Source organism: Oncorhynchus masou, chromosome 17 (genome assembly GCF_036934945.1).
Source record: "Oncorhynchus masou masou isolate Uvic2021 chromosome 17, UVic_Omas_1.1, whole genome shotgun sequence".
NCBI classification, from domain to species: Eukaryota; Metazoa; Chordata; class Actinopteri; order Salmoniformes; family Salmonidae; genus Oncorhynchus; species Oncorhynchus masou.
The window spans coordinates 24,531,023-24,675,201 of NC_088228.1; the positions used below are offsets into that span (position 1 = coordinate 24,531,023).

At 41.9% G+C, this 144,179-nt stretch overlaps 4 protein-coding genes across 6 annotated transcripts in view; 3 read left to right on the forward strand and 1 right to left on the reverse strand.

Moving 5' to 3' along the window:
- LOC135558748 (cullin-1) overlaps nucleotides 1-11,619 on the forward strand; it is a 13,174-nt gene extending 1,555 nt beyond the window's left edge. Inside the window, exons 2-22 of the mRNA XM_064992834.1 lie at nucleotides 609-963; nucleotides 1,213-1,390; nucleotides 1,584-1,751; nucleotides 1,846-1,896; nucleotides 2,023-2,113; nucleotides 2,207-2,370; nucleotides 2,517-2,679; nucleotides 3,389-3,519; nucleotides 3,662-3,769; nucleotides 3,863-3,969; nucleotides 4,152-4,200; nucleotides 8,157-8,288; nucleotides 8,511-8,628; nucleotides 8,834-8,910; nucleotides 9,010-9,141; nucleotides 9,390-9,482; nucleotides 9,779-9,826; nucleotides 9,947-10,029; nucleotides 10,252-10,357; nucleotides 10,534-10,647; nucleotides 10,906-11,619. Of these exons, the coding sequence (XP_064848906.1) occupies nucleotides 824-963; nucleotides 1,213-1,390; nucleotides 1,584-1,751; nucleotides 1,846-1,896; nucleotides 2,023-2,113; nucleotides 2,207-2,370; nucleotides 2,517-2,679; nucleotides 3,389-3,519; nucleotides 3,662-3,769; nucleotides 3,863-3,969; nucleotides 4,152-4,200; nucleotides 8,157-8,288; nucleotides 8,511-8,628; nucleotides 8,834-8,910; nucleotides 9,010-9,141; nucleotides 9,390-9,482; nucleotides 9,779-9,826; nucleotides 9,947-10,029; nucleotides 10,252-10,357; nucleotides 10,534-10,647; nucleotides 10,906-10,986 (2,334 nt within the window). The 5' untranslated portion in view covers nucleotides 609-823 and the 3' untranslated portion in view covers nucleotides 10,987-11,619. The remainder of the gene's footprint in view (nucleotides 1-608; nucleotides 964-1,212; nucleotides 1,391-1,583; nucleotides 1,752-1,845; nucleotides 1,897-2,022; nucleotides 2,114-2,206; nucleotides 2,371-2,516; nucleotides 2,680-3,388; nucleotides 3,520-3,661; nucleotides 3,770-3,862; nucleotides 3,970-4,151; nucleotides 4,201-8,156; nucleotides 8,289-8,510; nucleotides 8,629-8,833; nucleotides 8,911-9,009; nucleotides 9,142-9,389; nucleotides 9,483-9,778; nucleotides 9,827-9,946; nucleotides 10,030-10,251; nucleotides 10,358-10,533; nucleotides 10,648-10,905) is intronic.
- Nucleotides 11,620-24,598: 12,979 nt separating this feature from the next.
- Nucleotides 24,599-65,636, forward strand: LOC135558241 (uncharacterized). Its single transcript, XM_064991968.1, has 8 exons — nucleotides 24,599-24,660; nucleotides 25,611-25,792; nucleotides 59,702-59,835; nucleotides 61,389-61,478; nucleotides 62,944-63,079; nucleotides 63,395-63,528; nucleotides 63,920-64,122; nucleotides 64,685-65,636. Exons 1-8 carry the CDS (start codon nucleotides 24,599-24,601, stop codon nucleotides 65,634-65,636), a joined length of 1,893 nt encoding a protein of 630 aa, XP_064848040.1.
- Nucleotides 65,637-67,660: 2,024 nt separating this feature from the next.
- On the forward strand, nucleotides 67,661-76,518 carry LOC135558749 (exocyst complex component 3-like). The gene is made up of 13 exons (XM_064992836.1): nucleotides 67,661-67,922; nucleotides 68,544-68,708; nucleotides 68,895-69,114; nucleotides 70,515-71,196; nucleotides 72,272-72,389; nucleotides 72,575-72,700; nucleotides 72,909-73,009; nucleotides 73,359-73,469; nucleotides 73,560-73,701; nucleotides 73,826-73,948; nucleotides 74,097-74,258; nucleotides 74,471-74,592; nucleotides 75,822-76,518. Exons 2-13 carry the CDS (start codon nucleotides 68,565-68,567, stop codon nucleotides 76,024-76,026), a joined length of 2,256 nt encoding a protein of 751 aa, XP_064848908.1. The 5' UTR covers nucleotides 67,661-67,922; nucleotides 68,544-68,564; the 3' UTR covers nucleotides 76,027-76,518.
- Nucleotides 76,519-80,129: 3,611 nt separating this feature from the next.
- On the reverse strand, nucleotides 80,130-105,600 carry LOC135558750 (zinc finger CCHC domain-containing protein 2-like). Of its 3 annotated transcripts, none has more exons than XM_064992839.1 (13): nucleotides 104,620-105,600; nucleotides 102,157-102,262; nucleotides 101,528-101,595; nucleotides 97,442-97,513; nucleotides 89,275-89,375; nucleotides 86,418-86,503; nucleotides 85,654-85,737; nucleotides 85,346-85,400; nucleotides 85,137-85,260; nucleotides 84,784-84,934; nucleotides 84,550-84,672; nucleotides 83,048-84,328; nucleotides 80,130-82,641 (listed from the first exon to the last, which is right to left on the reverse strand). In XM_064992839.1, exons 1-13 carry the CDS (start codon nucleotides 105,409-105,411, stop codon nucleotides 82,583-82,585), a joined length of 3,102 nt encoding a protein of 1,033 aa, XP_064848911.1. In that variant the 5' UTR covers nucleotides 105,412-105,600; the 3' UTR covers nucleotides 80,130-82,582. The 3 variants fall into 3 exon arrangements, with proteins under 3 accessions (XP_064848911.1, XP_064848910.1, XP_064848909.1); XM_064992838.1 differs by having other exon boundaries at nucleotides 84,784-84,931; nucleotides 101,528-101,598; XM_064992837.1 differs by having other exon boundaries at nucleotides 80,131-82,641; nucleotides 101,528-101,598.
- Between the last annotated feature and the right edge of the window lie 38,579 nt (nucleotides 105,601-144,179).

A 144,179-nucleotide genomic window follows, 5' to 3' on the forward strand; every position in this document is an offset into this window, starting at 1 on the left:
AGGTTAGGCCTACGTCATCTTGAAATCATAATTCTGTGCTCTTGTCTCCTTTTAAACCATGGTTGTTATTTTTCTTTGTAATTTCTCTACCTTCATTGTATTTTTCAATTATACTTGAAGGATGTCCTTCTCCATGCCGTAAATCAGCCCTGCCATGCACATGGTAAACAGAAGCCGAGGGCAGCTGGGTTTAGGTTTCAAGCTGAAGGAAAGCCCAATCCAGTCATCCATATTCCCCCCAGGCATCGCTGCGCTGCGGTGGACAGGCACACTTACTGACACTGTATTAAAGTTACAATATTCAGAACCAGTGAAGGTCCTGATCAATGGGAGGCTGGAGTCTATAACACTGACTAAGCTAATCTCTTACAATATGTCATTCATTAGCACCTGTCTAGAGAGCAGCTTTGTGTGGCAGGGGAATTATTCCAATAATTTTGCTGTGTAGTGTAGTCTATTTTGGAAACAGTTTCAAAATAATGCATATATTGATGAGCTAATTGATTTTTCCAACATTTTATCTTACACTTCAGAGTCTGCACTATGTGACTTATACAAATGTATGCTCCTTTCTTACAGTGTTTTTTGTTGTGTGTGTGTGTTTGCAGGTCTCTTGGCAGGGTGCTCTCCTGATTGCTACTTGAAGGGGGTCTTCCAATATTGTCTGCCACTCTGAAGAGAAGACCCCACCTTGTCTTGTGTTGGATTGTGGCCTCTCTCTTCATCACCTTATGGAGAAGTAGCTCTTGACAGTTTCATTACACACGATAAAACAAAACGTGACACAGCAACGGATAAGAGAGCAACAACAAGCAAAGAGACAATGTCCTCCAACAGAAGCCAGAACCCTCATGGGCTCAAACAGATTGGCCTAGACCAGATCTGGGACGACCTGCGAGCAGGAATACAGCAGGTGTACACCAGACAGAGCATGGCCAAAGCACGATACATGGAACTCTACACGTATCCTTCCCCATAGATGCACTGCAAGACTTCTCTGACTAATGTACTTCCCGGTGTGTTTATTAAGGAGCATAGCTAACGGATGGTTTCTATGCCTGGTTAGTCAAACAAAATGGCAAAGCTGGAAAAAAATGCATTTTTTGTTTTTTTGGCACGGGTTTGCATCAGTTTGAAGCATAATTGGGGAAAATCCATTTGTCAGTATTTTCAGTTTCTACATTTATGTTGTTGCCTTAACCCACCACCCAGACATGTTTATAACTACTGTACCAGTGTGCACCAGTCTAATCAGGCCCGTGGGGCAGGGGCCCCGCCATCAAAACCCTCCAAAAAGGCCCCCACCCCAGGAGGGGCCCAGTTTGTGGGCCTGGAGCTCTACAAGAGACTCAAGGAATTCCTCAAGAACTACCTGACCAACCTGCTCAAGGTAATGCTCTTTCCTGTACCTTTTTAAATGGACTGAGGTTAATGAAGTGACTGAATTAATTGAATACTGGTTAATTCTCCATAAGCCCTTTCAAAAGAGGTTAAAGGAAGCATATGAAATATCCTACCACGTTTGCTTGCTTATCTTTAACTAAATATCAGTTTCTTCTTCTCTCTTTTCCCTTCATCTGCAGGATGGAGAAGACCTGATGGATGAGAGTGTATTAAAGTTCTACACACAGCAGTGGGAAGACTACAGATTCTCCAGCAAAGTGCTGAATGGTATCTGTGCCTACCTCAACCGGCACTGGGTCCGCCGCGAGTGTGATGAGGGGCGCAAAGGGATCTATGAAATCTACTCCGTAAGACGATAGACAATACATTTCTTAACCCACATCTCATCTTAGATGGTATTCTCAACCGTATGCATCGCCCCATCCTCTCCTCTCCTTTCAGCTCGCTTTGGTGACATGGAGGGAATGCCTTTTCAGACCTTTGAATAAACAAGTGAGTATCCCCTCAGATCAGCTGTGGAAAAGTTATTCCCAGTCTTAGTTGATTAGTGAGTAGATTGTGATAATGTACATTTTGTTGAAGGCATTTACCCTACATTTCTTTCCCCCCGCAACTAAGGTCACAAATGCTGTATTGAAGCTCATCGAGAAGGAACGAAACGGAGAGACCATCAACACCAGGCTTATCAGTGGAGTCGTCCAATCCTACGGTAGGTCCTGGCATATTTTAGTTGTGTGTTGGTCAACCAATATGAAACTATTGTGATTTCATGGCTCTGACAGTGGAGTTGTGTGTCTTTTAGTTGAGTTGGGCCTCAATGAGGATGATGCCTTTGCCAAAGGCCCCACATTGTCGGTCTACAAAGAGTACTTTGAAACTCAGTTCTTGGCGGACACCGAGCGCTTCTACACACGAGAGAGCACAGAGTTCCTGCAACAAAACCCTGTTACTGAGTACATGAAGAAGGTAGGTTATCAAACCTGTGCATCGAGCGAAATAGTAGCTGTATCTGTGGCCTTTGTTTAGTGTAAAAATGTTAACCGAATCCTTTTTTCTCTCTCCATCTCTATCCGTCTCCCTCTGCTCTCTTTTTCTCCTTCTCTGTCTCTCAGGCGGAGGCACGTCTTTTGGAGGAGCAGCGGAGGGTGCAGGTGTACCTCCATGAGAGCACGCAGGACGAGCTGGCCCGCAAGTGTGAGCAGGTGCTCATCGAGAAGCACCTGGAGATTTTCCACACAGAGTTCCAGAATCTTCTGGACGCTGACAAAAATGAAGGTACAGAGGAGAGTCCAGATGGCAATTGCTAGACGTGCCTTTTTGCTTTGTGTACTTTCCATAAATTTGTACACAGTGTACAAAACATTAGGAACACCTGCTTATTCCATGAAAGACTGACCAGATGAAAGCTATGGTCCCTTACTGATGTCTCTTGTTAAATCCACTTCAATCGGTGTAGATGAAGGGGAAAAAACGCATTAAAGAAGGATTTTTAAGCCTTGACAATTGAGACATGGATTGTGTATGTTTGCCATTCAGTTAGTGAATGGGCAAGACAAAATATTTAAGTGTCTATGAATGGAGTATGGTAGTAGGTGCCGGGCCCACCAGTTTGAGTGTGTCAAGAACTGCAACGTTGCTGGGTTTTTCACACTCAACAGTTTCTGGTGTGTATCAAGAATGGTCCACCAACCAAAGGACATCCAGTCAACAACTTGACACAACTGTGGGAAGCATTGCAGTCAACATGGGCCAGCATTCCTGTGGAACGCTTTCGACACCTTGTAGAGTCCATGCCCTGATGAATTGAGGCTTTCCTGAGGGCAAAACTCAATATTAGGAAGGTGTTTCTAATGCTTTGTACACTATGTATGTACTTCTATATGTACATTTATATGTACTTTCCATGTGAGCTTTGGCTGTGTAAATGTATGTTTGTGGTTATCACCATTTATTCTCATATATATTTATATATATCTCTGTGCAGACCTTGGGCGGATGTACAATTTGGTGTCCCGGATCACTGATGGGTTGGGAGAGCTGAAGAAACTCCTGGAGACGCACATATACAACCAGGGCCTTGCTGCTATAGAGAAGTGTGGAGAAGCGGCTCTCAATGTAAGAACTACAGTGGCTAAAATAGTGACATTTACGCATACTTTTTACCCAAAGGTTCACATCTTTATTGGATTCATCTGAGACACTCTCCAGTTCACTTGGGTTATCCTTGACTTTATTGTTTTCATTTACTTCACCACAGGATCCCAAAATGTATGTCCAGACCATCTTAGATGTCCACAAAAAGTATAATGCTTTAGTAATGTCAGCGTTCAACAACGACGCTGGTTTTGTTGCTGCTCTGGACAAGGTATGGTCAAATGTTACTATATTTTGTGGTGTAAGAGGTTTTCATATGGTGTCACGCACACTGTTGCTTTTAAGTTTGAACTGTTTTTTCCAGGCCTGTGGACGCTTCATAAACAACAATGCTGTGACCAAGATGGTGCAGTCGTCCAGCAAATCCCCAGAGCTGCTGGCTAGATACTGTGACTCTCTGTTGAAGAAGAGGTGTGTCACTCAGTCTCTCCTCTGATGCATTCACCCAATACATAACTCCAGACCCACAGTTTGATATTCAAGTCTACGCACGCCTGAGGGCAGTAGCCTGCACTCCAGTATTGCTATTGACTTTTGAACTGAAACGGTTCACATTGACATTGATTTTAAATGAAATTCTTTATTTCGCACAGCTCAAAGAACCCAGAGGAGGCAGAGCTGGAAGACACACTAAACCAAGTGGTAAGTTGGGGGACTGCTTTTTCTCAAGTGTTCAGCTGTCACACTGGCCATGTCTGAATACACATACTAGCGTACTACATACTTAAACTGCATATTATGTACTCATTGTCGCATACTATTCAGCACATACTGTTTAGTAAAAAAGTATGCAGTATGCCACGGCCGCCATACGGTAGCGGCTCCTGACTGGCTGAGTAGGTGAGGCGGGGACGAGTGTGGGTGGATTTTTGCAAATTCAACAGACATGAGGTGCGTTCGGTTAGCTTAAACGTTTGCAGAATGGTTGGTATTGAACGACACGTTTCCCAAAACGTTCTTGAACGGACTTTGAGGTACGTTTGGTGAGGTGTGGCTTGAAGCAATGAGTGACGTATTTAATGGGCAGTAGCCAGGCTGACAGCGTTCCACAACCCAACTCCTCCCGATTTGTCAACGGGTCGTAATCTTGTTTCCGTTCAATCGAATGTTCCAGAACATAGAAACATACTGACCGTGGCTTTGCATCGTATTAACGAGCCTGACAATAGCTAAATTCCAATTTGATTTATTTCTCTAAACGCTGAGTAGAGTAGGAAGACAGACTATCACATTCAATCTTTACTGTAGCCCATATAGTCCATCTATCCTATTTATACTGAACAAAAATATAAATGCAACATGCAACAATTCCAAAGATTTTACTGTTACAGTTCATATCAGTCAATTTAAATAAATTGGGACCTAATCTACGGATTTTGCATGACTGCTAATTAGAGGTCGACCAATTAATCGGAATGGCCGATTAATTAGGGCCGATTTCAAGTTTTCATAACAATCAGTAATCAGCATTTTTGGACACCGATCATGGCCGATTACATTGCACTCCACGAGGAGAATGCATGGCAGGCTGACTACCTGTTATGCGAGTGTAGCAAGGAGCCAAGGTAAGGTGCGAGCTAGCATTACACGTATCTTATAAAAAACAATCAATCTTAACATAATCACTAGTTAACTACACGTGGTTGATGATATTATTAGTTTATCTAGGTTGTCCTGCATTGTATATAATTGATGCGGTGCCTGTTAATTTATCATGAATCATAGCCTACCTCGCCAAATGGGTGATTTAACAAGCTTATTCGCGAAAAAAGCACTGTCGTTGCACCAATGTGTACCTAACTATATACACCAACGCCTTTCTTAAAATCAATACACATGTATATATTTTTAAACCTGCATATTTACTTAATATTGCCTGCTAACATTAATTTATTTTAACTAGGGAAATTGTGCCACTTCTCTTGCGTTCTGTGCAACAGAGTCAGGGTATATGCAGCAGTTTGGGCCGCCTGGCTCGTTGTGAACTGTGTGAAGACTATTTCTTCCTAACATAGACAGCCAACTCCGCCAAACGGGATGATTTAACAAAAGCGCATTTGTGAAAAAAAGCACAATCGTTGCACGAATGTACCTATACCTTTCTTAAAATCAATACACAGAAGTATATATTTTTTAAACCTGCATATTTTGTTAAAAGAAATTCAGGTTAGCAGGCAATATTAAACTAGGGAAATTGTGTCACTTCTCTCGCGTTCATTGCACGCAGAGTCAGGGTGTATGCAACAGTTTGAGCCGCCTGGCTCGTTGCGAACTAATTTGCCCGAATTTTACGTAATTATGACATAACATTGAAGGTTGTGCAATGTAACAACAATATTTAGACTTATGGATGCCACCCGTTAGATAAAATACGGAACGGTTCCGTATTTCACTGAAAGAATAAACGTTTTGTTTTCGAAATGATAGTTTCCGGATTTGACCATATTAATGACCTACGGCTCGTATTTCTGTGTGTTGTTATATTATAATTAAGTCTATGATTTGATAGAGCAGTCTGACTGTGCGGTGGTAGGCAGCAGCAGGCTCGTAAGCATTCTTTCAAACAGCACTTTACTGCGTTTGCCAGCAGCTCTTCGCAATGCTTCAAGCATTGCGCTGTTTATGACTTCAAGCCTATCAACTCCCGAGATTAGGCTGGCAATACTAAAGTACCTATTAGAACATCCAATAGTTAAAGGTATATGAAATACAAATGGTATAGAGAGAAATAGTCCTATAATAACTACAACCTAAAACGTCTTACCTGGGAATAATGAAGACTCATTTTAAAAGGAACCACCAGCTTCCATATGTTCTCATGTTCTGATCATGGAACTTAAACGTTAGCTTTTTTACATGGCACATATTGCACTTGTACATTCTTCTCCAGCACTTTGTTTTTACATTATTTAAAACAAATTGAACATGTTTCATTATTTATTTGAGACTAAATTGATTTTATTGATGTATTATATTAAGATAAAATAAAAGTGTTCATTGTTCATTCAGTATTGTTGTAATTGTCATTATTACATATATATATATATATATATATAAAATATCGGCCGATTAATCGGTAGCAGCTTTTTTTGGTCATCCAATAATCGGTATCGGCATTGAAAAATCATAATCGGTCGACCTCTACTGGGAATACAGTTATGTATATCTGTTGTTATCTGTTATCTGTTGTTCACAGATACTTAAAAAAGACTGAGCCTCACAAAGGAGCCTTAGGATCTCGTCACGGTATTTTTGTGCTTTCAAATTGCCAATCGATAAAACGCAATTGTGTTCATTCTCCGTAGCTTATGTCTGCCCATACCATAACCCCACCATCACGGGGCACTCTGTTGAAAATGTTGACATTAGCAAACTGCTCACCCACACGACGCCATACACATGGTCTGTGGTTGTGAGGCTGGTTGGACGTACTGCCAAAAAAATGTTGGAAGTGGCTTATGGTAGAGAAATTAACATTAAATTCTCTGGTAACTTTCTTTGGTGGACATTCCTGCAGTCAGCATGCCAATTGTACGCTCTCTCAAAACTTGAGACATCTGTGGCATTGTGTTGTGACAAAAATGCACATTTGAGTGTCTTTTTATTGTCCGCAACATAAGGTGCCCCTGTGTAGTGATCAATAATCAGCTTGTTGATATGCCACACCTGTCAGGTGGATGGATTGTCTTGGAAAAGGAGAAATTATCACTAACAGGGAAGTAAACAAATTTGTGCACAACATTTGAGAGAAGTTAAGCTTTTTGTGCATATGAAACATTTCTGGGATCTTTTATTTCAGCTAATGAAAACATGGAATCAGCACTATACATGTTGCGTTTAAATTTTTGTTCAGTGTAAAAAGGACTGAAGACAAAAAAATGATAATTTGGTTCCATTTCAGCATATTTATTAGTGAAACCAAAGTGCTGTAACATATATAAATGAAATAGAATAGCCTATTACACGCACAAACCTTTCGGATGTTCAAATCAAAATGCTATTGCACAAAAAACATGGACAGTCGGGAACCGCTGGACAGCAACATAATAAACTAAAGCACTGGAAAAGTGTGCATCGAATTCCACTAGACGAAGAGACGAAATAAGTATAACATCCTGGCATTTTTATACTTGATTTTTGTAAAGTCACATACTATAACACATGGTATTTTCGCATGCTGAGAATGCGTCATGCGCGATTGCGTTATTTCCCATTATTTTTTGATTTCGGTAGCACCTCCCAATGTCTAATTGATCAGCTGTTGTCAAAAGCCAAAATTAGTATGACATCAGTGCTTTTAAAGTTTACTTTATTTTTTAAACGTTGCATACTATTAAACTTATTTTTTTTTCGCATATTCAAACAGCCTACTATTTAGGACGCAAGGATTGGTATGCCTACATGGCTACTGGCACTTCATCTTGTTATCTGGAGTCAACAGGATGAAAACTGGGACTTCCACAACTGCCTGCCCTCCATTGCAGACCCAATCTCCTCCCCCTCCTTCAGCCTGATGTTGTATTTTAGTTGGTTTACAGTGTGTGACGTGATCTCTATTCACAACTCTATATCTAACTGTTATGTGTTCTCTTCCCTAGATGGTGGTCTTTAAGTACATAGAGGACAAAGATGTGTTCCAGAAGTTCTACGCCAAGATGCTGGCTAAGCGGTTAGTCCATCAGAACAGCGCCAGTGACGATGCTGAAGCCAGTATGATCTCCAAACTGAAGGTAGTACACAACTAAATTCTTGTTCACCTCATGACAATGCCTTTAATTGCCTTGAAACACATTTGATCAGTTTGCAGTTTTTATTGCGATATTACCATTGTATTTTGATTGGTTTGTTGAATTACTAACCGTAAGATATTCTCTGGTTGCTCAGAGTTTGGACTGTGTTTTACCTGGGATCACCCCTGTTTTAATGGTTTGTCCTGCCCTCTTTCCCAACAGCAAGCATGCGGCTTCGAGTACACCTCTAAACTCCAGCGCATGTTCCAGGACATCGGCGTCAGCAAAGACCTAAATGAACAATTCAAAAAGCACCTCACAAACTCTGAGCCTTTGGACTGTGAGTATAATGTGACTAATGAGCAAAAGGAGAGTTTCCCGATTCTGCGATTCATTATGACAGAAAGGAGTTTATTGGAAACTCGGCAACCGAGATTAATCTACAGCCCTGTGTTATCCTAACCAAACTGTAAAACAAAGAATCACTTTGAAACCAAGAACTATGGTAAGAAGATTGCTAATCTGTTTGTGTGTCTATATTCCAGTGGACTTCAGCATCCAGGTCCTCAGTTCTGGTTCCTGGCCCTTTCAGCAGTCCTGTACATTTGCTTTGCCCTCTGAGGTAAGACACACTAACGATCTCCTCCACAGTGACCCAATTAACTGACATTGATCCCTGTTTACTCACCGTTCTCTCTTTTCTTCTCCTGCCCTCATTCAGCTGGAGAGGAGTTACCAAAGGTTCACGGCCTTCTACGCCAGCAGACACAGCGGGCGCAAGCTGACCTGGCTCTACCACCTGTCCAAAGGAGAGCTGGTCACCAACTGCTTTAAGAACAGATACACTCTCCAGGCGAGTACAGCTGTTGTCTCTCTGGTCAAATAAAATGCAATAATGTCCTTTCAGACTCTCACAAGTTAGGAATATTCATTAATCAACCAACACTGTTGAACAAACATACTGGAGCCTACTGCTGTGTGCTCACTGTCAACAAGCAAAAATTCCACAAATCAACCATATGCATGGAGCTGAGTTGCCGTTGTATCCTGTACTGTAAGATGGTTTTGATATATTCCCTGTTGCTCCTCCTGTCCTCCCAGGCTTCTACCTTCCAGATGGCCATCTTACTACAATACAACACTGAGGACGTCTACACAGTGCAGCAGCTCACTGACAGCACGCAGATCAAGATAGTGAGTACTGACAACTCTAAGGGATCCAGTATACCATCGAGGACCACTTTGGAAACAAGCATTTTAATGAATACTTTCAAGTGATATCCTCTGGGTCCACATTGTACATTTGTTCTATTTGTCTGTTACTCAAAATAAATGTAATTCAAAAGTTACTGTCAGACAGACCATTCTCTTTGATGGATGGTTTTTCAAAAGAAGATGTTAGGCTGTGATGTGAAGATATAAGCTGAAAGCAACAGCCCACTAATTTGCTTCATACATTTTGATGAAGGTTTGTTTTTTTCCCCCAACAGGACATTTTGGTGCAAGTGTTGCAAATCTTGTTGAAGTCCAAATTGCTGGTAAGTTTCGTGCCTCTTATTAGCAGAGAGACAGAAACAACTCCAGTTGATAGGGAATCACCATTCAGCACTGTAGAGTCTCTTTGAAAGTTTTGACCTAAGCCATGTTGTTTTGTCCAGGTCCTGGAGGATGAGAATGCAAATGTGGATGAAGTGGAGTTCAAACCAGACACCTTAATAAAACTCTTCCTGGGATACAAAAAGTGAGTGATGACACACACCATGGCTGATTCCAAATGTCACCTTATTCCCTATATAGTGCACTACGTAGGGAATCCCAATTGGGATGCAGCCCAGGTTATCAGTGTAGATCACAACTGTACAAATGGTATAAAAAAGATATTCATAATCCCTATGATGTTACTGTACTGTAATCGATTCCATGAACTGTTGCTGATAGCAGGTTTTGATTTTAATCTTGACAGCAAGAAACTTCGGGTGAACATTAACGTGCCAATGAAGACAGAGCAGAAGCAGGAGCAGGAAACCACTCACAAGAACATAGAGGAGGACAGGAAACTGCTAATACAGGTACACTGTCCATCAGTCCATCATCATGCTCTTCTGTTCACTGACATTTACACACTCTCAAGCACTCATTAACATTCACAAAAATCGCTGTTTTATCATCCATCGTCCACAAATGACTCTAGTCTAGAATATTGTTGTTTAAGGCTGTTGTGTTGTATTCTTCCACCCTACTGTAGGCAGCCATCGTGAGAATCATGAAGATGCGTAAAGTGCTGAAACATCAGCAGCTCCTGGCAGAGGTTCTGAACCAGCTGTCATCCAGGTTTAAACCAAGAGTCCCCGTCATCAAGGTAAATTATGCATTAAATTAGGGAACATTAGATGGCAATTTACCTTCCGACTCCAGAGGATTTCATGGAACCACATACTGTAAATGCATCACTTGCCATGGTAGGAACGGTCTTGTTTGTCTTTCAGAAATGTAACAAATCTATACTGTGTTTTTACATTACGGTTGTTTCCTGTAGCTTTATGGAAACCACTTTCTGTATGCAACATCTGCCATGTTAGTAATAGTAATAATGGTCATGTGTGTATGTATCTTTCAGAAATGCATCGACATCCTGATAGAGAAGGAGTACCTGGAGCGTGTCGATGGAGAGAAAGACACGTACAGCTACTTGGCTTAAAACCTTTTCATTGTTCTCCACCCTTCCTCCTTTCTTTTTTTAAGTTGTTTCTTGATTATTAAACATCATTCTTTTTGACATTTGGCCAATGTTGTCAGGAATGCGAGCACAGAAGGAGAAAAATAAAAACCATAAAGAAGAAAGAAAAGTCTTCTGAATCATCAAGGTGGTTGCTAAAGCTGGACTTCCCTTTAAACTCGGAGATTATGGGATAGCTGCTCGCCCAGTGTTTGTTTGAAGATCCCATCTGAACTGCTCAGGTTCGACAGATACATTTTGATATGTAAATATGGACAGAGACCTTTACCCCTTTATCTTAACATTACAAAAAAAACAATCAAAACCCTTCACACCGAGGGTTGCATGCTACTGCCTATCTGCATTTAAGGAGCAAAAAGACGTAATAGGGGAGAAGCTATTGAGACACTGCTGCGTTACGTGGCAAGAGCAAATTAAGAACGTGTTTTAAAAAAGATGAGCAATTTTAGCTGCACTTCCAGAGCGCGATCTGTGTGTTTGAAAAAGGCCCTTAGAAGTGTAATCTGCATTGTTACCTGCTACCAGAAAACCATTTGTATAGTGTGGTTCACTTTTTTTTTTTTATGTGGTAAATAAAAGTTAAAGGTTTCTGTATGCCCTCTGATGGTCTTTATTCCTTCAAAACCGATGTAAAAGTTTGGATGATATGTTAGACATTAATGGATATATACTGTGCACTGAATTTATGCTCTGTGCTCAGGCTGTCACTTTGGGGGCCAGGGCCATCATGTAATTGGGGGTGCAGGAATGAAAAATGTCACCTGGATATTTTAAGTCAGTGCTGGTTACTTGACATTACAATCCCGAAATGACATACTTAGCTGTTCATCACTAGTCATTTGTAAACTGTTAAACTCAAATAAAGCTTGTCAACAGGATAAATTGGGATTTTGTGGGTATTAAAACTGAAGGTTGCTACATGATCAGCTTTCATCAGAATGTACATTAATGTCACTGCAAACTAGCAGTGATGTAAAGTACTTAAATAAAAATACTTAAATATTACTTAATTGTTTTTTTAGGGGGTATCTGTACTTAACTATTTATATTTGACAACTTTATACTTTTACTTCACTACCATTCTTAATGAAAATGATCTACTTTTTACTCCATACATTTTCTCTGACACCCAAAAGTACTCATTGTGTTTTGAATACTTAGCAGGACAGGAAAATTGTCTAATTCACACACTTACCAAGAGAACATCCTTGGTCATCCCTACTGCCTCTGACGGACTTACTAAACATGCTTCGTTTGTAAATTACAGTGCCTTGCGAAAGTATTCAGCCCCCTTGAACTTTGCGACCTTTTGCCACATTTCAGGCTTCAAACATGAAGAATCAACAACAAGTGGGACACAATCATGAAGTGGAACGACATTTATTGGATATTTCAAACTTTTTTAACAAATCAAAAACTGAAAAATTGGGCGTGCAAAATTATTCTGCCCCCTTAAGTTAATACTTTGTAGCGCCACCTTTTGCTGCGATTACAGCTGTAAGTCGCTTGGGGTATGTCTCTATCAGTTTTGCACATCGAGAGACTGAATTTTTTCCCCATTCCTCCTTGCAAAACAGCTCGAGCTCAGTGAGGTTGGATGGAGAGCATTTGTGAACAGCAGTTTTCAGTTCTTTCTACAGATTCTCGATTGGATTCAGGTCTGGACTTTGACTTGGCCATTCTAACACCTGGATATGTTTATTTTTGAACCATTCCATTGTAGATTTTGCTTTATGTTTTGGATCATTGTCTTGTTGGAAGACAAATCTCCGTCCCAGTTTCAGGTCTTTTGCAGACACCATCAGGTTTTCTTCCAGAATGGTCCTGTATTTGGCTCCATCCATCTTCCCATCAATTTTAACCATCTTCCCTGTCCCTGCTGAAGAAAAGCAGGCCCAAACCATGATGCTGCCACCACCATGTTTGACAGTGGGGATGGTGTGTTCATTGTGATGAGCTGTGTTGCTTTTACGCCAAACATAACGTTTTGCATGGTTGCCAAAAAGTTCAATTTTGGTTTCATCTGACCAGAGTACCTTCTTCCACATGTTTGGTGTGTCTCCCAGGTGGCTTGTGGCAAACGTTAAACAACACTTTTTATGGATATCTTTAAGAAATGGCTTTCTTCTTGCCACTCTTCCATAAAGGCCAGATTTGTGCAATATACGACTGATTGTTGTCCTATGGACAGAGTCTCCCACCTCAGCTGTAGATCTCTGCAGTTCATCCAGAGTGATCATGGGCCTCTTGGCTGCATCTCTGATCAGTCTTCTCCTTGTATGAGCTGAAAGTTTAGAGGGACGGCCAGGTCTTGGTAGATTTGCAGTGGTCTGATACTCCTTCCATTTCAATATTATCGCTTGCACAGTGCTCCTTGGGATGTTTAAAGCTTGGGAAATCTTTTTGTATCCAAATCCGTCTTTTAACTTCTTCACAACAGTATCTCGGACCTGCCTGGTGTGTTCCTTGTTCTTCATGATGCTCTCTGCGCTTTTAACGGACCTCTGAGACTATCACAGTGCAGGTGCATTTATACAGAGACTTGATTACACACAGGTGGATTGTATTTATCATCATTAGTCATTTAGGTCAACATTGGATCATTCAGAGATCCTCACTGAACTTCTGGAGAGAGTTTGCTGCACTGAAAGTAAAGGGGCTGAATAATTTTGCACGCCCAATTTTTCCATTTTTGATTTGTTAAAAAAGTTTGAAATATCCAATAAATGTCATTCCACTTCATGATTGTGTCCCACTTGTTGTTGATTCTTCACAAAAAAATACAGTTTTATATCTTTATGTTTGAAGCCTGAAATGTGGCAAAAGGTCGCAAAGTTCAAGGGGGCCGAATACTTTCGCAAGGCACTGTATATCTGAGGGTTGTTGGAGCGTGCCCCTGGCTATCCGTAAATGAAAAAAGACACTAAAATGGTGCTGTCTGGTTAGCTTAATATAAGGAATTTGAAATTAATTATACTTTTGCTTTTGATACTTAAGTATATTTTAGCAATACTTTTAGACTTGCCTAAGTAGGGTTTTACTGGGTGACTCACTTTTACTTTAATCATTTTCCATTACGTATTTTTACTTTTACTCAAGTATGATAATTGGGTACTTTTTCCACAACTAGCTGCACTTTGTTTCATTTGACCTATTTTTCAATTGTCATTTTTATATATATGATTTCGACTGGTTGAGAAACGCCGCCTTCCTGTTTATCTCGTCCCGACACGTTCATTACTACGAGACAGATGGAGATCGAATTTGAATATTTTAACAATTTTGCAACGTCGGAGAGACAGACAGCAAGGTTAATACAAACAGGGGGGTACCAGTTATTTGAGGTACTATGCACTTGTAGGTAGAGTTATTGAAGTGACTATGCATAGATGACAACAGAGAGTAGCAGTGATGTAAAGAGGGGGAGAGGGGGGGCACTGCAATAGTCTGGGTAGCCAATTGACTAGCTGTTTAGAAGCCTCTTGAAACTAGACTTGGCGCTCCGCTGCCATGCATTAGCAGAGAGAACAGTATGACTAGGGTGGCTGGAGTCTGACAATTTTAAGGGCCTTCCTCTAACACCGCCTGGTATAGAGGTCCTGGATGGCAGGAAGCTTGGCCCCAGTGTTGTACTGGGCCGTTCGCACTACCGTCTGTACTGACTTGCTGTCGGAGGCCGAGCTGTTGCCATATCAGGCAGTGATAAAAACCAGTCAGGATGCTCTCGATATTGCAGCTGTAGAACCTTTTGAGGATCTGATGACCCATGCCAAAATCTTTTCAGTCTCCTGAGGGGAAATAGGTTTTGGCGTGCCCTCTTCATGACAGTCTTGGTGTGCTTGGACCATGTCAGTTTGTTGGTGTTGTGGACACCAAGGAACTTGAAGCTCTCAACCTACTGCAGCCCCATCGATGAGAATGGCGGTGTGCTCTGTCTTCTTTTTCCTGTAGTCCACAATCATCTCCTTTGTCTTGATCACTTTGGGGGAGAGGTTGTTGACCTGGCACCATATGGCCAGGTCTCTGACCCCCTCCCTATAGGCTGTCTCATCGTTGTCAGTGATCAGGCCAACAACTGTTGTGTCATCGACAAATTTAATGATGGTGTTGGAGTCGTGCCTGGCCGTGCAGTCATAAGTCAAAAGGGAGTACAGGAGCATGCACCCCTGAGGAACCCCTGAGTTGAGGATCAGCGTGGCGGATGTGTTGTTACCTACCCTTACCACCTGGGGTCGGTCCAAGAAGTCTAGGATCCAGTTGCATAGGGAGATGTTTAGTCCCAGGGACCTTAGCTTATTGATGAGCTTTGAGGGCACTCTGGTGTTGACACTGAGCTGTAGTCAATGAATAGCATTCTCACATAGGTGTTCCTTTTGTCCAGGTGGGAAAAGGCCGTGTGGAGTGCAATGGAGATTGCATCATCTGTGGATCTGTTGGGGCGGTATGCAAATTTACATTTACATTTAAGTCATTTAGCAGACGCTCTTATCCAGAGCGACTTACAAATTGGAGTGGGTCTAGGGTTTCTGGGATAATGGTGTTGATGTGAGCCATGACCAGCCTTTCAAAGCACTTCATGGCTCCAGATGTGAGTGCTATGCTTAAAACATGTTGGTATTACAGACTCAGACAGGGAGAGGTTGAAAATGTCAGTGAAGACACTTGCCAGTTGGTCAGCGCATGCTCGGAGTACACGTCCTGGTAATCCGTCTGGTACTGCGGCCTTGTGAATGTTGACCTGTTTAAAGGTCTTACTCACATCGGCTGTGTAGAGCGTGATCACACAGTCTTCCGGAACAGCTTGTGCTCTCATGCATGTTACAGTGTTATTTGCCTCGAAGCGAGCATAGAAGTTATTTAGCTCGTCTGGTAGACTCGTGTCACTGGGCAGCTCTCGGCTGTGCTTCCCTTTGTAGTCTGTAGTGGTTTGTAAGCCCTGCCACATCCGACGAGCGTCAGAGCTGGTGTAGTACGATTCGATCTTAGTCCTGTATTGACGCTTTGCCTGTTTTATGGTTCGTCGGAGGGCATATTGGGATCCCTTATAAGCTTCCGGGTTAGAGTCGTGCTCCTTGAAAGCGGCAGCTCTAGCCTTTAGCTCAGTGCGGATGCTGCCTTAATCCATGGCTTCTGTTTGGGGTATGTACGTACAGTCACTGAGGATGATGTCATCAATGCACTCATTGATGAAGCCAATGACAGCTGTGGTGGTCTCCTCAATGCCATCGGAGGAATCCCAGAACATATTCCAGTCTGTGCTAGCAAAACAGGGTTAGCATCTGCTTCATCTGACCACTATTTCATTGATCTAGTCACTGGTGCTTCCTGCTTTAGTTTTTGCTTGTAAGCAGGAATCAGGAGGGTACAATTATGGTCAGATTTGCCAAATGGAGGGTGAGGGAGAGCTTTGTATGCGTCTCTGTGTGTGGAGTATAGGTGGTCCAGAGTTCTTTTTCCTCAGGTTGCACATTTAACATGCTGATCGAAATGTAGTAAAATGGATTAAAGTTTCCCTGCATTAAAGTCCCCGGCACCTAGGAGTGCAGCCGCTGGGTGAGCATTTTCTTGTTTGCTTATGGAGGAATACAGCTCATTCAATGCTGTGTTGGGGGTGGAAGGTCCTAAATACAGTGGGGCAAAAAAGTATTTAGTCAGCCACCATTTGTGCAAGTTCTCCCACTTAAAAAGATGAGAGAGGCCTGTAATTTTCATCATAGGTACACTTCAACTATGACAGACAAAATGAGGAAAAAAAATCCAGAAAATCACATTGTAGGATTTTCAATGAATTTATTTGCAAATTATGGTGGAAAATAAGTATTTGGTCAATAACAAAAGTTTATCTCAATACTTTGTTAGATACCCTTTGTTAGCAATGACAGAGGTCAAACGTTTTATGTAAGTCTTCACAAGGTTTTCACACACTGTTGCTGGTATTTTGGCCCATTCCTCCATGCAGATCTCCTCTAGAGCAGTGATGTTTTGGGGCTGTTGCTGGGCAACACAGACTTTCAACTCCCTCCAAAGAATTTCTATGGGGTTGAGATCTGGAGACTGGCTAGGCCACTCCAGGACCTTGAAATGCTTCTTACGAAGCCAATCCTTCGTTGCCCGGGCGGTGTGTTTGGGATCATTGTCATGCTGAAAGACCCAGCCACGTTTCATCTTCAATGCCCTTGCTGATGAAAGGAGGTTTTTACGCAAAATCTCATGATACATGGCCCCATTCATTCTTTCCTTTACACGGATCAGTCGTCCTGGTCCCTTTGCAGAAAAACAACCCCAAAGCATGATGTTTCCACCCCCATGCTTCACAGTAGGTATGGTGGTCTTTGGATGCAACTCAGCATTCTTTGTCCTCCAAACACGACGAGTTGAGTTTTTACCAAAAAGTTATATTTTGGTTTCATCTGACCATATGACATTCTCCCAGTCTTCTTCTGGATCATCCAAATGCTCTCTAGCAAACTTCAGACGGGCCTGGACATGTACTGGCTTAAGCAGGGGGACACGTCTGGCACTGCAGTATTTGAGTCCCTGGCGGCTTAGTGTGTTACTGATGGTAGGCTTTGTTACTTTGGTCCCAGCTCTCTGCAGGTCATTCACTAGGTCCCCCCGTGTGGTTCTGGGATTTTTGCTCGCCGTTCTTGTGATCATTTTGACCCCACGGAGTGAGATCTTGCGTGGAGCCCCAGATCGAGGGAGATTATCAGTTGTCTTGTATGTCTTCCATTTCCTAATAATTGCTCCCACAGTTGATTTCTTCAAACCAAGCTGCTTAACTATTGCAGATTCAGTCTTCCCAGCCTGGTGCAGGTTTACAATTTTGTTTCTGGTGTCCTTTGACAGCTCTTTGGTCTTGGCCATAGTGGAGTTCGGAGTGTGACTGTTTGAGGTTGTGGACAGGTGTCTTTTATACTGATAACAATTTCAAACAGGTGCCATTAATACAGGTAACGAGTGGAGGACAGAGGAGCCTCTTATAGAAGAAGTTACAGGTCTGTGAGAGCCAGAAATCTTGCTTGTTTGTAGGTGACCAAATACTTATTTTCCACCATAATTTGCAAATAAATTCATTAAAAATCCTACAATGTGATTTTCTAGATTTTTTTTCTCATTTTGTCTGTCATAGTTGAAGTGTACCTGTGACGAAAATTACAGGCCTCTCTCATCTTTTTAAGTGGGAGAACTTGCACAATTGGTGGCTGACTAAATACTTTTTTGCCCCACTGTACTGGGGCAACACTCAGTGACATTCCTGAAACAGGAGGTAAAAAATACAGTGGGGAGAACAAGTATTTGATACACTGCTGATCTTTCAGGTTTTCCTACTTTCAAAGCATGTCTGTCATTTTTATCATAGGTACACTTCAACTGTGAGAGATGGAATCTAAAAAAAAAATCCAGAAAATCACATTGTATGATTTTTAAGTAGTTAATTTGTATTTTATTGCATTATATAAATATTTGACACATCATAAAAGCAGAACTTAATATTTGGTACAGAAACCTTTGTTTGCAATTACAGAGATCGTACATTTCCTGTAGTTCTTGACCAGGTTTGCACACACTGCATAGGGATTTTGTCCCACTCCTCCATACAGACCTTCTCCAGATCCTTCAGGTTTCGGGGCTGTCACTGGGCAATACGGACTTTCAGTTCCCTCCAAAGATTTTCATTTGGGTTCAGGTCTGGAGACTGGCTAGGCCACTCCAGGACCTTGAGATGCTTCTTATGGAGCCACTCCTTAGTTGCCCTGGCTGTGTGTTTCGGGTCGTTGTCATGCTGGAAGACCCAGCCACGACCCATCTTCAATGCTCTTACTGAGGGAAGGAGGTTGTTGGCCAAGATCTCACGATACATGGCCCCATCCATCCTCCCCTCAATACGGTGCAGTTGTCCTGTCCCCTTTGCAGAAAAGCATCCCCAAAGAATGATGTTTCCACCTCAATGCTTCACGGTTGGGATGGTGTTCTTGGGGTTGTACTCATCCTTCTCTTCCTCAAAACACGGTGAGTGGAGTTTAGACCAAAAAGCTCTATTTTTGTCTCATCAGACCACATGACCTTCTCCCATTCCTCCTCTGGATCTTCCAGATGGTCATTGGCAAACTTCAGACGGGCCTGGACATGCGCTGGCTTGAGCAGGGGGACATTGTCTGCGTTGCAGGATTTTAATCCATGACAGAGTAGTGTGTTACTAATGGTTTTCTTTGAGACTGTGGTCCCAGCTCTCTTCAAGTCATTGACCAGGTCCTGCCGTGTAGTTCTGGGCTGATCCCTCACCTTCCTCATGATCATTGATGCCCCACGAGGTGAGATCTTGCATGGAGCCCCAGACCGAGGGTGATTGACCGTCATCTTGAACTTCTTCCATTTTCTAATAATTGCGCCAACAGTTGTTGCCTTCTCACCAAACGGATTGCCTATTGTCCTGTTGCCCATCCCAGCCTTGTGCAGGTCTACAATTTAACCCTGATGTCCTTACACAGTTCTCTGGTCTTGTCCATTGTGGAGAGGTTGGAGTCTGTTTGTTTGAGTGTGTGGACAGGTGTCTTTTATACAGGTAACAAGTTCAAACAGGTGCAGTTAATACAGGTAATGAGTGGAGACAGGGGTTATTCTTTAAAAAAACTAACAGGTCTGTGAGAGTCGGAATTCTTACTGGTTGGTAGGTGATCAAATACTTACAAGTATGTCATGCAATAAAATGCAAATTAATTTCTTAAAAATCATACAATGTGAATTTCTGGATTTTTGTTTGAGATTCCGTCTCTCACAGTTGAAGTGTACCTATGATAAAAATTACAGACCTCTACATGCTTTGTAAGTAGGGAAACCTGCAAAATCGGCAGTGTATCAAATACTTGTTCTCCCCACTGTATATAACATAGATTCACAATGTATCAAAATATTCAATGTATCAAAATATATGAACATACACAAGGAATGTGATCAATATTTACAATAATATAAAAAATAATTGTCCCTTTTCAGGACCCTGTCTTTCAAAGATAATTCGTAAAAATCCAAATAACTTCACAGATCTTCATTGTAAAGGGTTTAATCACGGTTACCCATGTGTCACGCCCCGACCGTAGATATGCTTTTATTCTCTATGTTTGTTTGGTCAGGGTGTGACTCGGGTGGGAAAGAACCATGGACAGCCACATCATATTTAGCATACATTGATTGGACTAAATTGTTTAGTCCAGTCATAGGTGATTTGATGAGGTTGAAGTTGAAATAGTGCTGCGATAGTGGAGGCAGCTTGTATTGGTCACATACACATATTTAGCAGATGTTATTGCAGCGAAATGCTTGTGTTCCTAGCTCCAACAGTGCAGTAGTATAACAATTCACAACAATACACACAAATCTAATAGTAAAAAAACAGTTAAAACTGTTATAAAATGCACTGCCTAATATTTAATATTCCTTGTTGCAGGGAATGACAAGATCAAGCGTGGAATCCTACTGATTCTCTCTGGCGGTGTTGGCAAGACGACCATGGAGGACACATCTCTCAGGGGGACATCAATGTTTGCATCTTTTGCGACCCCAGTACCGCCGAGAGACAGTTTCTTAAGTAATCCACCAAGCACTATCCTATTTGTAACCAACATATAAATTACTTGAAATTCAAGATCAAACCTGTGATCAAAGCTTTAACAGAGACATTTGGAGTTGTTTACTACTGTTGCATAGGCTGTCTTTCTGGTCTCGGGAGGTCTCATTATTCCTCATAGCAATGTAGCATGTTACATGTTTGGAATAGTATCTAGTGAGAGACTAGCATTGCATGCTGTGGATGGCAGCTGCCAACCCCATCGATGGGAGATACAACCACTTTAAGTCTCTGAAACAGAACGTCAACATGTCAGAACACATCATTTTCAGATTTGACCTCTTCGTCAATTTGATTGATGAGTGCAATGAGGTAAAAGCAAAACCTTCCCTTTTCCCTAACTTTTTCAGCGCCTGCAATAAGCCCATACTGAATGGAAATGTGTGTTTCATATGCATTTTCACCTTTGTGTGACTTGTGGTACAGGTGACAAATTATGTCATAGCCAGACGTAATGTAGACCTGCACTGTAGAAACATGGAATCTGTAGTCTACGCCACTGATGAGGTCCAGAGATACATATTGTTTACTCTACAGTTTCAACCAGAGGTAATAATTGCCCTTGTTGTATTGGTGTTCCTTATGTGTTGGGCTGTTTAGATGCAGTGTTCAGTGAGATCTACCTAACATAACATGCTTTCTGTCCCGTTATAGGTGTGGTGCATGTTGACCCCTAATCACCTCGGAGGACAAGGAGTTGACGCACAAGCATCTGTGTCAGAGTGACAGCACTAAGCCAGCCTGGTGTATCATTGTCAGGCAGCTAGATAGCATGCTCCGACTGTCTGAGGGCATGGCCAGGCTCTACTGCTCAGATGTGGCTGGTCAGACACCTACTACTGAATTATACATCCCCATGTGTATAGGCCCCTATACATTGTAGAGTAAACTCCTGTCTTCTTATGTCTTCATTGTTTGTTAAAATATGATAATTATGGTTGTTGGTGTAACAGAGGTTGTTCAGTGAATTTGCTCACATAATGAGCAAGCTTACATGATATCTGAAGAGTTGCATTGATAGTACAACACACATCTTCACCCTTTAATTTTTACTTTTTAAAGGTGCATCCCAAACGCGTAAAGTAGGCCTTCTGACTGCTGAATAAGTCTGTCATCAGTGTCGACTCCCCAGACATCAACTTCGACCAGGAACAAGATGACAATGGGGAAATGAATGGTAAGAAACAATGGGGGAATGAATGGAAGGAAACAGTCACTTTCACCTTTTTGCAACAATATATTTATTGAAAAAGATACATTTATACATAAAAAAATGGTCATCCTGTGTTCTCCATTTCAGAATGACTTGATAGATGAGGCTGTGAAGGGGAGAAATGGCACTAATGGCCATCATGCAGAGGAGGCTATGGACATAGACCATGGGGCAGGCAGACCTGAGAAGACCAGCACTGCCAAGCCTGCTCTCAAAATGACCTTCGCTGAGTATTGGAGGGTCTCCAACCTCAGCATTCTGCACATGCATAAGATGGATGATAGTCAGAGTTCAAACAAACTGAAAGGATCCTTCATTTTCAATTTAGTTGAATTAAAAGGATACTAGTTTTGTCAACTTTTAACAAAATGTTTCATTCTTACAGTTGACGAAGAGTCTTCACTGAAGAAGTGAACGCTGATTTAACTTGTACCTGAAAGAGATGAAGAGTGAGATCGAGTCAGAAGCTGAGATGGTTGCCAAGAAGTATCTGATTGAGAAAGTGCTTCAGAGACTAATCCATTATGTAAGTAAAGCATTGGAAAACAAGACACACTAAGACCATCTTAAATATTTGACTGTTTGAAGCATTTATGGTATTGACCTTTACATAATGCAGTGAGATTTGTACAATTTGTGAGTGAATGACATGCTCTGTACGTGTTCACTTCAGGACATCATCATAGAGTTAACGAAGACTGGGCTGAAGAAAGTTGGTGTTGAGGGAGAGGAACCTGTGGAGGAAGAAGACCCCTTCTTAGTGGTCAATGCCAATTACATCCTGGAAGACTAGGTATGGTCCACGTCCACCTAAGCCGTAGATATTGTGGAAAGGGTCATTTAATTCAGGCTTATCTGAAAGGAATTTGTGATCGGAGCTACAATAGCCCACTGTTCACTTGGTGTGCTGACATGTTGCTATTGACTGTCAATGTACTGTCTTTAAAAAAAGTTATGTAGAATATGAAATGAATACACTTTCGTCATGGTGCTCATCTCTATGGATTTCAATAAATGTATTTTTTGCAATGAGTTGCGCTCACCAGGTGGCGCACTTTTACCTATCATCGCACTGGTGGCTCAGAGTTCAGGCCAATGGTTCAGGGCATGTCAGTTGGACTATGGGGACATTGAGGGGATATGTTATTTTTTGAGGGGGAAGAATATATGTTTTTTGTTTATCTCTGATATTCACGGAACATTGGTTCTAAAGTGGTATTACTACAAAATTCTGTATATATATTTTTTATCAACAGAATATGACACATTTAGTCTGTGGGCTCACGAGTGGCGCAGCGGTCTAAGGCACTGCATCTCAGTCGTGATCGAAGTCCCATAGTGCGGGGCACAATTGTTCGGGTTGGGTTAGGGGAGGGGTTTGGCCAGGGTAGGCCGTCATTATAAAATACGAATTTGTTCTTAACTGACTTGCCTAGTTAAATAACAAAATAAATATGAAATATTTTAGAATGGATTTGTCTTATTTCAAACCCATTGACCCTTCGTGATGTGTTAAATCATGCACTATCCCTCATCTGATCTTGACGATTCAATGAAATGGCCTATCATCGATTTATAGCATAGCCTAAATGCACAAAGATTCAACTTATTACAATAATATAGGCTATGTTTTACAGAAAAGTTCATTTAAGCTACAGTAGCACATCCAATAAAAAGTTTTATACTGAAACATTTATTTTAGAACAAATATGGATACTCACCCTGTTTTAATTTGAATTCAGTGTCTTGTTCATTTCTCTCTGCAGGCAAGTAAAGATTTAGAAAAATATGTGAGAACATTAATAAAAATGTAGTCGAATGTCCTTCAGAAAAAGAGCATTCTATTCCGCTTCCTTTCCGAACGTCAATGAATGGTAATAGTGCATATAACTATAACCTACATTCATACTATTCAATTTGTAGGTGACCAATTCCATTATATGTAAATATTAAATAATATCCATAATATTAAATAGACCCTCGCTCCTTGCCTTCGCCGCGGAGAAGTGTGCCGTACGACCACCTGCGCACAACTGTTTGTGTGTCTCGTCCCAGATCGCGTCTCAGAGAGTTGCGTGCGAAGGGCATGTCAGGTCATTGGGATAAATTCGCCACCTGAAATACGAGGAAGATAACGCCACCCAATCGGGTCTATATAACATCAACCACATCCCTGCCAAGAGGACCGCGGACTGATAGACCATATTTGTAGAGAGCTGTGTTGGACCGTATGCTATAGTTTAGGTTTTTATGCAACTTTATTTACAGAATAGTATAATTAAATTATCTAGACTGTTGAGAACTACTACCGATTTAATTTTGACTTGCATTTTAATTGGAACAGTCTTCAGGTGAGTTGTATTACATTTTAATACAGTATGCAAGTTAGTAGATGTGTTAATATTTTTGTTTTTGATCAGTCATACTAATTTCCCTTAAATCGATGGTTTACAATACCTGAGCACTTACTACGCATGCCACTTTTTCAAGCTATATGCCATTGGTCCCTGAACGTAAACAAAGGCACGAATGTGAAGCGGATATAGTGAAATAACTGGGACGCTAAATTAGTTAGCAAATGGTCACGTTTATTGTGATAAATAAATGTGAAATCAAGTTAATATTGTTGCTTGTAGAATTATATTTTCACATATACTTCTTTATTCATGATATGCCCTTTCTAAGTTTTGTCTTCTTGAGACATGCAATTAATGATAATTGACTCACAGATGATGATTCCACCTGGGGACTGTTTATATGCGGGAAGGAAGAGAAGGAAGCCCATCCAAAAACAGTTGAGTACCGGATATTACTGAGTTCGTCTCACATGAAATGCCTGTTTGTTGCATGTGCAAATATAATATAATTGTTTCCAGTCTGGCTTTCATGGATATTCAACACTTGTAAATTAGTGGACAAACAAAAACATTGTGATGTTTTAAAGGACGCTACAATTAAAAACAGCATACTGTACTATGTTGGCATTCATTGTTACATTGTCTATATTTCTAAGGGTATTTGGTTACACTTTGCAAACAATTTGCTAAAAAATATCCCTCACCATCTAATTTTAGTGCAGAAAGTTAAAATAATTATTTTCAGTTTATTTGCAAATTGAATGTCGTTATAGATGTGCAATTACACAAACCACAAACATGTATTAAAGTTGTAAGTTCTTTGTAACAATCTGTACCCACACTAATTACATTGTGCCTGCCTATGTAAGTAGTAGTATGATGTACTGTAAATACATAGTTTTAGTATTATGTCGTTGTGCATTCAGTTGCACAACCACATTTAATCCAACCCCTCTGAATCCTTAATTGATATCCACATCATCTATCAAGCCATTGCAAGTTTCTTAGAATTTCATATCCAACTTGAGAACAAATGTATATTCAGCATTATTCAGTTGAGGGACCTGCTGTTACTACAGAGGCTTTCCCTCTTCATTATTTAATAATTAATGGACTATTTACTGTCATTGTTTTCTGACCCCACAGACAACACCTGACATTCTAAAAATACCTGCTTAGACATAGTAAAGATTCCAATGACTAATGAGACAAAAGGGGATTTAAATTTCAGTAACTCATGTTTGCTTATTTAATAAACCAGTCATCATTGGGACAATAAATAGTACTGTATTTTGGTATCAGTAGATTGATGTTGAAGCCTAGATTGTAACTTTTATCATAACATCAATTAACATCAATCAATTACTTGACTCTCTATATCTGACAGAAAACAGACAGCGGCCACCCAGAAGACCAATCCGTCGAAGAGGCACCGTGACCGTTTGAATACAGAGCTGGACAGGCTGGCCAGTCTCCTACCCTTCACCCTGGACATCATCTCCAAACTGGACAAGCTCTCCGTGCTGCGCCTCAGTGTCAGCTACCTCCGGGTCAAGAGCTTCTTCCAAGGTACAGACAGCACAGCGTCCCCGTGTGGTGCAGTTACATGCTATATAGTCTCTCGTGACAGCAGTTACAACCTATCGTGATGGCGCACATGCGAGATTTGGCCATGGATTTTGGTATTTTATTATGATCACAATTAGCTATTGCAAAAGCAGCAGCTACTCTTCCTGGGGTCCACACAAAACATGGAACATGACATAATACAGAACATTAATAGACAAGAACAGCTCAAGGACAGAACTATATACATTCATAGCCTACATATCAATACATACACACAAACTATCTAGGTCAAATAGGGGAGAGGCGTTGTGCCGTGAGGTGTTGCTGAATCTGTTTTTTGAAGCAAGGTTTGCTGTTCATTTGAGCAATATGAGATGGAACGGAGTTCCATGCAATAATGGCTCTATATAATACTGTACACTTTCTTGAATTTGTTCTGGATTTGGGGACTGTGAAAAGACCCCCGGTGACATGTCTGGAAGCCAAGATTACACCCTATTGCAGTATGAAAACTATTCCAAGTTATTTATTTGTGTAATGCAAGGATTGGTTTGTACACTTGAATTGCACCACTTGCACTGTGCTGCCACACATACTCAAATTTCTTTAACCCTAGTGCCACTTCCATGTTATGAAGCTATAATTCTGTTTACATTACCAATGAGAGTGTTTAGACAAATAAAAAAAGAAAACACCTCAGCTGAAAGAAAGTTATTTATCATACATGGACCAAAGCAGAAGTGTGATATGCACCGTCAGGCTGGGTATAACACAATCAGACTACAATGGTCACAAGATAAGTGCTTACGTTTCTGAAGTAGTACCAGAGTAGATTCAACATGTGTTCAATTGTTTATCTTGTGGCCTTCTACTGCAGGCATGTGGGGGATTCCACACCAGGAAGGCCCAAATATATTTAGGGTGTTTCAGATTGTTCTGGCAATTCTCACATATACACTTCATTGGAAGGATATTTGACATGCTTTCACATTTGTATCACAGACATTATTAGACCTCTTTTAGACCTATACATGCCTCCTGTAAGACCCTATGATCTGTGAACCGTACATGATACAGACAACATATTGGTGTCTTATACTCCTTATAGTGTGCTCTAAAATATGGAGTATGTCTAGATTCTGAAATTAAAAGTCACATTCATTTATTAAACATTTAAAATATGTATTTATTTATATTTATATCTCAGAAGTGCCCTTTTTGATTTGACTTTTTTTACTCTTTAAGCACATCACATTTCCAGAGTGGGCTCTCTGGTACTTTTGAAGATATGACCCATTGTATATATAGAAATTGACTTTACAGGCCATTAACCAATCACAGCTCTGCTTTAGGATTGTACATTCAGGAAATCACCAGCAGAGGGAGTTCCCTTTGAATCCATTTTCCCATTCACTGTGTTGGTGGTGCTCATAAAATGTATCATAACTTTAAAAGTAGCAGAGAGCCCACTCTGGAAATGTGATGTACTTGTAGAGTATATTGTTTAAAACAATGTCTAAAAATGAACAAAATTTAAAAGGGTACTTTTGAGATATTAATATGAATATTTGTCATGTAAAAAGGGCCTACAATTTCATCATGATTTTCTCAAACATGGTTTGTGATACAAATGTAAAAAGCACATCAAACATCCTTCCTCCCAATTAAGTTTCTATGTGAGAATTGCCAGAACAATCCAAGATATCAAAAATATTTTCAGGACTTCCTGGGGTGGAATGGCACATATATAAGACATCATTAACACTCAGAAAAAGGTCTCTCGAAGGGTTCTTCAGCTGTCCCCATAGGAGAACCCTTTTTGGTTCCAGGTAGAACTTTTTTGGGTTCCACGTAGAACCCTCCGCCTGGGACCAAAAAGGCTTCTTCAAAGAGCTTTCCTATGGGGACAGCCGAAGAACCTATTTAGGTTCTAGATAGTACCTTTTTTCGTAAGAGTGTAGACTACCTATTGATATTCTAACCATGCACACTCCTCCTTTTCTATGTATTTGACAAGGTTTATCACTTTGAGAAAATGAAAATGGAAAACATTACCAAACAGCCTTGATAGTTTAACCATTCATGCATGACCCTACGCCTGCGTGATGTCGCTGTGGTAGCCTTGCTCATTCAGCCAATATGTGATGGATATACATGCTTGGTAGCCTATATGAACTTTTGAAATATACTGTTTTACACATTGGTCAAATGTGTCTAGCTGTGGCCTTGTTTTTTTCTGTGTCATTTCCAATCCCTTCAAAGTCTGTAATGAAACATGTTAGGTCAAGGTAGTGTTGCTGCATGTGTTAACATCATTTGATTATCTGATTCTGGATTCAGATCAGCTTTTAATTGAATTGTCCACATGTGAAATAAGGTGTCAGTCATCACTTATTTATGCAATCTTTGCAATATACTGTAAATCTTCATAGCTTTGAAATACATCAAATACTAAGTTCATACTGGAAGTCCCCAACCTGATGATGAATAGTGAAAAGGACAGATATGCTATTCAATCAAAGAAATTTGTAGCTGTTCTCTGTTCTCTGCTTCTATCTCCGTTGCTTGCTGTTTGGGGTTTTAGGCTGGGTTTCTGTATAGCACTTTGTTACATCGGCTGATGTAACAAACATACATTTGTTACAATGTATCCATACATTTGATTGATTGACTGACTAATATCAATATCTACAAACTTAAAGAAAGTATTATTGTCCAATTGAAACCTCCCATCTACAGTTACAGTACAACAGAAGAAAATATTAAAGCATTTTCCCTCATTAGTGATGTAATGACCTCGTCTCTTTCTGTGGCAGCGCCATGCTGGAGCTGGTGGGTGTCTTTGCTTGAATAGCCTCACGTCAATAATTGCATAGATTGGCCCTGCACAACAAAAGGCGTAAGTGACTGACCCCAAACCACTTCTGGTCTAGACGCCAAATATGTTTGTTCAACAAGAGCAAGCTGAGAACACAGCATGCAGCGGAAAGAAATCCTTTGTTTCCCCAACACTATTGTTGGACTGTTGTCGCTTACAATTACGCTCAAATTTGATCACCCAGAACTCAACTCCCTGCCTTGATCACCCTGTCTGATTTTATGACCCTTGGTTTTATGACCCTTGGTTGACCCTCGTCTGGAACTCTATTTTTGATGGGTTTTCAGCAGCACCCGACAAACCTACAAGTTTAGAGCAGATGTTATTTACAGCAACAGACTAAGTACTCCCATAGTTTACCACACTTATACCGGAGGTGTGCCAGGTATTACTTGTTTTTCTGTCATCTCTTATTTTGTGTGCTATCTGCACAGTACTTCTGGGAACCATATTGATGAGATAGTATCTCATCTAGGATACTGCATAATACAAGTGCTGTAACACCCTATAGCCTGAGGAATGGGTTTGCAGTACAAGTTGTGCCACGTGCTGCTCTTCCTCTTTGCCGGAAGTTGTGGTTCCCCTTGCCAGGTTCTAGTCATCAGACTCACTTAGATATCACGCATGCTCGTATGGTCCTCCCAGCAGCTCACAATGAGATCACAGAGAGGTTAATAGGATTGGAGCATACCCTTCACTTCTGCGTGGCTCAGTTGGTAGAGCATGGTGCTTGCAACGCCAGGGTTGTGTGTTTGATTTCCAAGGGTGACCAGTATGAAAATTGATATACTCTACTGTAAGTCGCTCTGGGTAAGAGCATCTGCTAAATGACAAAAATGTAAAATTGCATTGACCTGAATTTTAAAAAAGGCAGGTGAAGTGATAGAGCTTAAGAGACCTAGTACACACTGCACAGCTCACTGTGGTTTCAGGTAGAGGTCGACCGATTAATTGGAATGGCCGATTAATTAGGGAAGATTTCAAGTTTTCATAACAATCGGAATCTGTATTTTTAGGATGCCGATTTAGCCCAATTTTTTTTTTTTACATCTTTATTTAACTAGGCAAATCAGTTAAGAACACATTCTTATTTTCAAAGATGTACAGTATGTACAGTGGGTTAACTGCCTTGTTCAGGGGCAGAACGACAGATTTTTACCTTGTCAGCTCGGGGATTCAATCTTGCAACCTTACAGTTAACTAGTCCAATGCTCTAACCACCTGCCTCACGAGGAGCCTGCCTGTTATGCGAATGCAGTGAGAAGCCAAGGTAAGTTGCTAGCTAGCATTAAACTTATCTTATAAAAAACAATCAATCAATCAATCAATCAATCATAATCACTAGTTAATTACACATGGTTGATGATATTACTAGTTTATCTAGCGTGTCCTGCGTTGCATATAATCGATGTGGTGCGCATTCGCGAAAAAGGACTGTTGTTGCTCCAATGTTTACCTAACCATAAACATCATTGCCTTTCTTAAAATCAATACACAGAAGTATATATTTTTAAACTTGCATATTTAGCTAAAAGAAATCGAGGTTAGCAGGCAATATTAACCAGGTGAAATTGTGTCACTTCTCCTGCGTTCATTGCACGCAGAGTCAGGGTATATGCAACAGTTTGGGCCGCCTGGCTCGTTGCGAACTAATTTGCCAGAATTTTACGTAATTATGACATAACATTGAAGGTTGTGCAATGTAACAGAAATATTTAGACTTATGGATGCCACCCGCTAGATAAAATACAGAACGGTTCTGTATTTCACTGAAAGAATAAACGTTTTGTTTTCGAGATGATAGTTTCTGGATTTGACCATATTAATGACCTAAGGCTCGTATTTCTGTGTGTATTATGTTATAATTAAGTCTATGATTTGATAGAGCAGTCTGACTGAGCGATGGTAGGCACCAGCAGGCTCGTAAGCATTCATTCAAACAGCACTTTTGTGCATTTTGCCAGCAGCTCTTCGCTGTGCTTCAAGCATTGCACTGTTTATGACTTCAAGCCTATCAACTCCCGAGATTAGGCTGATGTAACCGATGTGAAATGGCTAGCTAGTTAGCGGGGTGCACGCTAATAGCGTTTCAAATGTCACTCGCTCTGAGACTTGGAGAAGTTGTTCCCCTTGCTCTGCATGGGTAACGCTACTACGAGGGTGGCTATTGTCGATGTGTTCCTGGTTCGAGCCCAGGTAGGAGCGAGGAGAGGGACGGAAGCTATACTGTTACACTGGCAATACTAAAGTGCCTATGTAATGGATGTGAAATGGCTAGCTAGTTAGCGGTGCGCGCTAGTGGCATTTCAATCAGTGACGTCACTGAGACCTTGAAGTAGTTGTTCCCCTTGCTCTGCAAGTGCCGCGGCTTTTGTGGAGCGATGGGTAACGATGCTTCGTGGGTGACTGTTGTTGATGTGTGCAGAGGGTCCCTGGTTCGCGCCTGGGTATGGGCGAGGGGACGGTCTAAAGTTATACTGTTACACCTATAAGAACATCCAATAGTCAAAGGTATCTGAAATACAAATCGTATAGAGAGAAATAGTCCTAGAATTCCTATAATAACTACAACCTAAAACTTCTTACCTGGGAATATTGAAGACTCATGCTAAAAGGAACCACCAACTTTCATATGTTCTCATGTTCTGAGCAAGGAACTTAAACGTTAACTTTCTTACATGGCACATATTGCACTTTTACTTTCTTCTCCAACACTTTGTTTTTGCATTATTTAAAACAAATTGAATATGTTTCATTATTTATTTGAGGCTAAATAGATTTCATTGATGTATTTAAGTAAGTTAAGATAATTGTTCATTCAGTATTGTTGTAATTGTCATTATTGCAAATAAATATAAAAAAATTGTCCGATTGATCGGCATCGGCTTTTTTTGGTCCTCCAATAATTGGTATCGGGGCGTTGAAAACTCATAATCGGTCGACCTCTAGTTTCAGGTGAGTGCCCTTACGGGGAGGATCAGTGTTTATGGTCTTTAATATCATGGTCCTGAATACTGTTTGATTCTAAGCAGAGTTCTGATATTGCCTGTTGTACATTCAACATGAAAAGCTGCTCTTTGAAATGATCAGACAAGGAAAAAACAATAAAAGTGTAACAGTCTTGAAGATGTGGTGATTTCTCCGCAGTACATTCATACAAACCATAAAAGTCCATAGAAATGTCATTTTTCATACAGGATACATCTCCAGTAAGGTGTCATGCGGCTTGTATCCCAGCGCCTACATGACAGTGTATATCTGTGGAATACAGAGCAATGGGGAAAGGAAAATGGTAGATATTAGGAAGCTGTAATGTGCCCCAGCACATGAGGGAGTAATTGTGCACAAGTGAAAGTGGCTTTGAAGGAATAGTCAGATCAGAGAGGTAATGAATGCTCCACTTATTCCCTGGGTACATTGCGTGACTGCTCCCTGGCAAGGCCCGGACCGCCCTCAGGGCTCAGTGTAATGCACAAGAAAGGAAAGTATGTATCAAGTGCCACGACATTGGGTTTTATACATCAGTACTTATTGGTGGGGATCTAATGACCTCGCATGACACAACGAGGATGCTGTGTGTGAATGTTAACAATTAATTTCTAAAGTGAATTTGTAATTTATCACCTATTGTAAACCCAAATTTAATTTGTTATAATCAAATGAAACAGCCATTATATACTGTGCCTAAAATGTTGAATCAGAACATACATTTTCCTTAGAACTACTGTATAGGTCATGTAATTTTAGATCTGAATTTTAGGGAATTATATCCCAGATGTAGCCAAATTAAGTCATTCAAATGAAGCTAATCTGAGCTAATGTGTTTGAGGCGCTGCCAGTTGAGTGAATTGTACCATGTTAAAGCAAGCGAGGTAGACTGGATTATCATCCATAACCTTAAAATGCTCTTCTGAAACTCACTGTATCAGTACAGTAGCGTGATAGTCTTCAAACGGAAATGCAGAAGAGGTTATAGGTTTAGTATAATGATATCGAGAGGTGAGAGAAAAGGGTTCTGAAATTGTATAGAATTGGTACAAAGGGAGCCAAATGCCCCACCAAATTATGAAGCACCACTAAGAAAGCATCACTTTAATGTAGAACCTTTGTAAGTACTGCGTTGAATTGTGATGCTGCACACTCTGCAGTCTGGTCACAGTTCCATATTTCCAATTCCAGTTGTAGTGCTTATCATGTTGACCAGGGGGATCAAGGGACTAGAATGGAATCAGTACCCAGAAGAGGTCTTGGGTTCTCCCTTCTCCTCCATGTTTAACTAGGTGCTCTGAGTATCATGTAGAAATTGCTATCGGAGGGCAGAGTGTTTGGCAGCTGCATAACCTTCTCTGGCAGATTTCCTTCAACTTGCGTGCAGGACGGGGAAATTCCATTTTCCATTTTCTTTTGTCATCATGTTTGAATAGACTGTTTTTCAATAAGGATAAGACATTTTAATATGGCCCAGGATAATTTAGGTTTTGATTATATCGTTTTAGATTTTTTTTCTCATAGAAATTCTCTTTGTTCTTCTTTCATCCTGATCTGTCGGTCATTGTTACACTTCATCCAAAAATCTATTTTTCACTTCATTGTTATTTCCAGAAACAATGCCTTGATTGATCATGAAGAGTGTTTTTAGAAATAGTAAACATTTTTGGCTTGTTCTGTTTCCACCAAATAGTTGTTATTAACAGCAACGATTCAAATCTTAGCAGATATTATTCTGATATTATACATATGCATGCTGTTATCCAACATGTATTTTGCTTATGTTTTCTACTTTTCAGTGATATTCAGTTATCCGATATTGGTTGTGTGCAATCAGCCAAAGGCAACATCAATGGAAAATATTGTATTTTTTATTTGACCTTTATTTAACTAGGCAAGTCAGTTAAGAACAAATTTGTATTTACAGTATAGATCATGGAAAACTATTTGTCTGCTCGCAATAGCGTGAGGAAGTGACCTTAATATGTCATAAAGTAGGGGTACTAATCTTGGTCGTATTGCATGATGACTGCAGTGCTAACTGATTTGGCACAAGCCCTTTTTGTTTAAACTGTGATTTTTAATTTGTTATCAGATCATAAAAAAACATCTACTTAACAAGTATTTTCACAACACATGTTATTATCCATTTTGGCACGATAACGAAGACAGTCACAAAACAAGAAATGTATGTTAATGGAAATATATTGATTTATTGATGGATTAATGGTGTTCGATTTATCAAGCCCAAAGATAAATGTTCAAAAGTGAATATGACGGAAGAAATGATGATGAATTATCATAAAATGCAAAGTACTGTTTACATCTGTATTATTTTCATGACTGCTACAGCTACGACGTACCTGCATTGTACTGGACAATACAGGTGTTTAAAGCTCTTATGATACTTACCCAAGAAGACTCACAGCTTATAATCACTTCCAAAGGTGTTTCTAACATGTATTGAACCCTTCTCTAATGACAAATCCATCTGCTCTTCGGACTAGTCAATATACAAAACTATATCGACTCAAGAACCCCGACAATGACTGTTGTCACCAAACAATTTTTTAGTGTCAACTCGCACTCCAAGTTTTGTCTACAACACCACAGTCGTTGATCATCAATGCACTAGACAACATAGATCACGCAAGTGAATGAGAAACCCTGGGGATGGGGGCGTTTAGACAGTAACAAATTAGTTTAATTCATTAATTAAGCTTTTATTTGAGGTATATTATGCTACATTAATGTGTAAATAACAACAATGACATAATTTTATATTATATAGTTTCAAAATGACTGTAAAAGTAAGTAGTCCTATTTAGATTTCATATTTGGATCCTCAATTAACTTCATGATGTGTATTTAGGCTACTCTCCTTGAGATTCCCAGTGATGTTCAGTGCATTGCAAAAGTATTCATCCCCCTTGGCGTTTTTCCTATTTTGTTGCATTATAATCTGTAATTGAAATGGATTTTTATTTGTATTTCATATAATGGACATACACAAAATAGTCCAAATTGGTGAAGTGAAATGAAAAGAGTAGCTTGTTTCAAAAAAAAAAAAATGGAAAAGTGGTGCGTGCATATGTATTCACCTCCTTTGCTATGAAGCCTCAAAATAAGATCTGGTGCATTCAATTACCTTCAGATGTCACATAATTAGTTAAATAAAGTACACCTGTGTGCAATCTAAGTGTCACATGATCTGTCACATGATCTCAGTATATATACACCTGTTCTGAAAGGCCCCAGAGTCTGCAACACCACTAAGCAAGGGACACCACCAACCAAGTGGCACCATGTAGACCTAGGAGCTCTCGAAACAGGTCAGGGACATAGTTGTGGAGGAGTACATAAGTACGTGGGTATTAAAAAAATATCAGAAACTGAACATCAAACGCAGCACCATTAAATCCATTATTAAAAAATGGAAAGAATATGGCACCACAACAAACCTGCCAAGAGAGGGCCGCCCACCAAAACTTACGAACCCGGCAAGGAAGGTATTAATCATAGAGGCAACAAAGAGACCAAAGATAACCATCAAGGTGCTGCAAAGCTCCACAGCGGAGATTGGAGTATCTGTCCATAGGACTACTTTAAGCCGTACACTCCACAGAGCTGGGCTTTACGGAAGAGTGGTCAGAAGAAAGCCATTGCTTAAAGAAAGAAATATGCAAACACGTTTGGTGTTCACCAAAAGGCATGTGGGAGACTCCCCAAACATATGGATGAAGGTACTCTGGTCAGATGAGACTAAAATTGAGCTTTTTGGCCATCAAGGAAACGCTATGTCTGGCGCAAACTCAACACCTCTCATCAGCCCGAGAATACCATCCCCACAGTGAAGCATCGTGGCAGCAGCTGTGGGGATGTTTTTTATTGGCAGGGACTGGGAAACTGGTCAGAATTGAAGGAATGATGGATGGCACTAAATACAGGGAATTTCTTGAGGGAAACCTGTTTCAGTCTTCCAGAGATTTGAGACTGGGGTGGAGGTTCACCTTCCAGCAGGACAATGACCCTAAGCATACTGCTAAAGCAACACTCAAGTGGTTTAAGAGGAAACATTTAAATGTCATGGAAGGGCCTAGTCAATCCAATTGAGAATCTGTGTTATGCCTTAAAGATAGCTGTACACCAGCAGAACCCATCCAACTTGAAGGAGCTGGAGCAGTTTTGCCTTGAAGAATGGGAAAAAATCCCAGTGGCTAGATGTGCCAAGCTTATAGATACATACCCCAAGAGACTTGCAGCTGCAATTGCTGCAAAAAAAGTGTCTACAAAGTACTGAATTTGGGGGGGTGAATAGATATGTATGCTCAAGTTTTCTGTCTTTTCTGTCTTATTTCTTGTTTGCTTCACAATAAAAAAATATTTTGCAACTTCAAAATGGTAGGTATGTTGTGTAAATGAAATTATACACACCCCCCCCCAAAAAAATCTGTTTTAATTCCAGGTTGTAAGGCAACAAAATAGGAAAAATGCCAAGTGGGGTGTATAATTTTGCAAGCCACTGTATAATATCCTCTGCACCTTACACTCACTGACCCCCCCTTCATTTGTCACTATGTGCTGAACACTCACATGCCTGAAGTAGCTACTCACAGACATTTTATTCAGCAAGGTTGAAATCAGTCACAGAAATTTAAACCTCCTCCCTGTTTCTCATTCAGTTGGCCCCTGACCCCCCCCCCCTCACCAGTGATTGATTGACTGATACTGAAGTATCACAAAAAAATAGAAGGATGAGAAGTGAAAACAGGAAAATCATAGTCACAGTACCAGTATGATGTCCTCCTCCTGATATAGGTACAGTGACTATAGAAAGTCTACACCCTCTTGAACTTTTTCCCATTTTGTTGCGCTACAAATTGGGATTGTAATAGATTTAATTGTAATTTTGTCATTGATCTACACAAAATACTCCCTAATGGAGTATATACAAATCTACACTGGAGTTGCTTACCAAGAAGACAGAGAATGTTCCTGAGTGGCCAAGTTACAGTTTTGACTTCAATCTGCTTGAATCCCAATGGCAATACTTGAAAATTGCTGTCTAGCCATGAACCCCAACACACCTAAACAGAGCTATAATCATTTTGAAAAGAATAATGGACAATACAGGTGTTTAAAGCTCTTATGAGACTTACCCAAGAAGACTCACAGCTGTAATGACTTCCAAAGGTGTTTCTAACATGTAGTGAATACTTCTCTAATCAAGGTATATTAGTGTTTTGTATTTTGACAGAAATTTTCATCTTTGACATTAGAGTATTTTGTGTAGGTTGTTGACAAAAATGACAATTAAATCCATTTTAATCCCACTTTGTAACATAATGAAATGTGAAGAAATCCAGGGGGGTAGACTTTATGTAGGTACTGTACACTAACTACTTGTGATTGAGTAATGAGTTTTAACCTCTTAGGAAATCAGCACAATGTCTCTTTAAGAGGCTCTTCGTGTTGTAGGCATGTAGTAAAGCTCATGAGGCGAGCAGTTGCGTGACTGCAGCAGACTGGGTTCTGACCTCAGAATTGGTTATGAAAACGATCTGTTGATCAATGCAGCGTGTAGGAGACCAGCCCTGCAGAAATGAATGGGGAGCCACCTCTTGCACTTCAGAGTTGGGCCTTATTGCCTTTACAGCACTAGACACGCACCAAGACATACAGTGTATTCGGAAAGTATTCAGACCCCTTGACTTTTTTCAAATGTTGTTACATTATAGCCTTATTCTAAAATTGATTAAATAAAACCTTTTCGTCATCAATCTACACACAATACCCCAAAATGACAAAGTGAAAACAGAAATACCTTATTTACATAAGTATTCAGACCTTTTGCTATGAGAATAGAAATTGAGCTCAGGTGCATCCTGTTTCCATTGATCATCCTTGAGATGTTTCTACAACTTGATTGGAGTCCACCTGTGGTAAATTCAATTGATTTGACATGATTTGGAAAGGCACACACCTATCTATGTAAGGTCCCACAGATGTCAGTGCAGGTCAGAGCGAGGAATTGTCCGTGGAGCTTTTTTTTGTGGAAAAGGTCAAGGGGTTTGCATACTTTCCGAATGCACATATACCCATTCTAGAGGTGGTATGGAGCAGGAAGCTCCATTGGCTTCCCTGAGATGTATTATGTTGTTCCTTCCCTTAGAGCTTAGATAGGATTTCTGTGTCATTTATAGCATAGTTTAGAAGGTTGATAGATTTATTTGGCATTCATTGCTTGAGGGCCATCTCTGTTGCCTTGTCCTTGATGACATTATTTACATATTCCCCCTCCATAGCCACCCAGGCCTTGTCACAGCCACTTTGTGTAGTACTACTGTATACATGCTCCAAGCCAATTAGCCCCATGCATTAAAGGCTCCGGGCTGATTACATTAGACATGACACTGCTTATCCTTCCTTGGCAGCTGGGCTCGTATTCCTCTTGTCTCATTCACTTCTTTAGCTACCCTGTTACTCTACTTGCAGAAGTGTTTAGGAGAGAGTTCTATTTTCAGATCCTGGCTGCGTTGCTGTTTTCAGTTTTAACCTAGTTTTATACTTAAAATTGGATTTGACAATAGCTCATGGGGAAGTATGCATGAGTAAATCATGCGATCAGTTGATTTCTACAACCAGAGATTGTAAAGGTCAGTGGGTTTAGGTTGGATTTGATAAATGCAAGGAGAGACAAATACTTATTGAAAAGCCAACACATTCTCCTTGACCCCGGTTTGCATGCTCAGTTTTATTTTGCATGGAGTCAGCCATTAGTCTGACTGAAGCGACCCATGTGACTCAGCGCAGGCAGAGCTGTGACCATACTAGTCTGGAAAGGAGGCCGTTTGTTAATGCAATATTTGATTGGTTCTCTCAAATGTTTTTTTTCCCTCTGAGATTGAGACCTCTTGTTGTTCATATTTGAAAATCCAACCATGATGGAAGGGGGTGGCACTCAAGTGTTGTGTGGCTGTGCTTGTGGGTGTAGCTGTGTGGCTGTGCTCAGTACCCCCCAAGCTCATCATTAAACTTGAGGCCCTGGGTCTAAATCCGCCACGTACAACTGGTTCCTGGACATCTTGACGGGATGCCTCCCAGGTGGTGAAAGTAGTAAAAAACACCTCTACTTCGCTGATACTCAACACTGGGGCCGCACAAGGATGCGTGCAGAGCCCCCTCCTTTACTCCTTGTTCACCCATGACTGCGTGGCCTCGCATGCCTCCAACTCAATCATCAAGTTTGAAGACGATACAACAGTAGTAAGCCTGATTATCAACAATGACGAGACAGCCTACAGGGAGGAGATAAGGGCCCTGGAAGTGTGATGCCAGGAAAATAACCTCTCACTCAACATTAACAGAACAAAAGAGTTGATCGTGGACTTCAGGAAACAGCAGAGGGAGCACCCCTTACAGTACACAATGTCACAGGAAGGCCAAAAAGATCATCAAGGACAACAACAACCCGAGCCACTGCCTGTTCACCTCGCTATCATCCAGAAGGCGAGGTCAGTACAGGTGCATCAATACTGGGACTGAGAGGCTGAAAAACAGCTTCTCAAGGTCATCAAACTGTTAAATTATGTTAAATAGCCATCACTAGCACATTAGAGGCTGCATATACAGTGGGGAGAACAAGTATTTGATACACTGCCGATTTTGCAGGTTTTCCTACTTACAAAGCATGTAGAGGTCTGTAATCTTTATCATAGGTACACTTCACAAAAATCCAGAAAATCACATTGTATGATTTTTAAGTAATTCATTTTATTGCATGACATAAGTATTTGATCACCTACTAACCAGTAAGAATTACGGCTCTCACAGACCTGTTAGTTTTTCTTTAAGAAGCCCTCCTGTTCTCCACTCATTACCTGTATTAACTGCACCTGTTTGAACTCTTTACCTGTATAAAAGACACCTGTCCACACACTCAATCAAACAGACTCCAACCTCTCCACAATGGCCAAGACCAGAGAGCTGTGTAAGGACATCGGGGATAAAATTGTAGACCTGCACAAGGCTGGGATGGGCTACAGGACAATAGGCAAGCAGCTTGGTGAGAAGGCAACAACTGTTGCCGTAATTATTAGAAAATGGAAGAAGTTCAAGATGATGGTCAATCACCCTCAGTCTGGGGCTCCATGCAAGATCTCACCTCGTGGGGCATCAATGATCATGAGGAAGGTGAGGGATCAGCCTAGAACTACACGGCAGGACCTGGTCAATGACCTGAAGAGAGCTGGGACCACAGTCTCAAAGAAAACCATTAGTAACACACTACGCCGTCATGGATTGAAATCCTGCAGCGCACGCAAGGTCCCCCTGCTCAACCCAGCACATGTCCAGGTCCGTCTCAAGTTTGCCAATGACCATCTGGATGTTCCAGAGGAGGAATGGGAGAAAGTCATGTGGTCTGATGAGACAAAAATAGAGCTTTTTGGTCTAAACTCCACTCACCGTGTTTGGAGGAAGAAGAATGATGAGTACAACCCCAAGAACACCATCCCAACCATGAAGCATGGAGGTGGAAACATCATTCTTTGGGGATGCTTTTCTGCAAAGGGGACAGGACAACTGCACTGTATTGAGGGGAGGATGGATGGGGCCAGGTATCGCGAGATCTTGGCCTACAACCTCCTTCCCTCAGTAAGAGCATTGAAGATGGGTCGTAGCTGGGTCTTCCAGCATGACAACGACCCGAAACACACAGCCAGGGCAACTAAGGAGTGACTTCGTAAGAAGCATCTCAAGGTCCTGGAGTGGCCTAGCCAGTCTCCAGACCTGAACCCAATAGAACATCTTTGGAGGGAGCTGAAAGTCCATATTGCCCAGCGACAGCCCCGAAACCTGAAGGATCTGGAGAAGGTCTGTATGGAGGAGTGGGCCAAAATCCCTGCTGCAGTGTGTGCAAACCTGGTCAAGAACTACAGGAAACATATATCTCTGTAATTGCAAACAAAGGTTTCTGTACCAATTATTAAGTTCTGCTTTTCTAATGTATCAAATACTTATGTCATGCAATAAAATGCAAATGAATTACTTAAAAATCATGCAATGTGATTTTCTGGATTTTTGTTTTAGATTCCGTCTCTCACAGTTGAAGTGTACCTATGATAATGACAGACCTCTACATGCTTTGTAAGTAGGAAAACCTGCAAAATTGGCAGTGTATCAAATACCTGTTCTCCCCACTGTACATAGACTTGGAATCATTGGCCACTTTAATAATGGAACACTAGTCACTTTAAGAAAGTGTACATATTTTGCATTGCTCATCTCATATGTATATACTGTATTCTATCCTATTCTACTGTATCTAAGTCTATGCCACTCTGTCATTGCTCACCCAATATTTATATATTCTTAATTCCATTCCTTTACTTGAGATTTGTGTGTATTGCTGTGAAATTGTTAGGTATTACTGTTAGATATTACTGCACTGAGCTAGAAACACAATGTCATGACTTCTGCCGAAGTCGGTTCCTCTCCTTGTTCGGGCGGTGTTCGGCTGTCGACGTCACCGGTCTTCTAGCCATCGCCGATCCATTTTTAATTTTCCATTGGTTTTGTCTTGTTTTCCCACACACCTGGTTTTCATTCCCTCATTAAGTGTTGTGTATTTAACCCTCTGTCCCCCCCATGTCTTTGTGCGGAATTGTTTGTTGTAAGTGCTTGTGCACATTGTTGTCTGGTGCGTGACAGGTTTTGTACCCACGTTGTTATTCTGGATGCCGGTGGTTTTGTATATTAAACTGCTCCGGTTATTACCCAGTTCTACTCTCCTGCGTCTGACTTCTCTGCCACCAGTGAGGCACCCCTTACACAAAAGCATTTCGCTACACCCTCAATAACATCGGCTAAACAAGTGTATGTGACAAATCCAATTTGATTTGATTTGAGTGAGACACAGAAAATAGCCAACCAGTATAAGCACAGCCCCTTTCATTATCGATGCATTGTTCCGACAACATCGAAGAGCCATTCCAGACTCTGATGTCAGAAGGACTTCAGGAGATAGGTGTTAGCCAGACTAGGTAGCCATATGTTTGAACATTACATAATCCAAGATTGGTCATAAGATTATTTTCAGCTCTTCTTTAGGACTGCCATGATATCACTTAGCTTTTATGCAATTGGTGTCTCTCATACATGAAACCTATAACAATGCCTTTATAAATAGTTAAAGATGCTGTTTGGGATCTTAAATACAACAAAGTCGTAACATATTGTTCAAATTGGATTTCTAACATAACATACACATTGGCCAAAAAAAGGACATAACATGTCATACGAAATGGAGGATGTAGTGCACAATTGGATGACGTAGCACACAAAAAAAGAGGACCCATTTTGGCTTGAGAGCATCACTTTCAAAATGACTGCCAAAAATGATACAAAAGTTCTGGAGCGTCACTTTTATTTGTTTTTGTAGCATTTTTTTGTATTTTACGATCTTGTCTAATCGCTGCAACTCCCCAACGGGCTCGGGAGCTTAACCCGGAAGCCAGCTGCATCAATCGGAGGAAGGAAACACCGTTCAACTGGTGACCGGGGTTAGCCTTCAGGCACCTAGCCCGCCACAAGGAGTTGCTAGGCCGTGATGAGCCAAGTAAAGCCCGCCCGGCCAAACCCCCCCCTAACCCGGACGAGGCTGGGCCAATTGTGAGCAGTCCTATGGGACTCCCACCTACGGAATGACCCGGGTCTGTAGTAACGCCTCTAGCACTGCGATACAATGCATTAGACGGCTGCGCCCTTCGGGTGGCCTTGAGCGTCACTGTAATGCAGAGGTGTCAAACCCATTCCATAGAGGGCCTAGTGTCTGTGGTGTTTTTGTTTTTGTTTTTCCTTTCAATTAAGCTCTCGACAACCAAGAGTACCCTTAATTAATGGATTTAATGGAACAACACAGAGGGAAATGAAAGTGCAGCTCATCCGGAATTCTAAAGGACTGATTCAGAAAGTGGAATGGAATTAAGGGTAGATCATTTGGGTAATTCTGCATTTGGATAGTTGATATTTTGGCCATTGCTCAAAATCTGATTACATAAGCAAATTAGATCACTAATCCTTCTAAAACCCAAAAAGGAATAGTTTTGTTAGTAGCAGTATTTTGGGACAGGTTTCAGTTGCTCTCCTTGATTCAATGTCAATGGAATAAAATGATTGCCTTGGAACCACATTAACCAAGTTTGCATCCAACCTTTTTATGGAATTAAAGTACATGTCGGATAATGACAGGACTGACGGTGTCACGTTCTGACCTTTATTTCCTTTGTTTTGTCATTATTTAGTATGGTCAGGGTGTGAGTTGGGGTGGGCAGTCTATGTTTGTTTTTCTATGATTTGGGTATTTCTATGTTTCGGCCTAGTATGGTTCTCAATCAGAGGCAGGTGTCATTAGTTGTCTCTGATTGAGAATCATACTTAGGTAGCCTGGGTTTCACTGTGTGTTTGTGGGTGATTGTTCCAGTCTCTGTGTTTGTTTTCACCAGATAGGCTGTTTAGGTTTTTTCACATTTCTTGTTTTGTTAGTTTATTCATGTGGAGTATCTTTTTAAATTAAACATGAATAACCACCACGCTGCGTTTTGGTCCGCCTCTCCTTCACCTCAAGAAAACCGTTACAGATGGAAACATAAAATTTGTTGGTAATCTTTCCAAATGTAGACAACAAAAAAATACACTAAACAAGGTCATCTACAAGTTTCTGCTAGGTAAAGTCCCGCCTTATCTCAGCTCACTGGTCACCATAGCAGCACCCACCCGTAGCACGCGCTCCAACAGGTATATCTAACTGGTCACCCCCAAAGCCAATTCTTCCTTTGGCCGTTCTCTGCTGCCAATGACTGGAACGAACTGCAAAAATCTCTGAAGCTGGAGACTCTTACCTCCCTAACTAGCTTTAAGCACCAGCTGCCAGAGCAGCTCACAGATCACTGCACCTGTACATAGCTCATCTGTAAATAGCCCATCCAATCTACCTCATCCCCATACTGTATTGATTTATTTATCTTGCTCCTTTGCACCCCAGTATCTCAACTTGCACATTCATCTTCTGCACATCCTACCATTCCAGTGTTTAATTGCTATATTGTAATTACTTTGCCACCATGGCCTATTTATTGCCTTACCTCCCTTATCCTACCTCATTTGCACTCACTGTATATAGATTTTCTACTGTATTATTGATTGTATGTTTGTTTATTCCATGTGTAACTCTGTGTTGTTGTATGTGTCAAACTGCTTTGCTTTATCTTGGCCAGGTCGCAGTTGCAAATGAGAACTTGTTCTCAACTATCCTACCTGGTAAAGGTCAAATAAAACATGTCTTTTTGTGTCAGTAACATTTATTATGCAATAAATGTCAGTGGAAATGCTTTTATGCGCAAATATTGATAGAAAACAATCATATTGAAGAACACTTGGAGTCACGCGATGATATGTTTTGTTGTCCTCCCTCTATGACTTGGGAAATCATAGCCTACAGTTTATTAGGCTACAGATTAAATAAATGATGATGAACTTCACAGTGTGGTGAAAGTGCAAGGTGATGAGTTTGATGCTCTTTTCCAATAAATATTGAGTGTTCTATTCTGGTGACATGATAGTCAAATCTCACTCTTTTGTCCATAATAATCTCATCATATAGGCCACAGGCTTTCTGCAATATTTAGAGGTAATGAGCCATTATGATTGTCCGTGTCAGTCCAATCACCGTAGATACTGACGGGAGTGATTGACAGTTGTCATGGAGAGAAGAGGGCATTCCATCATGGCCAGCAGATCCCTGCGATGGCAAGAGATATTCTCCATGTCAGAGAGGTCCCATCCCTCATGCCCAGGGGGATGGTGTTACAAGGAGAGATATCTTGCAGGACTCTGGCTTTGACCCTCCCTGTCCTTGGGTCTCTGCATACAGTACTGAGGAATGACCTGCTGAACCTTTTCAATAGACCAGGCTGAGAGATGGTCCTCTAGAGCCAGTCAGTGACCTTCTTATAAACATTTTCAAATTGCCAATGATAATCATGAGTATGATATGGACCAAATCACTGTAGACAGGCAGATACAGACAGTGTACATCTGAGATTGGATTTGTAATTCTCATGTTTTTGATATTATGAAGAAAGAACATGAACCAGAATATTTGGCAGTGTTGTCATTCCATTCCCTAAGACACTATTTCCACGGCATAAGTACACATCTGGTTGTAAATGTAATGGAGTCTGTCTGGGTTTGATTAGCATCCATTCACCCATCAACAACAGCAAAACTGCATTATTTAGCAGATGCTCTTATCCAGAGCGATTTACCAGAGCAATTCGGGTTACGTGCCTTGCTCAAGAGCACATAGGTATATTTCTCACCTCGTCGGCTCAGGAATTCAAACCAGCAACCTTTTTGATTACTGGCCCAACGCTCTAACCGCTAGGCTACCTGCCACCCCTAGACTACCAAATGATAGAGTTAGTGTAGATTTCACACTGCAGGTCTATCTATCATGTCAGACTGTTACGTATTGCATCAGCCCAGACAGGAATGTGTATTTGGACAAACCTTATTCTGTGGGAAAAATACTCTCTAAAACCACATATGTTGTTGAAATAAACAATTAACTATGCACATGTGGCTTTTAAGTTCAGGAATATTACTTGAAGTGGCCCTCTATGTATTTTTACAATAACCTGTAGGAATTTCATTTGACAGGCCCTAAACTGAACTCACTTTTACAACAATTTTATAACAATGGCTGTATAACTGTAAACATGTTGTCTTTGACTCTTTATCTAAAGAGATGAGGTAGTTGGATATGCAGCATTCCCCTATAGGAATGAAGCTTAGTTTATGGGGCTTTTATATGTTTTCATTTGTTCCATGCCAACACATGAAGAAGCAGACATCTGCTTTCATTATAGACCACAGCTTTAAGGATTCTCCCCTCCATGTTTTTCTAGTCAAGCGCTGAAGGCTGCACTGGATCCAGTCTGTGGATTTTGTTTGTAAATTATGTTATGTACAGTGTATTTGTGTGTGTATATGACCCATTGTCAGATGTGAAATTCTGTCCATTTGGACTTGAAACACAGCACATGCATTAAGTATGGAAGTGTGTGAGGGTGACAGATTAAAATGTCTGAACACTATTGGGTCTGTCGCACAGTAGGCTTTTAACCTGAAGTGTTCAGGCCTCATTGACCCTGTCAGGGCCTGATGTGGAGTGGTGCTGCACACCACAGAGCAGTGTTGGGATGCTAATGAGAGCGAGCACGCTCAGAGCCAGGCGGGAGGTGAGTGGGAGCCAGAGCCGCCTGCACATCCCGCACGCAACGGAGAAGGATTTACTCTTATATCACTAGGTAGCTTTGAAGTATCCTAGGGTGTTCACTCTGGTCAGCAATGACTCAGTCGAAGCTAGTGGGTCTCATCTAGGCTGCCTCTGTTACAGCAAACCACACAGAACAGAGAATCTTACATCAGCTTCAGTGTTAAGATATAAAGAACGGTATTGTTTTTCAGATATACTGTAGTCAAAATGTCACCAAGGCCTGGCACAGAAACTGTGGGATCCAAACTGGGTTTGAACATCTTTTAAATGGGTTGTTTGTATTCTTACATTTTTAGTTTGACCTCAACAGTCTCACCATGTTAAAGTTCAATTGAATTAAGTCTGGTCCACTAATAACAATTCCTCAATTTTTATGGTCTGTGTACAATTGCCTTTGTCCTCTTTTGTTTTTGGTGAGAGTCTGACAGTGTAGCAGTGACCGCCCCAAGTCAATAGTCACCATAGGGGCATCATTTTGGCAACTAAGAGCAGGACATCCGGTCATAGATACTGTACCTCTTAAGACTGTGTTCAGACTGGCGATTCCTAACACAAGTGCCTCATTAGTTTTCCTCCTATGTCCTCCTAGGCAACATCACATCAACATTAATGTAAACTGTACTACGCCATCTTGTTTATACACAAGGGAAGTTTAAACAAAGGTCTGTCAAATAAATGACAGAGTTAACCATATAAACCAAGGTTTATTAAAGATAAGAGGCAATAAATATAATTCATACGGTTGAACAAATCAAATCAAATTGTATTTGTCACATGCGCCGAATACTGTGAAATACTTACTTGCAAGCCCTTAACCAACAATGCAGGTCAAGAAAGAGTTAATAAAATATATGCTAAATAAACTAAAGTTTAAAAAATGTCATCAATCAATAGGTAACACAAGAAATAACAATAACATAACAATAACGAGGCTATATACCGGTACCAAGCCAATGTATGGGGGTACAGGTTAATTGAGGTAATTTGTAAAGTGACTATGCATAGATAATAAACAGCGAGTAGCAGCGGTGCAAAAACAAATGGGGGACGGAGTTCAATGTAAATAATCCAGGTGGCCATTTGATTAGTTTAGTTGTTCAGCCTTTTGGTCCTAGACTTGGCGCTCCGGTACCGCTTGCCGTTCGGTAGCAGAGAGAACAGTCTTTGACTTGGGTGACTGGTGTCATTGACAATTTTTTGGGCCTTCCTCTGACACCGCCTAGTATATAGGTCCTGGATGGCAGGAAGCTTGGCCCCAGTGATGTACTGGGCCGTACGCACTACCCTCTGTAGCGCCTTTTGATCAGATGCCGAGTAGTTGCCATATGAGGTGGTAATGCAACCGGTCAGGATCCCCTCGATGGTGCAGCTGTAGAACTTTTTGAGGATCTGGGGACCCATGCCAAATCTTTTCAGTCTCCTGAGCAGGAAATTGTGTTTTCGTGCCCTCTTCACAACTGTCTTGGTGTGTTTGGATCATGATAGTTTGTTGGTGATGTGGACACAAAGGAACTTGAAACTCTCGCTCCTCTTCCTTCCGTCAATGTTAATGGGGGCCGTACAGCCCTACTTTTCCTATAGTCCATGATCAGCTCCTTTATCTTGCTCACATTGAGAGGTTGTTGTCCTGGCACCACACTGCCAAGTCTCTGACCTCCTCCCCATAGGCTGTCTCATCGTTGACGGTGATCAGGCCTACCACTGTTGTGTCGTCAGCAAATGTAATGATTGTGTTGGAGTCATGCTTGGCCACACAGTCGTGGGTGAACAGGGAGTACAGGAGGGGACTAAGCACGCACCCCTGAGGGGTCCCAGTGTTGAGGATTAGCGTGGTGGATGTGTTGTTACCTACCCTTACCTGTGTGCGGCCGTCAGGAAGTCCAGGATTCAGTTGCAGAGGGAGGTGTTTAGTCCCAGGGTCCTTAGCTTAGTGATGAGCTTTGAGGGCACTATAGTGTTGAACACAGAGCTGTAGTCAAGGAATAGCATTCTCACATAGGTGTTCCTTTAGTCCAGGTGTGAAAGGGCAGGGTGGAGTGCAATAGAGATTGGAGTGGGTCTAGGGTTTCTGGCATGATGGTGTTGATGTGAGCCATGACCAGCCTTTCAAAGTACTTCATGGCTACCGACGTGAGTGCTAAGGGGTGGTAATTATTTAGGCAGGTAACCTTTGCTATCTTGGGCACAGGGACTATGGTGGTGTTTGAAACATGTAGATAGTACAGACTCGGCTAGGGAGAGGTTGAAAATGTCAGTTAAGACATTTGCCAGTTGGTCCATGCATGCTTTGAGTGCATGTCCTGGTAATCCGTCTGGCCCACGGCTTTGTGAATGTTGACCTGTTTAAAGGTCTTGCTCACATCGGCTATGGAGAGCCTGATCACACAGTCATCCAGAACAGCTGGTGCTCTCATGGATGCTTCAGTGTTGCGAGCCTCAAAGCATAAAAGGCATTTAGCTCGTCTGGTAGGCTCGTGTCACTGGGCAGATCGCTGCTGGGTTTCCATTTGTAGTCCGTAATCATTTTCAAGCCCTGCCACATCCGACGCGTGTCAGAGCAGGGGGTAGTAGGATTCAATCTTAGTTCTGTATTTACAATTTGCCTGTTTGATGGTTTGTCTGAGGGCATAGTGGAATTTCCTATAAGCGTCCAGATTAGTGGCCCGCTCCTTGAAAGCACAAGCTCTAGCCTTTAGCTCAGTGCGGATGTTGCCTGTAATCCATGGATTCTGTTTGGGAAATGTACGTACGGTCACTGTGGGGACGACGTCATCAATGTACTTATTGATGAAGCCGGTGACTGAGGTGATATACTTCTCAATGCCATTGGATGAATCCCGGAACATATTAGTCTGTGCTAGCAAAACAGTCCTGTAGCATAGCATCCGCGTCATCTGACTACTTCTGTATTGAGCAAGTCATTTGTACTTCCTGCTGTAGTTTTTGCTTGTAAGCAGGAATCAGGAGGATAGAATTATGGTCAGATTTACCAAATGGAGGGCGAGCTTTGTATGCGTTTCTGTGTGTGGAGTAAAGGTGGTTTAGAGTTTTTTTTTCAACGTATGACATACTGGTAGAAATTTGGTAAAACGGATTTAAGTTTGCCTGCATTATAGTCCCCGGCCACTAGGAGCGCCGCTTCTGGATTAGCATTTTCTTGATTGCTTATGGCCTTATATAGCTCGTTGAGTGCGGTTTTAATGCCAACATCGGTTTGTGGTGGTAAATAGACAGCTACGACTGATATAGATGTGAACTCTCTTGGTAGATAGTGTGGTCTACAGCTTATCATGAGGTATTCTACCTCAGTCAAGCAATACCTCAAGACTTCTTTAATATTAGACATTGTGCACCACCAGTTATTGACAAATAGACACACACCTCCACCCCTCATCTTACCAGACGTAGCTGCTCTGTCCTGCCGAAAAACAGAAATCAGCCAGCTCTATATTATCCGTGTCGTCGGTCAGCCAAGTCTCGGTGAAACACAAGATACAGATTTTAATGTCCGATTGGTAGGATAGTCTTAATCATAGATTGTCAATTTTTTGCCTAATGATTGCACGTTGGCCAATAATACGGAGGGTAGTGGTGGTTTACTCACTTGCTGACGAATTCTCACAAGGCACCCAGACCTCTGCCCCCTATATTTCCATCTTTTCTTCACGCGAATGACGGGATTTGGGCCTTGTCTTGACAAAGCAGTATATACTTTGTATCGGACTCATTTAATAAAAAATCTTAGTCCAGTTCAAGGTGAGTAATCGCTATTCTGATGTCCAGAAGCTCTTTTCGGTCAGAAGAGACGGTAGCAGCAATGGTTGCAGCAACATTATGTACAAAATTAGTTACAAAAAATGCGAAAAAAACAAACAAAATAGCACAGTTGGTTAGGAGCCTTTTAAACGGCAACCATCCCCCTCCGGCGCCTCAGCTGTCTAACTAAACAGTTCCCTCCTAAGAACAGCCAGCCGTGGAGGTCTATAGGGAAGTGGTAACAAAATAAACATGTAGACAAACAAACATTTAACATTTAAGATATATTTTTTTACTAATCTGACCGATAAGGCAACCCAAAATCTTTTGCCTGAAATACCAGATCATTTGCTTGGGCAGAATAGACAACATACCAAATCCTGCCTACTTAATGTAAGGGACACAAACAAATGACACAGTAAGGACAGCCAAAGGCTTCTCCGGATCACATTCAAACAATTATAACCCCGGCTCATTTACAAAATATCAATATCAAAACTTGTATACTTGATTAAATACTCAACATTTTCAAATAGACTCGATTCACATTACAATGTTAAAAGCGCATAACTTTTAAAGTTGGTAGGTCATACCCTTCCTAAGTCCACACAACCAAAATACAGCGTCCAAACCGCCTCTCCCAAAACAGCTTTGAACACATCATAAAAGGTTGACAGACTTTCACAAACACAGCCAACGGCGTGAAGAGGAAATATGTACTGTTCCCTGTTCTCCAGGGCGGAAGCAATGCTGCTATCTGAAAGTTCAGTTTCAGGTATTTATTTAAATTGATCACCTCACCTCGTCTCGTACCAGTCACTAGATGCCATTGGCTACATTAACATGGATGCTACTGCCAGCTACAGTGGTTTGACTTAAATGCCATGCTATTCTAAAGTCCTAAGTAGTAGTTGTTTGTCAGTGCGTACTCCCCACAGCCTGGGAGTGAATGACAGAACAGAAGGAAGGACTGGTGATGTGACTGGTGGTAGACAGCTGATGGCTCCATCTCCAGTCGGTCATTCCTTTCCCTCCACAGCGCCGCATCCCTGCTTCCCTCTCTCTTCCCCTCCCCCACTAGAAGGTGTATGCCTCTGCGTGATTGCTGGCTGGATGAGATCTTCTCTGTTTTGTGACCTCAGAGGTGATATATAGTGGTGTGGTGGTGAATCCATCCAGCAGCACACCCCCCCCCCCTTCAGGCTTGCGTGATGAAAGCTGCTGTTTGTGTTGAGGATGGAGCGCCAAACCTCCAACTGGAGCATGTGATTGTGACATCATGGTATGGATTAGCGTGCTGATTCACCCTCATGGGGAATCACTGCGATGAGTCGGATAACCATGGACTCTGGAGGGAACATTCATTAGAAATACCATGTCACAGGCAGACTGATGGAGTCAACTCTATCTACTTCAATCATGCCAAATAGAGAGAATAGACTATGTGGAGTAGAGAAAATAGCATCCAGGAGATTCAATGAATGTACTGTAAAAGCTTCAGTCTTGTGAGAGTAATTGATGCTGTTATGTGGTTATAAACCAGAGCCCCTTTAGTGCATTCCATTGTAAAACACATTGGTGTGTGTTAAATTGAGTCTGTGTATTGTCACAGGTGACATGGCTTATCTTGAACTTCGAGTGAACACCCCATGTCCTATTCAGTTGATGATAATAGGCATACCTAGTTAATTATACTGAACAAAAACATAAACTCAACATGTAAAGTGTTGGTTCAATGTTTCATGAGCTGAAATAAAAGATCCCAGAAATGTTTCATATGCTCTAAAATGTTGTTTCCAAATTTGTTTTACATCCCTGTTAGTGAGCATTCCTCATTTGCCAAGATAATCCATCCACCTGACAGGTGAAGCTGAAGCTGACCATTACGAAGGTGCAATAAAAGACCACAGTAAAATGTTTTATCACACAACACAATTTCACAGAAGTCTGAAGTTTTGAGAGAGCGTGCAATTGGCATGCTGATTGCAGGAATGTCCACCAGAGCTGTGGCCAGAGAATTGTGTTCATTTCTCTACCATGAGCCGCCTCCAACATCGTTTTAGAGAATTTGGAAGTACGTCCAACCGATCTGCACACAATTCCTGAAAGCTGAAATTGTCCCAGTTCTTCCATGGCAGGCATACTCACCAGACATGTCACCTATTGAGCATGTTAGGATCGACATGTACGACAGAGTGATCCAGTTCTGCCAATATTCAGCAACTTCGCACAGCCATTGAGTGGGACAACATTCTACAGGCCACAATCAGCAGCCTGATCAACTCTATGAGGCAGTTGGTGGTCACACCAGATACTGACTGGTTTTCTGATCCCCACCCCTACCTTTTTTAAGGTATCTGTGACCAACATGAGCATATATGTATTCCCATTCATGTGAAATCCATAAACTATGGCATCATTTATTTCAATTGACTGATTGCCATATATAAACTGTAACTCAGTAAAACCATAATTGTTTTTGCATATTGCGTTTATATTTTTGTTCGGTGTAGTAAGAGGGGTGGCAACAGTCAAATCAAATCTAATTTATTTATAAAGCCCTTCTTACATCAGCTGATATCTCAAAGTTCTGTACAGAAACCCAGCCTAAAACCCCAAACAGCAAGCAATACAGGTGTAGAAGCACGGTGGCTAGGAAAAACTCCCTAGAAAGGCCGGAACCTAGGAAGAAAACTAGAGAGGAACCAGGCTATGAGGGGTGGCCAGTCCTCTTCTGGCTGTGCCGGGTGGAGATTATAACAGAACATGGCCAAGATGTTCAAATGTTCATAAATGACCAGTATGGTCAAATAATAATAATCACAGTAGTTGTCGAGGGTGCAACAAGTCAGCACCTCAGGAGTAAATGTCAGTTGGCTTTTCATAGAAGATCATTAAGAGTATCTCTACCTCTCCTGCTGTCTCTAGAGAGTTGAAAACAGCAGGTCTGGGACAGGTATCACGTCTGGTGAACAGGTCTGTGTTCCATAGCCGCAGGTGGAACAGTTGAAACTGGAGCAGCATCACGGCCAGGTGGACTAGGGACAGCAAGGAGTCATCATGCCAGGTAGTCCTGAGGCATGGTCCTAGGGCTCAGGTCCTTCGAGAGAGAGAAAGAAAGAGAGAAAGAAAGAGAGAATTAGAGAGGGCATACTTAAATTCACACAGGACACCGGATAAGACAGGAGAAGTACTCCAGATATAACAGACTGACCCTAGCCCTCCGACACAAACTACTGCAGCATAAATACTGGAGGCTGAGACAGGAGGGGTCAGGAGACACTGTGGCCCCATCCGATGATACCCCCGGACATGGCCAAACAGGCGGGATATAACCCCAGCCACTTTGCCAAAGCACAGCGCCCACACCACTAGAGGGATATCTTCAACCACCAACTTACCTTCCTGAGACAAGGCCGTGTATAGCCCACAAAGATCTCCGCCATGGCACAACCCAAGGGGGGGCGCCAACCCAGACAGGAATATCACATCAGTGACTCAACCCACTCAAGTGACGCACCCCTCCTAGGGACGGCATGGAAGAGCACCAGTAAGCCAGTAACTCAGCCCCTGTAATAGGGTTCGAGGCAGAGAATCCCAGTGGAGAGAGGGGAACTGGCCAGGCAGAGACAGCAAGGGCAGTTTGTTGCTCCAGATCCTTTCCGTTCACCTTCACACTCCTGGGCCAGACTACACTCAATCACATGACCTAATGAAGAGATGTATCTTCAGTAAAGACTTAAAGGTGGTTGAGACCGAGTCTGCGTCTCTCACATGGGTAGGCAGACCATTCCATAAAAATTGAGCTCTATAGGAGAAAGCCCTGCCTCCAGCTGTTTGCTTAGAAATTCCTGGGACAACAAGGAGGCCTGCGTCTTGTGACTAGTGTACCTGTAGGTATGTACAGCAGGACCAAATCGTAAAGATAGGTAGGAGCAAGCCCATGTAATGCTTTGTAGGTTAGCATTAAAACCTTGAAATCATCCCTTGCCTTAACAGGAAGCCAGTAGGGAGGCTAGAACTGGAGTAATATGATCACATTTTTTGGTTCGAGTCAGGATTCTAGCAGCCATATTTAGCACTAACTGAAGTTTATTTAGTGCTTTATCTGGGTAGCCGGAAAGTAGAGCATTACAGTAGTCTAACCTAGAAGTAACAAAAGCATGGATTAATTTTTCTGCATAATTTTTGGACAGAAAGTTTCTGATTTTTACAATGTTACGTTGATGGAAAAAAGCTGTCCTTGAAACAGTCTTGATATGTTCGTTAAAAGAGAGATCAGGGTCCAGAGTAACGCCGAGGTCCTTCACTTGATGACTGTACAACCATCAAGATTTATTGTCAGATTCAACAGAAGATCTCTTTGTTTCTTGGGACCTAGAACAAGCATATCTGTTTTGTCTGAGTTTAAAAGTAGAAAGTTTGCCATCCACTTCTTTATGTCTGAAACACAGGCTTCTAGCGAGGGCAATTTTGGGGCTTCACCATGTTTCATTGAAATGTACAGCTGTGTGTCATCCACATAGCAGTGAAAGTTAACATTATGTTTTCAAATGACATCCCCAAGAGGTAATACAGTGCCTTGCGAAAGTATTCGGCCCCCTTGAACTTTGCGACCTTTTGCCACATTTCAGGCTTCAAACATAAAGATATAAAACTGTATTTTTTGTGAAGAATCAACAACAAGTGGGACACAATCATGAAGTGGAACGACATTTATTGGATATTTCAAACTTTTTTAACAAATCAAAAACTGAAAAATTGGGTGTGCAAAATTATTCAGCCCCTTTACTTTCAGTGCAGCAAACTCTCTCCAGAAGTTCAGTGAGGATCTCTGAATGATCCAATGTTGACCTAAATGACTAATGATGATAAATACAATCCACCTGTGTGTAATCAAGTCTCCGTATAAATGCACCTGCACTGTGATAGTCTCAGAGGTCCGTTAAAAGGGCAGAGAGCATCATGAAGAACAAGGAACACACCAGGCAGGTCCGAGATACTGTTGTGAAGAAGTTTAAAGCCAGATTTGGATACAAAAAGATTTCCCAAGCTTTAAACATCCCAAGGAGCACTGTGCAAGCGATAATATTGAAATGGAAGGAGTATCAGACCACTGCAAATCTACCAAGACCTGGCCGTCCCTCTAAACTTTCAGCTCATACAAGGAGAAGACTGATCAGAGATGCAGCCAAGAGGCCCATGATCACTCTGGATGAACTGCAGAGATCTACAGCTGAGGTGGGAGACTCTGTCCATAGGACAACAATCAGTCGTATATTGCACAAATCTGGCCTTTATGGAAGAGTGGCAAGAAGAAAGCCATTTCTTAAAGATATCCATAAAAAGTGTTGTTTAAAGTTTGCCACAAGCCACCTGGGAGACACACCAAACATGTGGAAGAAGGTGCTCTGGTCAGATGAAACCAAAATTGAACTTTTTGGCAACAATGCAACAATGCAAAACGTTATGTTTGGCGTAAAAGCAACTGAACCCTGAACACACCATACCCACTGTCAAACATGGTGGTGGCAGCATCATGGTTTGGGCCTGCTTTTCTTCAGCAGGGACAGGGAAGATGGTTAAAATTGATGGGAAGATGGATGGAGCCAAATACAGGACCATTCTGGAAGAAAACCTGATGGAGTCTGCAAAAGACCTGAGACTGGGACGGAGATTTGTCTTCCAACAAGACAATGATCCAAAACATAAAGCAAAATCTACAATGGAATGGTTAAAAAAAACATATCCAGGTGTTTGAATGGCCAAGTCAAAGTCCAGACCTGAATTCAATCGAGAATCTATGGAAAGAACTGAAAACTGCTGTTCACAAATGCTCTCCATCCAACCTCACTGAGCTCAAGCTGTTTTGCAAGGAGGAATGGGAAAAAATTTCAGTCTCTCGATGTGCAAAACTGATAGAGACATACCCCAAGCGACTTACAGCTGTAATCGCAGCAAAAGGTGGCACGGTCTCAGCTGAGCTGACTTCAGGTTGCAGGTTCAAATCCCCGAGCTGACAAGGTACAAATCTGTTGTTCTGCCCCTGAACAGGCAGTTAAGCCACTGTTCCTAGGCCGTCATTGAAAATAAGAATTTGTTCTTAACCTAGTTAAATAAAGGTAAAAACAACAAAAAAAAACATTTAAAGTGAGGTATCACGATCTCTTTCAATAATGGCAGGAATGGAGGAGGTCTTTATTCTAGTGAGATTGCTAAGGCGAACACCGCCATGTTTAGTTTTGCCCAACCTAGGTCGAGGTACAGACACGATCTCACTTGAGCTGTCTACACTGACTGTGCTAGTGGCATACTCCACTAAACTGGCAGGCTGGCTAACAGCCTGCTGTCTGGCCTGCACCCTATTTCATTGTGGAGTTAGAGCCCTGTCTAGGTTGGTAGATAAGATGAGAGCACCCCTCCAGCTTGGATGGAGTCCGTCACTCCTCAGCAGGCCAGGCTTGGTCATGTTTTGGGGTGAGCCAATTATCTTTTGGGAGGGGCAGAAAACAGTTTTCAACCAGCGATTGAGTTGTGAGACTCTGCTGTAGAAGCTCATCACTCCCCCTAACTGGGAGGGGGCCAGAGACAATTACTCGATGCTGACACATCTTTCTAGCTGATTTACACGCTGAAGCTATGTGACCTCCGACTGTTTCATCCTAACATTGTTGGTGCCGAGGTGGATAACAATATCTCTATACTCTCTACACTCGCCAGTTTTAGCTTTAGCCAGCACCATCTTCAGATTACAGTGTATGATCGCTGGATGATTCGTTTTCAGTCTAATACTGCGATTAATGGAGTCGCCAATGACTAGGGTTTTCAATTTGTCAGAGCCAATGGTGGGAGCCTTCGGCGTCTCAGACCCCGTAACGGGAGGAGTAGAGACCAGAGAAGGCTCGGCCTCAGACTCCGACTCGCTGCTTAATGGGGAAAACCGGTTGAAAGTTTCTGTCGGCTGAATGAGTGACACCGGTTGAGCATTCCTACAGCATTTCCCTCCAGAAGCCATGAGAACGTTGTCCGGCTGCGGGGACTATGCGAGGGGGTTTATACTACTATCTGTACTTACTGGTGGCACAGATGCTGTTTCATTCATTTCCTACGCTGAAATGATCCTTGCCTAACGATTGCGTCTGAAGCTGAGCTTGCAGCACAGCTATCCTTGCCGTAAGGCGATCGTTTTCATGTATATATGTTAATGTTACTACTTAGCTTCGGCTGTTGGAAGTCCTGACGAACCATGTCCAGATAAAGTGTCCGGAGTGATAAAGTTGAATGAAAAAAAAGTTGAGTGAGGGAAAAACCAAAAATATAAATGGTAATTAAAAAGTAAAAACCGTAAAGTTGTCAGGTAGCAAAGTAAGGTTGGCAACAAAACGCACAGCAACACAAACAAGTCTGTAGGTTGTGACCGGAAATTACCAATCAATGTGACAAATCATGTCCAATCAATTGAATTTACCTCAGGTGGACTCCAATCAAGTTGTAGAAACATCTCAAGGATGATCAAGCAGGACTCATTCAGTTTATTTTCGGGCAAGTCAATTAACGGAAGCTTTTTTACATTTCACTGGATCCGCTGTGACTGAGGCATACCAGTATCATTGACTGTAACAAAGGCACTTCTCCCTATTGTGTCAACCAGTTTGTCTAAATGTGGAAATGTCCAACCAGTTATAATCGAACTGGACATCGAACTGGACATACTCTTACATTTTTAAAAATCTTGTTTTCACTTGTTCTCCCAGTTGAGGCTCAGATGCTTTGTACTGTACGTGTTATAATTATCTTAGGTAGGGCAAACATGTACGTTCCCTTCATAATAGCCCTTACAGCAGTTGTGACGTCTTTGTTGTATGTGTGAGCCTCAACATATAGTACATTGGGAGTGATATTGGATGTGCTTTCTATTAAAAATACCAAGTTGTCAGTAGTAATCCCCAGAAAATTATTTGCTGGCTGTTTCTGACCCGTAGAGGATGGCTGGAAGTGCGTGACCACAAGAGGAGTTGTTGGCACGATTTTCAAAAGCTTGATTGCTCTTACTACTGTTTCAGGTTTTTTTTCATACCACCCCCGGAGGTCGTTTACTACAGCTATGCATTCATTGTGTGTGCCTGCCACCGTGCGTGTGTGTGTGCTCATGTCTGTGTGTGCTTGCGTGTGTGTTTGTGGGTCTCTTCATGAACTCACTCCTGAAAGTGGAAATAATAAAATTGATGGATTGCATTTCCATGTTATCCATGCTGTTACCAATGCAGTTGATGCAATAAGGTATATCAACATAAGGACATCATGTTTGTACAATTCTATTGGGAATAGTGCCATGGATATCACACAGTCACCAGTGGCTTCCTGGCCACACAGTCATAGTTATTACATTGACAATCTATGTTTATATGCAATACTATGCAGATGTACTGTATGCATTATTTATGCCATCTACTATGTATATTGTTTCAATTGCATTGTGGGCCTAATGTTCAGGGAGAGAATTCTGTGTTGGCCAGCAGTCATCAATATGTAACAGCTGTTATTATGAAATTCTTTACAGGCTAATGTAGCTTGCCATCCTGCACGCAATGAATTGAACAGACGCCAGCCCACTGTTAGGGATATGGAGGAAATTGACAGATGGTTTAGTTGCGTGACAGTGTCGCCTCAGCCAGCCAACTCCTACTGCCTCTCTCTCTTTCTCCATTCCTGCTTCCCTCTGATGATCCTGACATGGATTTCCTTGTTTAGTCATGTAGGGGGTGGCCAGGAAGCCACTGGAGAATATAATTTGTGCTGTGAACACGCAAAGGCTGTCAGACATCAGGGACCGGGCACAGTCCCTTCTGCTCTGTGCTCTCCCTCCCTGGCCAACCAGGTGATACCACAGCACAGGGAAGCAGTGGATTAGGGGCAGCCTAGTACTGTACTGTCTCTCTTTCGTCTGTGGTTCCCAGGGAGATGAGTGTAAACACTGCCTCTCTCCAGACACAGAATTTAGGGTCTATACCATTTAATAATAGCTTGAAGAAAAAGGTAGATTGGAAATACTATTAAAAAAAGGGATATGCTTCATAAACTGAAAATATGAGCCCTTTTGGAACATATCACCACAGCATGTGTGTACACAGGCTGGTCTCATAGACTAGACGTAACATAGTAAATTAAAAAATACAGGAAACTCCAATGAGTATGATATGTTACGTTTGGTATAGTTACATTAGACAGAAGGTTATTTAAGGTCAAAAGCAAAAGGAGGGTGGGCGTATAACGCGAACGTCTAACAACCCAAAGGTGTCGTGTTCAAATCTCATCACGGAAAATGTAGCATTTTAGTTAATCAGCAACTTTGCAACTACTTACTACTTTTTAGATACTTTGCAACTACTTTCCATTTTAGCTAACCCTTCCCCTAACCCTAACATTAATGAACCTTTTAACCTAACTCATAACCCTAACCTTAACTCTAACCGTAACCCCTAGTCTAGCCAACGTTAGCCACCTAGCTAACGTTAGCCATAACAAAAAGGAATTCTTAACATCATACCTATTGTTCATTTGTGTCATATTATATGAATTGCAGTTCGTAACATACCATACGAAATAGATGACATGTACAAATTAATACATACCATATGTAACATATACTAATTTGAGTGTCCTAGATTTACTATGTAACGTCTACCTGTGAGTCCAGGTTGGTGTACAACACTGTTTGTCTCTCTCCCTATCCCTCTCTCTCTCTGTGTGTAGGAGAAAGAGAGAGCGCTCTAGGACATGTTGTGGCATGTAATGAGTAATGAGTTCATGTTAGTGTGCATAGTATGAGACAAACTGTGAGAATTTGTATTATTATTGTGGGCCCTAATTGACTGATTACTCATCATACATCTAATAAACCTGTTAGTCCCCTCACTGAGAAGGTTTTGTCCTTTTTCCTCTTATCCAGCCATCCAGGAGAAGCCATGCAGAAAGCACATCATGAAGCCGCCTTTGAACCACCAGGATACCAGGAAAGAGAGCCTGCCCATTGGAACCCCGGGGACCAGCATCAGCGTGGTAGAGAGTGACCTCTTACTGGAGGTGAGACAGAGTGGAGCAGAAGGGTCAGGCTGTGGTTTGTCCTCCCAAGAGAGCACTGATAAGCGATGAGATGAGAGAGCACTGATGGGGCAGGAAAACGGCAATGACTGGGTCATCAGTCTTGGCGAAAGCAGTCTACCATGCCATGATTGTGTTATTTCTTTAAAATTAAGGAGTGCAAAAATGGCAAATAAAAGCTTGAATGAAAAAAATCCACAAAGGTGAATTTAGCCGCATTTATTATTTGAGGTATAGAATATGTATTGATGATATCGTGGCACAGCAGAGCTGCTGGGAGGATGGGTGTAGGAACAGGACATTGCGTCCCCTAGACCCCACCTTCTCCATCCCAGAACCACGCCCTCCGCTCGCCACAAACGGCTAGAAAATCTCCCTCCCTCAGTAGCGTGAGACCAAACAACCGACCATGATGGTGCTCAATGAATATCGTGACACTGTTAAGTCAGTATTACACCAGAGAGTGGGAAAAGGGGGCCCAGCTGACCTGGGCTGACTCAAATTAGACCAGAGGTGACAAGGCCTAGCAAGGAGCATGCCAGAGTCACGCAAATGTCAAACACAACAACTCCAGCCAACACAGAGCAGTTAATGAGGAACCCTGCATGGCGTGTCCTCCACTTTTCTCCCTGTTTTATTCTTCATATCAGGAGGTACGAAAACACACTTTTTTGTAATGTTTTGTTCTAATGTCCATTCATTGTCAGAAAAAGAGATGTTGTATGAAAAGCATTTACCTGTGAATTACTCATCAATCAAGTGCAATTGAAGTTGGTCCCCTGTGCTCTTAGCACATTCAGGTCCAAAATGATTGTAACCCTTGATAAAGAAATGCAAAAAAGACTGTATAAATGGAAAAAGTATTTTAAACTTACAATACAATTGCTCAGAGAAAGTTTTATTTAACAAGTAATAATACAATCTAGTAATAAAATACATTCTTAAACAATAGGTGTAAAATATTATTGGCACCCCTTTTTTCAAAACCTTTCAATACCTCACCTTGCGAGTATAACGGCCCTGAGCCTTTTTCTAAAATGTTTTATGAGATTGGAGAACACACTGGGAGGGAGGGATCTTAGACCATTCCTCCATACATAATCTTTCCAGATCCTTGATATCCTTCATCTGTTGCTTATCGACTACCCTCTTTTTTAAAAACATGTTTTTAGATAATTGCATAATTTATGATTTTTTGTTGTTGTAAGAAATTATAAAATGGTTTGGCAACCCTGTTTGTAAGCTTTTAAATTATATCAAACTTAACTGTTTATATTTTCCAGTGATTAAGACGGGGATGTCTCATAGAAGGGTGGGCTATGCAAAATGGACCAACTTTGATTACGTCTATCTCCTAAATGTTTTGGAATTCAGGTCAAATAAGTTGCTTTCTGATCACTTCTACCATGGACAAATATGTGTAGACATTTTCATTCAAATCAAAAGGGGTGCAGTCAAAAAGTTATTAACATCAAATGGAACGACCCTATGCTGTTTCCGTGTATAAAGATGTATCCATGTCTCTTGTCTCCTAGTCCTTGACTGGTTTTGCCTTGGTGGTGGGCACAGATGGGTTGATATTCTACGTCTCCAGCTCCATTGTTGACTACCTGGGCTTTCATCAGGTATGTTATAATCACAACACTTTGTATTCTCAAATTGTGTATTATTACTCATCAAAATGGTCCTAATTATTGAGGGAAAAAGATAAATAATGAAAGTAAATTAGTTGAAATACAGTACCATTGTACAAGCCTTTAAGAAAAAAGGAAAGGAAAAATGGTACAGCATTGTAAAACGGGTTTAAAGTAAAACCACCAACGATAAAAAACGCAACAAAATGTATACATTGTTTTTAATGCAAAACCATGCCCTTTTAGTCATAAACTAAACAAAACAGAAATCTAAATATGGTTGTATAAAACAGATGACCAACCATGTCAATAGTTGAAAATAGCCAGTTGTGTAATTCACAGGATTTTAATGATAATATGAGTTGTAAGTAAACAGAGCTTACTTTGTTTACTTCACACATTTGTAACTGTCCTTTTTGAGTGAATAGCTTTCTATTGGGCCTCATTAAACCTTGGGTCTTAACATGGGAAAGAGACAAAAGAGACTGTTGATCGCTTCTCTGATGGGAATTGAGATGGTGTGTTCAACAATAGTGGCGTTTCAGAAGGCAAGCATTGTGTGCAACAGAAGCAGATATATTTGGGACGGTTGAATACTTTAGTTGGGAGGCTGTCGTTTTATGAACAGTGGGTATAGCTGGAGATGAAAGAAAACAAGAGGAGTTACGAGTGTGGGCTGGGATTTCATCAGGGTAGCGTTGCATCTGTCCTCATGTAAGCAGCTCTGGTGTCACGCAAAGCACAACCAAGGCAGCGAGGAGGGCTTCCCACTATCCCACCGACCGAGGAGAATGAATGTTATAAATGCAAACTGTAGGGAGTCATAACTCATGACTCACTGATACAACTGTTGTCACCAATAACCCATCCGTGTTACAAATTGTAGAGAAGTCATTAGTAATTACTCAACATTTTCACTATCTACTTCTCAGTTTTACTGATTTAAGTTACTATATATAGATCTTTGACTGGCAAACAGTCAAACAAAGCAGTTTGATATTCCTGGATGCACTCAGTAATGATCCAACAGTTAAACTCTTCATACATTGACTTTTTTTTCTTCTCCAGTTGTAAGCTTTTCTGTTACAAAAAAAAAGATTTCAAAAAAGATGGAAAACGTGTACAGAACCCAGATCTCCCGTGTAGATCTAACTGGTGGAGAGGAATGCCGAGTGAACTCCATCAGTCACAGAAGGCCCTCCGGAGGCTCCCTCCTAGTCAGTGGGGGGAAACAGAAAAACAGAAGCGTTAAGTTCTCAGTGGGCTCACGGCAGGCTGACACTTACGGTGTCTGTCCAGATACCACCATGGCGTGTAACCATAGACTCGCTTCACTCGACCGTGACACAGGTTAAGTGGGGAGGTCACTGTGTTGGCCAAACACAATCGACAGTCCTAATGTGGGGGTTAATTGGTTGTTTGGTGACTTGTTCCCCCTTCTCATCCCCTCCCATAGACGGATGTGATGCATCAGAATGTATTTGATTATATACATGTGGAGGAGCGGCAGGAGTTCAGAAGACAGCTCCACTGGGCCATGAACCCCGGGCCCCAGGGGGCATCCCTGGACCAGCACTCGGCCACAGTAACTGGTGTGTAGATAATTACCTCTGTCACTCTGTGGAGCCGATAAACACTGCAGGAAAGCCCCTCATCTTCACATGCAACTTGTCATTTAGATTAGTTTCCATGTATTACCATTTTGAAGAGGGACACAAGGGTTAGTACATTAGTTATTGTATACAAGACACAGACAGAAAGAAAGGATACTGTATTTAATTTGTACTTTGTAATACTATCCTAAAACCTCTCACAGTAATATTGGTGGTTAGAAGACCAAAACGAATATAATGGATTGTATTTGTTACATAGGTTGTACTAACAGAAATGCTGTGGCTGTCCTGTAGATGATGACTTTGTGATGAGCAGTCTCTTTAACGCCCTGGAGCCTGACGGTGTTCCTCTAGAGCTCACCTCTTTCCTGACTCGCTGTTTCATCGCCCGGGTCCGCTGCTTATTGGACAGCACCTCAGGCTTTCTGGTGAGTATCGCGGCTCACACAAGTATCTGACAACATCAACTCTTACAATCGTCATTTACCACTGTGCTCAATACAGTATAAAGTCAGTTCTGTTTTGTGGGAGATATCTTGAATGTGTCGGTGCTTTACAGTAACACTAACCTTGCCTCGACACTCAAAGAGCAGGTGCACTACATAACTGAATATATCGTCATTTACCGTTGTGCTCAACACAGTATGAAGTCGGTTCTGTTTTGTGGGAGTTATATTCAGTTATGTATGTGCATCTGCTCTTTGGGTGTCGAGGCAAGGCTACTGTTACTGTAAAGCACTGACACATTCAAGATATCTGTTCATGTAAAAAGTGTTTTATAGATAACTTTGATTGATTGATTGATGGATGTTTTGGCAGAGCATGCAGTTCCAGGGCAGCCTGAAGTTCCTGCAGGGCCAGAAGAAGAAGACAGAGTCCGGGGCACTGCTGCCCCCCCAGCTGGCCCTGTTCTGTGTGGCCGTTCCACTCATGATACCCTCCATCACAGAGCTGAAGATGAAGAACATGACGGCCAGGAGCAAGAACAAGGGCCCCGTCATCACCACACTGGATAAGCACAGGTAAGCAGTGTGGGAGTGGTGTGCATGGGGAGAGCTGAGCAGTGAGAACTTTTCCTCAAATAATGTGTCTCTATATCAGGGTTTCCCAAACTCGGTCCTTGGGACCCCAACGGGTGCACCTTTTGGTTTTTGCCCTAGCACTACACAGCCGATTCAATAGATCAACTAATCATCAAGCATTGATCATTTGAATCAGCTGTGTAGTGTTAGGGCGAAACCCAAAATGTGCACCCCTTGGGGTACCAAGGACTAAGTTTGGGAAATGCTGGTCTATATAATGTTTTAAATAAACTTGATAAAGGAGCCAGGCAGGCATGGACATAATTTTGTTTACTATCAATTTACAATTCAAGACATGTTTATTACACCATCAATTTCAGAATCAAATCACTGGGTATGCTGAATTTGGTCAAATTAGTACTTCATACTGTACACAACTAGCAGATTATATAATGCATATATGACCATTTATACATTTTGTCACGGTTCCCAGTGACAAGAGGCATTGTTCCTCCAGAGGCTCATATGACAGCAGTGACTTACTGTTTCTGAATTGGTCCAGCAGCACTACCAGAGAACCCTGCCACTACACCCCATGGACACCCCTCTCCAAAGACGGCACCAGATACAAGAACGACAGCTACTACACCCAGGAGGAGCCCCTGAACTTCTGCCTATCCTCCATGAGTGGTGGGGCCAAAACTCAGAGCATGGATCATCCATGGGACATCCGCACAGGGTCCGCCATGCGAAAGGGCCCCAGCGGCACCTACACACCAGGCAGACAAAGCAAGTACAATTACCTGGGGAAGACTAGATCCTACAGGATGTCTCCAGGATATCACGCTAACAGACAGGACGCATCTCAGAACAAGCTGTACGGAGGCCTCCACAGCCCTGAGGTGGAGAGCTACTGCGAAGATGGCATGAAGACAGACAACAGGTACATGGGCGGCCATCTTGACTGTTACAATGGCATGGTGTTGCCTGAGACGGCCATAAAAACAGAGCAGGACTCTGACTCAGAAAACGGTTGCAATATCTACGGCATGCCCCAAAATAGAGCCTGGGTGGGGAACGAAAAGCGCTACATGGGCTACTCAGAAGAACCACAGGTGAAGTCAGAGAATAACTACTTTGAACAATACACCACCTGCCAAAAGAACAAGACCAACATGAGCTCAATGCTCAATGGACACCATAAATACTTATATACAGTGGGGAACAGGGCTCAGAAGGATCATAGGATACCACACTCAGACTCTCTGTGTAGTAGTCAGGGAGAAAACTGTATGGACTTCAGTGTATATGGCTACATGGAGCAAGACAACAAACTGAACGACGAGTTCAGGAATCACCTGGTCCACGCTATAAAGAGGGAACCCATGGACTCACCTCTATGGTCTGACAGTGGCCATGACATTAGCCAAATACCCATGCAGAGAAATATGATTCCCAACTCGTCAATGAATGCTATTGTATACAAACCAAACCCATATATCTACATGCAATGAGCTCAAGGGACAATCTTAAAAACCATCTGGACTCCACCATGCTTCTTTATTGTATTGATTCTTAAAATAGCAGAGTGGGTTTATACTCAACTCAGGTAATCAACAGTGTTACAAAGCAGAAAGATATGGAAGCAATGTAGAGATGTTTTTATATGACATGAATATGACATGCAGAACCTACTGCAATTCACATGAGTTCTACATTTGTTTTTTAACACATTTCATAACTTCTCGTTTTTAAACCAAGCCATGTCACCCGTCATGTCAAATTAACTGTATTTCTATTCAATGCATTTTACAGCAAATGGAACAGAAAATACATGCATTGATTAATTAAATTGGGGGCTCCTGAGTTGCGCAGCGGTCTATGGCACTGCATCGCAGTTCTAAAGGCATCACTACAGACCCTGGTTCGATCCCAGGCTGTATCACAACCGGCTGTGATTGAGAGTCCCATAGGGTGGTGCACTATTGGCACAGCGTCGTCCGGGTTAGGGGAGGGTTTGGCCGGGGTAGGCTGTCATTGTAAATAAGAATTTGTTCTTAACTGACTTGCCTAGTTAAACAAAGGATTATAAATGAAAAATGTAATGTAGTTTATTTTTGATTGATTATTCAGATGAACATAAAAATCCTACTAATTTCTTTGCATTGATTTATATTGTGATTGATGCTTCAATGTCCATTGAGTCATGAACCTTTATGAATGAGATACTGTATCTTCATTGTTTTTATTCATGACAGGTTGAATTAATGTATTATTTTAACAGTGAGTTTGTCATTTTTGTCTTATAAAACAGTGTTACAAATGTAAATTAAACCAAGCTTCACCTAACAGCCATTTACAAACATTAATGTCTAAAATGGTCTCTGAGCATAATAATGTAAAAATGTATTACACAGAAATACTGTTAATTTAAGTTTCTGGTCCAATGTAACATTATCTGTCAATGTTTGGAAAATTGTAGTACATTCAAAAGAAATGTTAGAAACTGTATATCTCTGTTTTATATAATTTGTTACTATATTTTGAAAATGAAAAAATATTTGAAACTATGACATGTCCCATTATGTATTCCATAGCTGCATTCAGCAGTCTCTACGGCATTCTTTTATGCCGTTAGTTTTTTTTTAAAGAAAGCTTTCCGAGCTCTTTCGCTTGCATTTGTCTTTATTTTAAACTATTATGCAAATATAAATAATGTAATTCCAGACTTTTTTTTAACAACTGTTGGTAATGCTTTTTATTGTGTATTTATTGTAAGTACTTTACACTGAACAGGAGAGAAACAAAAGGTTTATCGTAATATATTGAACCAATAAATAAATAGAACAACCTGCGTGTTGCACTGTAGGCACATTTTACAGAAAGGATTACAGGCATACAAGTTTCAGATATCAATTGAATTCAATAGGCATCTAACATGTTTTGTTATTAGGCACAATAAAATCATAAAACAAGTGCAGATTATTATCTTATTTATTTGAACACTGAAAATATTAATAAAATGCTGGATACAGATCTCCATACAAAAAGAAAGCTATGATATTTATGAGGATTTATTTTTCAAATAAACACTACATTTAGCGCTCAGTACAGTTGGGGAATTAAAACCAAATTGTTACGTTCCTACACATTTTAGCCAAAGACGTTACAGTATGAAGATCGGCTAAAACTGCTTCTCCAATAGAAATCCCTGATCACGCGATGTCATGTCTATGCGGATGACGTCATAACGCTCGTCTCGCCCAAACTGCGCATATGCAGACTGTAAAATCAAAGCCACTCCTTCGATATAAAGTTGTTTTGGACGAAAATGAAAATGTATCAGTTTCTCACTCTGACGAGCTTGTAGTTATAACAAGTTCAACTACCTAAGACATTGTCTCGAATCTATATTGGGCATTCATATTTTGAAAAAATTAACAACTAAGGAATAATTGTTCACTTATCTCATTGACTTCTTATACCCCAAACCCCGACCAGGTCTGTTTCCCAGCGTTCCCGGAAGTCTTGCGATGTTATGCCTCTGGGTTTAGAAACTGTGTTGCAACTAATGACTTCTGTTTATAGAAATCAACGGTGACATAAAATACAGTTGTGAGAAATTGCACACTCTTTCAAAAGTCGCGCACACATGATGCACTCAAGCGCGCTGTGTCAGCTGCTACTGGGGCGGCGCACGAGAAAGGTCAACCAGGAACTGAACCAGGAGAAGCAGTGTTGGAATTGAAATGATATAATTTGAACGACAGTTTACCTATTCAAACGTATTATTAGAGTTGGTAAGATATTGGATGTGTTCATTTTACATTTCAAATGAGTGTTGTACACGGGCTAGCGTTGTGTTTACTGTTTGGGCTGTGTGTGCGTCCTTCCTCTCGCCAACCTAGGCTTCTAGCTGCCTAGCTTACCATTAACATGGGCTGCTTTCTAGTAAGTCAATATGGGGGAGACTTTAAACACACAGATGACTCTTAAACCGTCTAGCAAAAACCTAAAATTGACTCTAACCAAATGTTTATAGCTTATGAAATAAATTAAAGATCGGTTTGGGCGTCAGGCTTGTCCTTATAAGGTTAGTCTTTTCCAGTCAATATAGCTAGCTACTGTACTCCAGTAAAATGCATTTGAGAGACATTTGAGTTTGCTTGCCAGATAGTAGTAGTAGTAGTAGTAGTAGTAGTAGTAGTAGCAGCAAGCTAGCTAACGTTATGCCAGCAAGTAGCATTAGCCAAGGCAGCTAAACGTTAACATTATCCAATGCAATGGGCACTCACCTCACACAGGCACTGTCAATATTACTGGTTTAATAACGCAATCGACCTGATATAGTGCCTTGCAACATTTTAGTCGTACTCACAACGTGTATCGTTCAGTTTCGTGAGCATCTTGATCTTTGACAGACCCAGCTTGGCGTTGTTGTCATGGAGGAGACGAACAGGGAGGCTGTCGCTACCGCCGTGCAGAGGGTGGCAGGGATGCTGCAGCGCTCGGACCAGTTGGACAAAGTAGAGCAGTACCGCCGGCGAGAGGCTCGCAAGAAAGCTTCAGTAGAAGCCCGACTGAAGGTAGAAAATGACGAGGCTAAGAAGACATGAGATACATTCTGTACTTCCCTATTGTTCATAGACATTTAGTCTGCATGAGAGCTGTAACGTTATATATATATATAACTATATATATATAGATAGATAGATAGTAAATACATGGCTCAGGCCTGAAACACCTTACCTGGTCTCTTTCCCTCTCCCCAGGCTGCCATCCAGTCCCAGTTGGACGGGGTCCGCACAGGGCTCAGTCAGCTCCATAATGCCCTGCGGGATGTCAAGGACATACAGAACTCCCTGGCAGACGTCAGTAAGGACTGGAGGCAGAGTATTAACACGATTGAGAATCTTAAAGATGTGAAAGATGCCGTTGTCCAGCACAGTCAGCTTGCCTCAGCTGTCGAGAATTTAAAGAATATCTTCTCAGGTACGCTGCACAACTACTACATGTGCCTCAAATAAAAACTGTTATTGTTGTCTGTCTTTGCATTTGTGTACATAGAATGTACTGTTACAAAGTATTAATGCATTAATATACTGTCAGGTACATAATTATTGGCACCGTGATAAAGATTAGCAAAAAATACTGTATAAAATAAAGAATATAAATTCTGAGCTATATTGTAGGCTAAAAACAAAAGGAAAATTATATTATTTTATACTAATATAATTGCTTATAGAAAGAACATTTGTTTAACAAGTGATAAAAAAAAAACAAGTGATAAAAAAAAAAATCTCAAAGATGGAGGCCAAATGTATTGGAACCCCTGTTTTCAATACTCTAGCATCCTCCCATTGAACACATTGGGAGGACCATTTTCCAAAGAGAGTTTCCAGATCCTTGATATCCTTTGTCTGCTCTTATGGACTGCCCTCTTCAATTCAATTCAAACCACAGGTTTTCAATGGGTTTCAAGTTCTGAGACTGAGATGGCCATTTCTTTGTGGATTTTGATTAGTGCTCGGGGTTATTGTCTTGCTGGAAGATCCAGTTGCAGCCAAGTGTCAGCCTCCTAGCAGAGGCAACCAGGTTTGGTACTTGGTAAAGTTCATGATGACGTTGACCCCAGGACCAGTGGAAGCAAAATAGCCCAATAACAAAGAAGATGCACCACCATAATTTACCGTAGGTAGGAGGTACGTTACTGCATATGCTTCTGTTTTTCAAGGCCAAACCCTTTCCATCTGACCATAGCACCGGATTCAATCCAAGTGTCAATGCTGTTTTACAAACTCTAGGCAGTGCTATGGTCAGATGACATGAAAATAGAGCTATTTTGCCCTGCACACAATTGGTGGGTTTGGCGTAGAAAAGTACCTCATACCTACAGTTAACATTTGGTGGTGCATCATTAACTATAAAATGTACCATGACATTTAAGCCCAAAACCTGGATGCCTCAGCCAGAAGGCTGACACTTGGCCGCAAGTGGATCTTTCAGCAAGACAACCCCAGGCACGCATCAAAATCCACAAAGAAATTGTTAATTTGCCACAAAATCTGTCTCCGTGCTTGAACCACTCCAATCTCATAAAATATTTTAGAAAAAGGCTGTGTCGTCATCTTCATGGAGGGAGGGTACTGGAGTACTGAAAACGGAAGCCAATCATTTTGACCCCTTTCTTTTTAGATGTTTTAAATTATTTGTTAAACTTAATCTCCTTCTCCGAGCAATTTTATTAGTATAATATCATTAGCACATTCTTTAGAGCATGTAATATAGCTCAGTACTTGTATTATTTATTTTATACAGTCTTTTTTGCTCATCTTTTATCAAGGGTGCCAATAATTATCTACCTTGCTGTATACCATTCCCCTTCTGTGCAGTGCCTGAGATAGTGGCAGACACCCAGGTGCTGATTGAGCAGGCTGAGCTGCTGGAGGCCCACCGTAAACTCATGGATCTGGAATGCTCGCGGGACGACCTCATGTATGAGCAGTACCGAATGGACAGCAAAAACACTCACGACATGAACCTGATCCGCAACTACTTTGGCGCGGTGCAGGGCCTGTCTGACGACCTGGCCAAGCAGCTGTGGATGGTGCTGCAGCGTGCCATGGGCACGGTGCGCCGCGACCCCACCATGCTGGTTTCCGTGGTGCGCATAATTGAGCGTGAGGAGAAGATTGACCGGCGCATGCTGGACCGCAAGAAGCAGACGGGCTTTATCCCCCCAAGTCGGCCCAAGAGCTGGAAAGAGAAGATGTTTGAGGTGCTGGAGGGCACGGTCACCACACGCATCGAGGGCAGCCAGTCGGTGACGCGAGAGGCAGACAAGATGTGGATGGTGAGGCTCTTGGAGATCACCAGGAAGTACGTGCTGGACGACCTGATTGTGGTGAATAACCTGATGGTGCAGTGCTTCCCGCCACACTACAACACCTTTGACAGGTTTTTAAAGCTGTACCACAACGCCGTGTCCATGCGGGTGCAAGAGCTGGCTGCAGAAGACCTGGAGGCCAACGAGATCGTGTCCCTCCTCACCTGGGTCCTCAACACATACAAAAGGTATCCTTTCTCATCCCGTATTCACAAAAGAGGCTCAAAGTAGGAGGGCTGATATAGGATCAGTTTTGTCTTTTAGATAATATTGAATACGATTAGGCTATGGAGGACCTGGGCCTAGATCGTCTCTCCTACTTTGAGACACTTTTTGAATACAGGTCAGGCTCTGATCTGCTCTCTCTGTGGCTCATGTAGCATCAGTGATAACTGGGCACCAGTCCAATCATAGCTCAGTGGAATATGCAGGATTTGAATTACCCTGCAAGCAGTTATTGACAAGGTATGACAGAAATCCTTGCTTTGGTGTGTAGTTTCCCTGACACTATTTCCAAATACTAACGTTTTAGCATTAAAGCATAGATTGCTGTCATGCCTTGTCCATAGACTGCTTACAAGGTTTGGAGACCAATGTAATTTGGGTGAACTATCCCTTTAACCTCTCCCCATTTGTGTGTGGAGTGTTTCTCAAAATCATTAAATTGATGTAGGAAGAACATTGGCACGGAAATACTTTTGTACTCTCCATATATGGGAAGGACTTGTAAGCTCTGCAAAGAGCAATTAACTTAATATTTAAAGCTAAACAGTCCCTTGGCACGAGAGGGAGGGCATAGCATGCGATCTAAGCAAAATTGCTGTGGATAATCCAATTAATGCACATACTACTGCACATTGCGTGCACCGACAGGATTGAACAGAGAAAAATGAATTAAAAACATAAGGAACTAGCCTTATATCCAATTCTGACACAAACATCAGCCAACAGCTACCATGGAAACCACAACCACTGATTGGATGAGGCTGTAGAATTATAGATCACTTATATTCACAATGATTTTCTGAGTGTGTGTGTGTTTACGTGCGACTGCTTGTGAGAAGCCTATGTTTATTGGTATCTGTGTGTATAATATGGATTCAAGCATTGTCGTGTGTGCAGGTGCGCAAACATGCCATGGTGTGTCTCTGTAGCTGTCTGTTACATTCAAATACATGAAATATATTAATTCCCACAGACAGTATAGTACAGGTTGGGCTGTGTTTCCATGTTCTCACACCCTACTGTGTTCATGTGTTCCAGTGTGGAGATGATGGGTCACCCAGATCTGGTGACAGAGTATGACATCCACCTGATGGATCCTCTGCTGCCTCAGAAGGTGGTGGATGAGCTTCTCAGCAAATACGTCCAGACCTTCACTGTGAGTCCAGCCAACACACACTCTGTGATAGCAGCGACATACTCTATGGTGGCTCTTGTCAGATATACAACTCTCTCTCTCTGCGTCAGTAAACAAAGATGAAGCCGCCACTAATGAAATGTTTCATGAATTATTAAAGACAGGTAACATGGCTCTGGCTGACTCTCTCTCGCACCCTTCCACAGTCTAACATCACTGGCTGGCTTCGCAAGGCTCTGGAGACAGACAAGAAGGACTGGTTTAAAGAGACAGAACCAGAGGCGGATCAAGATGGATACTACCAGACCACCCTCCCCGCCATCGTCTTCCAAGTATAACCAGTCACCAGCCTGGCATCAGCCAGAATCTCTTTAACCCACTGGACTAAGTGTACTAGTTGCTACTACAGTAGCGTTACTATACTAGACAATGTGTATGTGATAAAATTAGGATCTGAGAATTACAGTGAGTCACTAGTGTGTATTGTAAGTCTATTGGATGGGGGACCATCATCTGACATGTTTGTTTCTCTCTCATCAGATGTTTGAGCAGAATCTCCAAGTGGCAGCCCAGATCGACGAGACCTTCAAAGAGGAGGTCTTGAAGCTCTGTTTAAAACAGATGAATTCATTCCTCATCAGGTAACATGGATTTCATAATGTTGTGTTAATAATTGTGTAGTGATTAGTCGTTTACATTGATGGCAGTAAAGGTGTGTTACAGAATATGGGGCAGCAGGGTAGCCTAGTGGTTAGAGCGTTCGACTCGTCACCGAAAGTTTGCAAGTTCAAATCCCCGAGCTGACAAGGTACAAATCTGTCGTTCTGCCCCTGAACAGGCAGTTAACCCACTGTTCCTAGGCCGTCATTGAAAATAAGAATTTGTTCTTAACTGACTTGCCTAGTTAAATAAAGGTAATACATTTTTTTTCATCAGGGATGGATTGCTATGTATATGACATCTCTACAATTGTCTTCTATTGCTGTTCAGATACAGAGAAGAGGCGATCGCCTACAAGGAGGACCACTTGAGAGACCGGCAGCTCCCTCAGTGCTACGTCCAATACATGATCGCCATTATAAACAACTGTCATACATTCAAGTGATTCCCATTTGACAATTCCCTGTAAATATGAATGTCTTCTCTAACCTATTGCTGCTAATGTATATCTAACTGTACCTCTGCTCCTAGGGAGTCTATTAACAGTCTAAAGAAGAAATACTTAAAATCTACGGAGCCCACCCAGAATGATGCTGCCATAGAGAGGACCCTGAACGACGTGGCCAAAGATGGATGCCAGTTTCTACTGGATGAAGTTTTCCTGGATTTGGAGGTTAGAACGAAGTGTTTGTAGACATATTTTAAGCTCATTCGTTACTGTTCTAGTGTAATATTTGACAGAATGTTGCCATGAACACGGTTCTGTTGTATTTGATTGGTGATTTTTCTCTCCACAGCATCATCTCAGTGAGTTGCTGACCCGGAAGTGGTTGACGGGTACCCATGCAGTGGACACCATCTGTGTGACCGTCGAAGATTACTTCAACGACTTCGCCAAGATCAAGAAGCCTTTCAATACGGTACATGGAGAAATCAATCAGTTGATATAATCATATCAAATGAAAGGCTTGGACAATTGATTGATCTGGAGAAATCCACACATTTTGTACAAATTGATAGTGGTCATCCTGTGTGTGTGACTGGGTATGTTGTATGTGATGTGTTTAGGAGATGACAAGCGAGGCCCATCGCAGGGTGGTGGTGGAGTATATCAAGGCAGTGATGCAGAAACGGATCACCTTCAAGAACGCAGATGAGAGGAGGGAGGGAGCGGACAGGATGATTAAAGAGGCTGAACAGTTCAAGTTCCTCTTCAGGAAACTCACTGCTGTGAGTGTTTATTTCCTGTTACAGGAGTGTTCTCTTTTCCAAGGAGATGCTCAGTAGAAACTACATGCATCTTGATCTAGTCTTTCAGCAAATAGTTAGTCACGATTCATTATTCATTTTTGATGTAAGGAAGACTGCTTTTCTCTGAGTCCATACACTGATACTGTTGCTGAGTCTTACAGTTTGTTTGTTCTCTCTCTGTTCTGCTCCAGGGTGAGGAGACTGATCGGCTGTGCGACGCCATCGCTGCTATAGCTGAGGTGTTTAAACTCACAGACCCCACCCTGCTGTACCTGGAGGTCTCCACGCTGGTGTCCAAATACCCTGACATCAGGTCAGATCATACGCCACTTACATAGGCTACACAGAGAATGAATGTTAGTGGGGTATCATGGTTTTCAATAGAATAACCTTGGCTGTAGGAGAAGTTACTTCAGATGTACTGTATAAGACACAACATAACCAAAAGTATATGTGGACACCTGCTCGTCAAACATCTCATTCCAAAATCATGGGCATTAATATGGAGTTGGTGCCCCCTTTGCTGTTATAACAGCCCCTCCACTCTTCTGGGAAGGCTTTCCACTTGATGTTGGAACATTTCTGCGGGGACTTGCTTCCATTCAGCCACAAGAGCATTAGTGTGGTCGGGCGCTGATGTTGGGTGATTAGGCCTGGCTCGCAGTCGGCGTTCCAATTCATCCCAAAGGTGTTCAATGGGGTGGAGGTCAAGGCTCTGTGCAGTACAGTCAAGTTCTTCCACACCGATCTCAACAAACCATTTCTGTGTGGACCTTGCTTTGTGCACGGGGCATTGTCATGCTGAAACAGGAACGGGCCTTTCCCAAACTGTTGCCACAAAGATGAAAGCACAGAATCATCTAGAATGGATGGAGAAGCATGATTCAACACTCCAGAGAACGCGTTTCCATGGCTCCAGAGTCCAATGGCAGCGAGCTTTACACCACTCCAGCTAATGCTTGGCATCACGCATGGTGATCTTAGGCTTGTGTGCGGCTGCTTGACCATAGAGACCTATTTCATGAAGCTCCCGACGAACAGTTCTTGTGCTGACATTGCTTCCAGAGGCAGTTTGGAACTCTGTAGTGAGTGTTGCAACCGAGGACTGATGATTTTTATGCTCATACAGCACTTGGTGGTCCCATTCTGTGTGGCTTACCACATCACGGCTAAGCCGTTGTTGCTCCTACACATTTGCACTTCACAATAACAGCACTTACAGTTGACCAGGGCATCTCTAGCAGGGCAGAAAATTGACGAACAAAATTTGACAAACAGACTTGTTGGAAAGGTGGCATCCTATGACAGTTCCATGTTAAAAGTCACTGAGCTCTTCAGTAAGGCCATTCTACTGCCAATGTTTGAGCAACAGGTGTGGCTGAAATGGCCTCATCCACTAATTTGAAGGGATGTCCACATACTTGTGTATATATAGTGTATGTGCTATCTACTCAAATTATTATGTGATGGCCATTGATTTTACCGTTGTAAGCTTAATTGATTGTCCTTCAGTAAAAAGGTGTCTGTCCTCTGTCCCCATAGGGAAGAGCACATCGTGGCCTTACTAGCGGTGAGAGGGGACGCTAGCCGAGAAATGAAGCAGATGATCATTGAGACGCTGAACCAGAACAAGCCTTCCTATGCCGGCAACACCCAGCCCATTTTCAAGGACATCACGATCCCCACCGTGACCATGACCTCCATGTCCTCCTCTATGGCCGCCACTGCCAACAAACTGCTGAAATAAATAACTATATTCTGTAGAGAGATGGAGACACCTGGGTCGTATTCATTAATGCACAAGGTGGAAAATAAAAAACAAGCGTTCCTTATTGCAGGGTTTCCCAAACTCGGTCCTGGGAGACCCTGCCTTATTGGTCACGTTTGTATAGTCCCTCCCTGTTTTAGTGCCTAGTGATTACGACCCCGGCACAAAAAAAAACACTTCAAAAAATCATGATTTTTCTTTTCTTTTGCACTTTTGAAACATATTCCACAGACCTCCGATGAAAGGCTTGGACTGTAGTCCTTGAGGATCTGTAAGCGTATGATACTTGATGAATGAACCGTCGAACACTACCAAGTGGTTTTGTTACTGAAATGAGACCTTGCTCACAACACCCACCCCTCCATGCTTGCCTTATACAATTAACAGTTTGAAATTGTTTCAGTAAAACTGTTTCAGTGTGATGCTGAATGTCTGTCAGAAAATCTATTAAAGAATTCCTTTCCCCTGTCAGTCTGTACATCTGTTTTTCTAATTTACTCTGCTGTCAGGGAGAGGTGTTGACACTCTGAAACATGCCAAACTACTGAGTGTACCCACACTCACATGGAATCATTTCATTGGTTGGCTCATTTGAGGGTTGCTGAGAAAGTTGACAATAATTTGCAGAAGCTGTCTGCTTACTACATCCTTCCTCAACAATACCATCAAGATCGCTCTCCATTATCTCCCTTTGTCTGTGTGACTCCACTGCAGCATGCTGCCTTTTGACTTAAAGCAATGGGTACTATGCTCTCCTACTGCTCTGTGTAATACCTCTAAATGTTTAATCTGGCTGCACGCTATTTGTTATGTGACTAGCCGAGCAGCGGAAGGGGTAGGAAGGCACAAACAGCCAGAGGGGACAGTTATCACCCTGGGTAGGGTAGCACAGCCTAGTGGAAGGAGAGGCAGAGGGGGACCCACTGATGCACAGTGACAGTTGCAGGGGAGGTGTGGGGCCAGCATTCCCATGGTGAAAGCAATCCCTTTTCCAGGATGTTGCGTGACCATTCATAATTATTATGGGGCATTTTACCACTGGCTCTCTGCGACCTTAGAAACACCCACTCCAAACTGTGATTTGTGTCCGTTTTGAAACAGGGTAGTCCTGTGATATTTAATTGCAATTTGTATACCTTCATCAAAGCTATGAAATGAGGTATGATGGGGGTACTAAACATGTCTTTCCAAGTTTTCCATATGCTTCAGTGTGGTCCAATGAGAGGGCTGCATTTGCCATGCTGTGACTGAAAACAAGGCCATGCAGGACTGTAGCGGACTAAAGCACTCAAGCCTGTGCTCTTGCATGGCACACACACGTCAGCAGCTCAAAACCCTGGATTACACACACACGCAATGGGGCGGGGCCTAGGCATTGGACTCAAATGAGACTTCACAGAATTATCAGTCACTCAACAACTGATCCTCCAGTCCTCCTGGTCTTACACACAGCTCTAATGCCTGGCTACTAAAAACTTGCTTTGACTGGAGTATTCCAAGAAAACCTAGTGCTAACAGTGACATACTGTCTGTGTTCAACATGATTTCACTGGCTTCAGTGGCCACTAAAATGTACAATGTTGTCACACAACACAATGCCACAGATGTCTCAGGTTTTGAGTGAGTGTGCAATTGGCTTGCTGACTGCAGGTATGTCCACCAGAGCTGTTGCCAGAAGATTAAATGTTAATTTCTCTACCATAAACTGCCTCCAACTTATTTTTAGTGAATTTGGCAGTATGTGGAAACGGCCTCACAACCGCAGACCACGTGTACCCATGCCACCCCAGGACCTCCACATTCGGCTTCTTCACCTGCGGGATTGTCTGAGACCAGCCACCTGGACAGCTGATGAGACTGTGTTTGCACAACCGAAGAATTCCTGCACAAACGTCAAAAACCGTCTCAGGGAAGCTCATCTGTGTGCTCGTTGTCCTCACCAGGGTCTTTATCGGACTGCAGTTTGGGGTTGTAACCAACTTCAGTCGGCAAATGCTCACTTTCAACGGCCACTGGCATGCTGGAGAAGTGTGCTCTTCACAGATGAATCCTGGTATCAGCTGTACTGGGCAGATGGAATGCGTGGGAATGCTCTGGATTGACGTTTACGACAGCGTGTTCCAGTTCCCGCCAACATCTAGCAACTTTGCACAGTCATTGGAGAGTGGGACAACATTCCATAGGCCACAGTGAACAGCCTGATCAACTCTATGCGAAGGAGATGTGTCGAGCTTTGAGGCAAATAGTGGTCACATTTCAATTGACTGATTTTATTTTAAGCTATAGCATGTTTCCCCTGTGACTTGAGTTAAACTACCCTCAATAAAAATATAAACGCAAGTCTACATTTTTTAAAAAATGTACTCAGTAAAAAAAAAAAAAAAAAGTAGAACGTTGAGTTTATATTTTCATTCAGTGTAGATGAACTCAAATCACAGAGGAAGCTTGCTCAATGCATTTGGTATGTACATTTTCAATGGGTGGCAGGTTGATTCCGGTTTCTGATATCTTATTGTTGCAAATTAAGTGAAAGAGGTAATAGGCCTACATTTAGAGGTCTCTGGCGTACACATTTTACTATGCTTCATAAACCTGCACAGAATACTGAATATATAAGATCGTGGATAACAATTTACTTGACACCCAGCGTCATAGCATTATGAACACATAACAGCTGGCATAACCTGTCATAATATGGTCATAACACTGTCAGGACAAGTATATTTAGACGTATCATATATTACACTATTTTATGGCTGTTATGACACCTACATAATGTCAAAATCCACAAAACCTACCACGGTAGTTATATTATGGCTGGTTATTACACCTACATAAGAATGTCAAAACCCACAAAACCTACCACACAAGGCAAAACATTCCATTACACCATAAACAAACTCTTGACAAGTTGGCTATGTTATATAACATTTTCTGAAATAACTCATTAAATTATCATTGTAATTGCACCCAAATTTACATCAGACATTCAGCTACCCCAGTGCTCTGCTGCTGATGACTTGGATGAATGCAGGAGCAGATTTAAGGAGCAGGACAAGACACCCTCTTTTTGACTGATGTCTGACATAAGGGCATGCACGTGAAATGCTAATCTGGTTTATATTATTATGATTGTCAAAGTGCATTTTCTTAGTCCAAGTAAAGTAGCACAGGTAGCATTTAGTCCAAGTAAAGTAGCACAGCACATAATGCTTCATGACAGTGTCATAGCATACTTCCTGCAAATTATTTAAAATATGAAAAAAAACATGACTAAATAATTCATTAGAAAAACATAGGATTTAACAAACTTTCAAATTAAACTTCTTGGCAGGCAAAAACACATTCGAGTATTTTATATACTGTAATTCTATGCAGTGTTGAAACACCGTCAACCTATTTGTTAAAAAACATGTATTTAAAAAAAACGTATTCTAAGACAACTCTGAGAACTGTAGTATTGTATTATTTTCAACCTGGACTCAATACCCCAAACACTTCCTGTATGAAAGTCTTCTCATCAACGACAGGTTCTTTCACGTACAACATTGAGAACAACCCTTGACGTACACTGCCACCTTCTGGCCGATGAATGTACAGTTAGGAATTCATCTGACCCTGAACGGTAAAAAACAATAGTACAATATTTTACAATAGTAAATAGTTATTTCATGCTGAGATCCGCAAAAAGGTGAAACAGTGAAACTCGTCGCCCCAGGTGCATTTGTTATTGTTTTTCCTAATACATACCATGCTGTTCTATCGCGCAGGCAATGATGTCAGAGGGGGAAAAAACAATGTTCGTTGTTTGAATTAAAGTCGTTGTTGTAATATCGCAAACGGACGTGGCAGTTTCCCTGCTACGGATTCAAACTTTAATAATGGTGAAAACATTATTCAATGGAAATAACAGAGAAGACCAATGATATTCAATGTCTATTGTATATATTTTTTTATGGAAGAATAAACCATTTAGAATGCATTTCGCATTCTGATATAGCATGGGGATCTCCATATTAAAATATAAACTTGTGTTGGTTGTTTTTTTTCATTGATTGCTACAAACTTCCCTGAAAAAAAGGTATGTTTGCTTAATTTTGCACAGGAAGGAACTATTCTATAATTCCATATTTCAGTTGCTACATTAACATTTAATCAAGAGATTAATTGCACCAGAGGTAACACTACCTCAACCTACAGCACTGCATCTTTAACAACATAAAAGTTCAACAAATACATCAAACAGGCTTGATAGTTCATGTTTTTTCTCTTTCAATTTTAATTGCAAACATGAAAATAAAGATATGAATCAAAATAAAATCAACAACGAGGCCTCTTAAATCCAATACAAAACGTTTAAAACTTTAAAAAACTGATTCTGAAAAGTTGCTTACAGATAAGTTCCAATTTCTAAAACGTTCCACTTTACCTGTGTGCCAATTTCTGATAGCTTACACATTGCGTGCATGTGTGTTGGTATGCTGGAAAACACAAAACCATCCACCTCAACAGCAGACAGTGAAAGAGAAAGGTGGGTTTCAATGTCACAAACAGGCGATTGTCTTTAACAACAGTGAGTGTTTTACCTTTTTTTCTAATACAGAAGTTCTCATCTGAGTACAGTAAGTGTGTGTAGTTAGCCTCTTACAGATGTGCACAAATATACACCTACATGCATAATACAATCTCATTGCTGCATGAGAAAGGAGGAATAGGGCACATAAAGTTCTGGCAACAAAGAGCTTGACACAAGCCTACACAAACGGGCAGGAGCCAAACGTTCAACATCTTCAACAGGTACAGTACATGCATGGCGGTAGGATAAGGGACAGTGATTCTGTCGCCCAATCTAAAGATCGACCACTAGCCCCTAACCTTTGCACTTGTGCAGATCAGAAAGGATTGTATAGATGAGAGCAATATGGTAGGAATTCCAGCAATCTTATCAGAAGGCAAGCTCAAGTGAAGATTTTACCATTGATTACATCTATCCAATTCTTTCAGATCTACTGAAATGCTGAGGGGTTGACTTTGGATCGACCCAAGTGCCTAGGGGGTAGGGATGGGGGGGTTGATTTGGGACTCAGTAAATCACCTACTAGAGGAGAGGCTTAGGGGATACATTAACCACAAGAGTCCTCTCATTGCCTGAGAGCATTTGGGACATGACCCACAAAGAACCAAACATAGATATACACACACACACGCGCACAGACCTGCAAGGATTAGTGCGATTTTGCCCCCAGGAGACAGTTACAAACAAAACAGCAGCATTAAAGGGTTATAACGTTACTTCAGGATTTTGGCAATGAGGCTCTTTATCTACTTCCCCAGTGAGACGAACTCCTGGATACCATGTTAAGAGGTGGTTTCATGAGCCAATGCTAACTAACCAATGACTGGAAGTCTAGCATGCTAGCAGATACCGTAGACTTCTAGTCATTGCTCTAACGCTAGTAAGCAATTGCACTAGCGCTAGTAAGCAGCTTCCTTCAAACTGTACGCAGAGACATAAACATGGTATCCACAAATTAATCTGACTCTGGGGAAGTAGATTGCCAAAAATCCCGAAGTATCCCTTTAACATCATAAATGACAGACATGATTAACTTAATACATGCTTCACATTAAATCAAGTGGCAACAAATGACAATGAAACGTTCCTTTTTCGCACAAAGTTATTCCTTAAATGGAATACCGTTTGCTTGTAAAACAAATTAAATACAGGGTATTTATGGTACATTCAGAATATTCTGTCAAAAAAACAAATTACATAAATATTTTATCTCATAAACCATACATCTTTCCTCCACTTAATGACAATCCAAAAAATAAAAATAAATGTGAAGTTTTTGAATATTCACCTCCCCATTGTTTATCATTCACACATTGTGTTATTTCAAATGGATACAAAAAAAAATGCAATGAACTGGTAGGCTGCTAGCTTCTAGCTGCTGTTTAACTGTATTTTTCTTTTGAACACCTATGCGATATTACAACCCTCTCCATCTTTTCTCTGTGAGGCACTAAGGCACTGTACTACTCACTACCTTCCCTCCCATTACAAGTGCTAGCGTATACAAGAACTGACAGGGAGAACAGAGACTTGAAGTGATGACATGCTTTAGTTGATATAGGCTACTTAGCCCAACATATAACGACTTGAACCAAAGGCAGATTCTGGAAGAATTTAAATGTTCCAAAAAGACCCACATTAAAATCAGACGAGAACAATCTTTCTCTCCAAATCTATCAATCCTTATTGAATGCAAGTTTACCACCACACCATTTAAATATGTGGTTTTCTTTCTTTAAAAGTTAGAGACTAGTCTTGTGTGCAAAATTACCACCCTCTGAAAAGTCTGGATTCTATTCTTTGCTGAGAAACTAGTTAGGATATTTGCGCGGATTCTCAAACTCCTAAAGGACATTTGGAAGGTATTACAAATTAGTGAAAAACTCAACCCTTTGGATTTCTGGAATCTTTACTGTAGTGAGATAAACAAAGCATTGTCTTGGTCCTCTCTCTGTCATGTCAGTCAGTTTTGTCTGCTTCAAAGGAGTGGGGGGCTGCATACTTCAGCCGAAAGCCACCTGAAACACACACACACACACACACACACACACACACACAGGAGTGCGTCAGTGTCGCGTGCCACACTAGCCAACAAGTAACCTAAAGAAACGTGATGTGCATAGTCTTTATGCTAGCCTTCCAGATTCAGTGTCCTATCAAAAGATGATTTAATACTTGGTTGGGTGTTTAATAGAGCTCTTTAGCGCATTCAGACAATCCAGGATTTGCTACAGAGAGCGTCAGACATAAAAATGGTGGACAGTGCAAAACATGGTGGGGACAAAAAAAAGTTACAAAAGAAAGCTCTGCCTTCCTATACAACATTTGATTTTGCTGAAACAAAAGAGGAATCCTTCTTTTCTCTGCTCTATCAATATGAGAGACTTCACCTCCTCTCTCTGCCACTAGCCTGGCCAGTATTACCTTGCTGCCCGGCATCCATTGAGGGCTGCTTGCAGTCCTGGGCATAGTGCCCGCTGAGCCCACAGTTATAGCAGGAGACGTTGGCACTACTCTTCTTCATGCCCGTACCCAGTCCCACCGAGGAGAACACAGGTGTGTAGAAACGGTTGAAGGAAGCAGCTGCCATCTGCTGCAGGGTGTATCCAGCCTGGGTGGCCAGCAAGTGGTCTGAGTGGGAGGTATGGAGCAGGGGTCCACTGACGTATTGTGTTGGCGTGGCTGTGTGAGGAGGGGCATAGAAGGGTAGCTGTGTGGTGCCGTTGCTCTGGTGTTGGACCTGACTGCGGTGGCTGGGATATCCAGTGCTGCACATGGATGGGAGGTGGAAGAGAGGGAGGTGAGCGGCGCTGAAGACCTGGCGCCCCAGCTGGGGAGGGAAGTAGAAGTTGGGGTTGGGGGAGTGGCTACTACCACAGCTGCCACGGCAACCACAGGTGCTGCAGCTCATCTGCTGTTGCTGTGGAGGTTGGGTCTGCTGCTGGGGTTGCAGCTTTTGCTGGGCCTGCACTGCTGCCTCCCCCGAGCTGCTGCAAGAAGAGGTGCCGTCTCCCTGGGCCGTGCTGTGGGTGAGCGTCAGGGCTTGGCTGGACACGGGGCCGGGGGTGTGAGTGGGGACGGCTGGGAGCAGAGTGGCCTGAACCTGACTGATGGCAACTGGGGTCACAGTTGCCCCGGAGGAGGGTGTCACGTAGTTAGGGGTGGGTAGGCTGGTGGGTACAGCCAGGGCTTGAGGCCTGGTGTTAGGGTCAGGGAGAGAGGCTGCTAGAGGTAGGGTGGCAGTGGAGGCTAAGTCAGTGGTGATGTATGTTTGCTGCAGGGGGGACATGTGGGAGGTCAGGGGGATGACACTGATTGCACCCATGGGGTGACTGCTGGAGCCTGGGGTGGCTGGCTGTGAGTTCAGGGGTGCAGACACAGACACATGCCTCTGTCTCTCAGGGTCTCCCAGGGAAGCTTGGCTTGGGATGGACTCCTGAGGAACCATGGGGGTGGTCCCAGTCAGTGCCCCCTCTGCTGGTGAACCGTCCCCCAGCTGTGAAGTGACAAAGACCATAACGTCAGGCATGGTGGACCCATTCTGAACCGTCAGTGGTAGAGGATGTACACGTCGGGGACTGTCAGTGTAGGATGGCTCTTCCTTGTGGGGTACAGGGACCATAGGGTGTACAGTAGCCACAACTTTCCCCCTGCTGTGACCACTCGCCCTCTTCTGCTGGACAGAAGAGTAACTCTCAGTAGTGTCTGGGAGAGAGAGAAGCGATCATTAAAGACATCTTGAGGTTCAACAGAACTATTTCACATTAGAGCTAAAGACAGATATCATGGGCCGGTTTCCAGACCCAGATAAAGCTTTGTCTTGGACTAAATGGAGACTCCACTGAAAGTGCTCTTTAGTCCAGGATTAATCTGGCCCCGGAAAATCTGCCCCATTTGTTCCCCACAGGGGTAGAGGGGCCACTCACCTCTCTCTTCCTCCATGTCTTCAAGGTCCTCACTCTCCAGACTCTCACGGGCCTCATCCTGGGGGCTGGAGGGGGTACTGGAGCTCTCAGAACACATGTCTCCATACCTGTCCTGGATGGGCTCTACAGGGGTGGAGGAATGCACTTAGAAAACCACCAATCACAAACATGCATGTTGTTAAAATGTTAACCATTAAATTGGGGTGGGGGGTATTGCCAGGCATGGTTACTTACTCTCACTGACACCCTGTCTAGTCACGTTTGTTGCAGGCGGTCTGATGATGCCATTGGGGATGTAGGCTTTGGCCCCCTCACTTTTCCTAACTTCATCAGGTCTTCTTCTACTCTTTAGTTCTGGAGTAAAAGCCCATTTCTCATCTACCTTCTGAAGAGAGAGCAGAGCATTTAACACACTAAACAGTTGTAAATTATCATGATCTAATCAAACCAAAAAGGTCAAAAATACAAAAGATATGCTTTTAGTGTTAGGGCAGATGCCAGTCAGCGTTACACAGCAGAATATTGACAGTCCTGCTGTTTCTACCAGTTTCTCTAGTGGCCAGGTCAGGGAGAGATGTGTGACTGACCTGATGTGGGTCTGGCCAATAGGACATAACGTCTGCTTTTCTCCTCCCCTTCACCACTCCGTTGTGCTCTAAGTGGACAGCAGGCCTCTGGCTCTCACTCTGGCTGCTCTTTGTCATCAGTATGCTGTAAAGAGAAGGAAAGGATCCTCTTAGTACAACCCATCAGCCACAAGGTCACATGTCTTGGACTGAACAGATAGAGCTCTTACCTCTGGCCTAAGCTGCTGCACTCAGTCTGATGCCCAAGGTGGTGAGACTCTAAGTCTGGGTGAGGGAGAGCAGAATGATGATCGTGAAAGAGAGAAAAGTACGAGTGAACATCAACTATCGATCAATTGAATTCAACTGGACTTATATCACATAGGGTGACAGGCAACAAATATCTGTCTGTATGAAATAGCCATTTCCACACACTGTCAGATCAACCCCACAAAGAACGACAGACAGGCAGAGTAAATAGTTTATATGAGACAGCGATAATAGAAACTACACAGCGCACACACACACACACACACACCTTCGTCCTGACTGGATGGCTCTGTGCAGTCTTCTTTAAAGTTCTCGGCTGCCTTGCAGGTCTTTCCCAGAGTTAGTGTATTATCTGGGTAGAAAAGACCAGATGGTGAGATATTAGGGAATGGCCGGCAAGATCCTACCAGCCTACCTAACATTACAGCTTTGCTGGTCTTGAGGCAGTGGAAGTGTGTTAATATTAAACGCCTTACATTTGCAGCCTAGACATCAAAAATACATTCCTGGTTTATGAATTTATGTGGTCAATTTGATGCAGCTGTGTGAAAGCAATGAGCAACGGATTCCCTTGAATGGTCAGAGGTTTAAGGAAACTTTCCCAAATAATAATTAGTCAATTGATAATGGCTCTGGGTTTAATGTGGTGAAACAGCCACCTGGTCCCGCTGCTATGCTGAGAGCTGTTCACTGTGAAGCTGGGTTTATTTCTCTAAGCTGGCCACCAAGCAGTATGCGTGTTATTTCTGGAGGATTTACCGGTCCTCTGGGAGCACTATTGAAACTGGGCTCAGGACGTTACTTTCAAAGGCCATAAAAATGTTTTTTAAAAAGTGGAGTTAAGTTGACTGAGAAGTTGTTTATTGGTACGATTAGTCACATGGACCGACCACATCAATCCACATACAAAATCATTCTAGAAGATAAAGGGGTAATTGTGGTCTGTGTTCCAAGGTATTCCTAACCAATCAGGTGGATGGTTTGTGTAGACATGCATTCATGTACACGTCAGCGGAGTGGGTGATATCTCACCTCCCTGGAGGCTGAGGCAGGGGACAAGGAACCGGCAGACCTCTCCTCTCTGTCTGAAGGCTGTTGGGGCTGACAGAAGCATGTCCCTGTCACAGTGGAGAGAGAAGAAAGGGAGTTAAAGATGAAAAATTACACAGAGGGAGAGAGAATGTGACTTGGAAATTATAATTTAATGTGTCCTCCATCTCCTGTTCTATGCTAGAATATCTAATTAGAGTTCGACCGATTAGGATTTTTCAACGCCGATACCGATTAGTGGAGGTCCAAAAAAAGCAGATACCAATTGAATCGGCCAATTGTTTTTATTTATTTATTTGTAATAATGACAATTACAACAATACTGAATGAACACTTATTTTAACTTAATATAATACATCAATCAAATCAATTTAGCCTCAAATAAATAGTCAAACATGTTCAATTTGGTTTAAATAATGCAAAAACAAAGTGTTGGAGAAGAAATTAAAAGTGCAATATGTGCCATGTAAAAAAGCTAATGTTTAAGATCCTTGCTCAGAACATGAGAACATATGAAAGCTGGTGGTTCCTTTTAACATGTCTTCAATATTCCCAGGTAAGAAGTTTTAGGTTGAGGTTATTATAGGAATTATAGGACTATTTCATATACCTTTGACTATTGGATGTTCTTATAGGCACTTTAGTATTTCCAGTGTAACAGTATAGCTTCCGTCCCTCTCCTTGCCCCTACCTGGGCTCGAACCAGGAACACATCGACAACAGCCACCCTCGAAGCATCAGTACCCATCGCTCCACAAAAGCAGCATTACCCATGCAGAGCAAGGGGAACAACTACTCCAAGTCTCCGAGCGAGTGACGTTTGAAACGCTATTAGCGCGCACCCCGCTATCTAGCTAGCCATTTCACATCGGTTACACCAGCCTAATCTCGGGAGTTGATAGGCTTGAAGTCATAAACAGTGCAAGGCTTGAAGCATTGCGAAGAGCTGCTGGCAAATGCAGTAAAGTGCTGTTTGAATGAATGCTTATGAGCCTGCTGCTGCCTACCACCACTCAGTCAGACTGCTCTATCAAATATCAAATCATAGACTTAATTATAATATAATAACACACAGAAATACGAGCCTTGGGTCATTAATATGGTCAAATCCAGAAACTATCATTTCGAAAATAAAACGTTTATTCCGTATTTTATCTAACATGCTGACCAGACCGGCCACGTCACGTGCTCGAGCGTCACAAAATACGTTTAGAAATCCATGTTATTCAATATGAACTAGCAATATGAAGGCTTTATGAACTAAATATGCAGGTTTAAAAATATATACTTGTGTATTGATTTTAAGAAAGGCATTGATGTTTATGGTAAGGTATACAATGGTGCAACGACAGTGCTTTTTTCGCGAATGCGCTTGTTAAATCACCCGTTTGGCGAAGTAGGCTATGATTCAATGATAAATGAACAGGCACCGCATCGATTATATGCAACGCAGGACAAGCTAGATAAACTAGTAATATCATCAACCATGTGTAGTTAACTAGTGATTATGTTAAGATTGATTGTTTTTTATAAGATACGTGTAATGCTAGCTAGCACCTTACCTTGGCTCCTTGCTACACTCGCATAACAGGTAGTCAGCCTACCATGCAGTCTCCTCGTGGAGTGCAATGTAATCGGCCATGATCAGTGTCCAAACATGCCGATTACCGATTGTTATGAAAACTTGAAATCGGTCCTAATTAATTGGCCATTCCGATTAATCGGTCGACCTCTATATCTAATAGCAAGATACAGTATGTGGACTGTGTAAGAGATCAAAGTGCTGGTGTCACCTTGGATGGTAGTGAAAAAGAGAAGGGGAAAAAGTGATCCCCATCCATATCTGCAATGGAGAAACCACGTCTCACCAAGTTACGGTCTGCCATTCATGGTTTTAGGGACTGACTGTCTGACTGACAACATTTTTGCCTGTTTCTACAAATTATGTCTGGAACTCTGTTCAGAGGTGTTAAGTACTCTCGGGCGTGTCAATGCCTTCAGACAGTGTTTCCCAACTCCAGTCCCCAAGACCCCAACAGTACTCATTTTTAGTGTAGCCCTGGGCAAGCACACCTGATTCAACTTGTCAACTAATCATTAAGCCCTAATTGAGTTGAATGAGCTGTTTGTCCCGGGCTACAACAAACATTTGTTCTGTTGGGAGTACTGGGAAATTGGAGTTGGGAAACACTGCCTTAAGGAATGGCTAGTAATGGTAATGACATCACAATTGACCTAGATATCAAAGCCTGGGTTCTGACACATGTAAAGCCTCGAGGTTATTCACCATAACCATAACTGACAACACTGGAGCTTATGGCAGTGTTGGTGACAATAACTAGAGGGTAGTCTACTCTAATCTCCACAATATGAAAAGTTGAGGTTTGTGAATAAAACACAGCTAAAGTAGAGGTTTGGACTAGTAGACAGTTTTAGCCATCTCATACAGCAATGTTATTTTATGTCACAGAAGCAAGTCATAGAAGATAAATAGATTTTTTATTTTACCTTTATTTAACTAGGCAAGTCAGTTAAGAACAAATTCTTATTTTCAATGACGGCCTAGGAACAGTGGGTTAACTGCCTGTCCAGGGGCAGAACGACAGATTTGTACCTGGTCAGCTTGAGGGTTTGAACTTGCAACCTTCCGGTTACTAGTCCAATACTCTAACCACTAGGCTACTCTGAATATCAAGGGGAAAAAAAGAACAGCTGGAGTGTAAAACACCAAAAAAGTGTGAACTTCAAGAAATCAATTTATTTGACTGACAATATGAAAACCCTTTAGATGTCACATCATTCTGCGTGCTGCAACAAACAGAGTAAGAGGTAGACTCACTGTAGCATCCTCTCCAGGTCCCTGGGTTCATACTGGTCTCTCTGGGCCAGTAACCTCACTAGTCCCTTCTCAAAGGGCTCAGCAGACCTCTCACATGGAAGCTGAAATGCAGGGAATCGTATGAGGGGTTATCATAGACATACAGTGCCGTCAAAGTATTCAGACCCCTAGACTTTTTCCACATTTTGTTACGTTTCAGCCTAATTCTAAAATGGGTTCGTTTCCCCCCCCCCCAATCAATCAACACAAAATATCCCACAATGACAAAGAATAAAACATGACCAAATGTATAAAAATAAAATACAACGGAAATATCACATTTACATAAGTATTCAGACCTTTTACTTTGTTGAAGCACCCCAATCTGATGTCCTGAGCAGGTTTTCATCAAGGATCTCTGTACTTTGCTCTGTTCATCTTTCCCTCGATCCTGACTAGTCCCTGCCACTGAAAAACATCCCCACAGCATGATACTGCCACCACCATGCTTCACCGTAGGGATTGTGCCAGGTTTCCTCCAGACCTCCAGACGTGACGCTTGGCATTCAGGCCAAAGAGTTCAATCTTGGTTTCATCAGACCAGACAATCTTGTTTCTCATGGTTTGAGTCTTTAGACGCCTTTTGGCAAACTCAAAGCGTGTTGTCATGTGCCTTTTACTGAAGAGTGGCTTCGTTCTGGCCACTCCTCCATAAAGGCCTGATTGGTGGAGTACTGCAGAGATGGTTGTCCTTCTGGATTCTTGGTCACCTCCCTGACCAAAGCCCTTCTCACCCAATTGCTCAGTTTGGCCGGGCGGCCAGCTCTAGGAGTCTTGGTGGTTCCAAACTTCCATTTAAGAATGATGGAGACCACTGTGTTTTTCGGGACCTTCAATACTGCAGAAATGTTATGGTACCCTTCCCCAGATTTGTGCCTTGACACAATCCTGTCTCTGAGCTCTACTCACAATTTCTTGGACCTCATTTCTTGATCTTTTTGCTCTGACAACAGTGGGACCTTATATAGACAGGTGTGGTCCTTTCCAAATCATATCCATATCAATTAAATTTAGCATAGGTGGTCTCCAATCACAATGATCAATGGAAACAGGATGCACCGGAGCTCAACTTCGAGTCTCATAGCAAAGGGTCTAAATACTTACACAAATAAGCTGTTTTAAAAATGTTTTAATACATTTGCAAAAAATGTCTAACAACCTGTTTTCGCTTTGTCATTAAGGAGTATTCTGTGGAGATTGCTGAGGATTTTTTTAATTTAATACATTTTTGAATAAGGCTGTAACGTAACAAAATGTTGAAAAAGTCAAAGGGTCTGAATACTGTCCGAAGGCAATGTACATACAGTACATTCATAAAGTTTATATATAACATTTAGGGGTATAACAAAATAGAAAGATGTAGAATACATTTGAATATACAGTACCAGTCAAACGTTTGGACACACCTACTCATTCCAAGGTTTTTCTTTATTTTTTACAATTGTCTACATTGTAGAATAATAGTGAAGACATTACAAATATGAAATAACACACATGGAATAATGTAGTAACCAAAAACATGTTAATCAATATATATTTTATATTTGAGATTCTTCAAAGTAGCCACCCTTTGCCTTGATGACAGCTTTGCACTCTGGGCATTCTCTCAACCAGCTTCATGAGGTAGTCAAGCTGGAATGCTTTTCCAACCGTTTTAAAGGAGTTCCCACATATGCTGAACACTTGTTGGCTGCTTGTCCTTCACTCTGCGGTCCAACTCATCTCAAACCATCTCTTTTGGGTTGAGGTCCTGTGATTGTGGAGGCCAGGTCATCTGATGCAGCACTACATCACTATCCTTCTTGTTCAAATAGCCCTTACACAGTCTGGAGGTGTGCTTTTGGTTCAAATCAAATCTTATTTGTTACATGTGCTGAATACAACACCGTACAGTGAAATTCATGCTTACAAGCCCTTAACCAACAATGCAGTTAAGGAGAATACCTAAATAATAAATAAAAGTTACAAATAATTAGAGAGCAGCAGTAAAATAACAATAGAGAGGCTATATACAGGGGGTACCGGTACAAAGTCAATGTGCGGGGGGCACCGGTTAGTCAAAAGTAATTGAGGTAATATGTACATGTAAACTCAGCAAAAAAAGAAGCGTCCCCTTTTCAGGACACTGTCTTTCAAAGATATTTCATAAAAATCCAAATAACTTCACAGATCTTCATTGTAAAGGGTTTAAACACTGTGTCACATGCTTGTTCAATGAACCATAAACAATTAATGAACATGCACCTGTGGAGCGGCTTACAGATGATAGGCAATTAAGGTCACAGTTATGAAAACTTAGGACACTAGAGGCCTTTCTATTGACTCTGAAAAACACCAAAAGAAAGATGCCCAGGGTCCCTGCTCATCTGCGTGAACACGGAACCCAAACATCGTGCATAAATGTATTTTGTCCCCCTACACCAAACGCGATCACAACACGCAGGTTAAAATATCAAAACAAACTCTGAACCAATTACATTAATTTGGGGACAGGTCGAAAAGCATTAAACATGTATGGCAATTATGCTAGTTAGCTTGCACTTGCTAGTTAATTTGTCCTATTTAGCTAGCTTGCTGTTGCTAGCTAATTTGTCCTGGGATATAAACATTGAGTTGTTATTTTACCTGAAATGCACAAGGTCCTCTACTCAGACAATTAATCCACACATAAAACGGCCAACTGAATCGTTTCTCGTCATCTCTCCTCCTTCCAGGCTTTTCCATCTTTGACCTTATATGGTAATTGGCAGGGTAGCCTAGTCGTTAGAGCGTTGGACTAGTAACCGAAAGGTTGCAAGTTCGAATCCCCAAGCTGACAAGGTACAAATCTGCCCTGAACAGGCAGCTAACCCACTGTTCCTAGGCCGTCATTGAAAATAAGAATTTGTTCTTAACTGACTTTCCTAGTAAAATAAAGGTAAAATAAAAAGACTGTCCTCAATAGGCAGAGAGAGGCTTGACTGGGGGCTGGTAGGCCTGTTGTAAGGTAGGTCCTCACCAGACATCACCGGCAACAACGTCGCCTATGGTTACAAACAAAGTCGCTAGACCAGACAGGACTTGCAAAAAGTGCTCTTCACTGACGAGTCGCGGTTTTGTCTCACCAGGGGTGATGGTTGGATTTGTGTTAATTGTCAAAGGAATCTGCATTACACCGAGGCCTGTACTCTGGAGCGGGATCGATTTGGAGGTGGAGGGTCCGTCATGGTCTGGGGCGCTGTGTCACAGCATCATCGGACTGAGCTTGTTGTCATTGCAGGGAAGACATCCTCCTCCCTCATATGGTATCCTTCCTGCAGGCTCATCCTGACATGACCCTCCAGCATAACAATGCTACCAGCCATACTGCTCGTTCTGTGCGTGATTTCCTGCAAGACGGGAATGTCAGTGTTCTGCCTTGGCCAGCAAAGAGCCCGGATCTCAATCCAATTGAGCACATCTGGGACCTGTTGGATCGGAGGGTGAGGGATAGGGCCAGTCGCCCCAGAAATGTCTGGGAAGCTGCAGGTGCCTTGGTGGAAGAGTGGGGTAACATCTCACAGCAAGAACTGGCAAATCTGGTGCAGTCCATGAGGAAGAGATGCACTGCAGAACTTAACGCAGCTGGTGGCCACACGAGATACTGTCTGTTACCTTTGATTTTGACCCCCCCCCCCTTTGTTCAGGGACACATTATTCAATTTCTGTTAGTCACATGTCTGTGGAACGTGTTCAGTTTACGTCTCAGTTGTTGAATCTAGTTATGTTCATACAAATATTTACACATGTTAAGTTTGCTGAAAATAAACACAGTTGACAGTGAAAGGACATTTCTTTTCTTGCTGAGTTTAGGTAGAGTTAAAGTGACTATGCATAGATAATTAACAGTGGCAGCAGTGTGAAAGAGGGGGTGCAAATAGTATGGGTAGCCATTTATTAGATGTTCATCCCGGGGTCTTATGGCTGTTTAGAAGCCTCTTGGACCTATACTTGGTGCTCTGGTACCACTTGCTGTGCCATAGCAGAGAGAACAGTCTATGACTAGGGTGGATGGAGTATGACCATTTTTAGGGCCTTCCTCTGATACCACCTGGTATAGAGGTCCTGGATGGCAGGAAGCTTGGCCCCAGTGATGTACGGGGCCGTACGCACTACGCTCTGTAGTGCCATGCGGTTGGAGGCCGAGCAGTTGCCATACCAGGCAGTGATGAAACCAGTCAGGATGCTCATATGGTGCACAGCTGTAGAACCTTTTGAGGATCTGAGGTCCCATGCCAAATATTTTCAGTCTCCTGAGGGGGAATAGCTTTTGTTGTGCCCTCTTAAAGACTGGCTTGGTGTGCTTGGACCATATTAGTTTGTTGGTGATGTGGACACCAAGGAACTTGACGCTCTCAACCTGCTCCACTACAGCCCCGTCGATGAGAATGGGGCATGCTTGGTCCTCCTTTTCCTATACTCCACAATCATCTCCTTTTTCTTGATCACGTTGAGGGAGAGGTTGTTGTCCTGGCACCACAACCCTATAGGCTGTCTCGTCATTGTCGTTGATCAGGCCTACCACTGTTGTGTCATCGGCAAACTTAATGATAGTGTTGGAGTGGTGCCTGGCCATGCAGTCATGAGTGAACAGGAGGGGACTGAGCACGCACACCTGAGGGGCCCCCGTGTTGAGGATCAGTGTGGTGGATGTGTTGTTACCTACCCTTACCACCTGTGTGCGGCCGTCAGGAAGTCCAGGATCCAGTTGCAGAGGGAGGCGTTCAGTCCCAGGGTCCTTAGATTAGTGATGAGCTTTGAAGGCACTATAGTGCCTTCTGGGATAATGGTGTTTTTTTTTTTTATTTCACCTTTATTTAATCAGGTAAGCTAGTTGAGAGCAAGTTCTCATTTGCAACTGCGACCTGGCTAAGATAAAGCTTAGCAGTTCGACACATACAACACAGAGTTACACATGGGAATGGGAAATAAATACAGTATGGGAATGAGGTAGATCGATGGGCTGTATACAGATGGGCTATGAACAGGTGCAGTGATCTGTGAGCTGCTCTGACAGCTGGTTCTTAAAGCTAGTGAGGGAGATGGGAATCTCCAGCTTCAGTGATTTTTGCAGTTCGTTCCAGTCAGTGGCAGCAGAGAACTGGAAGGAAAGGCAACCAAAGGAAGAATTGGCTTTGGGGGTGACCAGTGAGATATACCTGCTGGAGCGTGTGCTACGAGTGGGTGCTGCTATGGTGACCAGCTAGCTGAGATAGGGTGTGGCTTTACCTAGCAGAGACTTGAAGATAACCTGTAGCCAGTGGGTTTGGTGACGAGTATGAAGCGAGGGCCAGCCAACGAGAGCGTACAGGTCGCAGTGGTGGGTAGTATATGGGGTTTTGGTGACAAAATGGATGGCACTGTGATAGACTACATCCAGTTTGCTGAGTAGAGTGTTGGGAGGCTATTTTATAGATGACATCGCCAAAGTCAAGGATCGGTAGGATGGTCAGTTTTATGAGGGTATGTTTGGCAGCATGAATGAAGGAAGCTTTGTTGCGAAATAGGAAGCCGATTCTAGATAAAAATTTTGATTGGAGAGGCTTAATGTGAGTCTGGAAGGAGATTTTACAGTCTAGCCAGACACCTAGGTATTTGTAGTTATCCACGTATTCTAAGTCAGAGCCGTCCAGAGTAGTGATGCTGGATGGGCGGGCAATAAATCGGTTGAATAGCATGCATTTAGTTTTATTTGCGTTTAAGAGCAGTTGGAGGCCATGGAAGGAGAGTTGTATGGCATTGACGCTCGTCTGGAGGTTAGTTAACACAGTGTCCAAAGAAGGGCCAGAAGTATACAGAATGGTGCCATCAGCGTAGAGGTGGATTAGAGAATCACCAGCAGCAAGAGCGACATCATTGATGTATACAGAGAAGAGAGTCGCCCCGAGAACTGAACCCTGTGGCACCACCATAGAGACTGCCAGAATTCCCGGACAACAGGCCCTCCGATTTGACACACTGAGATCTATCAGAGAAGTAGTTGGTGAACCAGGCGAGGCAATCATTTGAGAAACCAAGGCTGTTGAGTCTGCCAATAAGAATGTGGTGATTGACAAGAGTCGAAAGCCTTGGCCAGGTCGATGAATACAGCTGCACAGTAATGTCTCTTATCGATGGTGGTTGTGAGTCATGACCAGCCTTTCAAAGCACTTCATGGCTACAGATGTGAGTGCTACGGGTCGGTAGTAATTTAAGCAGGTTACCTTAGTGTTCTTGGGCACAGGGGCTATGGTGGTCTGCTTGAAACATGTTGGTATTACAGACTCCGACAGGGAGAGTTTGAAAATGTCAGTGAAGACACTTGCCAGTTCGTCAGCGCATGCTAAGAGTACACATCCTGGTAATCCATCTGGCTCTGCGGCCTTGTGAATGTTGACCTGTTTAAAGGTTATCTATGGAGAGCGTGATCACACAGTCATCCGGAACAGCTGATTCTCTCATGCATGTTTCAGTGTTACTTGCTTCAAAGTGAGCATAGAAGTTATTTAGCTCGTCTGGTAGGCTCGTGTCACTGGGCAGCTCGCGGCTGTGTCTAATAGTTTGCAAGCCCTCCCACATCCGACGAGCGTCAGAGCCGGTGTCGTATGATTTGATCTTAGTCCTGTATTGACGCATTGCCTGTTTGTTGGAGGGCATAGCGAGATTTCTTATAAACTTCTGGGTTAGAGTCCCGCTCCTTAAAGCAGCAGCTCTACCAATTAGCTCAGTGAGGATGTTGCCTGTAATCGATGGCTTCTGGTTGGAATATGTACATACAGTCACTTTGTGGACGACGTCATCGATGCACTTATTGATGAAGACAGTAACTGATGTGGTGTACTCAATGCCATCGGAAGAATCCCGGGAACATGTTCCAGCCTGTGTTAGCAAAACAGTCCTGTAGTTTAGCATCTGCTTCATCTGACCACTTTTTTATTGACCGAGTCACTGGTGCTTCCTGCTTTCGTTTTTGCTTGTAAGCAGGAATCAGAAGGATATAATTATGGTCAGATTTGCCAAATGGAGGGCGATCGAGAGCTTTGTACACATCTCTGTGTGTGGAGGAAAGGTGGTCTTGAGTTTTTCTCCCCTCTGGTTGCACATTTAACATGCTGGTAGAAGTTATTGTCATTAAAAAAACAAATGATAGTGGGACTATGCGCAAACCAGATGGCATATTGCTGAAAAATGCTGTGGTAGCCATGCTGGTTGTGTGCCTTGAATTCTAAATAAATCACTGACAAGTGTCACCAGAAAAGCACCCCCACACCTCCCTAATTCACGGTGGGAACAACACATGCGGAGATCATCCGTTCACCTACACAAAGATACAGCGGTTGAAACCAAAAATGACACATTTGGACTCATCAGACCGAAGGACATATTTCCACCAGTCTAATGTCCATTGCTCGTGTTTCTTGGCCCAAGCAAGTCTCCTTCTTATTGGCGTCCTTTAGTTTAGTTTCTTTGCAGCAATTCGGCCATGAAGGCCTGATTCACGCAGTCTCTTCTGAACAGTTGATGTTGAGAAAAAAAAGGGTGGCTACTTTGAAGAATCTCAAATATAAAACATACATTTACTTTTTTGGTTACTACATGATTCCATATGTGTTATTTCATTGTGTTGATGTCTTCACTATTATTCTACAATGAAGAAAATAGTAAAAATAAAGAAAAACCCTGGAATTAGTAGGTGTGTCCAAACTTTTGACTGGTACTGTATGTTACAATATTAGTATTAGCATGCACATAGAGCATTGAGTGACTAGAAAGCACATGCATACATTTGGAAAGTAAACACTACATCTGGGTTGGCAGATGGCTGTGGAGCTAACTAATTAAACAGAAGTTAATCCACAAAAATCAAAGCCCTAATAGCACTAAAATGAATATGATCTGATGGCATACGAAAAGATCTATACAGGAATCCAAAATACCTCCTGGTCTGTGGAGCAACAATATACTGTGTGCGAAGTGTGCAGACCGCTCATCTATTTATCCGTGAGACAACATCCACATATCATCAGACCTCTTACACAGACGGCAGATAGTGTGACTATTTCACCAGACATTAAATCCAGTATCTTCTAGGCCTATAATCTATTGATGGGGATATGCTTTTCTCTCATACCTTGGACAGGAAGTCGTACAGCTCATGGTGAGTCTTGGTCACTGTGCTCCACGTTGAGTCAGACCACTGGACCTGGAAGAGGGGAGGAAGACAGCATCATTAATCAGTATGCTTTACCAAACACACATCATATACATTGCTTAGACAGCATGTCATTCCCCTGAAATATGCAGATGAAACAAAGTATGGTATTATTTGATACTTGGCAGTCAACCACTTTACTACATTCTGGGATCTGGACGACTCCACATTCCATTTGGTGATGTAGTTTAGTATTTAGATCGTCCGATGTGTCCTCATAAGTCACTTTTAATTAAACACACACAGACAAGGTGACGTCAGCTCCACTCTAAACTCCTGCTCACAATGTTTGAGGTATTTGATTTTGTAGCGGGTCATTGCATACCTTAGTTATGGAAGTAAATAAGGATCTTGGAAAGAGCTAGGTTGGAATTTCTCCGTACATGTTTTGAGCAGGAAAACATAACAAGCTCCCTTACGTACCCTGATAGTCATTGCCTTGAAAGGATGTTTTCCCATTGGGAAGAAGAACAAAAACTCACACTGAACTACTCTTGACAAGTTTGCAAACCAATAGAGGGCCTTTGATAATTTACACTAAGATTGAGTTAGTGTACTAAGAAAAAAAACTGATGTTAAACATTTCAACCATCTTGTATCAACAGCATCAATACTTATCTATACCTGCTCTGAAGGGAGTGGTGCCATACTGGAGTGTTGTCATACTGTCCTTTCAAAACATTACCCCGCTGGCCCTAAATATTCACAAATCTGAATATTTAGAAAACATACCAAGAGGTGCTTTCTGTTGCCTCTCAAAGCAGACTAAATAATGAATGGTGACAGATTGAGTAGTAGGTTTTAGTCTCAGCCGCTCACCTCACTCAGATGGTTAGAGTAAACTGATGTTCTCTGCTTTGGAGGCCAAGAGAATAGGAAGGATTTTACTGGGCTCTGATTTGATTCAGTTAGGCTACCAGCCGCAATTATTTATTATTTTATTTGTTCATTGTAGTTGCATGTATATGTAGCCTAACATTTCAGAAACAATTGTTGACTGAGAGACTTTTAAGCTATAGCGCTCAATCACAGACAAGCACATACTTTTTCTTGTTTTTTCTTTCTGATGCTTATACCGTGTGTGGAAGGCTATATGAAAATATTCTACTCTGTAAATAGTACATTTTTTGAATGTGACATTCCATCATCACTGGGACCAATAATCTGCTCCGCGGGGGGATCTGAACACAACAAGCTCTTTCACAGCCTGGCAGTCTACTCTACTCTGTCCATCACAGAGTTAACCTGTGGAGTCTGGTAGTTGGTGGTCCCCTACTGAACACCAATGAGTCCCAAATGTCTCCCTATTCCCTTTCTAGTGGACTACTTTTGACCAGGGCCCAGCTTTGGTTAAAAGTAGTGTACAACACAGGGAATAGGGTACCATTTGGGAAACAGTTCTTCGCCTTGATCCCTGACAAAGGTGAATGAAAAGGTACTCATCAACTTGAAGTGGGATATAAAACAATCTGTTGCTCTTTGAATACAATGTACATTTCTCTAATATGTTTATACCCAAATAAATTCAATTTAACTCCCAAACTGTTTCTTTCAACACTTGAGCTGCTTCCAACGTTGACTAGTGTAAATTCCTCAGACACTGAAGGGACTGATAGGGAGAGTTGTTTTGGCTTTAGCAGCCAGGCTAGGCTCCTTATAAACATCTGAAAAATAATGTCTGATTTGTAGGCCCAGTTCAAGCTGGACACAGGAAGTAGTGGTTTGTCTAGTATGTCTGCCCTTCACAAAAAGGAGAGACAAAAGGAAAACAGTGAGCATTGAAAACTAATGATTAATGAGTGTTTTAAACCCCAAGTCCTCTCTGATCAGGGTGACAAGATAATCAACATTTTTGTTATTTAGTTTAGAACAGATAAAGGAGCCAAGGATGTAATTCCCATCACCTTAGTGTAAAAGTGAATAACGCTGAATTAATGTGAAACAATTCAGCAAGTAATATGCTAGGCCTACTTCTCAAAGCATTGTTTTACACTGAACTCAGCACAGGCCTACCCTAGTATTACAGGCTACTCTTAGTTGTGTTGTGTATAGCCTAGAGTAGACAGAGTGAAATTCCTCCTGTGCTGAAGATGATGGATGTTCTCCCCTATTTAACTCACTAACACCCTCTTTCATATACCATGCCCAGCGGAACAGATGGCACAGCCCAGCAAGCCACTTTCTCTTTCGTGTGTGTGTGTGTGTGTGTGTGTGTGTGTGGGTTGGTTCTTCTATCCTTGTGGGGACCTAAAATCCTTAAGTCCCCACAAGGTTAGTAAAACAATAAATTCTCCCTCGTGGGAACATTTTCCACATCCCCATATGGACAAAGGCTATTTTAAGCTTAGGGGTTAGGTTTAGGGTTACAATTAAGGTTAGAACTAGGGTAAGGGGTTAGTGGTTAGGTGTAGGGTTACGGGTTAAGGTTAGGGAAAATAGGATTTTTAATGGAAATTAACTTTAGGTCCCCACGAGGAAAGAAGAACAAAATGTGTGTGTGTGTGTGTGTGTGTGTGTGTGTGTGTGTGTGCGCGTCAGTTTCCAGCCCTGGCTAGCAGCAACATTTTATCACTGTCCACCTCCACATTTCAGCCAAGAGGGTTTCCACTGCCAGTTGATTCCTTACACAGTCTGTACAGCGCCTCTTAACTTAGGCTACATTGGTGCATCATTTTCAAGTAGGCTATAAGACAGCAGGGTTCAATAACAGATAAACCCTTCTCCAGCACCAAAAAAGCCTGGAGAGCAGGTTTCAGAAACCTGTTGGACCAAACACAATCCTCTCACTGAGATATCTCCCTTAGACCAAGGGAATTCTAGCTTGGTCAAGCACCGCTGAACTCATGTTTCATTATACTTAATACGAGGTTGGTTTCACAAGGCAAAGGGAAATCCCCTTAAAAGATCCAGAGGCAACACTGAGCCTCTGCCTAGGTATAACCTGTTAGGCTAACCAAAGACTTCATTCTGCCCAGCCACACAGATGATAAGGATGGGAATTGGGTCAAGGCCAGGATGGCCATTCCTTCCATTCACGAGTGTCACACACACCTCCACGCAGTCACACACTGTCAGTACCACCGTCTCTGTAGAGCAGACTATGCAGAAACAGGTAAGGTTAGAAGTCTCCTCAATGAAGCTCATCTTGTTATCCATATAATTTTGATCCAATTTTAACTGTTAAGTGACCAACACAACACTCATTATCGTTAGCATGTGTTGGCAGTATGTTCTAGGTACTTAGCTAAGTAGCCTTCATGGTTTTGGGCAATTTCAGTAGATCACAGATAAGGACAGCAATTAGTCAGAAATACGTCTATTCTATTACTACTTCAGCTATCTGAGCAAAAGCATCAGCAACATTGTGGTGAGGACATCATCTCATGATCTCAGTGTTATGGAATCTTGGAGCTTCCCTCAAGTCTTTCAACCCTCTAGTCTAAATGGAAGGCTTTCCGTTTTTTTAACAGGCTGATATGATGCCGCCGCAAGCTTGTAAAAACAGTCACGGCAGATGTTATGGGGTCGCGAACGATCAAGGACATATTTCCACCAGATTGTGTTCTCTTGCAAAGGAGGGCAGCATGTGAATAGCAGGGAGCAATCCTTCCTGCTGTCCTATTTAACCTGGCTCTCTCAGTCTTGCTCTCCTCCTCCCCCTCACAGACTCCTCAGCACAGTGCTGTTTGTCACAATGCCTGGCTGATGCCTGGCCATAGAGGACGGACTGTTGAGTCAGGGCCAGGCAAAGTCTTAGATCTCTGCCTGTCCAGATGTTGTAAGAGAACATTGCATGATTTACAGAAGAAAAATACAAAATATTGCATGGACAATCTGAAGCTCAGGATAAACCTTTTTTTTTTTGGTGACATAATTTGAATGTGAGGAAGCGCAAACCAATCTGGTGGTCAACGATATATAGGCCTAATAAAAATAAGTATACCTACACACTACAGGGATATGCTTCAAAAATCATGAAAAATTTGAGTCCAAACATGATCATACCTCAATACTGTATTCCCTGTTTCCTTGGTTCCAAAATATCTTCTTTAGCTCAATCTTGTCAATGTGAACTGCTACAGGAAGAAAGAAGTCCAGGGTTATTCTTTTGAGAAATTAATTGCTGTTCACCCAAATGTAATTTTGATTAACACAGAATACATTGAACACTGTTAAAAGAATGGCATTGCTCTCCTTACCCAGAGTCAGAAGAACTCATGGGACACCATTTATATGTCTCTGCATGCATACTGAAGGAAGTTAGCAGTAGTTTCACAAGCATTGCTACTGTACCTGTAGACTTCCAGTCATTGCGCTAACACTAGTTAGCATTGGCTTGGGAAACTACCGCAAACCTCTTTCATAGTACACGAAGAGAAATAAAAATGATATCAACGAGTTCATCTGCCTCTGTGCAAGTAGAACATGGGCATCAATACAAGAATCTCACAGTATCAGTTAAACTACAGATAATTGGAATATATCCTGTCTATTGAGCCATATTTTACCATTTGTTTGGGTCTCTTGTTTTTACCTCAAACGTACTAGGCTAAAATACATCTTGCTTGAACACTCCTCTCAACATGTGAATGAGAGACCTCAGAGGATGCAATAACAAACAGGATTGAGACTACCTTCTCTCTGAGATAAGGTCCTGTTCGGGAGCTGCTTGGGAATAGAGCAGGCCGACTGACCCATGTCAGTGCTCCTGAGGCTGAGGTCCTCCTTTCGAAGTGTATGCTGCAACCAAGAAAGTGAAGTGATTGGTGCTTTTGTAAAAAAAAAAAAAAAAAAAAAAAATGCACGTTCTCCCCCAATAATAGTCCTACTAAACAAATTCCCCCTTACAACACTTAACTGGAACCAAAACTAATTTCCTCCTCTCCACATGCTTTGAAAACTAACTTTTTTCTCCTTTTTCAGTTTAATTTATATTCATAAGTCAGCTCCGTTTTGATTAGAAATATCACCTATCCGCAGGAAAGTGTAGGGTAACTGTCTTAACGAGACATAATTATGCCGAGAGCCAGTCAAGAGGGCATGACAGAGTGCCCCTATAAGAGAGCAGTCAGTCAGACGTGTGAGTGTCTGGTCCACTCACACAGACAGCATCGTGAAGAAGGCGCAGCAGCGCCTCTTCAACCTCAGGAGGCTGAAGAAATTCGGCTTGTCATCAAAAACACTCACAAACTTCTACAGATGCACAATCGAGAGCATCCTGGCGGGCTGTATCATCGCCTGGTACGGCAACTGCTCCGCCCACAACCGTAAGGCTCTCCAGAGGGTAGTGAGGTCTGCACAACGTATCACCGGGGGCAAACTACCTGCCCTCCAGGACACCTACACCACCCGATGTTACAGGAAGGCCATAAAGATCATTAAGGACAACACCCACCCGAGCCACTGCCTGTTCACCCCGCTATCATCCAGAAGGCGAGGTCAGTACAGATGCATCAAAGCTGGGACTGAGAGACTGAAAAACAACTTCTATCTCAAGGCCATCAGACTGTTAAACAGCAACCACTAACATTGAGTGGCTGCTGCCAACACACTGACTCAACTCCAGCCACTTCAATAATGGGAATTGATAGGAAAGGATGTAAAATATATCACTATCCACTTTAAACAATGCTACCTAATATAATGTTTACATACCCTACATTATTCATCTCATATGTATACGTATATACTGTACTCTATCATCTACTGCATCCTTATGTAATACATGTATTACTAGCCACTTTAACTATGCCACTTTGTTTACATACTCATCTCATATGTATATACTGTACTCGATACCATCTACTGTATCTTGCCTATGCTGCTCTGCACCATCACTCATTCATATCTCTATGTACATATTCTTTATCCCCTTATACACAGTGTAAGATATTAGTTTTGGAATTGTTAGTTAGATTACTTGTTGGTTATTACTGCATTGTCGGAACTGGAAGCACAAGCATTTCGCTACACTCGCATTAACATCTGCTAACCATGTGTATGTGACAAATAACATTTGATTTGATTTGAGAGGGGGTTTGTCTCATTCAAACTCCTGGCTTTTTCATTGGATGCCAGAGAGAAAGAGGGGTAGAGAGAGAGAGAAAGAGAGAGAGAGAAAGAGGGGGAGAGAGAAAGTGAGAGAGAGAAAGAGGGGGAGAGAAAAAGAGAGAGGGGGAGAGAAAAAGGTTTCTCCAACACAATGCAAAGTAAGATCACAATGCAACCATTCACAATAATGCTGGGTGTTCCCATTCATAATAGCTAGCTACTGTGGAGAAGATGACAGAAGACACAGTAGCCGTGGCCAGCATGTCTGCTGAAACCAGATAAGCTCTCTCTCTCTCTCCCTCTCTCCCTCTCTTCCTCCTCCTGATTGAAAAAGTGATCTTTATTCTATGGCACCTGTCATTTTGTGACAGCACAATGAACTCGGCTTGTAGTCATATGGCCATGCACTCAAGACTGTTCTTGGAAATGAAACTGCTTTAAGCAATACTTGGTATGAAAGGGTTGAACCACTTTCCTCTCTTTTTAGGCTCCACAAGTCTATTCACATCAGTGCATGCTACGATTATTACGGTATATCCCTACAACAATTATTTGGTCCCACTTCACTAGAAATAAAGTGCTACATTAGGTCATCTGAACTCAAATCTGATTCCATATAGATTTTGTATTAAAAAAGTAATCTGTTCATTCCTATGATCTAGGTGGCCAGTAACATTTTAGAAAAACAGGTTATACTTGTTTAAGTAGTACCTACCTAATGAATTATTGTCAAAGTAAAAGTCAGGTAAAAGTCTTACTGGGGAACGCCCCCTGTGGACTTGTCAACATCATATGTACCAGGGCCCCCCAAGGGGGTGGGTGCATTTCAATAGTCAACAGTAGCAAAGCCTTTGCTGGCTTTCTTCTCGTTTCCACACCTGCACTGATCTAACCGCACAGGATAATACATGTGATGGAAGCCTTTCACCTGTTCAGTTCAATCAGGTCAGTGACAATAAGAAGTGAGGTAATGAGTTGAGCTAAGGAGAGGAGGCCCCTTTAGATTCACTCTCGAGACGCACTTAAGCTGTCAATGTGATGCTTACCTGGACGCTCGGGCGGTTGTGGCAATACCTTCTCTCCTCTATGGCCCGTTCCACATTGTCCAACTGGTGCCTGGCAGTATCCCTCTGGTGAAAAGAGAACGCCGGGTGCAGCGAGGCCATGGTGAAAAGCAGCGCCAAGTGCTCCAGGGAACCCGACTCTGCCTCCAGTGGAGGCCCACTGTGATGCTCCAATCTCCCGGACTTCATTCCACCATCGCGAGGGGAATGTTGATCAGGTACATTCTGAGCGCTCCCACGTGGAGATACTGGAACGCCATGATAAGTATTCAAGAACAGCGCTGGATCCATATGGTTCAAAGCACGATAAAGTGTGCCCGCGCATTCTCTGTTTTCAGATCTCAAAAGTGACAGGCAGACAAGTAGTTTGGAACGAACGACAGGGTCGGCAACGTCCATAAGGAGGCCCAAGTCAGTTTGACTGTTCGCCCTTATCTCAAAGTCTCGGAAGACGTGGAAATCTTTCCGTGCAAGGTCCTCAAGGCAGGATCCGAAAAAGCGAAGCTCAAGTGGTTGACACATATGAAGTATTCCGTACATAAATTCTATCCGCTTTGCTGGGTTGAGGTGCAAGCCGAACCACTCAAACACCGTCTCCTTGTCAATTTGCGACAGGCGACACGATTCCCTCGTTGAATCCTTGAACCGGTGGCTCACACCACGGTACGGAATCGAATCAATAGTGAGACTGTTGTAATCGGTATTTTCCTGCTCGTCTTCGACGGTATGGTATTCTTCCTCCGCCGTTCGCATGGGCAGTTTAATTTTCAGCATGATCAACTCTGACAGGACTTGTTAGCAATTATCAATTCATTCAAATGTATCGGAGCATTACATACTCGCTCCGTTCGCATCTGTACACTGCCGCGGAGTTGTATTTATGTGATATTAGAAGGAATTTCAATAGTGAGATTATGTATAGCTGGCTCAGTATCTCATTTCATATAATGACTGTACCACTCGAAAATCCCATAGTTGACTCCTCCCATCTTTCATCAAACTGCTGGGTCCTAACTTCATCCCCTGTACCGGGTCGTGACAAGGGTGTATTTACCAGAGGTCACCGAAGTCACTTTCTCTCATTAATGTAAAAACATTTTTTTTAACTAAAATGTGTCAGTGCTGTCACAATGGATTGATATTCTATAATATTCGATTTCATTCTATATTCGATATATAATTGCATGAAACTGTGAAGTGCAATTTACTGAAACATATTTACACAATAAAGAGAGTAATGGCGTCTTTTTGTAGGGACCAACTCGGTCAAGGCTAGAAGGGATCCAGCTTCTGTTCTGAGATAAATAAATAAAAACATGTTTTTACCTTTTATTTAACTAGGCAAGTCAGTGAAGAACAAATTCTTATTTACAATGACGACCTAGTAACAGTGAGTTAACTGTCTTGTTCAGGGGCAGAACGACAGATTATTAGCATGTCAGCTCGGGATTAGTTCTAACAACCTTTCGGTTACTAGTCCAACGCTCTAACCGCTAGTCTACCTGCCGCCCCGATCGTCACTTTTTGAATTTTTAAGCATTTATGAAAAAATACATAACGGCTTCATAATTTATAATACTCAGGTTAACTGGCTGATTGTCTTGTGAACAAATCCTATAAAATCTCAACCTGTATTAACCTCAGAATCTATTTCAAACCCCTATTCTTTCCCCATTCATTTTGCCGATAGGAATTTCTGAACGAACCAGAGGTAAATCATTTACGTTTTTTAGGACTACAAGCTGGCTAGCTCTATATTGCACAATATATAGTCAAATATTTTTTATAACTAACCCATGATAGACGTTTCCAATGTGATTAACTTAATCATTGTGGGCAGAACAAGTAAGGAGCCGTTTCAAATATTTTTAATTAGAAAATATTTTAGAAGCATTCATTGATGTCTATTGATTAAAACATTATGCAATATGATTCTAAATATAACATATGTCTTGAATACTGTCATATACACAACATTTTAACATAATATTCTAACAAACCACCTGAAGATGCAGGCATCAATGCTATTTGTGACATTGTTTCATTGATGAGTCAGTCTAGGTAAATCATTAGATCTGATAGCAAAAATGTACAAATTAAATGGGTCCACCCAATAGAATGCAGCATTGTTGTTTGATAGTAATCTTCCATGAGCATGTGAACATTCCAACTTGTTTCAACATTATTTTATCAGCCTGCATACGCTTTTGTATAGACTCCCATATAAAAAGATGTAAAGGTGTGAAAAACATAGAACGCTACTTTTTTGGAGACATCATATAACTGTCACAGACGTCGTAAGAAGTAGACCAAAGTGCGGCGTGGTGAGCGTACATTTCTGTTTATTTAGGTAAATGTCACCAACAAAACAAAGAAACAACCATGAAGCTTAACATAGTCAACTACCCACAAAACAGGGAAAGAAGGCTGCCTAAGTATGATTCCCAATCAGAGAAAACTATAGACAGCTGTCCCTGATTGAGAACCATACCCGGCCAAAACATAGAAGCACAAAAACCTAGAAAAGAAAACAGAATGCCCACCCAAATCACACCCTGACCAAACCAAAATGGAGACATAAAAGGCTCTCCCAGGTCAGGGTGTGACAATACCAATTTGATCAGGGGCTTGTGGGGAACAATTTAATAACATCAAACCTTTGCCACCTCAAAGTGGACACATTTGGACTATTATGCCATTTAGCAGATGCTTTTTTATCCAAAGCAGTTTACAGTCGTGTGTGCATAATGTTTATGTATGGCTGGCCCCAGAAGGAATCAAACTATCAACCCTTGGCATTGTAAGCTCCATGCTTTACCAACTGAACCATCTGGCCCATACAGCTTGAAGATGGCCCTGTTGAGTACGCCAGCAGCAGGTGGTGAGGGAAGGAGAAGGTAGCTAATCAATATCGTTTCAATGTTGTATGAATGATCATTTTCATTTATATATGATCTACTAACTGCAATAAAGAGGGAGCTTCAGATTCAGCAGCAATGGCATAAAGTGGAAGGGTATTGGACCATCTGTTCCACAAAATGAAACCAAATAAACGAGTATAGCTATGTTTGTTTGTATTTCTGTTGAAAGTTTGACCTTTGACTATACCTCTCACAGGTAGTTGCAAGCAGGCAGGCTTCAGAGCCTAGGTGTAACCCCTCCCCACTAATCCACTTCCAACCCCACTAGGCCCTCACTGAGAAGTCTCAGGTCTACATCACAGCTTTGTGGTATAAAAAGGCTTCTAGAAACATCTATTCATGTCTGCTAGCTACATTACAGCCTGTCATCTTGTACAGCAGGGAGTAGCCTATCGGAGTAGATTTATATACAGTATATACTTTGTGTTACTGCAGGACTGTTTGCATTTACACTGATGAATGGCATATTGGCAGGCAAGGAGTAAAGAGTGGAGGTAATAGAAAGATAACTCATAACTGTCTGAACAATTTTTTCCTGATTTTACTGTTAAACATGTACAATCATGTTCACTTCTTCAAAGTGTAGTTTTTGTTACAAATGTGATTTATCACATATAACTTTGAAAGTAATTGGCTTATTACATCTTTACTAAAATATATAGTTTGCCTTTACATTTACGTCTTTTAGCAGACGCTCTTACAGTACCAATTAGGGTTAAGTGCCTTACTCAAGGGCACATTGGCAGATTTTTCACCGAGTTGGCTCAATGCTCTTAACTGTTAGACTACCTGCTGCACCATTCACAGGGTGTGTGCTTTCTGTGTATAACAATGTATCCCCTATCTTCATTTAATTCAAGTAGGACTTTGCACTACGGTTGCTCGCTCAACAGTGATGACATGAATATTATTAGGATCAGTATTAACAATTGCATGCAATTTCTAGCTAATATCACTTGAGCTGCTCTTTAGAATGCAGATAGACATGAAAGCAAAGAAAGTCCAGGGCTCTCTGATGTCAGAGGCTGCCTACCTGCTCAGTCCTCGATTATACCTCACAGACAGCACCCGGTAACCCATTTTATTGTTCCTCAAGGGCCATCTTCCCTGAGGGTCTGCCTCCCTCCTATGTGTTTGTGGCCAAGAGCCCCACCGACCATGAGAAGTTGGACCTGATCAGAGTGCTCTCTCAGGACATGCTGAAACAGTTCGTTGTGACACTCAATGGGCTGGACAAGTCTGCTACCTTCACCATCACAACCAGCAGTGTCATCAAGAAAGAACAGTGTGTCATATTCAATGATCGAGGCATTAAAGTCTGTAGAAACACACTGAAATAATGACCCCAAAACCTTAGGACTGGTTTCCTGGACACACATTAATCCTAGTACTGGGCTTTAAAGCATATTAAATGGATAGCTTAAAACTTCTTATGGCTAGGTGTCAACGGGACACCCGTCGACAACTTCTGGTGAAATTGGAGGGGGCGAGATACAAAAACTGAGGCTTTACTGCGATCCCGAGCAAATTGAGGAAGAGACGGCGTGTGATATATACTCTGTGGTGAGAGTAATGATACTGTAACTACGATACTCATCGTTTACTTCCATATGTCACTGAAGGTTGAGGTTTAATGCAGGGAGCCAAAGATACAATTATCATCTTCATATCATTATCTCTCTGTTTATTTCTATACAGGAGGATGACAGGGGGAGTATGCTTGTTGGTTGTCTATGTGTTGCTCAGTTTTTACAGTACATTTGTACACTTGTTGCGTTGTCCCTGTTATGTTAAACTGTTTTCTGCCCCCAGTGTCTCCTGGACAGACAACCTGCAGCAGTGGAGAGCTGTAACGTCCCCCAGGGGAAACCTGGGCCTCCTGGTCTTCCTGGGCCTATTGTGATTAAGTAATACCATGTTAGACTAGAAAAGTACATTTCCTGAAGAAAATGTGGTGTGCTTGCCAGCTTGTTTTAATGTATTTATGGTTATGAGGTAAGTTATAGTAGTGGTAGTGACTGCAGTAGAAATGGTAGTGACTGGTTATAGTTGAAAAAGTAGGTAGATGAAGAGATTGGTTGGTTGTTTGATTTATTTGGATGGGATAAGATAGGATAGCATGAACATTTGAAAGTTGTTTTTGTGTGTCTAACGGTTCAAAAGTTACTGTTGGCGAGTTATTTTATGCAAATGTATGCACATTTATATAGTTATAGTTATAATTTTATATTAGGATAGCCTGAACATGTGAAAGATGGTTTGGTGTCTCTAGCTTGAACGGCTCAATAATTACTGTTGGGGAGTTATTTTATGCACGTTTATATAGTTCTAGTTGAATACATTTTTTAGAGAATTTGAAGTTAGGATAGCCTGAACATGTGAAAGTTGATTTGGTTTATTTCCATTGAAATGGATTGGATTTGATTTTAAATATTGTCGTAGTTCAAAAAGTAAAAATACTATCAAAAAACGTTCTCAAGCAATCTAAGTTGGGGACGTATGCACATCTGAAAGTTTGTTTCGTGGTAATATCTTAAAGCGTTTAAGCGCAAGAGTGAGCCGAATAAATAAAACAATTATTTGACTATGTAAGAAATCTAAAGTTGTGCTTTGCCTTCAGCAAGCACACCAATGTAATTTTTACCCCTTTTTCTCCCCAATTTCATGTCTCATTGCTGCAACTCCCATATGGACTCGGGAGAGGTGAAGGTCGAGAGCCATATGTCCTCTGAAACACAACCCAACCAAGCCACACTGCTTCTTGACACAATGCCCACTTAATCCGGAAGCCAGCCGCACCAATGTGTCGGAGGAAACACTGTACACCTGGTGATCCACCACAGGAGTCGCTAGTGCGCAATGAGACAAGGACATCCCAGCCGGCCAAACCTTCCTGTAACTCAGACGACGCTGGTCGATTGTATGAAGGATTAATTGATTGGTGGATGTATTGATTGAGGAAATTGATGGATAATTTATTGAGCTTTAATTTAATTTATTGAGCTTTTTTTTAAATGGCTCTACAAAATGCAAACTCTTTTATGAGATGGGTACAGCTACTTCATAGCATGTCTGTTTGACCGCTGTAGGGCTTCCAAGGTGAGAATGGGAGGGAGGGGTAACCTGGTACTGACGGTAAGCCTGTGAGTACTGGCAATCTCTCTTACATTATACAATATATCTGATTTCAAAACTATCTTTTCCATATTCAATTTATACCAAGAGAATCATATACTATTATACTGTAGGGCCAAGCTCCCAGCCCTCCAGGATCTCTGTATCAGGCGGTGTGAAAGGAAGGCCTGGGAAAATCTTTAGAGACTCCAGCTACCCAAGCCATAGACTGTACTCTCTGCTTCCGCACGGCAAGTGGTACCGGTGCATCAAGTCTGACACCAACAGGCTCTTGAACAGCTTCGATCCCCAAGCCATAAGACAACTAAATAGTTATTTTTGCACTGTCTCTATGCACACTTACATGATGCTACACACTCAAGCACACTGACACACACACACGCAGACACACACAGGCAGACACACTCACTTTATTTGCTTACACGCACATATACGCTGCTGCTACTCTTTTTATCATATATCCTGATGCCAATTCACCTTACCCCTATACATATCTACCTCTATCACTCCAGTATCCCTGCACATTGTAAATATGATATTGGAACTGACCCTGCATATAGCTTACTTCTCGTGTTCTTCTTATTTTAATTTAGTTTGTTTTTGTTCTACCTTATTTTACTTTTAGTGCTACATTGATATTGATTACTGGGTTTAGAGTTTGCAAGATATACATTTCACTGCACTTGTGCCTGTGACATTAAAACTTGAAACGTGACACTACAGTATAGTGTTTTTGATAATGAAATCAATTGTTGCTAATTTCGATTGTGAAGGGGAAGCCAGGTTAACGCGGAGAACCACGGAGGAATGGGACCAAGGTGAGTGAATACATGTCACCATTAGATGTTTTAACAACCATTTCAGCATTTGTTTGATTATTCTCTTTGCCACCTTATTTGTTGGATATGTAACAATTATTTACTTAAACAATGAGATATTTCTGTCCTGCTAATGCTGAGTTTTAGGGTGTCCACTCTAGCTTCCTGGTGATAAAATCTACTGCTGGCATTCCAGTGACAGGATGTGGGGTGGTTGTAACTGGGATAGAGAGGAGTAGAACAAAGGCCTCAATGGTTCTTAGACATCCTGGCCTGGGAAATTAGGCCAGGGTCGGGGGTTAAGAATAATGCCAGGGGCAGATAAAGACAAAATGAGCCCAAAGTGGCTTATGGTGCCCCCAGTCAATATGGGAGGGGTGGAACCAAGCATTCTGGGTATTGGCTATATAAACTGTGTATTGTCTGTATGATTCAGACTCTAAGCCTAACAGTCAGAACAAGACTGTTGGGCTGACGGATGAATTATTGCAATAATTAATCGATATTAAATAAGTATTATTGCTGAAGAAATTACCGAGTCTCTCTAAGTACTGAATTTCCACAACACAGTCTTAATGCATTTTAACTCTCCTTCCGTGGCCTCCAACTGTTCTTAAATGCAAGTAAAACTAAATGCATGCTCTTCAACTGAGCACCAGCCCGCCCGCCCAGCATCACTACTCTGGACAGTTCTGACTTAGAATATGTGGACAACTACAAATACCTAGGTGTCTGGTTGGACTGTAAACTCTCCTTCCAGACTCACATTAAGCATCTCCAATCCAAAATGAAATCTAGAATCGGTTTCCTAATTCGCAACAAAGCATCCTTCACTCATGCTGCCAAACACCCTCGTAAAACTGACTATCCTGCCGATCCTTGACTTCGGCAATGTCATTTACAAAATAGCCCCTAACACTCTACTCGGCAAATTGGATGCAGTCTATCACAGTGCCTTCCGTTTTGTCACCAAAGCCCCATATACTACCCAACACTGCAACCTGTATGCTCTCGTTGGCTGGCCCTCGCTTCATATTCATCGCCAAACCCAATGGCTCCAGGTCATCTAAGTCTCTGCTAGATAAAGCCCCGCCTTATCTCAGCTCACTGGTCACCATAGCAGCACCCACCCGTAGCACGCGCTCCAGCAGGTATATCTCACTGGTCACCCTCAAAGCCAATTCCTCCTTTGGCCACCTTTCCTTCCAGTTCTCTGCTGCCAATGACTGGAATAAATTGCAAAAAAAATCACTGAAGCTGGAGACCCATATCTCCCTTACTAACTTTAAGCTCCAGCTGTCAGAGCAGCTCACAGATCACTGCACCTGTACATAGCCCATCCAACTACCTCATCCCTGTCATGGTCGTGAGGAGAGACTGACCAAGGCGCAGCGTGATTGGAGTTCCACATCTTTATTTTAGTGAAACTTAAACAAACCAAGAAACAAACAACGACCGTGAAGTACCGTAGTGCTACATGCACTCACTCAAAACAATATCCCACAAAGCAGGTGGGAGAAAAGGTTTCCAAATATGATCCCCAATTAGAGACAACGATTACCAATTGAACCGATGGCTCTCTATGGTCAGGGTGTGACAGTACCCCCCCCTCTCCCTCCAAAGGTGCGGGTGGGTGGGGGTGACTAATGGCGGTGGCAGCTCCGATGTGGGTCGTACCGCCCCCCGCCCACATCCGGCCATGGAGCTGGGTTGGACGCCGCGCCCGTACTGGTCACCGGTGCCGAGGAAGGCTCCGGCCATGGAGCTGTGTTGGACGCCGAGTCTGGACTGGGCACCAGTCACAGCGGAAGGCTCCAGCCATGGAGCTGGGTTGGACGCCACGCCCGGACTGGGCACCAGCGTCGAGGAGAGCTCTGGCCATGGAGCTGGGTTGGACGCCGTGCCTGGACTGGGCACCGGCGCAGAGGAAGGCTCCGGCCTTGGAGTGGGACTGGACACCTGGACTGGGCACCGGCGCAGAGGAAGGCTCCTGCCATGGAGTGGGACTGGACACCGTGCCTGGACTGGGCACCTGCGCAGGGGAAGACTCCGGCCTAGGAGTGGGACTGAGGAGGCGGACTAGAGGCCTGGTGCGTGGAGCCGGCACAGGTGGCACCGGACTACGCACTTCAGGGCGAGTGCGGGGAGCTGGCACAGGACGTACCGGACTGGGGAGGTGCACTGGAGGCCAGATGAGTGAAGCCGGCACAGACTTCACCAGACTGCTGACAGGCTCTTCAGGTCGAATGTTGAGCAGAACACACTTGACCAAGATCTCTCTCATCTCTCTCTTTCCCAACTTCTCCATCACCTCCCTGACGGTCTCTGGCTCTTCAGGATGAGTATGGGGAGCTGGCACAGAAGGCATCAGACTGATGACCCAAGGCGCAGCGTGATTAGAGTTCCACATCTTTATTTTAAGTGAAACTACTCAACAAAACAATAAACAGGCAACAAGCACAAACATGAACAATATCCCACAACCCAGGTGGGAACAATGGAGAACTTTAAGTATGGTCCCCAATTAGACACAACGACAATCAGCTGCATCTAATTGGGAACCATACAACAAAACAAACATATAAATAGGAAAACTACAACACCCGCCTTATCACGCCCTGACCGACAACACCATAGAGAACCCCGAGGGCTCTCTATGGTCAGGGCGTGACAATCCCCATACTGTTATTTCTTTGTGTAGACAAGAATGATAACGTTGTCCGGTATCCAGTTTAATTCAGTGTTTGTTTTTTACTAATGTAGTGTTTGAGTGTATTGTACTGTAGTCCCCCAGGGACACAAAGGTTCCTTTCAGGTTCCAGTAGTTAGAACAGTATGAGTAACCTGGTTCCCTGCCTGACGTGAGTTTGGTGTGTCATAAGGAAGTGTGAACGCTGCTGAATGGAGCGTGGCTTCTGCTCCTCCAGTCTATTTTCAGAGCTCTCCATCTGCCCCAGCATCTGTTTACCCCCGCAGACCATCTCCCGTACTGTTGGAATTGCTGAAAATTAGTGACACCCTACCATGTACCGACTTATTAAACTATGCACACGTGTCCATAAAGGAGCTTTGATAAAGGTCTTAGCCCAGTAAGATGTTTGCTCTCGTTTGATCATTGGATAAAGGGAATAATTTGTGAGGGATGTGACATTTGCGAATTGTAACCATAAAACATACATGTGAAACCTCAAAATGTTTTACTGAAATTTTAAAACACCACGGATGCCACTATTGATTTAACTTTGCAAATCTCCTGTACACAGGCAATACTTCCCTTGGTGGAGTGACAACAATTATTTTAAATGTACGCTATAAGTGCAGTGAAAGTCACTATGCAGGTGATCCTGACCATCCATCATCTGACTCAAATTCATTGATGTACATTTTTTTTTTAGAGAACAACATAATGCTTTCAATCTAGCAGCTCCAGTCTGCTGGTCTCATGCCTAGGTTGCAGTTTAAATCTACATAATTATATATAACATTTTATCACATGCAGTTGTTGGAGAAAGGTTGAATGCATAACTTTTGATCTGATCATTGCAGGGATGCAGTACACTGAGTGGAGTAATTGTAGGTAACATGGATAAAGCTGAAGAGCAGTCAATAAATTGTGGATGTGACTGCACAGAGGATGTATCTTAATTTGATCATGTTGTTGCAAGAATTTTCCCGCACAGCAGGAAATGCAAGCTTGAAGTATAGTTTGTCATTTCCACTTGGAAATCTAAAACTTGATTTGCCTTAACGAAAAAAATTATCAACCCCTACAAAAATTATAAATGTAATATATGTTATAAATTCACATTTCCTGTTGCTGCAGGATTATTATCCTGCTGTGAGAAACTGGGTCAAATTAAGATACATAATCTGTAGGTATATATCAAACACTTTGGTGGTTACACATTTTAAACACATCCTCAATAATTAGTGTTAGGTTATTATTTTTCAGAGTAAATAACCCACGGACACTAGAGAAGCTTTAACCAAGTTGAATTCTTCTCAAAGGTTCTGTACAGCTGTAATCAGACAGCAAAACACTTCTCTCCATTGGTTATATACATCCTACTTAAGACACTCCCTCTCTCCAATCCCTAGTTTATGCCCAAGAGAAAGAAGGTAACCAGATACTAACCCTGATTACTCCCTTAAGGGGAACTGACCTCACCACTCACCTCCTGATCCACAGATATCCATCTGTCTTCCCTATATAAACACGGGGCTCTGCTCCCGTCCCCCAACACATTCCAACTCATTCCACAGATATCTGTCCTTCTACAGGGAACCCTTAACTTTCTCCTTTAATTCTATGCTTCTTTCTCTATCATTTATTTGATATCTCAATGTTCAAAATGTCGAACCCAACAGCCATTACAGTTTTACCATGTATTTTTACAAGATCATACAGACCTTATGTTTCTAATGATAGGCTCTGTTTCACACATGTCTGCTAGATCTTCAGGAAGGCAAATCATTTCAAAAGCAGTCATCCATGTGTCAAGACTCAAGACCTATAAACACACAGCTTCCCCGGTTTATCTTCTGTATTGGTGAAAACCTGACTGCCTTCTCCCTTGTGAGCTCTGTGTACAGTCGTGGCCAAAAGTTTTGAGAATGACACAAATATTAATTTTCACAAAGTCTGATGCCTCAGTTTGTATGATGGAATTTGCATATACTCCAGAATGTTATGAAGAGTGATCAGATGAATTGAAATTAATTGCAAAGTCCCAATTTGCCATGCAAACGAACTGAATCTAAAAAAAAAACATTTCCACTGCATTTCAGTCTTGCCACAAAAGGACATCTAACATCATATCAGTGATTCTCTCTTTAACACAGGTGTGAGTGTTGATGAGGACAAGGCTGGAGATCTCTCTGTCATGTTGATTGAGTTCGAATAACAGACTGGAAGCTTCAAAAGGAGGGTGGTGCTTGGAATAATTGTTCTTCCTCTGTCAACCATGGTTACCTGCAAGGAAACACATGCCGTCATCATTGCTTTGCACAAAAATGGCTTCACAGGCAAGGATATTGCTGCCAGTAAGATTGCACCTAAATCAACATTTTATCAGATCATCAAGAACTTCAAGGAGAGCGGATAAATTGTTGTGAAGAAGGCTTCAGGGCGCCCAAGAAAGTCCAGCAAGCGCCAGGACTGTCTCTTAAAGTTGATTCAGCTGCGGGATCGTGGCACTTCCAGTACAGACCTTGCTCAGGAATGGCAGCAGGCAGGTGTGAGTGCATCAACACGCACAGTGAGGCAAAGACTTTTGGAGGATGGCCTGGTGTCAAAAAGGGCTGCTGAGGACTGGGGTAGTCATTTTCTCTGACGAATCCCCTTTCCGATTGTTTGAGGCATCTGGAAAAAAGCTTGTCCGAGAAGACAAGGTGAGCATTACCATCAGTCCTGTGTCATGCCAACAGCATCCTGAGACCATTCATTTGTGGGATTTCTTCTCAGCCAAGGGAGTGGGCTCACTCACAATTTTGCCTAAGAACACAGCATTAAATGAAGAATGGTACCAACACATCCTCCGAGAGCAACTTCTCCCAACCATCCAGGAACAGTTTGGTGATGAACAATGGCTTTTCCAGCATGATGGAGCACCTTGCCATAAGGCAAAAGTGACAACTAAGTGGTTCGGGGAACAAAACATCGATATTTTAGGTCCATGGCCAGGAAACTCCCCAGACCTTAATCCCATTGAGAACTTGTGGTCAATCCTCAAGAGGCTGGTGGACAAACAAAAACCCACAAATTCTGGCAAACTCCAAGCATTGATTACGCAAGAATGGGCTGCCATCAGTCAGAATGTGGCCCAGAAGTTAATTGACAGCATGCCAGGGTGGATTGCAGAGGCCTTGAAAAAGAAGGGTCAACACTGCAAATATTGACTCTTTGCATCAACTTCATGTAATTGTCAATTAAAGCCTTTGACACTTATGAAATGTTTGTAATTATACTTCAATATTCCATAGTAACATCTGACAAAAATATCTAAAGACACTGAAGCAGCAAACTTTGTGGAAATTAATATTTGTGTCATTCTCAGAACTTTTGGCCACGACTGTACTACTACTGCACTCTATACTCACCTTGATGAAATATGATAAATATAATAGTACAGTGTGTATGTACAGTGGGGGGGAAAGTATTTAGTCAGCCACCAATTATGCAACTTCTCCCACTTAAAAAGATGAGAGAGGCCTGTAATTTTCATCATAGGTACACTTCAACTATGACAGACAAAATGAGGGGAAAAAATCCTGAAAATGACATTGTAGGATTTTTAATGAATTTATTTGCAAATTGTGGTGGAAAATAAGTATTTTGCCTGGACACACAGGCAGGCAAAAGGCGAAAGTTCAGAAGAAAAGTCATATTATAGTTCGTAGAAACATGTCAAACGATGTATAGAATCAATCTTTAGGATGTTTTAACATAAATCTTCAATAATGTTTCAACAGGAGAATTCCTTTGTCTTTAGAAATGTGATGGAATGCAGCTACCTCTCACATGAGCATGTGTGATCAGCTCATGGCACTCAGCCAGACCCCTGACTCAATCAACTCTCATTCCCCCCTCCTTCACAGTAGAAGCATCAAACAAGGTTCTAAACACTGTTGAGATCTAGTGGAAGCCTTAGGAAGTGCAATATGACCCCATAGACACTATATTGGATAGGCAATGAGTTGAAAAACTACAAACCTCAGATTTCCCACTTCCTGGTTGGATTTTACTCAGGTTTTCAGCTGCCATATGAGTTCTGTTATACTCACAGACATCATTCAAACAGTTTTAGAATCTTCAGAGTGTCTTCAGAGTGCAGATATGAGCAACTGTGCCTGAGTAGCAGGGAGTATTTCCTCGCATGGATTAGCCTTAATTTCTCAGAACAGAAATAGACTGACGAGTTTCAGATGAAAGTTTTGTTTCTAGCCATTTTGAGCCTGTAATCGAACCCACAAATGCTGATGCTCCAGATAATCAACTTGTTTAAAGAAGGCCAGTTGTATTGCTTCTTTAATCAGAACAGTTTTCAGCTGTGCTAACATAATTGCAAAAGGGTTTTCTAATGATCAATTAGCCTTTTAAAATTATAATCTTGGATTAGCTAACACAAAGTGCCATTATTGGACCACAGGAGTGATGGTTGCTGATAACGGGCCTTTGTACACCTATGTAGATATTCCATAACAAATCAGCCGTTTCCAGCTACAATAGTCATTTACAACGTTAACTGTCATGACCCGGTTACAAACTCGGGTCTCCGGTGTGAGAAACAGTTACTTAGAAAACTGAGCCACTAATAGTCGGCAGAACCCAGAAGATGAGGCAGACACAGCAGTACTAGAGACGACGATTTAATAAACAAAAAAAATCTTCAGGCAAAAATATAAATCCACAACGTCAAATGTAATTCCAAGAGAAAAAATGTATATCCTCCAAGACACAAGGAAAATCAAAAATAAACAAGAACAAAACCAGAGTACCTCAAGCAAATCCAACTAGAGAAACAAAAGTTCACAGCATGGCTGGGTGCTAACATACAAACACAGAGCAAAGAACTGAGGAACACTAAGGGTTTATATACATTCATGGGACATGAGGCACAGGTGCAATTAATAACTGGAACAAGGGAAAAACAAAAGGGTCATAAAGCACAATGGGGGCATCTAGTGACCAAAACCTGAACAATCCTGGCCAAATCCTGACAATTAACAATGTCCACGCTGTATTTCTGATCATTTTGATGTTATTTTAATGGACAAAAAATGTGCTTTTATATATACAGTATATTACACAGTACCAGTCAAAGGTTTGGACACCCCTACTCATTCAAAGGTTTTTCTTTATTTTTACAATTTTCTACATTGTAGAATAATAGTGAAGACATCAACACTATGAAATAACACACATGGAATCATGTAGTAATCAAAAATGTGTTAAACAAATCCAAATATAGTTTATATTTTAGATTCTTCAATGTCGCCACTCTTTGCCTTGATGAAAGCTTTGCACACTCTTGGCATTCTCACAACGAGCTTCATGCTTCATGAGGTAGTCAACTGGAATGCATTTCAATTAACTTCTTAAGGTATAGGGGGCAGCATTTTCACTTTTGGATGAATAGCGTGCCCAATTTCAACTTCTTGCTACTCATGCCAAGAATATAAGATATGCATATTATTAGTAGATTTGGATAGAAAACACTCTGAAGTTTCTAAAACTGTCTGAATCATGTCTGTCCCCGAGGACTAACCGTTCAATTTTTTTTAGGTCTCTGTCTGTTCAGTGAGTTCTCATTGGGAAACGATATTTCTTAGGCACTTGTTTTCAGTTCCTACCGCTTCCACTGGATGTCACCAGCCTGTGGGATTTGGTTGCGGTTATTCCTCGGGTAACACTGTTGAGAGTTGCGCAAGACTTTAAAAGTAGCTTTGATTTGTTGTCTTCCTGTATTGAACACAGATAGACCCGTCTTCAATTTGATTGATTATTAACGTTTAGAAATACCTAAAGTTGTATTACAAAAGTAGTTTGAAATGTTTTGGCAAAGTTTACAGGCAACTTTTGAGATATTTTGTAGTGATGTTGCGCAATTTGGGAGCTGTTTTTTTCTGGATCAAACGCGCCAAATAAATGGACATTTTGGATATCTATGGACGGAAATAATCAAACAAAATGACCAATTGTGATGTTTATGGGACATATTGGAGTGCCAACAAAAGAAGCTCTTCAAAGGTAAGGCATGTTTTATATTTTATTTCTGCATTTTGTGTAGCGCCTGCAGGGTTGAAATATGCTACTCTTTATTTACTGTTGTGCTATCATCAGATAATAGCTTCTTATGCTTTCTCCGAAAAGCCTTTTTAAAATCTGACATGTTGGCTGGATTCACAACGACTGTAGCTTTAATTTAGTATCATACATGTGTGATTTAATGCAAGTTTGATTTTTAAATCATTTTATTTGAATTTGCCACGCTGCATTTTCCCTGGCTTTTGGCCAAGTGGGACGCAAGTTCATTTGTAGAATTTCTTTCCTTCTTAATATTATACAGAAGATAGCCTATTTGGTAAAAGACCAAGTCCATATTATGGCAAGAACAGCTCAAATAAGCTAAGAGAAACAACAGTCCATCATTACTTTAAGACAGTGGTGGTCATTGTACGGCCCTAAGCCCTCGCTGTGATTTTCCTATTTTCCATTCATAATACCCTAACAATGATACATTTTCAATTCAATGTGTTTAATGCAGGCCTGAATCACTTCATTGAATATATCTATTGTTCTCTGGATGGCAGATAGATGGCAGTATAGCGCAGCTGTTGAACAGAAAGACCGAATAGAACACAACTGCTCAACTACAGCGACCGACACATTTCAGTTTGCTACTAGCTAATTTTGCAGTCTGGTTGACAAGGATCGATTTATTGTATAAAATAAATGTAAATCTATTGACAATGTAAATGAGGAGGTAGAGCTGGAGAACAACATGACAGCTATGAACGAACAACCACCAGAGAACCAAGAAAATGAGGAAGATTGCAGGGAAATGCAGCTAGCTAACATAGCTAACATGCCTAATGTTCCTCCGGTGGTTAAGAAAAATATATGGTCATTTCAAGAAGAACACAGAAAGTTCCAAAAGAAATGGACAGACAAGTATTTTTTTGTACTGCATGATGGGACTAGCTCACTTTGTATTATTTGCCAGAAGGCAGTCAATTGTTTTAAACAAGCAAATTTCCAGTCACACCATACCCACTTTGACAAAACATATCCGACACAAAGCATCCTCAGAAACAACAAAATAGCTCAACTCATAGGACAACAACAAATGATGGACAGATCTAGCACTGTTTCAGAGAAAACAACAGAGGCATCATATGAGATTATTTGGATACTCACCAGAAACAAGAAAGCCTTTACAGACCCGGAGATGGTCAAATAATGTTTTTTGGCCAAAATATTGTATGCTGATTTCACAAACAAGGAAGCTATTTTAAAGCAAATTAAGGGATTGCAACTCTCAGACTCGACTATAATAAGACACATAGAAGACATCGGCGAGGACATTGGTAAGAAACTGATTACTGATATATCCGTGGCGCCATGTTTTAGTATTGCGCTTGACGAAAGTGTGCGTAAGATGGCGCCGGAGCAGAAGGCAGACGTTTTACGTGACCCCAGCCGATTGTGTTTTTTTGTTTGTTTATCTGTGTTGTTTGTAACTTATATTTTTACTATTTTTGTACATAATGTTGCCCCTACCATCTCTTATGACTGAAAATAACTTCTAGACATCAAGACTGCGATTATTCACCACGGACTAGCAGAATCCTTTTTCTTCTTTCGCAACTCTCACGAGCCCAAGACGGAGGATATGCGGCTCCCTCGGGAACAGGCCCCGACCCCAGTGATCAGCGTGAAGAGGATGTGGAGAAAGAGAGGGCGGAGGGCGGTCTGCCTTCTGAGGAGTCGGAGGTGACCGAATAAACCCCCACTCCCCTCAATTCTGCTAGAAAACATGCAGTCTGGACAATAAAATGGACAAGTTATTGGGAAGATTAAACTGCCAACGGGACATTAAAAACTGTAAAATCTTATACTAAACGATGATAATATCAACATACAGCTGGCTGGTAATACGATGTACCGCAGGACAGAACAGCAGGACAGAACAGCGGTGTCTGGTAAGACAAGGGGCGGCAGTCTATGTAGGTGAAGGTGAGCATTTGCCCACTGAAGTTGGTTACGACGCCAAACTGCAGTCAGGTCAAAACCCTGGTGAGGATGACAAGCACACAGATGAGCTTCCCTGAGCCGGTTTCTGACAGTTTGTGCAGAAAGTCTTTGGTTGTGCAAACCCACAGTTTCATCAGCTGTCTGGGTTAGTCCTGGGCTGGCGTGGTTACACGTGGTCTGCGGTTGTGAGGCCTGTTGGACATACAGCCACATTTTCTAAAACGACGTTGGAGATAAATTTACACTAAATTCATGTCAAATGCACACTCCCTCAAGACTTGAGACATCTGTGGCATTGTGTTGTGTGACAAAACTACATGTTTAAAAGTGGCCTTTTATTGTCCTCAGCACAAGGTGCACTTGTGTAATGATCATTCTGTTGAATCAGCTTCTTGACATGCCACACCTGTTAGATGGATGGATTATTTTAGCGAAGGAGAAATGCTCACTAACAAGGATGTAAACAAATTTGAGCACAACATTTGAGATAAATTAGCTTTTCGTGCATATGAAAAATTCCTGGGATCTTTCATTTCAGCTCATGAAACATGGGACCAACACTTTACATGTATGTCACCTTCTGTTGTTTAATGGAGGAATGTCTGTGTGAACAAGAATAAGTGCAGACAAATACATCAGATAGTGTGATATTTAACTCAGCATTTGTTGTACAGAGCCCTTTTCTTGCAATCTGGAATCTGTGATCTAATCAGTGCACTTTGACCTCCTCAGGTGTTTCAGAAGTGCACTCTTAGAGATGTAGGCACAAAGTGCGTTGTAGACCTCACAAGCACTGCAACACAAGTCAGACAGATAGAACCAGAGCTCTCCCTTTCACCCAAAGTCCCTAAGGTAACAGATGCCTTATTGCTAACCCCCTGTGTGTGGTGTGCCTATGGTCTGACCTGAGGCCTGCACTCATTGCTTATATAGTGCATTCGGAAAGTATTCAGACCTCTTGATTACGCTACAGCCTTATTCTAAAATTGAGTCAATTGTTATTTTTCCTCATCAATCTACACACAATTCCCCATAATCACAAAGCAGAAACATTGTGTTTTTTATTTTATCAAATGTATTAAAAAAATCTGAACTGAAATATCACATTTACATAAGTATTCAGACCCTTTACTCAATTGGATTCAGGTCTGGGGAACGGGCGGGCCAGTCCATCGCATCAATGCCTTCCTCTTGCAGGAACTGCTGACACACTCCAGCCACATGAGGTTTAGCATTGTCTTGCATTAGGAGGAACCCAGGGCCAACTGCACCAGCATATGGTCTCACAAGGGGTCTGAGGATCTCATCTCGGTACCTAATGGCAGTCAGGCTACCTCTGGGGAGCACATGGAGGGCTGTGCGGCCCCCTAAAGAAATGCCACCCCACACCATGATTGACCCACCGCCAAACCGGTCATGCTGGAGGATGTTGCAGGCAGCAGAACGTTCTCCACGGCGTCTCCAGACTCTGTCACGTCTGTCACGTGCTCAGTGTGAACCTGCTTTCATCTGTGAAGAGCACAGGGCGTCAGTGGCAAATTTGCCAATCTTGGTGTTCTCTGGCAAATGCCAAACATCCTGCACAGTGTTGGGCTGTAAGCACAACCCCCACCTGTGGAAGTCGGGCCCTCATACCACCCTCATGGAGTCTGTTTCTGACCGTTTGAGCAGACACATGCACATTTGTGACCTGCTGGAGATCATTTTGCAGGGCTCTGGCAGTGCTCCTCCTGCTCCTCCTTGCACAAAGGCGGAGGTAGCGGTCCTGCTGCTGGATTGTTGCCCTCCTACGGCCTCCTCCACATCTCCTGATGTACTGGCCTGTCTCCTGGTAGCGCCTCCATGCTCTGGACACTACGCTGACAGACACAGCAAACCTTCTTGCCACAGCTCGCATTGATGTGCCATCCTGGATGAGCTGCACTACCTGAACCACTTGTGTGGGTTGTAGACTCCATCTCATGCTACCACTAGAGTGAAAGCACCGCCAGCATTCAAAAGTGACCAAAACATCAGCCAGGAAGCATAGGAACTGAGAAGTGGTCTGTGGTTACCACCTGCAGAACCACTCCTTTATTGGGGGTGTCTTGCTAATTGCCTATAATTTCCACCCGTTGTCTATTCCATTTGCACAACAGCATGTGACATTTATTGTCAATCAGTGTTGCTTCCTAAGTGGACAGTTTGATTTCACAGAAGTGTGATTGACTTGGAGTTACATTGTGTTGTTTAAGTGTTCCCTTTATTTTTTTGAACAGTGTATATTATGATTTGTTTAACACTTTTTTGGTTACTACATGATTCCATGTGTGTTATTTCATAGTTTTGATGTCTTCACATTATTCTACAATGTAGAAAATAGTAAAAATAAAGAAAACCCCTTGAATGAGTAGGTGTGTCCAAACTTTTAATTGGTCATGTATATCTTTTTAAAATATATTTTATTCGATTAAATAATGTTGTCCATTATTTAAACTAATGGACAACAACTGTCATGTCTCCTCCCACTCCACCGCATCCTTTGGCACACCTGGACTTCATCACTACCCTGATTACTTCCCCTTTATCTAGCACTCCACTGTACTATCCATCAGGCACTATTGTTTCTGTTTTTATGTTCAGATGCTACTCCTGTTTTTGGATTCACTCTGAACTCCCCTGTGTCTTCGTTACAACAACACTTAAGCTTCTACTTCCAGTTTATACATACATTGTATCCAAAAATGTATGTAGTATTTTACAATAGTTATCTTTTGTTTGTTTTTAATCCTATCCTTCAGCTACCCTCAACCCCTCTCGTCTATCTCTGAAGACAATCCAGTCAGATTTCTATTTGCCATATATTTTTAACTGTGTTGTTTCACAAAAGTTCTGAACCAATATACATTTTACGGACACAGTATATTTTACATTAGTTATCTTATTGTTTTTGGTCCCACCCTCCAGCTCCACTCAACCCCTCCTATCTATCACTCGGGGCTCCAGAGTGGCGTAACGGTCTAACACGGACCCAAACCGGCTGCGCACGTGCGCCATCGTGCATAAATGTATTTTGTCCCCCCACACCAAATGCGATCACGACATGGAGGTTAAAATATCAAAACAAACTCTGAAACAATTACATTAAATGGGGACAGGTTGAAAGCATTAAACCTTTATGGCAATTTAGCTGGCTAGCTTGCACTTGCCCGCTAATTTGTCCTATTTAGCTAGCTTGCTGTTGCTAGCTATTTTGTCCTGGGATATAAACATTGAGTTGTTATTTTATCTAAAATGCACAAGGTCCTCTACTCCGACAATTAATCCACACATAAAACGGTCAACCAAATAGTTTCTAGTCATCTCTCCTTCTTCTAGGCTTTTTCTTCTCTTGACTTTATTTTGCGATTGGCAACTTTCATAACTTAGGTGTATTACCGCCACCAACCTCATTCGTCTTTCAGTTACCCACGTGGGTATAACCAATGAGGAGATGGCACATGGGTACCTGCTTCTATAAACCAATGAGGAGATGGGAGAGGCAGGACTTTCAGCACGATCTGCGTCATAAATAGAACTGACTTCTGTTTTAGCCCTTGGCAACGCAGATGCTAGTTGGCGCGCGCGAGCAGTGTTGGTGCAATAATTGAATAATATAGATTTCAAAATTGATTTTGCAATGCTTGAGCACACGACGCGAGCGTTGTAGTCAGCCTGTAAGGCAGTGCATCTCAGTGCTAGAGGCGTCACTACAGACACTGGTTCGATTCCAGGCTGTATCACAACCGGCCGTGATTAGGAGTCCCATAGGGAAGCGCACAATTGGCCCAGCGTCGTCGGGTTAGGGTTTAGCCGGGGTAGGAACATCATTGTATGTAAGAATTTGTTCTCAACTGACTTGCCTAGTTAAGGTTAAACATTTTTTTAGATCTCTTAACACCACCATTTTTTTTCTTCTATTTGCCATATATTTTTAAACTGTGCTGTGATGTTTCACAAAAGTTCTGCACCGTTCTATTCTCTTAGTTTCTACAGATTGTAAATTAAAGATAAAATATCTTGCCAAAGGTATTATTATATTATTGATCAATTGACAATGACTTTTCAAATCACCCAGCAGTGCTATTTGCAGAGTTAACTCCAGGTAAATGCTGCAATTCTTCACCCATTCCTGGACTTGCAACCAAAAACAAGCTAAATATGGACAGAACCAAAACAAATAATCTACTGATTTTGTCTCTTCGCAGAAAAATCTGCAGAGTTGGGATGGATGTATCCCCCATAATACAGTATATAACATTAAATTGGTTGCAAGAATTTTGTATAATAAGTTTAGAATCTGGCGTAGTTTTGCATATCACATCATAAACCATGTGCCATGGAATCCATACACAAATTGAACTTTTTTTATTCATCACAATTTTCTTTAACCAATTGTGGTCTTTAATGCAGGGCCGACCGAAAAGTTCCTTACTTTTTCCCCCTTCCACTTGCCTCTTCTGTTTTTTTTTGTGCAGAAATTCAACAATTCACATATTTTTGTCAGCTGCATTTGTGACACCTCCACCAGTCCTATTTTTGATATCATTTACAAAGATTATACTCTTTTTATCAGTTAGTATATTTGGGTATAACCATAATATGTATTGTATTATTTGTTATTATTTGAAATTGAAACCAACTTTCTATAGCTTGTTTTAAAAATAGTGATATTTTAGAGATTTTTTCATTTTCAAATAACCAAAAGTGTGAGGTTGGAATTTGAATAAACGGAAAAAGGTCATTATTGAACATGGAGTGTGACATTCTTACTAATCTACTAGAGAACCAGTTTGGATTTAATTATAACTTTTGTACGACTGAAGCCTTTAGTGAGAGATCTAATGCTTTAATATTTAATAGATTCTGCCCTCCGAATTCATATTCATTAGATAAATAGCACTGTTCAATTTTGTCTGCCTTGCCGTTCCAAATAAAGATTTAAATGTTTTGCTCGTATAATTTAAAAAACAGGTTGCTAGCTGTAGGCAAGGCCATAAGCAAATAGGTAAACTGGGAAATGACTAAAGAGTTAATCAGGGTGATTTTTCCACAAATAGACAGGTATTTTCCTTTCCAGGGTAGCAAAATCGTATCTATTTTTGCTAATCCAAATTGTGGATTTAAAAGAAAACATGAACATTAGCGTACAATGGCACCTTTGTTTTTAAGCCCTGGATTTCTAACCACTTAATATTATTGTTGAATCTGCTTTTAACAGCGAACATTTCAATGGCAATAAATCAATGGATATGCCAAAACCTTGTTTTACTCCTTTTGACAGTTTAAAACTTTCTGAGAAGTAGCCATTATTTACTATTTTACACATAGGGTTACTGTACACAACTTTAACCCATTTTATAAGAGCTTCTTCCATTTGAAAGTTATCCAGGCATTTATATACAGTTGAAGTTGGAAGTTTACTAGTTTTTCAACCACTACTCAAATTTCTTGTTAACAAACTATAGTTTTGGCAAGTCGGTTAGGACATTTACTTTGTGCATGACACAAGTCATTTTTCCAACAATTGTTTACAGACAGATTACTTCACTTATAATTCACTGTATCACAATTCCAATGGGTCAGAAGTTTACATACTGTACATTAAGATGACTTTGCCTTTAAACAGCTTTGAAAATTCCAGAAAATGATGTCATGGCTTTAGAAGCTTCTGTTGGGCTAATTGACATAATTTGAGTCAATTGGAGGCGTACCTGTGGATGTATTTCAAGGCCTACCTTCAAACTCAGCGTCTCTTTGCTTGACAATATGGGAAAATCAAAAGAAATCAGCCAAGACATCAGAATTTATTTTGTAGACCTCCACAAGTCTGGTTCATCCTTAGGAGCGATTTCCAAAGGCCTGGAGGTACCACATCCATCTGTACAAACAATAGTACACAAGTATAAACACCATGGGATCATGCAGCCATCATACCGCTCAGGAGGGAGACGCGTTCTGTCTCCTAGAGATGAACGTACTTTGGTGCGATAAGTGCAAATCAATCCCAGAACAACAGCAAAGAACCTTGTGAAGATGCTGGAGGAAACAGCTATAAAAGTATCTATATCCACAGTAAAATGAGTCCTATATTGACATAACCTGAAAGGCTGCTCGGCAAGGAAGAAGCCAATGCTCCAAAACCACCATAAAAAGCCAGACTACGGTTTGCAACAAAGATTGTACTTTTTGGAGAAATGTCCTCTGATCTGATGAAACAAAAATAGAACTGTTTAGCAATAATGACCATTGTTATGTTCGGAGGAAAAAGGGGGAGGCTTGCAAGCCGAAGAACACCCTCCCAACCGTGAAGCACGGGGGTGACAGCATCATGTTGTGGGGGTACTTTGTGCAGGAGGGACTGGTGCACGTCACAAAATAAATGGCATCATGAGGCAGGAAAATTATGTGGATATATTAAACCAACATCTCAAGACTTCAGTCATGAAGATAAAGCTTGGTCGCAAATGGGTCTTCCAAATGGACAATGCCCCCAAGCACACTTCCAAAGTTGTGGCAACAGCATCATGCTGTAGGGATGTTCTTCAGCGACAGAGACTGGAAGACTAGTCAGGATCGAGGGAAAGATGAACGGACCAAAGTACAGAGAGATCCCTGATGAAAACCTGCTCCAGAGCGCTCTGGACCTCAGACTGGGGCGAAGGTTCACCTTCAAACAAGCACACAGCCAAGACAACGCAGGAGTGGCTTTGGGACAAGTCTCTGAATGTCCTCGAGTGGCCCAGCTAGAGCCCAGACTTAAACCCGATTGAACATCTCTGGAGAGACCTGAAAATAGCTGTGCAGTAACACTCCCCATTCAACCTGACAGAGCTTGAGAGCATCTGCAGAGAAGAATGGGAAAAACTCCCCAAATATAGGTGTGCCAAGCTTGTAGCATCATACCCAAGATGACTCGAGGCTGTAATTGCTGCCAAGGGTGCTTCAACAAAGTACTGAGCAAAAGGTATGAATACTTACGTAAATGTGATATTTTTTTATTTTTTATATATATATATATATATATATTTGCCAACATAAAAAAAAACATTTTTGCCTTGTCATTATGGGGTTTTGTGTGTAGATTGATCAGGGGAAACAACTATTTAATCCATTTAGAAGGCTGTAAAGTAACAAAATGTGGAAAAAGTCAAGGGGTCTGAATACTTTCTGAATGCACTGTATATTGTTCCTAACATCATTACCCCATAGCAACGGATGTGGGACACACAAACACACACACACACACACACATACACACACACACTCACGCACACACACCCCACCCTTCCCCCACAAACAACCACAAGCTCAGATGTTCAACAATTGTTCCATTCCCATTTTAGTGTGGTAGTGTGGGCCCAGTCCAGAATTTGAACCAGCTGGCTGAGGGACCACCAATAACCACCCCTATCTGTGTAGAATGTTCTTCAGGTTAAACCTATAAATAAAAAATGTTTTTACCAAGTGCTGAAGAGACCTCATAGCATCTGTCTATAATCCATACGCAACCTACATCCACTAACTACCGTATTTATACTAAAGAAGCTTTAGCAGTGATCCCTAACAAGCTTAATTAATTTCCTCCAAACCATAGAAAACCACCATGTTGTAGTAATCCATCAGTCTCCTCTTCATAGTCGTTGGAAGTACTGGGTGCATCACTTAAATGAGATGAGGGTGATTAATTTTTGTCTCTCTCCATCAAGTAAACAAGATGTATATGAGATCAAATGAATGATTAGTGCAAAAGTACCGAGAGGCTAATAAAATAGACTTTATGATGGCAGCTACTCCAGTTCTCACAGTTAGATGGTCGAAGTAAACCTCAGGAAGTTCTTTCCTCTTTTCAATCTTTTTAAAGGGACCACTAAAATGCCACCAGGGGGAGACAGATTCAAATATAAACTGATTTATTTGTCTATCTGGTCTCTGTATATACAAATGCAGGCCTTGGTTTTTGGGAGCTCGTCAAAGACAACACATTGAACATATTTGAATGAAGCAGGACTGTTGGAGCATGGGTACAGCAAATAATATGTGTTCGCCAAAAATAGTAAGAGGAGTTTGCTAAAAATTATACCATAAAATTTGACCAAAAAAAACATTGCGATGAATCTGTGGTCTGGGTCTGGCACAACTTAAAACCCTGTGGCTCAACATATAGGTAATGTAGACAGTGCCCTCACGTGCCCTCAGCCATTCTCTAATCAAGCTCAATCAAAGGATTTGAAAGAAAACAAATACAAACACTAACACTAGCAGCGCCTCTTCAACCTGAGGAGGCTGAAGAAAGACCCTCACAAACTTTTTAAGATGCACAGTTGAGAGCATCCTGTCAGGATGTATCACCACCTGGTACAGCAACTGCACCATCCACGACCACAGGGCTCTCCAGAGGGTGGTGCAGTCTCCCCAACGCATTACCGGAGGCACACTGCCTGCCCTCCAGGACACCGACAGCACTGATGTCACAGAAAGGCCAAAAAGAACATCAATGGATATCAACCACTCGAGCCATGGTCTGTTCACCCCGCTATCATCCAAAAGTTGAGTTCAGTACAGGTGCATCAAAGCTGGGACGAGAGACTGAAAAACAGCTGAAAACCTTAGAGGCTTGGAGGCTGCTTCACTATGTATATAGACATGGAATCACTGGTCACTTTATATAGACATGGAATCACAGGTCACTTTAATAATGGAACACTAGTAACTTTAATGGAACACTAGTCACTTTAATAATGTTTTGAATTGTTAGATACTACTGCAGTGTTGGAGATAGTAACACAAGCATTTCACTACATCCTCAATAATATCTGCTAAATATGTGTATGTGACCAATAAAATTGGATTTGATTTATTTTAACTTAGGTCTGGCTGCCAGTGCTCTTCAGCTATTCTACTGTGTCACTCTGCCCATAATTACAATCGTCCAGTTTATGGGGAAATCAAGTCAATTAAACTGGTTTGTAAAATGAATTAAAGTCCTAATGAGCCTGTCAGCCAGGCCATACTACAGCTGTGACTTAAAAGCTTGCAATGTGTCATGAGGATTGGAACTAACAGTTTATGTTTCCCTAAGTACCACTACGTAGTTTAGCCAATGGGTGAAAGCTCTGACAGGCTGTGAACTAGGTGAATATTGTGCTCGCCGCCGGCCTGGAAAAATCAAATCAAGATTTAAATATGCATCACATTTCAGACATGGAATGCAACACAACGTGCATCACAGGGAAAATATTTACTATACAACAAACATTAGAGGATAAAAAACAAAAGAATAACAAAACTGAATTAATAAAAAGCACCATAAGGAAAAGCAAGTTAATAATATCTCTTTTAAGATCTCTTTTAAATATGTTGACAGTTTCGACCCCCTCAGGTTCTCTGGCAGGTTATTCCAGAGGCTGGGGGCTTAATAACTAAAGGCTGCCTCTCCATACCGCTTGGTCCCAGGCTTTGGGATAGTTAAAAGGCCAGTGCCAGAGGACCTGAGGGACCTACTGAGTACATAACTTAATAGCATGTCTGACGTGTATTGGGCTGTACAATCATGGATTGATTTAAAAAACAATAGATGAAGCTTAAAAGTAATTATAAAACTCACCAGTGCAGAGACCTTTAAAACCGGTGTAATGTGTGCTCTCCATCTGCTCTTGGTCAGTACCCATGCTGCAGCATTCCGTATGTTTTGCAGTTGACCAAAGGGTTTCTTGGGTAGACCAGACAGGAGAGCATTACAGTAGTCAAGCCTGCTTGCAATAAAAGCATGGATGAGTCACTCTGTATCAGCCTGAGAGAGAAACGGCCGCACCATGGCAATGTTCCTCATGGTAAAAAGCTATATAGGTCACATTCCTAATGTGGGATTCGAAATTGTGTTCAGAATCTAAAATAACACCTAGGTTTTTTATCTTTATTGCCCATGAATTAAAATGTGTGGCCAGATTCTCTATCTGTGCTTTGGCTCCAACAATCTCTGTGCTTTTGGCTTCAACAATAAAACATGTTCGATTATTTTTAGAGGTAAATAAAAAGTGGGCCTCTTATTTCATGTGTACAACATCATAATACTGGTCGTTTCTTTCCAGTTTCCAGGATATTTCAAGAGCAGTAGGAACCTATCAGCTGTGCTTAATCTTATTTCATGTGTACAACATCATGATACTGGTCGTTTCTTTCCAATTTCCAGGATATTTCAAGAGCAGTAGGAACCTCTCAGCTGTGCTTAAATAGCGCTGTAGAAATGACACGTTTATTGATATACAGTAGATATTTGCCTTTGTTTTTTCACATGTGTCCTGAGTGGGATGTCTCTGTTTTTTCATCACCTTAATGGGGAATCCGAGGCCTCTTTGGGCAGATGGGGCCTGCTGGACCTCAGGTAATAATACATTGATAAAACTTGCAATTTATCATTTTAGACAATAATCAAGTAGTAGGCAAAGTAGTCGCCATCAATGACTTGGTTGGCTCATCTTCTGTGTCATCATGACCTTGCCTTGCCTGCTGAGATCCATTCTGTGAAAGAGTAACTTAAAACCTTAAAGTGTTTTGAGAACCATGTACAATGCTATATTTTCTTCTCTCACCCGTTTCATGTTCAGTCTCATTAAAATAAAATTGTTTATGTGCTGTTCCATAATGCTATATCTGACTTACGCAATGAGGCTTACGCCCACTAAACATAACCACTTTAGAAGAACTGACAGGCTAATGAGGAAATAGCTGCAACTGTATTGTCATGTGATTTCAAATTATTCTCACATTCTCACCATTTCATTCTCCAGTGTTTTCTGTTTATCTTTCAATTTGTCTTTGTCCCTATAACCTTTTGTGTGCTAAAATAAGCCTTTTGCCTCAGCTTTTTGATCTATAATAAAGTGTCGTCCTCAGAATTTCACATGATGAAAATCACATTATTTTCAAGAGGTTAATTTTACAATGCCAGATGATTATGCCGTTGTGTAAATGTTTAATCATCATTCAGGGTCATGGTCCGATGGGTCCACCTGGAACTTATGGACGTGAAGGTTCAAAGGTAACCAGTGTGCTCTTGCCCCTACTATAATGCCCCTACCCTTAGTAAGTGTGTGTGTCTGAGCTGCATGTACCATGTGTGGGCATGTAAGTATGCATTATGGTATGTACACTGAACAAAAATATAAACACTACATGTAAAGTGTTGGTTTCATGAGCTGAAATTATTATAATGAGCTGAAAGTATTCAGACACCTTGACTTTTTACACATTTTGTTATGTTACAGCCTTGTTCAAAAATTGATTCAAATAGTTTTTTCCCCTCATCAATCTACACACAATACCCCATAATGACAAAGAAAAAACATATTTTTCATATAAAAAAATAAAAAAAACGAAATATCACATTTACATAAGTATTCAGACCCTTTACTCTGTACTTTGTTGAAGCACCTTTGGCAGCAATTACAGCCTCGAGTCTTCTTGGTATGACTCTACAAGCTTGGCACACCTTTATTTGGAGAGTTTCTCCCATTCTTCTCAGCAGATCCTCTCAAGCTCTATCAGGTTGGATGGGGTGTCGCAGCACAGCCATTTTCATGTCTCTGGCTGGGCCACTCAAGGACATTCAGAGGCTTGTCCCTAAGCCACTCCTGCATTGCCTTGGCTGTGTGCTTAGGGTCGTTGTCCTGTTCAAAGGTGAACCTTGACCCCAGTCTGAGGTCCTGAGTGCTCTGGAGAAGGTTTTCATTTAAGATATCTCTGTACTTTGCTCCGTTCACCTTAGCCTCGATCCTTATTAGTTTCCCAGTCCCTGCTGCTGAAAAACATCTCCACAGCATGATGCTGCCAACACCATGCTTCACCTTAGGGATGGTGCCAGACGTAATGCTTGGCTTTCAGGCCAGATAATCTTGTTTCTCATGGTCAGTGCCTTTTGGCAAATTCCAAGTTGGCTGTCATGCGCCTTTAACTGACAAGTGATTTCCGTCTGGCCACTCTACCATAAAGGCCTGATTGGTGGAGTGCTGCAGAGATGGTTGTCCTTCTGGAAGGTTCTCACATCTCCACAGAGGAATTCTGGAGCTCTGTCAGAGTGACCATCGGATTCTTGTTCACCTTCCTGACCAAGGCCCTTCTCACCCGATTGCTCAGTTTGACTTGGAGGCAAGCTCTAGGAAGAGTCTTGATGGTTGCAAACTTCTTCCATTTAAGAATTATGGAAGCCACTGTGTTCTTGGGGACCTTCAATGCTGAAGAAATGTTTTGGTACCCTTCCCCATATCTGTGCCTCAACACAATCCTGTCTCTGAGCTCTAGGACAATTATTTCGACCTCATGGCTTGGTTTCTGCCATGCACTGTCAAATGTGCACTGTCAACTTATATAGACAGGTGTGTACCTTTCCAAATCATGTCTAACCAATTGAATTTACCACAGGTGGATTCCAATCAAGTTGTAGAAACATCTCGAGGATGATCAATGGAAACAGTATTAACCTGAGCTCAATTCTGAGTCTCATAGAAAAAGGTCTGAATAGTTATGTTTTTTTCCACCTTTATTTAACCAGGTAGGCTAGTTGAGAACAAGTTCTCATTTGCAACTGCGACCTGGCCAAGATAAAGCATAGCAGTGTGAACAGACAACACAGAGTTACACATAGAGTAAACAATTAACAAGTCAATAACACAGTAGAAAAAAAAGAAAGTCTATATACATTGTGTGCAAAAGGCATGAGGAGGTAGGCGAATAATTACAATTTTGCAGATTAACACTGGAGTGATAAATGATCAGATGGTCATGTACAGGTAGAGATATTGGTGTGCAAAAGAGCAGAAAAGTAAATAAATATAAACAGTATGGGGATGAGGTAGGTAAAATTGGGTGGGCTATTTACCGATAGACTATGTACAGCTGCAGTGATCGGTTAGCTGCTCAGACAGCAGATGTTTGAAGTTGGTGAGGGAGATAAAAGTCTCCAACTTCAGCGATATTTGCAATTCGTTCCAGTCAGAGGCAGCAGAGAACTGGAACAAAAGGCGGCCAAATGAGGTGTTGGCTTTAGGGATGATCCGTGAGATACTCCTGCTGGAGCACGTGCTACGGGTGGGTGAGTAGAGTATTGGAAGCTATTTTGTAGATGACATCGCCGACGTCGAGGATCGGTAGGATAGTCAGTTTTACTAGGGTAAGTTTGGCGGCGTGAGTGAAGGAGGCTTTGTTGTGGAATAGAAAGCCGATTCTAGATTTGATTTTAGATTGGAGATGTTTGATATGAGTCTGGAAGGAGAGTTCACAGTCTAGCCAGACACCTAGGTACTTATAGATGTCCACATATTCTAGGTCGGAACCATCCAGGGTGGTGATGCTTGTCGGCGTGCGGGTGCAGGCAGCGAACAGTTGAAAAGCATGCATTTGGTTTTACTAGCGTTTAAGAGCAGTTGGAGGCCACAGAAGGAGTGTTGTATGGCATTGAAGCTCGTTTGGAGGTTAGATAGCACAGTGTCCAAGGACGGGCCATAAGTGTACAGAATGGTGTCGTCTGCGTAGAGGTGGATCAGGGAATCATCCGCAGCAAGAGAAACATCATTGATATATACAGAGAAAAGAGTCGGCCCGAGAATTGAACCCTGTGGCACCCCCATAGAGACTGCCAGAGGACCGGACAGCATGCCCTCCGATTTGACACACTGAACTATGTCTGCAAAGTAGTTGGTGAACCAGGCAAGGCAGTCATCAGAAAAACCGAGGCTACTGAGTCTGCCGATAAGAATATGGTGATTGACAGAGTCGAAAGCCTTGGCAAGGTCGATGAAGACGGCTGCACAGTACTGTCTTTTATCGATGGCGGTTATGATGTCGTTTAGTACCTTGAGCATGGCTGAGGTGCACCCGTGACCGGCTCGGAAACCAGATTGCACAGCGGAGAAGGTACGGTGGGATTCGAGATGGTCAGTGACGTGTTTGTTGACTTGGCTTTCGAAGACCTTAGGTAGGCAGGGCAGGATGGATATAAGTCTGTCACAGTTTGGGTCCAGGGTGTCTCCCCCTTTGAAGAGGGGGATGACTGTGGCAGCTTTCCAGTCCTTGGGGATCTCAGACAATATGAAAGAGAGGGTGGACAGGCTGGTAATAGGGGTTGAGACAATGGCGGCAGATAGTTTCAGAAATAGAGTGTCCAGATTGTCAAGCCCAGCTGATTTGTACGGGTCCAGGTTTTGCAGCTCTTTCAGATCATCTGCTATCTGGATTTGGGTAAAGGAGAACCCGGAGAGGCTTGGGCGAGTAGCAGCGGGGTGGGGGGGCTGTTGGCCGAGGTTGGAGTAGCCAGGAGGAAGGCATGGCCAGCCATTGAGAAATGCTTGTTGAAGTTTTCGATAATCATGGATTTATCGATGGTGACCGTGTTACCTAGCCTCAGTGCAGTGGGCAGCTGGGAGGAGGTGCTCTTGTTCTCCATGGACTTTACAGTGTCCCAGAACTTTTGGGAGTTAGAGCTACAGGATGCAAATTTCTGCCTGAAGAAGCTGGCCTTTGCTTTCCTGACTGACTGCGTGTATTGGTTCCTGACTTCCCTGAACAGTTGCATATCGCGGGAACTATTCGATGCTATTGCAGTCCGCCACAGGATGTTTTTGTGCTGGTCGAGGGCAGTCAGGTCTGGAGTGAACCAAGGGATATATCTGTTCTGAGTTCTGTATTTTTTGAATGGAGCATGCTTATCTAAAATGGTGAGGAAGTTACTTTGAAAAAATGACGAGGCATCCTCAACTGACGGGATGAGGTCAATATCCTTCCTGGATACCCGGGCCAGGTCGATTAGAAAGGCCTGCTCACAGAAGTGTTTTAGGGAGCGTTTGACAGTGATGAGGGGTGGTCGTTTGACTGCGGATCCGTAGCGGATACAGGCAATGAGGCAGTGATCGCTGAGATCCTGGTTGAAGACAGCGGGGGTGTATTTGGAGGGCCAGTTGGTCAGGATGACGTCTATGAGGGTGCCCTTGTTTACAGATTTAGGGTTGTACCTGGTGGATTCCTTGATGATTTGTGTGAGATTGAGGTCATCTAGCTTAGATTGTAGGACTGCCGGGGTGTTAAGCATATCACAGTTTAGGTCACCTAACAGAACAAACTCTGAAGCTAGATGGGGGGCGATCAAATCACAAATGGTGTCCAGGGCACAGCTGGGAGCTGAGGGGGGTCGGTAGCAGGCGGCAACAGTGAGAGACTTATTTCTGGAGAGAGTAATTTTTAAAATTAGTAGTTCGAACTGTTTGGGTGTGGACCTGGAAATTATGACATTACTTTGCAGGCTATCTCTGCAGTAGACTGCAACCCCCTTTGGCAGTTCTATCTTGACGGAAAATGTTATAGTTGGGTATGGAAATCTCAGAATTTTTGGTGTCCTTCCTGATCCAGGATTCAGACACAGCAAGGACATCAGGGTTAGCAGAGTGTGCTAAAGCAGTGAGTAAAACAAACGTAAGGAGGAGGCTTCTGATGTTGACATGCATGAAACCAAGGCTTTTTTGATCACAGAAGTCGACAAATGAGGGTGCCTGGGGACATGCAGGGCCTGGGTTTACCTCCACATCATCCGCGGAACAGAGGAGGAGTAGTATGAGGGTGCGGCTAAAGGCTATCAAAACTGGTCGCCAAGAGCGTTGGGGACAAAGAATAAAAGGAGCAGATTTCTGGGCATGGTAGAATATATTCAGGGCATAATGCGCAGACAGGGGTATGGTGGGGTGCGGGTACAGCGGAGGTAAGCCCAGGCACTGGGTGATGATAAGAGAGGTTGTATCTCTGGACATGCTGGTTGTAATGGGTGAGGTCACCGCATGTGTGGGAGGTGGGACAAAGGAGGTATCAGGGGTATGAAGAGTGGAACTAGGGGCTCCATTGTAAACTAAAACAATGATAACTAACCTGAACAACAGTATACAAGGCATATTGACATTTGAGAGAGACATACAGCGAGGCATACAATAATCGCAGGTGTTGATTGGGAGAGCTAGCTAAAACAGTAGATGAGACAACAATAGCTAATCAGCTAGCACAACAACAGCAGGTAAAATGGCGTTGACTAGGCAGAGAGGGTCGGATTAACTACACACAGAGCCTGAGTGCGGCTGGTACCGACAGATAAAAACATAAACAAACAGAATGGAGTACCGTGATTAATGGACAGTCCAGCAGGCATCAGCTATGTAGCCAAGTGATCACAGTGTCCAGCGGGCATCAGCTATGTAGCCAAGTGACCACAGTGTCCAGGGGGCAGTGGTAGATGGGACAGGGAAGCTAGACTGGCGAGTATTATCCAGGCAAAAAAAATGGCTGGCTGTGCAGAAGGTAAAAGCCGCAAGCAGTGGCTAACAATGACTAAATAGCTTGAAAAGGGGAGGGGACTCCAGATATATTACATACACACAAAAAGCTTATTTCTCTCAAATTTTGTGTTTACTTCCATGTTCGTGAACATTTCTTCTTTGACAAGATAATCCTTCCACCTGACAGGTGTGGCATATCAAGAAGCTGATTAAACAGCAGGGTCGTTACATAGGTGCACCTTGTGCTGGGGCCAATAAAAGGCCACTCTTAAATGTGCAGTTTTGTCACACAACACAATGCCAGTGTGCAATTGGCATGCTGGCTGCAAGAATTTCCACCAGAGCTATTGCCAGAGAATTTAATGTACATTTCTCTACCATAAACCGCCTCCAATGTTATTTTAGAAAATTTGGCATTTACGTCCAACCAGCCTCACAATCTCAGACCACATGTATAGTGTTGTGTGGGCGAGAGGGTTGTTAATTTCAACGTTGTGAACAGAGTACCCCATGCTGGCGGTAGGGTTTTGGTATGGGCAGGCATAAGCTACGGACAACGAACACAACTGCATTTTATTGATGGCAATTTGAATGTACAGAGATACCATGATGAGATTCTGAGGCCCATTTTTATGCTATTCATCTGCCGCCATGACTTCATGTTTCAACATGATAGGCTAATCACTTTTAAGATATGACCCAGGTACAGACAGTGTTGAAGAAACTAAAGTTTAATCTTTAAACAGGGGCATGCAAATGACAGGTCAAGGCAGGCAGGGATCAATATTCCAGAGAGGGTGTAAGGCACCAGAAAAGCAGGCTCAGGGTCAGGTCAGCCACAGGTCGGTAATCCAGAGTAGAGGCAAAGGTACAGGATGACCGGTCAGGCTCAGGGTCAGGGCAGGAATGTCAAAACCGGGAAACTAGAAAACAGGGACTATAGGAAAGACAGGAGCAAGGGATACCGCTGGTAGGTATGAACAAACAAAACTAACTCGCACAGACAGAAAGGGGATAATGGGGAAGATGGGCGACACCTGGAGGGGGGTGGAGACAAGCACAAGGACAGGTGAAACAGATTCGGCATGACAAATGCACTGCCCCATGTCGCAAGGATCTGTACACAATTCCTGGAAGCTGAAAATGCTCCAGTTCTTCCATAGCCTGCATACTCACCAGACATGTCACCTATTGAGCAAGTTTGGGATGCTCTGGATCGACATGTACGACAGCGTGATCCAGTTCCCACCAATATCCAGCAACTTCGCACAGCCATTGAATAGGAGTGGGATAATATTACCAGGCAACAATCAATAGCCAGATCAACTCTATGCAAAGGAGATGTGTCACGCTGACTTTTTTTCTGTGACCAACAGATGCATATCTGTATTCCCAGTCATGTGAAATTCATAGATTAGGGCCTAATGCCTTTATTTCAATTGACTGGTTTCCTTATATGATCTGTAACTCAGTAAAATTGTTGAAATTGTTGCATGTTGCGTTAATATTTTTATTCAGTATACATGTGCATTTCATCATGTAGTTGGTGTGTGTTCTGGGAGTAATGAGTGTGTTAACATGGGGTGCCCAAGGGGCGTGGGGATCAGATGAATGTCCTGGGACACCTCGACTGAAAGTAGGTCTTTTTCACTTGTTTCGGATAGGTGAAAGATGCTATGCAATGTTCTAGTACTGGGGGCTGTAAGTGGGTATTTTCCATACAGGATTCACCTCAGGCAGAAAACGTTGACTTTGGATTTCTCAGCATCATAAACTCACAACACATATCATTATACTGCTGGCTGTAGGCATATGATTCCTGTGCTTTTGGCCTTGTGCCATTCAATACTAACTGGTAGAAGTCCCCTGAGAATTAAATACAAATTGCAGGACATGGAAAGGAAAATAAGTTAGTGTGGCTTCATTTTCATGTCACAGAGAAGGCAGAATCAACTTGCATGTACATTTATTATTGTTATACAGTATACAGTACTGTAATTGTTAAAGTGTTTCCTGTTGTTTCTCTAGGGAGCAGAGGGAGAAACGGGGATTCAAGGGTTACCTAGTGTTGGTAAAATTATGATTAAATGACTGAACAAATCATTTTAAATGGAACTGTAACTAAGTAAACTTATACTCTGTTTTATTATATCTGATTAACTATATGAGTTCATACGATGGGATTGTGTGACACGGACAAGGAGTAATTAAAGTTAATGAACACCATTCCAACTAGGAAGAAACAAATGGGTTGTGGACTGTGTAAACACATAAGGTCGTTAGCCTATTTTTGAACCTACGGAACTGAGCTCTGGGTTTTTTAGATAAGACAGTGAGTGCATTCCTAAGTTTTCTGTTAATTAGAACTGTCAGCTCAGTGGTGATCGATAATGTTGAGGGGTCAAAAGTTAAAGCAATGAAATGACGTCATGATTTGTATATAAACTGTTGCTCGTGGTGAAATGGGAGCGCGCTCCGAGAATAAATTCTGTTACCTAATGATTTAAAAAGACTGGTCTGCGTCTATTTTATGCAAACGAGAATCTTACAAATTCTCATAAAATAGATTAAGGGTTTTCAATTAATGAAAGCACATTGGCATAATTAAATTATATTAACAAATGGTCCTTCGAGTGGATTCCACAAACTTGCCTCTGTCGTCCAAAGGGAAAGCCGAAAGCCGTGCACCGAGAAGGGTCTGACTCGTTATTTAAAGACCTGGCCTCTGGATTGAGGTTTAAAAAAAACAGGCCAGTGTTGATCTGAAGGCGACAGAGAAGGTGACGGAATCGAACCGGCATTGCTTTTCCCAGTCTACAGGACGAAGGTAAATAGTCTTTATTCTCGAATTTGGGAGGAATTTTTGATTGAATGTGCTAAAGGAGTTTGGATTTAATCAATGATAGATGCTTGAATATTCTGAACAAATACAATGGGTTTCTACTTTGTGTTTTAACCAAAATCGATAGGAAGGAAACGGGTCTGAAATTACTCGTGGTAAGGTGCACTACCAAAACTAAACTAGGACTTAATAAATCTTGGTCTTGCAAGCCGAAAGATTTTTTAAGGGTGAGATATAATACATATTGTTAGATGGGACGGTCGTTCTGTACAAATAGGATAGCCATTAATTCAAAACATACCTAAATAAAGTTTTAACCTAAGTAGTCTATCTGTATATGGGAAGTAGTCTGACTATGAAAAGTAGCAGATAGATATATTAAAACAGGTGAGGATAAATTAGGCTTGGTGAGAAGGCAGGGCAATTCTAGGCAAACATAATAACTGAACCCATTCAATACTGAAAGAAATTAATATCTAAGGTGTGGAGAGGGAAACCGATTCTAGAGTAGTGAGATATGAGATATTAACGTTGAAAGTCCCAAGGAACAATAGTTTATAATGAGCTTATAATTGTATACGGGTGAATTTTAATGTCAGATCAAAAGTCATCTATAGATGAGGTTTCCAGAAAGGAGAAATACATACTGATTATCATTAAAGAGACACACACATAGTCAGACAGAAAAGCGACTAAAGTAACTAAGTAACGGTAAATAGCAGATTCATAGAAATACACGCACATAGAAGGTAAAAAAATAGAAAGGTATAGATAAGAGAAACACCTATTTTGGCCCGACATGGAGGAGTAAGTTTAAAGAAGGAACGATAATTCGCTTACGTGTGAGACCTAATAACTTATCAAGAGTCACGATAGTAACTATTCCTAATTTCTGATAGAGGAGAGCGAGATTAATGAGAATCCTCACTGAGGGAAAACTTTGGGCTTTTAAATTAGGGCTATTTTCTGTTGTCTCGATGCCGGAGTTACAAATACAGACAACTGTAAAATGGGTCTATTTGCGGAGAATCTCAGTCAGTTCCATAGCGTTGGTGGTATAGTGGTGAGCATAGCAGTCTTGCAAACTGCAGTCCAGGTTTCAGTTCCCAACTAAGGCGTTAACTAAAATCAGAGTTTTTGATTGTAATTAAACTAATTGTATGTTTTGCAGAGAAAGTTATAGTCACTAGTATTGGTATAAGATATAAACAGAACGGTTTAAATAGATTGTTCAGTTCAAATTAATAGTCTAATTTATTCAACTTAAAATAATAACAAAGCGAATTTTGATGCAAGACGATGTCTAGTCACTAAATGATCTGTTTGAATAATGTATTGGGAATCGAGTTGTAATTAAAATGCTAAATCAAAGACGAGACAGTTACTTAAATCAAATGAATTCTAAATAATAACGAAGAGACAATTACGATAGATTTGTGCCCATCGAAATGTTCTTATAATTTTAGCGAATTGGGAGATGATTGATGTTGTAAATTCTAATTCAGGATTCAACAGATGTGATAAATTAGGTTTGGTTTATCGAACCCGTACGTACTACTGTTGCTGCAGACAGCCAACAATTATTTACAATTCATTGAAAGTCGTTGCAGCTCGGCTCTAGGTTGAGCGCTTGTTGATGACATCACTCGCAAGGCACTTTTGTCGCCACCGAAATGATGTCGTGACTGGGAGTATCGGAGAAAATTGTTTGTGTCATTTAGAAGGAAAATGCGTGCATTATTGTTTTGAGTAACTTTTCAGAAGTTGATGAAACTTTCCAAATACATTTTTAAAAGTAGTTGTAAGTCGTCAGGGTAGTCAGGAAAGATGCTAAAAACTAGCAGCAGAATCGCTAGGTTGAATTTGGTTATTTGAGCTATTCCCCTGATACGTAGACATCTGTAACAGGGGCAAGTTGTTTTTTCTTGAGGAACATGCAGAGGGTGTTTTGTTTTATTGAGATGGAAACATGAGTCTCTGAGAAATTTTGTCATCTGAAGCATTATAGTAGTGAGTTTTTGTATAGTTAATTTTTTGCTGATAAAAGTGGTTTGTTTATTTAGTTACTGATGATTGTTTATTCTAGGAGTTGATTTAACTTAATTAAGCATTTGTTCTGGTGTGTTTAAGTAGGATTCTTTATACCGGGATGGATGGAAGTTATCTAAAATATGTGAGTTGAAGGATCCATGGGAAAATACGTTTACATTTTTATTAAATATCTGGGATTAAATTCCGGATTTCTTACACTGAGAAATGTACAACATTTGCGGCAAAGGGAAAAAGTAATACAATGGATAATAATGTTATCAGGTTAATTGTATCTAAGGGTAGCATGTTCATTTAAGTAAACATATACATTGACATTGTTTAAAACTTATGATTAATGATTTGAGGTAAAGGGGAATTATCATTAGGTTTAGTTTATAGATCACTTTTGAGTTTCTGAATCGAAGTAGCATAGTGAATGCTAGTTAGGCGTTTTGTGTTCTTCTGGGAAAATTGATGTTTAGGTGTCTCATTTTTAGATGTTTCCTGGGATTATAATCTTGGGGAGAGTGGGTGAGATTGAGGCCATAAACGACCAAATTGAAAAAGGCCTGGAAGTGTTTATTCATTAAGGTTTGCAAATATATACACATAAAACATTTGTTAGGACTATTTGTTTTAGTGCAAAGGTATTTTAAAGAGGCACGCTCACATATGGAGCTTTATGAGTTTTTATTTTGTGAGTTTTAATTA

Bases quoted from the DNA above. Each gene is read 5' to 3' on its own strand.
- LOC135558750 (XM_064992837.1), bottom strand. From the start codon at position 105,411: ATGCTGAAAATTAAACTGCCCATGCGAACGGCGGAGGAAGAATACCAT. The intron at 102,263-104,619 runs GTAAGCATCACA...TCTTGGTTGCAG, and splicing joins ACAACCGCCCGAGCGTCCAG to CATACACTTCGAAAGGAGGA. The intron at 86,504-89,274 runs GTGAGTCTACCT...CCACTGTGACAG, and splicing joins GACCTGGAGAGGATGCTACA to GGACATGCTTCTGTCAGCCC.
- LOC135558749 (XM_064992836.1), top strand. From the start codon at position 68,565: ATGGAGGAGACGAACAGGGAGGCTGTCGCTACCGCCGTGCAGAGGGTG. The intron at 71,197-72,271 runs GTATCCTTTCTC...CATGTGTTCCAG, and splicing joins GTCCTCAACACATACAAAAG to TGTGGAGATGATGGGTCACC. The intron at 73,949-74,096 runs GTACATGGAGAA...TGATGTGTTTAG, and splicing joins TCAAGAAGCCTTTCAATACG to GAGATGACAAGCGAGGCCCA.
- LOC135558241 (XM_064991968.1), top strand. From the start codon at position 24,599: ATGATTCCACCTGGGGACTGTTTATATGCGGGAAGGAAGAGAAGGAAG. The intron at 25,793-59,701 runs GTACAGACAGCA...CCTCTTATCCAG, and splicing joins GGTCAAGAGCTTCTTCCAAG to CCATCCAGGAGAAGCCATGC. The intron at 63,529-63,919 runs GTGAGTATCGCG...ATGTTTTGGCAG, and splicing joins ACAGCACCTCAGGCTTTCTG to AGCATGCAGTTCCAGGGCAG.